General features: G+C 42.7%; 1 protein-coding gene and 2 pseudogenes across 7 annotated transcripts; 1 reads left to right on the top strand and 2 right to left on the bottom strand.

Annotated features, from left to right (window-relative positions):
- Positions 1 to 2570: 2570 nt before the first annotated feature.
- ABCC5 (ATP binding cassette subfamily C member 5) lies at positions 2571 to 91653 on the bottom strand. Of its 7 annotated transcripts, none has more exons than XM_088838653.1 (30): positions 89638 to 89930; positions 88204 to 88380; positions 69184 to 69341; positions 68243 to 68398; positions 67463 to 67610; positions 62455 to 62688; positions 62131 to 62304; positions 61206 to 61353; positions 58541 to 58689; positions 58032 to 58139; positions 53421 to 53777; positions 49182 to 49253; positions 46790 to 46914; positions 46599 to 46671; positions 44790 to 44993; positions 44031 to 44174; positions 43140 to 43242; positions 39648 to 39832; positions 39122 to 39268; positions 38721 to 38850; positions 30665 to 30818; positions 30445 to 30573; positions 28547 to 28733; positions 26530 to 26619; positions 24442 to 24631; positions 18937 to 19096; positions 8594 to 8672; positions 7443 to 7556; positions 5713 to 5877; positions 2571 to 4263 (listed from the first exon to the last, which is right to left on the bottom strand). In XM_088838653.1, exons 2-30 carry the CDS (start codon positions 88330 to 88332, stop codon positions 4162 to 4164), a joined length of 4314 nt encoding a protein of 1437 aa, XP_088694779.1. In that variant the 5' UTR covers positions 88333 to 88380; positions 89638 to 89930; the 3' UTR covers positions 2571 to 4161. The 7 variants fall into 7 exon arrangements, with proteins under 7 accessions (XP_088694779.1, XP_055265256.2, XP_055265264.2 ...); XM_055409281.2 differs by lacking the exon at positions 89638 to 89930 and adding an exon at positions 89180 to 89249; XM_055409273.2 differs by lacking the exon at positions 89638 to 89930 and adding an exon at positions 91529 to 91653 and having other exon boundaries at positions 2572 to 4263.
- Positions 91654 to 102287: 10634 nt separating this feature from the next.
- Positions 102288 to 104034, bottom strand: LOC129545276 (adenylosuccinate synthetase isozyme 2 pseudogene; annotated as a pseudogene).
- Positions 104035 to 109718: 5684 nt separating this feature from the next.
- LOC129550910 (5-hydroxytryptamine receptor 3C-like) lies at positions 109719 to 114982 on the top strand (annotated as a pseudogene).
- Positions 114983 to 121896: the final 6914 nt, after the last annotated feature.

Raw genomic sequence — 121896 nt, 5'->3', positions numbered from 1 at the left:
ACTTTTGGAAGGTAAAGTATTTGATCAACTTGCATTTTGGTTTGTATTTTGGAAGTGGTATATACAGTGATTTGGAGAGGACAGCTGAGGCAGGGAGACTAGCAATGAGACTGTAACTACAAAATTAAAAAAAGAAAGGGAGGTGAGTCTAAATTATGGCAAAAGGAGAGAGAAGGGGGTGGGGATGGTGACACATAGGACCTGGAAGTGACTGAGTTTATTGGGAAGGGGCAGGAGAACTGATATAACTAAAGACTTCTAGCCTGAAAGACTTAAGGAAGCTAGAGGAGCCACTAATTAAGACAAGGAACACTGATTTTCAAAAGGCTGTTTGAGGGGCTTGGGAGATGCTCAGTGGAGGCGCTCAGCAGGCAGCAGAGATTGGTCCTAAAGACAGGCCAAGCCCATAATTGAAGGTCTGTCACTGTGCTGCTGGGAGTGAAAGAATCCAGGCAAGAACAAAGGGAGAGGGCAGAAGGCAGGGCAATGCCTCCTCCTAAAGGGAAAGAGCAGGTTACAGAGGTGGGCGGAGACCCAAGAGAGAATAGAACTGAAGGAGGGGAAGTCAGCGTCACACGCAGCAGCGAGCTTTGCTAGGATGACCATGCCGGGTTCCTTCTGCCACCCTTGTTACCCTTCTTGGAGGGCAATTCCAGTGCATCCAAAAAAGTGGTTGCTTACCTCGGTGCCATCCAAGAGAACTTTCCACAACGCTGAGAACGTTCTATTGAATATGTTTGTGTAGCCACAGGCCGCACGTGTGACAAAGCACTTGAAATGTGACAATTGAGGAACATTTTTAACTTAAGAGCTGAGTCCCTTAATTTTTAAGACACTGGTTTATAAAAAGGGCTGGGTTTAAGATACGATTTCTGATGACTCAGCAGTTCAGTTCAGTCGCTCAGTCATGTCTGACTCTTTGCAATACGGAGTTCGTGATATCATGGAGGACGTGTCTCTATGGTGTGGACACAAGCACAGAAATAGCTAAAGAATATGGTATGCTTACAAGCCATTTTTCAATAGTTTTCTCCTCTAAGATAAGATAGACATTATGCTCCCAATTTTTCTGAGGAAGAAGCTGAGATTCAGGCAGGAAAAGCAGCAGGTCCAAGTTCCTATGGTCATCCATGGGAGGTGATGGATGGTCCTCCCAGTGCCTATGGCCAGGTTATTCCTGTCACACCAGATGAGAGGAAGTCAGCAGACAAAAGCGATGGGAAAAGGACATGCAGAAGGTGACTTACATGTAGTCAGTTGGACAGATGGAGACCCCAATAATGCCCATAGAGTGGCTGTAAAGACCCTGAAAGACCCAAATTGAACACAGATGAAGGAATTCGTCTGTTTGAAACAGGGGAGCTGTGTGAAATTAGACTGAAAAGGTGAGCATGTGATTAACATCAATGACAGATTGAGTCAGAGTACACGTCAGGATGGATCAGGAAAATCCTGCAAGTAGTTAGATATTTGGGAGGTTCTGCCAATGTAACCCCATCTTGAGGAGCTGAGGACCTGGGTTAGGGGTTCTTCAGTTCAGTTGCTCAATTGTGTCCAACTCTTTGTGACCCCATGGACTGCAGCACACCAGGCTTCCCTGTCCATCACCAATTCCCAGAGCTTGCTTAAACTCATGTCTATCAAATCAGTGATGCCATCCAAACATCTCATCCTCTGTTGTCCCCTTCTCTTCCTGCCTTTAATCTTTCCCAGCATCAGGGTCTTTTCCAATGAGTCAGCTCTTCGCATCAGGTGGCCAAAGTATTGGAGCTTCAGCTTCAGCATCACTCCTTCCAATGAATATTCAGGACTGATTTCCTTTAGGACTGACTGGTTTGATCTCTTTGTAGTCCAAAGAACTCTCTCAAGAGTCATCCCCAACACCACAGTTCAAAAGCCTCAATTCTTCAGTGTTCAGCTTTTTTGTGGTCTAACTCTTACATCCATACATGACTACCGGAAAAACCATAGCTTTGATAAGATGGACCTTTGTTGGCAAAGTAATGTCTCTGCTTTTTAATATGCTGTCTAGGTTGGTCATAGATTTTCTTGTAAGGAGCAAGCATCTCTTAATTTCCTGGCTGCAGTCACCATCTGCAGCGATTTTGCAGCCCAAGAAAACAAAGTCTGTCATTGTTTCCATCATTTCCCCATCTATTTGCCATGAAGTGATGGGACCGGATGCTGTGATCTTCATTTTTTTTAATGTTGAGTTTTAAGCCAGCTTTTTCACGCTCCTCTTTCACTTTCAAGAGGCTCTTTAATTCCTCTTTGCTTTTTGCCATAAGAGGTGGTATTATCTGTATATCTGAGGTTATTGATGACTCAGCAGAACTGATACCAAATAGTTTAAAAGCTTTCTGCACACAAAATGACATATTGAGAAATATTAAAATGAGTACCCTTTTGAATGGGCACTTAATTCTCAGTAAGTTAACCTGAATGAATTGGCTGAAAGAGCAATTACATTGTTTGGATTGCTGAGAACCCTCAACAAACTGTTCATTTAAAACATATTTCTCCACAACCACCAATCTAACTACAACCCTTCCCACTTCCGACTCTTATTAGCAGCACAGGAGCTTGATTTGGTGACCATGCCCAGGACACAGGCTGCAGGGACTTCGGCCCACTGTAGTGATTCAAGGTAAGGTGTACTCCATATCCCCTGCGACCAACCAGCTCCACTACTGGTCCCTCCCCTCTGTCACTTCACTGCTGGATATTCAGATCCAAGGTTCCGGGACTCCAAAGCCACTCAAAGACAGCTTCTTCCCCTCCCAGAGAATTATTTTCCACACCAAGAGTTTTAGAAAATCCAAAATAATTTTATTCACTTTTTCAGATTTTTGCTTCCACAAGGTGTTCAGCAAACATGCTAAGGCGACAGAATGTCTAGTTGGTCACGACATGCAATGCTGACCATTCAACAGATGACAGCAGTGACCACGCCCACCTGAGCTACTGGCCCCACGGCACAATCGGGGTTGGCGGAAACACACCGACCACACGGCAATCAGCAACCTGAGGTAGGTCTCTTTACAGTACAAAAACTTCTACACCAGTGTGAGACACTGATATTAGCAAGAGCTGCTTAAAGTTGCAGACTTTGGAGAGAGGAAGAGACTCTGCGGCAACCGCAGGAAGAAAGGAAAACAGACCCACAAAATCCTGAACCCTGTCACTGAACTGTGGGGGTGTGAGGCCAGGCAAATGAAGGACCATCGGGCCAAGCAGCAGTGGGCTCCAGCGCTCGGAACCGACAGTTTCAAGGAGCCAGAGAGCTCCGTGCATTGGCCAGCATTGGGAACCTGAGGCAGTGGGACACTCGGAGCAGACTCAATGCTTGCTGAGAAGCAACAGCAGAAAAGAGGAAGGCAGGAGGGATGCTCCCCCTTCGCCGAGGAAGGTTCTGTGATTCTCAGTCCCGGTGGAAGGAGAGGAGAAGGGTCTGGGACTTTGACCCACGCCCGACAGAAACAGTGAGGTGACAATAGGACAGAAAGCAGGAGCCCTGAGAATTCACGGTGCTCTGTGCAGCCTCCGGTGGCCCCCGCTCTGCCCCACCCCGGGGTGGCTGCTGGGAAGGCAGCAGGGGGGCCACTGGAGGGCCGGCTACTGCTACACTCCTTCCTTTCGGACACCCAGAAATCCTGGCACCGTGAAACAGCCAGCTGGGGAAGAACACACGCTACCCTTCCTATAGTCTAATAGCAAAACCAGATCTCTAGTGCAGCAGACTGTACAAAAATGATAGAAAGGAATCTGCACTGTTCTTAGCACAGTGCTTATTTTAATATAAAATAAACAGCTTACATTTTCACTGGAAATATAGGCTATGTACAGAATTATATATAGATATAGCTACACGTATAAAGCTTCATTATAGGCCTCTGATACATATATAATAACGGTTCCCTGAACCTTTTAGAGTGCAATTAAGAACAAAAACTAAATTTTGTTTACATGAATATGGAATAAATACAATAATCAAAATAGGACTCTCCCTAAAAGTGAAACACACAAGCCAATCCTGAACTGCTGTGCGAAAGATAAAATCGGGAAAGGCAAGGTTTCGGCAGGAGGACGCGGTGAGGGGCCCGCCCCAGGCAGGGAATGGCAATGCTCCAAAGAAAAGAGATGTGGGTGGCGCTGGGGGAGTTAGCCCTTGACGGCGATCTTGTTCTCTGTAGCAGCAAACATGGCATAGAACCGGGAGCTGTCGTTGGAAAGAAGGACCGATGGGGTGTCGAACTCCACCACCTGTAGAGGAAGGAGACAGCATTGGAAGGTGACTCAGGGACACTCGGGTGTCTTACAGGATCCACAGCTCAGGAAGGGGGGCAAAGCACCAAACCCCCGAGGATGGAATCAAGGTGGCAATTCAGCTAGCTCTGCTATGCCCACCTGGGTTCTCTCTTTTTTTAAACTAACCAGAATTTAGTTAAGAGAAAATTTAGAGACACCTCCAAAGTGCCTTCACATTAAGTCTCAATTCCTTCAGCCTTGTATAAGAAGGAGTCAATCAAAAGGTCCTATATGCTGCAGAGGGAAGAAACTGCAGCTCAAGCCAAAGGCATACCAAGTAAATGGCATCTTGTTGTGCAAGCTGATCCAAACCTATGGATGGAAAAGAGGCCTAGTTGGCAGAAAAACAAAAGGGAAGTGGGTATAAGGAATCAACTCAGTCAATTATCCATTCCCATGATGGACTACTAGGCAGTCACCGGAAATCACACTGCAGTAGAAAACAGAACAGTGTGCTGGCAGAACCTGCCTCCCAGACAGAGGCCACATACTCACTTCCCCAGCCTCCCTTGCAGGGCAAAGGTGTGTGATACGACTCTGGCCAAGGAGAGATAACAGGACATCTCCTGGGATGCTCTTCGGAAAGGCTATCCTGTCCAACAGCGACAGGCATAAGGACAAGTGTCTTCCTTATGACACTTGTATGAGGTTGGGTGCCAGAGCAGACACCCTGTACAGTAGGGGGGAGGCAGACACTGGCTCTCTTATGGGATAGACAGGGTATACGCAGGTCCACATGGGAGAGTGAGCAGAGGAAAGGGCATTTTAGGTAGATGGAACTGTGTAAGTAAACACAGAGGTGGAAACGCTTAGGGGATCCAAGATGGTTTATAGCCAACAGCACTGCAAGGAAATAGCAGGAAATGAAAAAGCCTGGGGGCCAGTACATGGGAAAGCTGGGAACAGCAAGAAATTTGGCACCACTGCTGCTGCTGCTGCTGCTAAGTCGCTTCAGTCATGTCTGACTCTGTGCGACCCCATAGATGGCAGCCCACTAGGCTCACCCATCCATGGGATTCTCCAGGCAAGAACACTGGAGTGGGTTGCCATTTCCTTCTCCTACATGACTGCAAAAAGCAGACGTGTGGTGGCTGGTCTCAACAGCTTTGGAAAACCCCTGTGAGTGAACTACAAAGTACACATGCTCTCCGACCTAAGTCAAAGTGTTACTGTTCACAAGCAACAAAAGAATGGGTAGCAAAGCATAATGAGAACCCAATAGGTATGCTCCAGACTCCATCTCCTGATTGGGAGGGCTGCATCCCATGCAAAAGGAACCAGGCTGGAGTCACTATGGCTGCTTATCTGAATGCTACGAGGGCCATCAGCCCAATCCTGCCAGGGGCCAGTTTTCCTCCCAGACAAGGCCACGTGCCAAACCAAGGTCCCTTGGGGGCTCAGTACCTGCCCCTGGGCCAGCACCATAATCCTATCAGAGCCTAGGACTGTGTGTAGGCGATGGGCAATCGTCAGCATGGTGCAGTCAGCGAATGCTTCTCGGATGGTCTCTTGGATCAGTAAGTCTGTCTCGGTGTCCATGGCAGCTGTGGCTTCATCTAGAATCAGAATCTGCCGGGGAAGAGAGGAGAAAGAGGGATCCAACCAATTCCTTAAGCATTCTAGTTAATCTAGGTTTCACCAAAATGTGTTTTAGGATTTGAATTTTATATATTGTTTTTTTTCTAAATAGGTACACAGAAATGTAAAAATAGTTTTGTTTAGAATTGATATAACTTCAAATTCATATGTTTGCCTTGATTTCCACAAATATGTGAAATACTGATCTAACAAACTACTCACCTCACTTGCTTTGTGACTCTGAACAGTGACTTTTCTGAACTTCCCTTTTCTAGTTTTAACATGAGTGGACTGTATTTGATGATCTGGACATGTCTTACAGTTTTAAAATCTTTTAAGTCTATGGCTTCCAATACTACAACTACTCACAGGACAGAAACAAGTTGCCCTTGGAAACTGAAGGCTCGAGAACATCAAAAATAAAAACAAAAAAGCAAACAAAATATCCATATACCCAAATCGTGTAAACATCTCTGGGTATTCTCTTAAAAAAATGCCACTGAGTGACGTCCCTGGTGGCTCAGTTGTAAAGAATCTACCTGCCAACACAGGAGACATGGGTTCAATCCCTGGCCCAGGAAGACGCCACACAGCAACTAAGCTCAAGTGCCACAACTACTCAGCCTGTGCTCTAGCGCCCAGGAGCTGCAACTACTGAAGCCTGTGAGTCCTGGAATCCAAGCTCAACAGGGCTGTTGTTCAATCGCTCCTTCTCTCTGCAACTCCATGGACTATAGCACGCCAGGCTTCCCTGTCCTTCACCATCTCCTGCAGCTTGCTCAAACTCATGTCCATTGAGTTGGTGATGCCATCCAACCATCTCATCCTCTGTTGTCCCCTTCTCCTCCTGCCTTCAATCTTTCCCAGCATCAGGGTCTTTTTCAATGAGTCAGTTCTTCACATCAGGTGGTCAAAGTATTGGAGTTTCAGCTTCAGCATCAATCCTTCCAATGAATATTCAGGACTGATTTCCTTTAGGATGGACTGGTTGGATCTCCTTGAAGTCCAAGGGACTCTCAAGAGTCTTCTCCAACACCACAGTTCAAAACCATCAATTCTTCAGCACTCAGCCTTCTTTATGGTCCAACTCTCACACCCATACATGACTACTGTGAAAACTATGGCTTTGACTAGATGGACCTTTGTCGGCAAAGTAATGTCTCTACTTTTTAATATGCTGTCTAGGTTGCTCATAGCTTTTCTTCCAAGGAGCAAGTGTCTTTTAATTTCATGGCTGCAGTCACCACCTGCAGTGATTTTGGAGCCCAAGAAAATAAAGTCTTTCACTGTTTCCATTGTTTCCCCATCTATTTGCCATGAAGTGATGGGGCCAGATGCCATGATCTTAGTTCTCTGAATGTTGAGTTTTAAGCCACCACAATGAGAAGCCCACACCCAAGCCTAGCAACAAAGATTCAGTGCAACCAAAAAAAAAAAGTGCCCCTGGGCTTGGAGCCAAGAATGCCTTTGGACCTCATGCCACAGGCAATGGCTATCCTTCCATCTTCCTGTGCTTCTGCTGACCCCGTCCTCTGCAACCCACCAGACCACCGTACCTTACAGTGACGGAGTAAGGCTCTAGCTATGCACAAGAGCTGCCGTTCCCCCACTGAGAAGTTATCCCCGTTCTCCATCACTTCAGATTCAAGTTTCAGAGGTAGCTGAGCAATCTAGGGAGAAAGGAAATAGAGACTAGAAGGGTTAAAGAAAAAAAAACAAACCTAAATTTTGAAAAAAAGAAAACAAAGAGAAATTTTGTCAAAAACCCAGTGGCAAAAATAAATTATTCTTAAACAGATGAAAGAATTATGAGCCAAGAATCTGGCTCACCTAGAAAGAACATACAGGTGTGATGATCACATAGCAGGACCACATTTTCTAGGCCATTCCATATTTCAACTAAACTATCTATTAGTTTCATGTCATCAAAATGTCCCAGAAATTCCAATATTTTTTATGTCCTGAAACCCTGTCATTTTTGGTCCTGAAAATATGGTCGTGCAATGAGAGATGGGGTAAACAAAACTACTCTCTTTCTGAAGACCAAAGCTGTAGACCCATGGCTGTCAAACTTTTCTTCCTATAAACCATAGAACCTGTTCTTCAAATGAAATTGTTTGAAGAAGCCCAATAGAAAGGTCATGAAGGCAGAGCTGCTCTAGCTGAATTTGGGCAGGAGATCCTGGGCTAGTGTGTAGGAACACAAGAGACCCCACTCCAGGCCAGGGGTAATCTTAATTCGTGGCCCTTGGAGGGTGCCTGCTAAGTTACTCTGAGAGGTTCATACACACATTGCATGCTTTCTGTGGACTCAAGAAGTGATAAATCTTTTGCACATATATACATGCTTCAAAAGGATGTTGTACTGTTATGATTAATAAAATAGAACTTGATTTAAAAGCATTACTGAACTCTGAATGGTTGTCATTAATATCTTCTCAATCAATGGATGGTACAATAAAAAGGGAAATATGACCATGGGAGGGAATAAGAGTGGAGAGGTGAGGATAGGGTAATACCGTCTTTATACCCATTGTGAAATGCCTGGGAAGCCCTGCTCTGAAGTGCTCCTCCACAGATATCCTGGAGGTGGCGGGAAAGGCCGGGCTGGACAGAGGCAGCCAAAGCTGGCTGGGGAATAACCATGGCATCACCAAGTTTCCACCCTTGAAATTCTAGCAAAGTTCTCCCTCAGTTCTTTACTTACACATTCTTTCATGTGTGTCCTTTCTAGGGCATCCCAGATCTGGTCTTCAGTGTACTGGTTGAAGGGATCCAAATTTGATCTAATGAGAAACATAATAGGAATTTCTCAGGGATCCAACACAAAAGCAACCACCCTGCACAGGCTGACTGTGGTAAAGGGTTAAACAGCGGGGCTCAGACTGCAACAGCCACAGGTGGAGGCCGAGACGGGAGTGCTGCTGCCTGCCTGTCATAGGAATGAGCCTCCCTTTCTTCTTTACAAAACTGTACTATTTATATTATGTAAATGATACAAGTTGCTGCTGCTGCTGCTAAGTCACTTCAGTCATGTCCGACTCTGTGTGACCCCATAGATGGAAGCCCACCAGGCTCCCCCATCCCTGGGATTCTCCAGGCAAGAACACTGGAGTGGGTTGCCATTTCCTTCTCCAATGTGTGAAAGTGAAAAGTGAAAGTGAAGTCGCTCAGTCGTGTCCGACCCTTAGCGACCCCAAGGACAGCAGCCTACCAGGCTCCTCCATCTGTGGGATTTTCTAGGCAATAGTACTGGAGTGGCTTGCCGTTGCCTTCTCTGAAATGATACAAGTTAGTTACAGAAAAATTAGGAACTATAGACATAAAAAGTAAACAACCCCCATATATATAGATATAGATATTGGAGAAGGAATATATATATATATATAGGATCTTAGCATGTGGGATCTTAGTCCTCCAACCAGGGATCATGTCCCCTGCACCGAAAGTGCAGAGTATTAACCACTGGACCACTGGAGAATTCCCTAAAACCAATATATGTTTAATCACTTATCAGACCCTTTGAAACAAACACTGTTAGCATTTTGGCATATATCTTTCTAGATTTCTTTCTATGCATATGCATACTAAAATACATCTCTTATATGTATAAACTCAGAGGAACTCCCTCTCTCTTCTTGCTGCACCAGGGTGATAGCCCTGTCACTGGGCAGGGGTCTCAAGAGCTAGCTGACCAGAAAGGGGTTCAAGAGGAAGGATTTCACTGGCACCAAAAATCAGCTTGGGAACTGTTCTTGCTCACTGTACCAACAGTATCCACCTTAAGGACATTAAGATTGACACCAAAACAACAGGACTAGATAGCTCTTAAAGTGTTAAAGATAGAAGAAGCTCTTTGTCGTGGAGGATGAGGGGAACAGGTGGTGATGAAACAGATACTGGGTGGAAGGTGGGCTGTAGAATTAATTCTGGGTCTCTTGTCTCGATCTAAACATCACATTTACCAGTACTCTTGCCTGGAAAATCCCATGGACGGAGAAGCCTGGTGGGCTGCCGTTTATGGGGTCGCACAGAGTCGGACACAACTGAAGTGACTTAGCAGCAATCTTAAAGATATTAAGTATAATTTGCTTTGCTCATAAATTACACTTGAGGTGCGGGAAATAGAAAAATCTTTGGGAGAACCCTAGCTCTGATCCACATTCGTCTCCATGTCTGGGGTGACTAATCCCGGGCATGCAAACACAAGCAGGTCATCACCGAAGAATTCTACCCTAGAGGAGAGAGCAGGTTGGTACATGCCATCTCTGGACTCCTGGGGACTCACTAAATAGTCCCACTCTCTTGTGTCCCTTCACACATGTGCTTCCCACCACTTAGAACACGATATCACTCCCCACCTTTTGACGTGAGAGGCATTGGTAAAAAGCAAGGGCTCTGGAGTCAGACTGCTTGATTCCTTCACAGCTTCTATCAATGACAACTGTGTGACCCTGGCCAAGTTAGCCTAACTTCTCTATACCTCAGTTCCCTTAAGTGTAAGACAGGGATAAAAGAGCAGCTCTTTGGACTTCCCCGGTGGTGCAGTGGATAAGAATTTGTCTGCCAATACAAGGGAAATGGGTTCGATCCCTGGTCTGGGAAGATTCCACATGCCTCAGAGCAACTAAGCCTATACACCACAATCACCAAGTCCAAGTGCTGCAACTTCTGTAACCCGTGCACCTACAGCCTGCGCTGTGCAACAAGAGAAGCTGCCGCAATGAGAAGCCTGCACACCCAAACCAAGACTAGCGCCCACTCCCTGCAACGAGAGAAAGCCCACGTGCAGCAACGAAGACCTAGTGCAACCAAGAAAAGAAAGAGCAGCTCCTCAAAAGGCAGCTGTGGGAACTACAATTCATGTATGTAAAGCACTTACAGGAGCACCTGCACAGGCTTGGCGGTGTGTGTGTGAGAGCTACTATTCAGTTCAGTTCAGTTCAGTCACTCAGTCGTGTCCGACTCTCTGCGACCCCATGAATCACAGCACGTCAGGCCTCCCTGTCCATCACCAACTCCCGGAGCTCACTCAAACTCATGTCCACAGAGTCGGTGATGCCATCAAGCCATCTCATTCTCGGTCGTCCCCTTCTTCTCCCGCCCCCAACCTTTCCCAGCATCAGAGTCTTTTCCAGTGAGTCAACCCTTTGCATGAGGTGGCCAAAGTATTGCAGTTTCAGCTTCAGCATCAGTCCCTCCAATGAACACCCAGGATCAATTTCCCTTAGAATGGACTGGTTGGATCTCCTTGCGGTACAAGGGACTCTCAAGAGTCTTCTCCAACACCACAGTTCAAATATTACTACATTGTTCCTGTTCCTTGGCTATGATTCCTTCTCATCCTTCAGCTCTCAACTTAGCTGGTGCCTGAAGGAAGTGCCTTCTGGCCCTTCAGGCCTGGATTGGGGGTTCCCCCTGCTCACCCTTATGATGGCACTTGTCACTGTTTCATTTGTCTCGCTCCTCCATTGGATTAGAATCCCTGTCTGGATCTTTTTCACTGTTGTAGCCCAGGTATACTATCTAATATTTTTTGAAGAGTAAGAGTCAACTGGGCTTGATCCCTACTCTGCCTCTTACCATCTGCATGACCTTGTACAAGTCACTCCTCAGTCTCCTCACCTATAAAATGGGGAGACACTGATGTGACACAACCTGGTAGGTTGCTGTGAACATGAGAGATGTATAGATACAGCGCCTGGAACGCGGTAGACATTTGATAGCTGGTAGCTGTTAAACTGACCAGATATGTGGTCACTTTAAATGCCTGGTTATACTGTTTGGTGGTTTTGATTCTTGTATTCGGCATATTTTCCAAGTGGACACAATAATCCCATGATCCTGAACACCAGGATCCTACCCATGGAAAGTCTAGATGAGGAAGGCTGATCTCTGCAGGCCTGTCATCCAGAAGAGCCCTCTCAGTTAAACAAGGTGGTTCGATTTGTTGATAACCTAAAACTGAAATGGCAGACCACAGGCTAAGTCAAAGGAGAATCTCACCCGTTTCTAATTAAAAAGACAAAACTGAAAGACGCTGAAAGCACCTGATCGTCCCTTTCCCTCTAACACTCTGGAGTCTGTCTGCACATGCATCACAGCTGATGAAATCTCTGACTATGGCTCTCCTCTCCAGCCACCTTTTTAGGGGAACTTTGTACTGATATACCACAGATCAGGGACAGACTCAAACACATGTTCTCCATCCCAAGTCTGGGGGGATAAAAGGTTAATCATTTTCCCCTGATTCAAAACAAACCAGTGGGAATTCCCATGGGGCAAGATTAGCAAGATAATCCTCTGAGAGACATTTATCCAGATACCAAGGCAAGTTTTCATAATAAAGTATTCTCTTTCTTATTTGTGTGGTCTAATACAGACTTCCTCATACTTTTATAGCAGAATTCTTGACCTTGGGGGTCATAATAGGGTTCTTTGTTTTGAACCAAAATGCTCAGAGCTCTTTTTTAAAACAAGAGACTTCCCTGGTGGTCCAGTGGTTAAGATTTCACCTTCCAATGCAGGGGGCATAGATCCCGCATGCCTCACAGCCAAAAAAACAAAACATAAAACAGAAGCAATACGGTAGCAAATTCAACAAAGACTTAAAAAAAAAAAAGTTCCAGGACTTTTGTGGTGGTCAAGAATTCCTCATCATCCTAGAAGAAGGGGTACCTACTCCCATGGGAAATCATGACTGGCTTTAAACAGGGGTTATATTTAAAGCACCTGATCAAAGACCATGCTTTGCCTGGTCTCACCCTGCACTGTGTTCTCTATATAGCCACCCCACAGGACTGCACGCTGAAGAGTGGCCTCTGCCCATTACGGAGAATCAACTCTTCCTCAGGCAATAGGATCTGCGGTTAGGCATCTGGCTGCTCTGATCTGACTGCTGCTCTGACTGTAGTTCCCATTTAGAGCCAGCAGAACCTCTTCTTGAGTTAAAATCTACCTGTTAGCCAGCTCTGCTAGGTCAATTCCTATTGTGTCTCCATGTATCCAGGTCTAGCCTGATAGCCTGCTTAGGCTCCTAAGGTTTGGGGCCCCACCTTACTCTGGTTCTATCTCCAAGCTCCCTGGTTATGAATATCTACCTTTTGGTCTTGGAACACCGCCCAGTCTCTACTACTGTGATCTGTTTGCCTGTAGAAAATTTGTATTTACCTAAGGCTGGAATTCCCAGCACCAATAACTTGATAAACTGCTACCTATAGTTTGATACCTCACTTGGATTTCTGGTTTAGCCTGTCACCTACTGCTCAAATCTTCCCTTTCTCTGTGTCTTCCTGGAAGGACTGCATAATTTTAGGCTTTAGATTTTACCACTTGTTCAGATTCTTCCCAATTCTGCGAAGTCAAGTCCTTTGCACAGAGTTAAGACTTCAATAAATATATCTTCAAGATTGAAGGATCCATAACACTGGTTTTCAGGAAAGGAATGTGCAGATAGTTTCTCTAGAGTTAGTCTAAGAAGTATTCTCTCTCTCTTTTGGCTGTGAGGCTTGTGGGATTTTAGTTTCCCAACCAGGGATTGAAGTGGGGCCCTTGGCAATGAGAGTGAGGAGTCCTAACCACAGGACTGCCAGGGAAGTCCCAAGGAAATGTTAATACTGTACATTGATGCCTAGCATCATGGGTTGAAGAGTATCCCCCCAAAAGATATGCTGAAATTTAATCCTCGGTACCTAAGAATGTGACTTTATCTGGAAATAAATCAGTGTAGATGGTATTAGGTGAGATGACGTCAGCCTAGAGTAGTAAAGCAGCGTAGACTCTCAATCTAGGACTGGTGTCCTTAGAAGAGAGAGGGCCACGTGAAGACAGAGACAGGGAGAGAACCCATGTGACAATGGAGGCAGAGACTGGAAAGATGCATCTACAAGCCAAGCACGCCAGAGACTGTCGGCAAACCACTAAAACGTAGCGGAGGCAAGGAAGGACCCTACAGGCTTCAGAGCACGGCCCTGCTGACACTTGATGCCATCCTTCTAGCCTCCAGAACCGTAAGAGAGTCAAGTTGTGTGGTTTTAAACTACCCAGTTTGTGGTACACTGCTGCAGCATCCTTAGCACACAAACGCATCCAGTAAATTCATCAGATACGTCTACTAGACAAGCAGGGAGCACACCAGAGTGCAGACCCTGCTCCCTGAGCAGCTGCCCCATCAGACTCGGCAGACCTGTGGATGGGCCTGACCTTCTACCTCGCCCAGGCCCATCACACCAGCTGAAGGAGCCCCCAAGACTAAGCCACGGGTTCCAGATATATAGGGAATATTTATGTACACTAGCAGATGTTGTTGTTTAGTCTCTCAGTCATGTCTGACTCTTTGCCACTCCATGGACTTTGGCCCTCCAGGCTCCTCTGTCCATGGCATTCTCCAGGTAAGAATACTGGAATGGGTTGCCATTTCCTTCTCCAGGGGATCTTTCCTACCCAGGGATTGAACCTTTGTCTCCTGCATTGCAGGCGGATTCTTTACTGCTTGAGCCATTGGGGAAACCCCAGCAGGTGGTATACCTCCACATTAAGGCAGACCAGACTGATCTCAACAGGGAACTCAATCAAGAATGAAAAAAATAAAAACACATCCTCATTACAGTGGCCAGATGGTCCTGGTCTGATGCACAAAAATGAAAGCAAGCAAAGTTATGTATCCACTGCATCAAGCACTCAGCTGGGTAGATGGACAGAAAGAAAATCTGAGAATGAAGGTTACCTTTAACAGTCAGAAGTCCTCGAGTCCTATGTTGCCCAAAGTGTATTTTCATCTTTGGTTTTTTATATTTTATTTTTAGCAATATTCTAAGCTCACCTATTGACAACTACCGAATAAGGTCAAGAGTATCTCCTGAGGGGAATGAGGATACAGCAATCCCTTTCAGGCACACAGAAGACTCCACGCTGAACCACACTGTCCTCTGTCCATGTGGGCATCTCCCTGCAGCCTTGGGATTTCAGGGTGGGAGACTATGGGACCCTCAGACCTTCTGAAAGGAAGCTAAAGGGAAGCTCAAAATAGTCATTCAGAAATATGGACTGATTTTGGCTTTTAGTTAAGAGTAGAGCATATAAAAAAGACTAAAGAGAAGAGCAGAGTTTGTGTGACAATTTTTCTCAAGAAAGGGGACAGAGACCTGCTGCAAATCTGAAAGCAGATAAGGAAAATTTAAAGATACTGGAAAAAGAACGGCAACTAACAGTCAAGATGCCTGAGGAAGCAGGCCCAACCTTGTTGCTTGGAGAGACAGGGTTACCTCTCAAGGCTATGACTGAGGAGGGTGTGGTGGGAACTTCAGGAGACAACACAGCAAGTATGGTGAAGAAGAGCCCAGGCTCTAAGCCAAATAGCCCAGATTCAAATTCTTATCTTTGGGCAAGTTATTTAACCACTTTGGGCTTTAGCTTTTGTACCTATAAATAGGCACAATAATAGTACCTACCCTCATCAAATTTTGAGTACTTTTACTTTGATAAATTAATACAATTTAAATGCTCAGGACAGTAGGCCACGTAAATCCTCAATAAGCTTAGCTAGTACTATTGTTGTTGTTGTTCTTTAGAGTAGCAGTGTCTGGCACAGCGTGACTTTTTTTTTTGGCCATGCCACAGCTCGCAGAATCTCAGTTCCCCGACCAGGGACTGAACCTGTGCCCCAGGGGTGAAAGCCTAGAATCCTAACCACTAGGCCACCAGGGAACTCCCCAGAATGACCTTTTCCTTTTTTTAAAGATAATTTTAAAAGATCAGTTTCAAGTTCACAGCAAAATTGAGACGAAGATAGAGATTTCACACATACTTCCAGCCAGAAAGACTTCAACAAAACTTAGATAACATCTAGTGTTCTTCATAGTTATCCTAGATTTACCATTACTTGCTGATGTTGAGACTAGAAGCTTTTGGGGATTCCTTGATTCCATAGAGACTTAGATATCAAAAAAAGTAAAAGGGGGCCTCTTAAACAACAGAATAATTCAAAGACAAATGAAAAAACCTTGAGATTCTAAGAACTGCTTCAAATTCGGAACAATTTCCATTTCATCTAGAGCACTAAGTGCTTCTGCCTGAAGGTGTTTTGGCCCGGAATGAACCAAAGCAGAGGTGGATCAGTTGTGGGCTCAGGTGTCTTTGCTGTGATTTTGAGTTGAGAGCTTGAGATATTCCTCAAAAGTAGAAAAAAATAAAATAAACTGGGCAAGTAGAAAAGGAAAGAAAGCATCTGATCAGGAAGTGAGAAGACTGCTTCCTGATAATGGATGGACGCTAGGTAGAGATGTTCCCGGTGATGAGATGTACTCATCCCCGGTGAGGAGACTGAGATGCAGAGACACACCAGAGTGTGTCCTCAGAGACAGGTGAGGGGCAGACTAACCACCAGCCAAGCCAGACTGCAGACAGTCCACAAGGATGGAAAGCGAGGCTGGAGGCAAAGAGATAGGCTTCCCAAGACCAGGAAGCATAGGTCCTCTGGGAAAAGAAAAGTATTGCTGGGACTATGAAAGAGGGAAGGTCAGCCAAAGTGTTTAGGTCTGGATGAAAACAGACCTCTCTTCTTGGAGATAATCATCAGAGCAAAAGGCAGAGGAAAGTACTGGCTGGCCACAGACACACAGGAGCCCTATAGCTTAAACCCAGACAGCTGGATAATGCGGGCCTGGATGAGCTATTGGAATAGACTGGATTAGGACGAGTTATTGAAACAGGCTAATCCAGGGAGGTGTGTGCCCCTAAATGATCTGGTCTATGATTTATCTGCATTTATACACAGAACAATTCAGACATTTTTATCTTTTGAGATTCTGAGTTTTGTTTGTTCGATTTTGGTTTCACCTTGAATTCCCTTCTGATACACTTTTAACTGCAAGTTGGAATCTCCAGGAGATGTACCCACCCCCAATGCTGGTTAATGGTGGTGGAGATACAGTTCCAAAATTTGGAGTCTCTAGGAGGTAGCTGAGGGAGCAGATGATCTAGCCTGCCCTTGCCTTGGGAAACTCATTACAGGTCTTCTAATTTTCTAAGAACAGCAAAAGAATACCAAACACTGGATATTCTTTGGGACCTATGAAAAACTTGAGAGGATAAAGGAAAGGTAGAAGATCTGGGATTGAATTTGTCCTCATGTCTACTGCTGACTTAAAAAGTCAAAATTCCAGCGAGCAGAAAATGAAACTTATATGATTTCCTAGGTTTGCACAGCTGACTGACTAAACAGTGCTCCAAGCTCAATGGCTAAAAACACGGGCAGCAGCACACCAGCCACTGAGCCTACCCATCAGGTGGCAACACGTCTCTGGAGCTGATAACAAACAGCTCCGACTCCCAAAAAGGCTGTGCTTCCACGATGTTCCACAAACAGCAGCCAGCAGGTCAGTTCTTAACCGTTAACTTCAGAAGCCGAGTCACAGACTTAAATAAAGTGCTGTAAAAATGTGAAATGAATGCTGATACTTCTTGGTAGCAGCATATTCATGGGAAGTCTATAACATGTCTTACTTTCTAGTTCTCTTCTAAATGGTGATTTTAAAAAAATAAGAAAAATATGTTTTTTTTTTTTGTCCTGAGCCAAAAAATCATTAGGTCAATTTTATTCTCAAAGGCATTCCCATGGCACCTAAAAACAGAGAGATTTACAGGAAGGAAGAGCAGATTTGGTAATATCTCTCAATTTCTTAACTTTAGACTTGAGTCTTCAATAAATTCTAATTCTCTTTGATGTTGCTTGTTTGACCTTGTTATTTATTTATCCAAAGGGAATGACTAATCATCATCGAAACTGCCTGCAATCTGGGAGACCAGGGTTCAATCCCTGCGTGGGAAAGATCTCCTGGAGAAGGGAATGGCAACACAATTCAGTATCCTTGCCTGAAGAATTCCATGGAGAGAGAAGCCTGGTGGGCTACAGTCCATGGGGTTGCAAAGAGTCAGACAGGATTGAATAACTAACACCTTCACTTATCATCATCAACAGAGCCAGTCTGTGCTACAAATTCACTAGTGTTTTAGAGAAATGCCAAAATAAACACACCCAAGAGTACTGACCCCACATAAACGTAGGTAAGAATTCAGTTTATCTACTGAACCTCCTCAAATCAGTGAGTTCAAGTGCCATTTCTAAAGGTGGAGGAGGGTGGGGAGGACGAGTCTGTTTTAAAGACAATTCTGAACACTGTGGTTATTTGAAATTAAATTGGTACCTTTTCTTGGAAACTGCTAAGAAGTAAAGAGGAAATGGCAATATCACTTTTAGAGTGATTTTAAAAAAGAAGTGCTATCTAGGTGTACTATATGGTTGAAGCTATTTTTATTTAGAGAGTCGACTTAAATAGAAATGGACACAAAGTATGGAAACCCATTGTTTTTAGGAGGCAAAAGCTTAAGGCTAGCCTGATAAAGCACAGGAAAAGACAATGGGGTTAAGCCTATTTCCTTATTAGTTACTGCTATAACAGGTCAAGAAAAGAAACGTTTTCTTTGGCAATCTGGCAGATTTCAGAGAGGGGCATCATTCCAGAGTAAGAACCAAAAGTTTACAGAAGATACTAGAAAATGAGAAACCATGAGTAGTAATAATGCCTGAAAACTATCAAGAGAACTGCAACTCTTGAGTGTCCCTAGGAGAGAGGACAGTGAGGGATGATGGTGGCTGCTTCCAAGCACAGAATGCTTACCCTCTGCCAGCCTCCACACTTCTATAAAATTTGTACAAATTCATTCAATCATCACAACAACAGATCTGAGTAACATCCCCATTTCATGGAGGAGGAAACAAGCTTAGGAGTGGCTAAGTAACTTGTCTGAAGACAGAGAGTCCAGATCTCTCTGTCTTACCATCTCTCTTCTTACCATCCCGCTGCAGGGCCCCCGGGTCCTGCTTAACTAATGAGGTGACTAGTACTGTGGAGCTGCTCTTCCTGCAACAGGGAGTGCATGGTGTTGGGAAAGTGCCGCACCAGAGGCCACTAGATCTCAGTCCCCGGTGGGGCTCTATCCCGCTCACCTGGCCTGCAACACGGCACGAAGCGCATGGTGCTGAGGTCTCACCTGACAGTACCGCTGAACAGCACCGGCTCCTGGGGAATGATGGAGAGCTTGCTCCGGAGGTCAGCAAGGCCAATGTCACTGATTCTCACTCCATCAATCTTGATGCAGCCTCCACACAACTCCACCAGGCGGAAGAGGGCCATGCCCAGAGAGGACTTCCCTGATGAGTCAGAAGACAGGCAAGAGTCATTCGATTGGCAAATTCTGGGAAGACAAAACTGGCTTCTTCTCAGGGCAACATCACCATTTTTCTATTTCTGTTCAATCATTATTTCGATGGATACCGTATATAACTCAGATAATTTAGAAAGTGATAGCCACAAAAACAAAAACAAAAAACAAGGAACTCTCTGGAGCTATCAAGCATATACACTTATACAACATACTGCAGCCTGAGGAGGAATGGGAGGGACCGTTACAATCTCCTGAGAGTAAAATGGAAAAACGTCTCCTTTTCACCTTAGGTACAGGTACACAGGGTTTAACACTTCTCAAGCAAGAACCAAGAGCTAGGAGCTTGAGGCAAGTTAGAGAACAAGCTGTTGTCTCTCTTCTGTCCCCTTATTTCAGCAGAGAAAAACAGGACAAGGCCTCTCACTGCCACGAAGCTAGGGAAGGGAGAAGCTCTAAGCTAAACACACAAGGAAAGGAGTTTTGGATTTGAGAAAATGAATAACTGCAGATTCTCTACCATGATAGGAAAATGTAGAAAAGCAGGTTTGGGGGATAAAATAGCAAGTTCAGGATCACAGTGATAGGCAGAATCCGTTCCGTTCCATTCAGTCGCTCAGTCGTTTCCGACTCTTTGCGACCCCGTGGACTGTAGCCTACCAGGCTTCTCCGTCCATGGGATTCTCCAGGCAAGAATACTGGAGTGGGTTACCATTTCCTTCTCCAGGGGATCTTCCCGACCCAGGGATCGAACCCGGGTCTCCCGCATTGGAGGCAGACGCTTTAACCTCTGAGCCACCAGGGAAGCCCGATAGGCAGAATAGCCTTTCATAATTGACTCTTCATTTAAAAAATGAAGAGCAGTAACATCAATTTCCCATAATCTAACTACTGCTTTTTTAAAAAAAATTATGCATGTACGTATCTATTTATTTATTTGGCTACAGTGGGTCTTAGCTGTGGGATCTGTGAAGCTGCTGCATGTGGAGTCTAGTTCCTCGACCAAGGATTGGACCCAGGACCCCTGCACTAGGAGCACAGAGTACCAGCCTCTGCACCACCAGGAAAGTCTTGCTCTTTTTTTTTTTTTTTTTGATACATTTCCTTTTAGTTTGTTTCCTTAAGAGTTGAGATGATACCAGAGAAATATTGTAACTATCTTCTCCACTTAACATTACATAGTAAGCACTCAATTATATTACCTTTTTGAGATAAAGTTTTAGTGGCTACAATAATTTCCACTGTGTGGCTGTACTCTTATTTAAACAGTCCTCTAATGTTGCACATGTAGTTTAATTAAAACTTACTAGAATAATGCTATAGGGCTTCCTAGGTGGCTCAGTGGTAAAGAATCTGCCTGCCAAGTTTGATCCCTGGGTTGGGAATATCCCCTGGAGAAGGAAATGGCAACCCACTCCAGTATTCTTGCTGGGAAAATCCTATGGACAGAGGAACCTGGCAGGCTACAGCCCACGGGGTTGCAAAGTGTCGGACATGACTTAGTGACCAAACAGCAGCAGCAGAATAATGCTATGGTAACCTTGTCATCACTCAAACTGCTTCTACCTCAGAAAATTTCCTTGAAACAGATTCTGAGAACTGAAACGACTTTTAAATATTTACATATATATTCAAAAAGATCAGTGCTCTTCCCCCATCAAAAAAAAAAAAAATAAGTTCGACATAGTCCTGTCTATCTTTCTGCAAGTCAGACCCACAATTTAGATGCAGAACTATGGGTTTTTAGCTGTTTGAGCAGTTTTCCTGGTTGTCTTTTAAAAAAACCTTTTTTTAACTAGTTTGATTTACCTATTTATTTATTTAAAAAATTTTTTTGGCTACACCCTGAGGCATACAGGATCTTAGCTCCCCAATCAGGGATCGAACCCATACCCCCTGCATTGGAAGCCAGAGTCTTAACCACTGGACTGCCAGTGAAGTCCCAGTTGTCTGGTTCTTTATTCTCCTTCCCTGCTCTGCCTCCATGTTCTTAAAGACTTCTCATGGCAGCCTCCTGACTGTCTTCTCAGAGGTCAGTGAGGATACAAATATCTGCCTTGCCCCAGTGTCTGTAGCCACAGACCTGCTGTCTAGATCTGACTCCTGTCAAATAACCTCTGGGAACCCTGACTGTCCATCTCCCTATGGCAGGGGTCTTCATGTCCATCTGCGAGTTGGGAAACCCGAATCTATGTAGCAGAACAGTTCTCAAGGAGCCTTTCCTCCTGGGAGTGGCTTTTTCAGGAGTGGGCTAGTGGTCCCTCACCCAGGTAGAAGGGAGGAGGTGGAGGGCCCCCTTCAGTGCCAAGGCAGTGGTTCAAGATTTAAGGTGCTCAAATAAATGGTGCTCAAAAGAAGGAATGGTGCTCAAATAAATGATAAGCACCATTGATCTGAGCACTGTAAATCCTGAAGGAATGGCGGAAGGAATAGTGCTTAAATAAATAGGCTAAGTTGTTCTGTTTTAACAAAAGATCTGAGTCTAGACTACCTTTGCACAGATGGAATGTGATGGTAAAATAAAGCCATGATATCCTTAGGTGGTTATAACCACGGCAGAGAGCCAGGACCTATGTCACAGTCTCGAAAGAACCTTATTAGGATTATAGTTTAGACTTTGTAAGTCAGGCTATTTAGAATTATTTTATTTTTGTTTATTTCTCATCTGCTTATACTTTAATAAAGTCTTGGTGAAAATTTTGATCTGTCTTACTGTGTTAAAAGGACATCACAGGAAGAGAGGGCAGAGGTTTCAGGTGAGCAGTGCACCCCTAGGGGGCCAATGCAGCAGAGGGAATTTATGGGAGAGAGCAAAGCAAGAGCCATGGGTACAGTCACCCTCATGGCTGGGCATTCTCTCTCCAGTGTAAAAACTTAGAGGCCGTATCTTGTTTTGATGTGAAATAATGCCTTCAAAGAGGGAGCAGGAAATAGCTTTTTCTTTTCTGCTTACCACATTCTTTAAAGTAAATTGACTAGAAAAGACTTTTTTTAATGGCAAGAAAAAAAAAAAGCTAAAGGAGTTGTGATGCCAAGGGAACACAGAGCCTAGAAAGCTCAAGGGAAGTGACTCAGAGAGAACTCTTACACAAGGGTGAACAGGTTAGTGAAAGAAGACAAGACCCAATCTTGAAATGATATTCAGTAAAGAAAGAGGGAAAGAAACACACTTCTAAGAATAGTAGGGAACTAAAATGCCTAAAATGATGGCCTTTTCTCTATTTATTTACAACTGATGTCAGATCAAGAAAATAATTTCTGTCTTCGAAGGAACACAGATTCCTTATTTAGAGCTATGTTGCCTTCTAATAAATATGAGACTATTCTTGTAACACATCACAAAGACCTTAAGCTTTTTGTATATTTTGACTTCACAGAAATAAGGATGTTACTGTGGCGCTATTCATAAAAGTGAAAAATTGACAACAACTCACTGCCCTTCAACTGGATCTGGGTTAATATAAATTATGGTACATCCATAAAACAGAATTTTATGTCATACTGCATAGAAATCATGTCACAGAATATTGACATGAAAAATACGTGGTAATTTTATAAATAGGCCATGAAACAGTGTGTGTAAAAGTACCTCATTTTTGTAAAATACATTTGTTGACAGCCTAATAAGATATCCACCAATATACTAGCAGTTAATTATCTCTGGGTAGTGGCGTTATGGGTACCTTTCACCTTTTGTACTTTACTATATGTTTCCAGAAATATATCTACTTCTGCTTTATTGACTACACCAAAGCCTTTAACTGTGTGGATCACAACAAACTGTGGAAAATTCTTCAAGAGATGGAAATACCAGACCATCTTACCTGCCTCCTGAGAAATCTGTATGCAGGTCAAGAAGCAACAGTTAGAACCGGACATGGAACAACCGACTGGTTCCAAATTAGGAAAAAGTACATCAAGGCTGTATACTGTCACTCTGCTTATTTAACTTATATGCAGAGTACATAATGCAAAATGCCAGGCTGGATGAAGTACAAGTTAGAATCAAGATTGCCACGAGAAATATCAATAACCTCAGATATGCAGATAACACCACCCTTATGGCAGAAAGCGAAGAGGAACTGAAGAGCCTCTTGATAAAAGTGAAAGAGGAGAGTGAAAAAGCTGGTTTAAAACTCAACATTCAAAAAATAATGATCATGGCATCTGGGCCCATCACTTCATGGCATAGATGTCACTTCACTGAAGGGGAAAGAATGGAAACAGTAACAGACTTTATCTTCCTGGGCTCCAAAATCACTGCAGATGGTGACTGCAGCCATGAAATTGCTCCTTGGAAGAAAAGTTATGACCAACCTAGATAGCATATTGAAAAGCAGAGACATTACTTTGCCAACAAAGATCTGTCTTGTCAAACTATGGTTTTTCTAGTAGTCATGTATGGATGTGAGAGTTGGACCATAAGAAAGCTGCTGCTGCTGCTGAGTCACTTCAGTCGTGTCCGACTCTGTGCAACCCCATAGACGGAAGCCAACCAGGCTCCCCTGTCCCTGGGATTCTCCAGGCAAGAACACTGGAGTGGGTTGCCATTTCCTTCTCCAATGCATGGAAGTGAAAAGTGAAAGTGAAGCCGCTCAGTCATGTCTGACCCTTAGCGACCCCACGGACTGCAGCCTACCAGGCTCCTCCATCCATGGGATTTTCCAGGCAAGAGTACTGGAGTGGCTTGCCATTGCCTTCTCCGTAAGAAAGCTGAGCACCAAAGAACTGATGCTTTTGAACTGTGGTGTTAGAGAAGACTCTTGAGAGTCCCTTTGCAAAGAGATCAAACAGTCAATCCTAAAGGGAATCAGTCCTGAATATTCATTGGAAGGATTAATGCTGAAGCTGAAGCTCCAATACTTTGGCCACCTGAGGTGAAGAATTGACCCATTGGAAAAGACCCTGATGCTAGGAAAGATTGAAGGCAGGAGGAGAAGGGGATGACAGAGGATGAGATGGTTGGATGGCATCACTGATTCGATGGACATGAGTTTGAACAAACCCTGGGACCTGGTGATGGACAAGGAGGCCTGGCATGATGTAGTCCGTGGGGTCGCAAAGAGTTGAACATGACTGAGCAACTGAACTGAACTGTTTCAAGTGCTCTGCATTGAGAATGTATACTTTGATGATTAGAAAAAGTATTAAATGTTTTGAAGCAGTGTTGAAAATAAACCTTAAAAAGTGGTTTCAGAGACCTGAGACACTTATAACTCACCTAACAGGAATCTGGTTTGAAGACATGAGAGTGATATTCAATAAACAGCAAATCATGGGCCTTAAACTTGACTCTGATTGATTTAAATGTTTCTTCAGAGAGGTGATCCTTACCTGATCCTGTTCGACCCACAATGCCAATCTTCTCCTTGGGTTTGATGGTGAAGGACACTTTCTTCAGGACCAGAGGGAGATTTTCTTGGTACCTCATCTCTGCATTCTCAAAGGTGATCTCTCCTTCCTGGGGCCAGTCAGGGGAGGGAGCCTTGTTCTTAATTCTGGCAGGTGCTTCCAAAGATAGAGTCTGGGGAGACAGAAAAGGCTGGTTCAGACTGACCACAGATTCTAGGGTAGCTGCAAGGTTTTGTCACAGAAGTAAGACCAGGATACCCATAGCAACCACAGAGACAGCTGCTGCCCTGCTCCCTTGCTGTGAAAGAGTCCCTGGCAGTAAACACTCATCACCAATTAACTAGACAGAGAGAGTTACTACCCCTGGCAGTTTACGATGGCCTTCTATCTCTCTTCAGCCACAGCAGATTTTAGTGGAATTCTTTGAAAACATTCCCCTTGAAACAGGGTTCCATCATTTGAAAACCAATGACCTAAACTCAAAGGAGCAAAACTAGCATTCATGGAACGTTTAATGAAAGCTTAGCAACCTGAGCCATCTCAGTCAATCCAGGAGACTCAGACACTAATCCCAACTCTACCACTAACAGCTGCGTGAACTGGATATACCAGTTCTTCAATCTCTGTCTGAGTTTCTCATCTGTAAACTCTAGGGACTGGATTAGATGATTTTAGAAATCCATTCCAGCTTAAAATTGCTGTGTTTAATAATAATTATTGGGTAATTTTGGTCATCTATAGTCACACCTCCCCATGTTTTTAAAACTCTCTGGCGATTAGTCATGGAGCCTACAGCCTCACAGGGAAGTAAAGGTCAAAGACTGTAGTGCTCTGGTGGGTAGGGGTAGGGACTCAAGTCTAAAACTCAGTGTTGGGACAGGCTTCCAGGTTGTGGACGGGCAGCAGGGAACCAGTTCTCAGGAATGTGACTGATTTGTGTAAAGTACACTCTGTACCATGGCTGACCATCACCCTGACCTTTCCAGCAAGAGACCCACACCAATAGTGATACTAAATCAAACACAACATGTACAGTCACAAATTGCCCACGGACCAGAGCAACCAGCCAAGAGGCTCATGTATAAACATAAACGGCTATTAGCAGATTTATCAGATAGCTATCTGCCATTCTTTCTGATAACAATCATTTATAAGTTTAAGAAATATCCTACGACTGATCAGGTTCATTGCCAAAACAAACCAGTGGGATATGTCTCTGCTAGAAAAAGCAGTTACGTAACATACTAGTTCTCAGTGAAAGGGCAGTTCTTCAAAACAGTGTTTGTAAGTCAATATTCTAGTTGGAAGTTGAAATGTATTCTGCCCATGTAAATAATGATATAAATGAAAATAAAGACTCTGGGCAGTTTGCAAAATAGGTAACTCCTGAGAAATGAGTTCAACGTGAGAATGTTAACTACTCAAGACTCTGCTTCTCTCTACAGAAAATTGCTTTCAGACTTTGAACTAGGAGGAAGACACTGCCCCACTGCAGGACTGTAGCGGTTCCTGGGGGAAGGTGGGAAGAGCTGGATCATCTCAGTACCAATGCAGTTAACTGGTTTCTGAACTGTGAACACAGTATAGAATTAGGCATGGAGCCTTTGAAACTCCAGAAGTCTGGGTCCTATCTCAAACCTATTGCATCAGAATCTTTAGAGATGAGGCCCATGTTAGTCTTTGCCTCAACCTCTGTACGGGATTCTGATGGCCATCCCTGGTTAAGAACCAAATGAACTAGACTAAGACTTGAAATAACACCTGGTTTTAAATAGTATAAGGAAAATATTACATTAGCCTGCTTAACTGAATTAATGAGGTTAGGAACACTTTGGAAATTAGCTGATGAATGTAAGTTCTCAATCAGACCACAATTCACAAATATACTTAGAAAATCTTATGATATTCTCTTTTGCATTCTATGCATACTGGAGAGATGCTGCCTCTCCTGTGGGACAAGATGAGGCAGAGAAAACAAGCTTCTTCCTGGGACATTTATTCCAGGCGGTAAAAGGGTAAAACTGCTGCCCGAAAAGTCAGATTGCAGCAGAAGGCCTGCAGGAGCCTGACCTTGATGTAGTGGTTGATCCTCTCCACTGAGGTGAAGCGAGCTTCTGTCTCTGATGCCAGTCTGACAGTAAACTGGAACAGCCCCGTCAACTGATCATGGAAAACAACAATCCAAGAGAGAATTTATTATTAATATACACCAAGGGAATGCCAGCAAACCTCTTTCACCTAAGGGATCACAACTCAATTGTGAGAACTAACTGTGGATAGACAGTAGCTGGCTTTAGGGACCAAATCATTCTTTAAATGTTTAAGACAATGCCTCATAGCTCCCAGTCAACTGCAACTCTCAGTGAATCCAGGTGGCACTGCAGTACTGGCATTAACTTCTCTATACCTAAAGGCTTTCTGTCTGTTTTTACATTTCCAGAAATTCAGCTGTAGCTGCATAACTTTTGGGCTTCGTAATTGTACCTATACCTGGGTATAGCAGCCATAATAAATGGTGACTGTGTCAACCTGTGAGCAGCAGTGAGAATGCTTCCAGGAAGGTCAACAGAAACGAGGCTGGGCCAAAACTGAATGCAGAGCCCCGGTCTGTGTACCCCAGACTGAGTACTCTGAAACAGAGTATATATAACACAAATTTCTCCCACCCCCCACCCCCAGCCCTCCAAGAATCAAGTTAAGTCTGCAAGACATGGACAAATACCTTTGAGTATCTGTAAAGATATAGATCTCTTCTTAGGTTTCCTCTGACCACTTATTTTTATCTTTCCAATATAGAAAAATGTCAAACATATACAAGAATAGAGAGGACAGTATAATGGGCTCCCATGTATCAAACATTCATCTTAAAAAATTATCAACTTACAACCAGCATTGTTTCACCTGTACCACCCCATTCTTCCATATATCTGGAATCAAATCTCATATAGCCTAAGTTTTATCCTTAAATACTTCCACTTCTATCTCTCTAAAATATAAAATCTCCTTGAAAACCATTACCACATCTTTAAAAAGTTAGTAACAATTCTTTATCATCTTTAACTATCTAGTCAGTGCTGTTTCCCACTGTTCTCTGAGCTATTTGAAGACCTTCAAACATCCCTAAGAACCAAAAAGGTTTATGTATGTAACAGTACTGGGAAAATTTGGGGCCTGAAAATAAAACACACAGAAGTAGTATATTGAGGATATCTATTTCTTAGAAGACTAGGAAGAGGCCAGAGAAGAAAGGTTAATGAAGACATAAATCTACAATTAAGAAACAATTTTCAAAATCTGTTTATTTAAGAAAAAACAGCACCTACTTCATAAACACATGCAACAGAGTAAATCCCTTTATTCCCATAAAGTCAACCTTTAGCATTCATGGGGAATTGGTTCCAGGATTCCATCAAAAATCCAAGGATGCTCAAGTCCCTTATATAAAATGGCCTAGTAATTGCCTACAACTTACAGACATTCTCCTGTAACCTTTAAGTCATCTCTGCTGCTGCTGCTGCTAAGTCACTTCAGTCGTGTCCGACTCTGTGTGACCCCATAGACGGAAGCCCACCAGGCTCCCCTGTCCCTGGGATTCTCCAGGCAAGAACACTGGAGTGGGTTGCCATCTCCTTCTCCAATGTGTGAAAGTGGAAAGTGAAAAGTGAAAGTGAAGCGCATCCGACCCTTAGCGACCCCATGGACTGCAGCCTACCAGGCTCCTCCATCCATGGGATTTTCTAGGCAAGAGTACTTACTTATAATACCTATATAATGTAAAGACTTGGTAAATAGTTATAAATACAATGTGCTACATAAATAGTTGTACATCTATAGTAAATTCAGTTTTCAGAACTATCTGGAATTTCCCTTCCCAAATATCTTTGATCTGCAGTTGGTTGACTCTATGGAGGCAGAACTCGGGGATGTGGAGGGCTGACTGTGTTCCAGTCCACAGTGCTACTGCCAAAGCAGATGGGGAGAAGCTCTAGGAGCCAGAGGTAAAACAACAGCTTAGGGCAGAGTCTCCTACCAGGCCTCTCCCATGCCAAAGTATGAGAAAGACAATGCCCTCATCCCAAAGACTAACCTGCACAGCATAGGAGATGGCAAGCCCTGCGTAGGCCGGGGGAATCTGCCCATGCATGAGAACAATCATCAGCCCAGTGGTGGTGATCAGGGCAATGCTGATTAGGTCCAGCCGCACCGCCAGCCACCGCATGGCACAAGTGAACAGGAAGAAAGGACTCTGGTTGTTATCCAGTAGCTCCTGGTACCTGTGAGGAAGATAGAACACCTCATAAAGTAAAGTACCACACAACCCCAGTCATGGAGGATGCCAACGCTTGGTGAGTTCTGGGTGGAGGGCTAATACTAAAGTATAACACTACTGCTTGTAACCAGGAGAGTGATATGGAAACTTAAGGAGTGCAGAGTATTCCAGGCTCCACACACAGGAAGACACGGGGGATTTCCAGTTTTACCCTTTGAAAGAAACATATTCAAGATACTAGGAAAAATATATTTACTTCAACAGCACAGGGAAAGCAGGAGGGAAGAAGACCAAATAAAGAGGCTGTTTAAGCTTTAGAGAATTGCTTTAGGTCAGTGGTCATTTTCTTGAGGAAAGAGAGGTTACAAATGCAAACTGCAGAAATGGCACAAGAGCAGGAAAAAGACTCTTGGACTGAATACGAGAAAATGGAAATAGTCTGCTGACATATTTGTTTCCCAAGGCTATGGAGCAAAGAACCAGAAGCAGTGAGTGAGTTAAACCAGAACAGAAAGACCGAGACAACCTTTATCACTGCAGGAAGGAGACCCTCTGTCATCAGGGGTCCTAGAGAGCAGCTCTCACCCCACCTGAGGGTCTGGGGTCACACACAACTAGAACTTCAGAGTGGGAGGCCTGGGTAGGCAAAGATACTTTGCCTTAAAGAAAATCCCTTTCCTCCTTATAAGAAGATATGTGCACTTTAGAGGAAATTTAGGAAACACAATAAAAAAGAGGGAAATGTAAAATTCCAGCACTCTCACCACTCAGCTAAAACCAGAATCCATATTCTGCTGCATTTCTTCCCAGTATTTTTTCCAATGCCCTCATGTTTATGTGGGTACATACCTACACATGTACACGTCAACATATTTTAATTTTGCTTAAAGTTAGGATACATTTTTCAGAATTATTTAACCAAAACTTTCTATCCTAGAGTTACTCTTTAATGTTAATTACTTAATTTTTGGAATGAACTAGATACTCTATAAGACAGAATATTCACAAGGTGCCAAAGGTTTTACCATGAAAAGTCAGTCTTTCTCCTGCCCTCCTCCAGCTACTCACTTCCACTGTCCAGTGGCAGCTGTTAGTTTCCTGTGTGTTCTTTCAGATATTCTAAATGTTACAGACACATATTTAAAGGGAGCAAACTATATATGCACTCTATATCTTGCTCTCTCATCTAATATAACTTGGAGATCATTCCACATCAGTACCTAGGAAGCAGTCTCATTCTTTTTAGGAGCCACATAATATTCCATTATACGGGAACACCACAGCCTATTCAACCAGTCCTCTACTGAAGGACATTTAGTCTAATTCAACATCTAGTTAACATAAATCTCCACAATGACTATATAAGTACAGAAATTTCTCACACAAACAATGTTAACAGCTAAATAAAATGTCAATCTATTGACTATGAATATCTTACTTTTCCAAGAAAAAAAAAAGGAGCAAAACTCTGTCAAATATAGCCATTCAGTACCGAAAGCTAATAAAGACTCCAAATCTGTTTTTGTCTTCCCATTTGCTCAGAAGGGAGTTCTACCAAGCAAGTGAATCTTAATCAGCAGAGATCATTAAATCACTAATACCCTTACTAATGAGTTTTATAAACCCCAATTTTTACTTTGAAAGGCTTCTTATACTCTCATTAAATGCCGAGATGCTGGCTCCCTGATGAGCCCTCTGGCCCCCATGGAACTAACCTGTGCAGAAATTCCTGCCCTTTGTTGTAGGCGTGGATGGTGGCAAGGCCCTGTATGCTGGATGTGATGTGGGAGAGGAAAGGTGACTGCGTGATATTATCCAGACGCTTCAGCTCTCGGATCAGGACCCTGGAGAGAGAACGAGCTCTGTGTCAGAGGGTTGGATTGGCAACTCTGGCTTCACCCTTTGCACTGAAAGACACAAAGACTTCCTGTTTACCTGGAGACAATGTGCAGAACTGAAAAGAGGATGACAAGGGGCCCCACTGCCACGAGGAACCACGGGAAAACTCCCGCGATCATTCCAACACAGAAGAACACCAAGATGACATTCTGAATGAACATCTCGGCCTGGAACGGCAGACGCACGTCAACTGGGGAAACGGTAAAGGAACATGTGTCAGATGCTGGGATCCACAAACAGCCAGAATTTTTTTTTTTAATTTTCAAAAATTTTTATTAGAAAACTGAAATTTACAATATGTTTATATCACTCACTGAGTACATGGCATTTAAAAACAACATCGTTACAGAAAGATAACAAAAATACAAAGTCTTAAAACCTACGGGATATGGAAAACATTATCCACTGAGGCCTTAAATGTAGTGGACTTTACATAAAAAGGAAAAGCAATGAGTCTACAAGTATACAGCCAGTTTAAGAAGTTAGCAAGATAAACAGAATAATCATAAAGAAAAAAAAGCAACTAATACATACCAGGTATTAATGTAATAATAAAGATAAAATTGAGAGGCTCAATAGAGTCAAAGCTGCCTTAAAAAGCTTCTCTAAAAAGGGAAACATCAGGTAACAATAATCAACAAGAAAAATCTTGCAAACAAACAATACTCAAAATGGGAATTACTCATAGAAGCATTAAGAATATAAATAATAGAAACAACTTTATGCCTATACATTCGAAGATTAGTCGTCTCGTATACAGAGTTATTGTTACCATCTTTCTAAATTCCATATATATGCATTAGTATACTGTATTGGTATTTTTCTTTCTGGCTTATTTCACTCTGCAGTTTCATCCACCTCATTAGAACTGATTCAAATGTATTCTTTTTAATTGCTGAGTAATACTCCATTATGTATATGTACCACAGATTTCTTATCCATTTGTCTGCAGATGGACATCTAGGTTGCTTCCTTGTCCTGGCTATTATAAACAGTGCTGCCATGAACACTGGAGTACATGTGTCTCTTTCAATTCTGGTTTCCTCGCTGTGTATGTCCAGCAGTGGGATTGCTGGGTCATATGGCAGTTCTATTTCCAGTTTTTTAAGGCATCTCCACAATGTTCTCCCTAGTGGCTGTACTAGTTTGCATCCCCACCAACAGTGTAAGAGGGTTCCCTTTTCTCCACACCCTCTCCAGCATTTATTGCTTGTAGACTTTTGGATAGCAGCCATTCTAGCTGGCGTGAAATGGTGCCTCGTTGTGGTTTTGATTTGCATTTCTCTGATTATGAGTGATGTTGAGCATCTTTTCATGTGTTTGTTAGCCATCTGTATGTCTTCTTTGGAGAAATGTCTGTTTAGTTCTTTGGCCCATTTTTTTGATTGGGTCGTTTATTTTTCTGGAATTGAGCTGCAGGAGTTGCTTGTATATTTTGGAGATTAATTCTTTGTCAGTTGCTTCATTTGCTATTATTTTCTCCCATTCTGAAGGCTGTCTCTTCACCTTGCTTATAGTTTCCTTTGCTGTGTAGAAGCTTTTAATTTTAATTAGGTCCCATTTGTTTATTTTTGCTTTTATTTCCAATATTCTGGGAGGTGGGTCTTGGAGGATCCTGCTGTGATTTATGTCAGAGAGGGTTTTGCCTATGTTCTCCTCTAGGAGTTTTATAGTTTCTGGTCTTACATTTAGATCTTTAATCCATTTTGAGTTTATTTTTGTATATGGTGTTAAGGAGTGTTCTAGTTTCATTCTTTTACAAGTGGTTGACCAATTTTCCCAGCACCACTTGTTAAAGAGACTGTCTTTTCTCCATTGAATATTCTTGCCTCCTTTGTCAAAGATAAGGTGTCCATAGGTGTGTGGATTTATCTCTGGGCTTTCTATTTTGTTCCATTGATCTATATTTCCGTCTTTATGCCAGTACCATACTGTCTTGATGACTGTGGCTTTGTAGTAGAGCCTGAAGTCCGGCAGGTTCATTCCCCCAGTTCCATTCTTCTTTCTCAAGATTGCTTTGGCTATTCAAAGTTTTTTGTATTTCCATACAAATTGTGAAACTATTTGTTCTAGCTCTGTGAAAAATACCATTGGTAGGTTGATAGGGATTGCACTGAATCTATAAATTATTTTGGGTAGTATACTCATTTTCACAATATTTATTCTTCCAATCCGTGAACACGGTATATTTCGTCCATCTATTAGTGTTCTCTCTGATTTCTTTCACCAGTGTTTTATAGTTTTCTATATATAGGTCTTTTGTTCCTTTAGGTAGTTATATTCCTAAGTATTTAATTCTTTTCATTGCAATGGTGAATGGAATTGTTTCCTTAATTTCTCTATTTTTTCATTATTAGTGTATAGGAATGCAAGGGATTTCTGTGTGTTGATTTTATATCCTGCAACTTTACTATATTCATTGATTAGCTCTAGTAATTTTCTGGTAGAGTCTTTGGGGTTTTCTGTATAGAGGATCATGTCATCTGCAAACAGTGAGAGTTTTACCTCTTCTTTTCCAATCTGGATTCCTTTTATGTCTTTTTCTGCTCTGATTGCTGTGGTCAAACTTCCAAAACTATGTTGAATAGTAGTAGTGAGAGTGGGTACCCTTGTCTTGTTCCTGACTTTAGGGGAAATGCTTTCAATTTTTCACCATTGAGGATAATGTTTGATGTGGGTTTGTCACAGATAGGTTTTATTATGTTGAGGTATTTCCTTCCATTCCCGCCTTCTGGAGGGTTTTTTTTTTTTTTTTATCATAAATGGGTGTTGAATTTTGTCAAAGGCTTTCTCTGCATCTATTGAGATAATCATATGGTTTTTATTTTTCATTTTGTTAATGTGGTGTATTACATTGATTGATTTGTGGTTATTGAAGAATCCTTGCATTCCTGGGATAAAGCCCACTTGGTCATGATGTATGATCTTTTTAATGTGTTCTTGGATTCTGACTGCTAGAATTTTGTTAAGGATTTTTGCATCTATGTTCATCAGTGACATTGGCCTGTAGTTTTCTTTTTTTGTGGCATCTTTGTCAGGTTTAGGGATTAGGGTGATGGTGGCCTCATAGAATGGGTTTGGACGTTTACCTTCCTCTGAAATTTTCTGGAAGAGTTTGAATAGGATAGGTGTTAGCTCTTCTCTAAATTTTTGGTAGAATTCAGCTGTGAAGCCATCTGGACCTGGGCTTTTGTTTGCTGGAAGATTGCTGATTACAGTTTCAACTTCTGTGCTTGTGATGGGTCTGTTAAGATTTTCTATTTCTTCCTGGTTCAGTTTTGGAAAATTGTTCTTTTCTGAAAATTTGTCCATTTCTTCCAAATTGTCCATTTTATTGGCATATAATTGCTGATAGTAGTCTCTTATGATCCTTTGTATTTCTGTGTTGTCTGTTGTGATCTCTCCATTTTCATTTCTAATTTTATTGATCTGGTTTTCCTCCCTTTGTTTCTTGATGAGTCTGGCTAGTGGTTTGTCAATTTTATTTACCTTCTCAAAGAACCAGCTTTTGGCTTTGTTGATTTTTGCTACAGTCTCTTTTGTTCCTTGTGCATTTATTTCTGCCCTAATTTTTAAGATTTCTTTCCTTCTACTAACCCTGGGGTTCTTCATTTCTTCCTTTTCTAGTTGCTTTAGGTGTAGAGTTAGGTTATTTAGTTGATTTTTTTTCTTGTTTCTTGAGGTATTCCTGTATTGCTATGAACCTTCCCCTTAGCACTGCTTTTACAGTGTCCCACAGGTTTTGGGTTGTTGTGTTTTCATTTTCATTTATTTCTATGCATATTTTGATTTTTTTTATTTCTTCTATGATTTATTGGTTATTCAGCAGCGTGTTGTTCAGCCTCCATGTTGGAATTTTTAATAGCTTTTCTCCTGTAATTGAGATCTAATCTTACTTCATTGTGGTCAGAAAAGACGCTTGGAATGATTTCAATTTTTCTGAATTTACCAAGGCTAGATTGATGGCCCAGGATATGATCTATCCTGGAGAAGGTTCCATGTGTGCTTGAGAAGAAGGTGAAATTCATTGTTTTGGGGTGAAATGTCTTATAGATATCTATTAGGTCTAACTGGTCTATTGTATCATTTAACGTTTATGTTTCCTTGTTAATTTTCTGTTTAGTTGATCTATCCATAGGTGTGAGTGGGGTATTAAAGTCTCCCACTGTTATTGTGTTATTGTTAATTTCCCCTTTCCCACTTGTTAGCATTTGTCTTGCATATTGCAGTGCTCCTATGTTGGGTGCATATATATTTATAATTGTTATATCTTCTTCTTGGATTGATCCTTTGATCATTATGTAGTTTCCTTCTTTGTCTCTTTTCACAGCCTTTGCTTTAAAGTCTATTTTATCTGATATGAGTATTGCTACTCCTGCTTTCTTTTGGTCTCTGTTTGCATGGAATATCTTTTTCCAGCCCTTCACTTTCAGTCTGTATGCGTCCCTTGTTCGAGGTGGGTCTCCTGTAGACAACATATATGGGGGTCTTGGTTTTGTATCCATTCAGCCAGTCTTTGTCTTTTGGTTGGGGCATTCAACCCATTTACATTTAAGGTAATTAAGCAGCATGATCCCGTTGCCATTTACTTTATTGTTTTGGGTTCGAGTCTGTACACCCTTTCTGTGTTTCCTGTCTAGAGAAAGTCCTTTAGCATTTGTTGGAGAGCTGGTTTGGTGATGCTGAATTCTTTCAGCTTTTGCTTGTCTGTGAAGCTTTTGATTTCTCCTTCATATTTGAATGAGATCCTTGCTGGGTACAGTAATGTGGGCTGTGGGTTATTTTCTTTCATCACTTTAAGTATGTCCTGCCAATCCCTTCTGGCCTGAAGAGTTTCTGTTGAAAGATCAGCTGCTATCTTTATGGGGATCCCCTTGTGTGTTATTTGTTGTTTTTCCCTTGCTGCTTTTAATATTTGTTCTTTGTGTTTGATCTTTGTTAATTTGATTAATATATGTCTTGGGGTATTTCACCTTGGGTTTATCCTGTTTGGGACTCTCTGGGTTTCTTGGACTTGGGTGATTATTTCCTTCCCCATTTTAGGGAAATTTTCAACTATTATCTCCTCAAGTATTTTCTCATGGTCTTTCTTTTTGTCTTCTTCTTCTGGGACTCCTATGATTCGAATGTTGGGTGTTTAACATTGACCCAGAGGTCTCTGAGATTGTCCTCAATTCTTTTAATTCGTTTTTCTTTTTTCCTCCCTGTTTCGTTTATTTCTACCATTTTGTCTTCTAACTCACTTATCCTATTTTTGCCTCCATTATTCTACTGTTGGTTCCCTCCAGAGTGTTTCTGATCTTATCTATTGCATTATTCATTGTATATTGACTCTTTTTTATTTCTTCTAGATCCTTGTTAAACCTTTCTTGCATCTTCTCAATCCTTGTCTCCAGGTTATTTATCTGTAACTCCGATTTGTTTTCAAGATTTTGTATCATTTTCACTATCATTATTTGGAATTCTTTATCAGGCAGGTTCCCTATCTCTTCCTCGTTTGTTTGGATTGGTGGGCATTTATCCTGTTCCTTTACTTGCTGGGTATTTCTCTGCCTCTTCATCTTGCTTATATTGCTGTGTTTGGAGTGGCCTTTCCGTTTTCTGGCAGTTTGTGGAGTTCTCTTTATTGTGAAGTTTCCTCACTGTAGGTGAGGTTGGACAGGTGACTTGTCAAGGTTCCCTGGTTAGGGAAGCTTGTGTCGGTGTTCTGGTGGGTGGTGCTGGATTTATTCTCTCTGGAGTGCAATGAAGTGTCCAGTAATGAGTTATGAGATGCCAATGGGTTTGGAGTGACTTTTGGTAGCCTTTATATTGAAGCTCAGGGCTATTTTCCTGTGTTGCTAGAGAATTTGTGTGGTATGTCTTGTTCTAGAACTTGGTGACCCTTGGGTGGTGCTTGGTTTCAGTGTAGATATGGAGGCTTTTGATGATCTCCTATCAATTAATGTTCCCTGGAGTCAGGAGTTCTCTGGTGTTCTCAGGATTTGGACTTAAGCCTCTGCCTCTGGTTTTCTGTCTTATTCTTACAGTAGCCTCAAGACTTCTCCAACTGTCACTTCCAAGGTGATTCCCTCTGTTTTAGCTTCTTCTGTTTGCTGGTCTCTTCAGTGTCTAATTTCTGCCCTGACACAAGGGGGCGGTGGTGGACACTTTTTTAGGCTCCTTTGTTCAGTTGTGCTGCGGGGAGGGAGGAACGCTGCAAACAAATATCACTGGCATCCGTGGGGAGTGCTCGCAGTGTCTCGGCCACACTGGGTTTGCCCCCACTCATGGGCTCACGGCATGTATGGTTACCCTGTCTATACTGCTTAGGCTCTAGGTTGCTCTGCTGGGAGCTGTCTGAGGCGGGTCCTGGGTTGCATGCACTTCCCAGGTCAAAGTCACTCAAGTTCTGATACTTGGGTACTCCACAAAGGTGCAGACTCGGTTGGGCCTGCATTCTGTGCCCTTCCCTGGTCCAAGCAGCTCAGGTGACCAGGTGTTTGGTGAGCGCAGTTGCTGTGACTTATCACTCCCCATCCCTGTCACTCAGTTTTCTGGGTGTACAACCAGCACACCTTCTCAGGCGGATGTCAACCGGCCAGAATCCCAAGAAATCTTGGTTAGCAACGAAGCCTGCTTGCAGTTTGGTATCGGATGCCTCTTTGGGGCGCGATTGCCCCGTTCCCAACAGCCAAAATTTTTTAAAAAACAAAAAGAGGCTCCCAAAAAGCCACATCTGAACTTTGTGATTTTTTTTGTCTTTTAAACAGTCTGATCAAAGAAAAACCTGGTAATGTAGTTGCTCTAATTTTTCTTGTCCCAAGAGCATTTAAGTGATCTTTCTCACCTGTGCCCTCATTTTGGATCACCGTGCTGCCCAACCCCCTTAAACATTTCTTCCACTTTGCAAAGTAATACATGTTTGCTATAAAATATTTGGAAAATAAATATGCAAAAAATTAAATAAACATAGTCTTATTCTTACCAATATGAATGAACTGCTGCTAACATTTAAGAAACTTTTCATGGAAAATTTTAAACATTCACAAAAACTGGAAGAGTATAGAACCTCCAAGAGTTAACATTTTCTTTGCCCATTTGAACATCTCCTCCCCCCACCTATTTTCATACAAATCTGAGACATGTTGATACCACTGATTTTCTTCAGTCTCTTTTCTATTCATCTGTACGTATGTGAGTTTAATACAAACGTGATCATGTCACACACATGTGTATCACTGTTTTGTGTTATCAGTGATGGTTTTGATCTCTTGTTACCACTGGCCATAGCTATACATTGGCCTATCAACAACTGAAACAAACTCCTTCTATGGAGGCAGCACAGTAAGTAGTTAAAAACATTAGTTTTGGGGTCAAAAAGATCTGAGCTCAATTCTCAGCTTGCTATTTAATAGTTGTGCAATCCTGAGCAAGTCAATCTTTCTAGGTATCAGCTTTCCCATGCATTCAGAGGGTGAAATGATACCCACACCTCACAGGGCTGCTATGATGGCTAGGACAATGCGTGTAAAACTGCTTGTAACACAGTAAGCCCTTAAAAAATGTCAGGTAGCATCACTATTATTATGGGCTATGGGAGTACATAGCCTTTGAATAACACGGGAGTTAGAGACACAGACCCTCCATGCAGTCAAAAATCTGCATGTAATCTACAGTCAACCCTCCATAGATGTGGTTCCTCATCCACAGTTTCATATCCGCAGACTCAACCAACCTGTTGTTCAAGGGTCAAATGTATTTAAGTTCTGGTGCTGGCACAGTCCATGAAGCATTCAGCATAAAGTAAACCTGTCAAGAGATTATAGGTGTCCAGGAACCTACGCACCACCCACAAGTAAATATGTCTTTTGGACTCTCAGATACCCTGTCCAAAGCCTTTGTGCTCAGCCCTCTGAACTGGTTTTCAGGTTAAATAAAATCAAATAAGAGCTCACACGAAAGATGAAAAATCAGACAGGTCCTTAGCCTAAAGAGAAATTGCAATGTGGAGAAAATGCCCAAGCTAACATGTTCCTGATGCAAATATTGCAGCCACTGTGCTGGGTGGTTTGTTCTCTGGAGCACAACAGAGAGAAGCAGTGAGAAATACCTTCATCCATGTCTTTGGAAAACCTGTTGAGAATTCTTCCCGTGGGGGTAGTGTCAAAAAACTTCATAGGGCTTCGAAGGATTCTTCGGAAAAGCTCATCATGGAGCCGGGAGGAGGCTCGCAATGTGCCCTGAGGAGCAGAGTACAGAGCAGTCAGAGACCCAGGACTCAGCAGGCTCAGTACCCACTCCACGGGTTCAAAGCCAGAGAAGGGCAAGTGGCTGTGGAGGAAGGAGGTGACTAACTGGAAAGGGCTGAGGCTGACGGGATACAGGTCACTTCGGCAAGAAGCATCCTGCTTTAGAAGAGCTCCCCAACTCAGAATAAACCCAAGAGGTGCCAGGCAGAAGCCTGACCACACAGCCACCAGTGAGAAGAGGAGCAGAGGCCCCAGTGCATACCTTGACAAAGACCACTCCGCGAATGGCTTTCAGGATCAGCATGACTGCCATGGAGAGGGCATAGATGCTGGCATAGTAGTGCATGAGAGGATTGTCCTTCATGCTGTTGCTCACAGACGTCCTGTTTTCTTGAGTCACCGTGGTGTTCTGTTTGGAAACAAGGTTCTGTGAGGCAAGACCCTTAGGGACATCCAAGAAGCCCTTGTCAGGGCCACTCTTGGCTCAAGGCAGGGTACAGGAAACAAACTCTGGGAGCTGGTGGAGACAAACACAAGGCAGGCTTTGCCTGTTCCCCCGCTTCTCTAATGACAACAGACAGCCTATGGATGTGCTCCTGGTAAGTGCTACTGCTCTGTGAGTTGGTCAGGGAGCAACTACCTGGTGGGGTTACATTAGGGACTCCTCTCTTTAATCCTGGGTAATCTTTGTTAATTACCTCTTTTAACAGAAAACTAGAGCACTTTCCCATATGAAGAGATGGCCACATTATTAGACGTACAATTTTCCCATCAATGAGGAATCTTACCCCACTTCCTTGCTTGATCCAGTAACTCAGCCACCAGTTGCTGAAAGCGGTGCTGCCCACATTCAGCATGAAAAGGGACAGAATGACCAGGAACGCCAAAGGGCCCCCAGCAGCCTGGATGTAGACACCGTACACTGACCAGGGCACAGAACCCTGCCCCTTCTCTTCCACTTGCACGAGCTGCCCTAGGTGAGGAAAAGAGAAATGCAAATTCAGAAAGGAAAAGCTGCTTTTCTAAAACAAAGTCACCTGTAGAAGAGTAGAACCAAAGAGAGCCTACAGTTTCACAGAGTTCTAGGTTGGAATTATTTCCCCCTTTCCAAGAGCATTCATTTATCCATTTAATATCTATCTACTAGGTACCTACTATGAACCAGGTCCAGGAATAAGCCCTGGAGGGGCAAAGAGGATTAAGACCACGTCCCTGGCTCAGATCATCCACATACAGATAAATAAGTACAAAAGTATATTAAAATGTGCTAATCCCAATGCTGGAACTACTTGCAGGGCAGCATGGGAACATTCAGGAAGTGAACCTAACCTACCTGGGGGAGCTGTGAGGGGCTTAGCAGGGAGGTTCCAGGTGAGACTTTCTATGTAGTCCATATTGTGTCTTTTTTTTCCAGCTGCACAGCATGACTCGGATTTTAGTTCCCTGATCAGGGCTGAACCTACACCCTCCACAATGAAAGCGTGGAGTCCTACCCACTGGACTGCCAGGGAAAATCCCCATATTGAAAGGTAAGCCAGAGTCAGCCCGGTGGGGAAATGATGGGCGTAGGTGTGAGGGAACAGGAAATCAGTATACACAGATATCCAATTCAGCATGGCTAGAACATTCTGTGTGCCTAAGGAGTGGCAGGAGATAAGGCTGACTAAGCAGGCTGTGGTCAGAGGATAAAGGCGTTTGAACATTATCCTTCACACAAGAACTTCTCAAGAGAATGGGCTATAGGGGTGTAGAGATTTGACTTCCAGCCACCTCAGGCAGCCTCTTCCATGTATCCCAGCATCTCAGACAAAGAATGGATTTTCTATGTGTGCCACATCAGGAAAAAGATTGCTTTGAAACTGGGAAGCCACTGAAAGGCCTCAGGCCCCAGGCAGTTGGCTGGTCTCCTGCTTTTAACTAGATCTCCTAGTTGTTCATGTGGAGGACAGATTTAAAAGGAGGCAACTCTAACAGTCTCGGTAGGAGATGATAAAGGCCAGAACCAGGGTTATTTTCTTGGGCTCTAAAATCACTGCAGATGGTGACTGCAGCCATGAAATTAAGATGCTTGCTCCTTGAAAGCAAAGCTATGACCAACCTAGACAGCATATTAAAAAGCAGAGACATTACTCTGCTGACAAAGGTCTGTCTAGTCAAAGCTACAGTTTTTCTAGTAGTCATGTATGAACGTGACAGTTGGACCATAAAGAAAGCTGAGCACCAAAGAACTGATGCTTTTGAACTGTGGTGTTAGAGAGGACTCTTGAGAGTCCACTGGACAGTAAGGAGATCAAACCACTCAATCCTAAAGGAAATCACTCCTGAATACTCATTGGAAGGACTGATGCTGAAGCTGAAGCTCCAATACTTTGGCCACCTGAGATGAAGAACGGACTCATTGGAAAAGACCCTGATGCTGGGAAAGACTGAAAGCAGGAGGAGGAGGAGATGATAGAGGATGAGATGGTTGGGTGGCATCACTGACTCGATGGACATGAGTTTAAGCAAGATCCAGGAGTTGGTGATGGACAGGGAAGCCTAGCGTGCTGCAGTCCATGGAATCACAAAGAGTCGGACATGACTGAGCGACTGAACTGATGGACTGAAAACCAGGGCTGTAGCCATGGGGATGGAGTATTCAGGAAGTAAATTCAATAGGATGGGGTGATTGGCTGTGGGAGGAGAAAAAACATTTAAGGATATTTCCTAGGGGCTCCCTGGACTGGTCAGGAGATTGATGTTGACAAGAGAATACAGAGAAAGCCCCACGGGAAGCCTCTGCCTCTTTATCACACATGCTGTGTAATTATCTTGGAACAAGTCATACAGGCCTCAGCACTTTACCTAGAGAGTCTCTAGGTCACATGTCCCCTAAAGACATTCTGTTTTTTCCTACTGCCTGTGGCAGGAATTGACAGATGTCTCAGCCTTCTGTGCTGTGTTTGCTTTGTGAGAGTAAGGTCTCTCCAATCACACCTGAATTCAAGAGCTCATACAGGGCTTATTAAAAGAAAGAAAAGGATCAGTATGGTCAACTCCTAATACCCAATGTCTGCTGCACTTTTAAGACCAAGGAAATGAAAACAACACGGCAAACCAGAAAAAAAGTCCTGAATTCAAAGTGTCAGGTGAGAAGGTAACACAAAAGAAATAACTTTATAACAGGAATGCATTTCTACTTATTATTTACAAAAGTGAAAATGCCTAAGGTATTGCAAAAAGCTTCTCTAACTCTCAAGATTTGTTTTGGTTGATAAGATGAAGAGTTTAAAAAAAAAACAGGACCAAGGAGTCTGGATAGGAAAATCAAGTAGGAAAAATCCTGGCTGTAACTCTTCACCACAGCCCTGCTGCTGCCTGCTTGGGACAAACCAAGGAGTGATCATTGAACCAGGGGAGGAGGCAGAGGGGGGTTAACTGAGGATGTGGGCATTCTTAGAGCTGGCTTGCCTCTGCTTTGGTTGGCATGACTTATAAAGAGCAGAGATGAATCACAGGAAAGAAAGGTATACCTCTACCCGTGATTCAATTTTCCCTTAGTCAAGATGACTCAGCTATGACTACCTACACCTCACTTCACCCTGAATAGCAAATAAAGGCATAGAAGGAAAGGTCATTTGTATTGTCTTGGTCTGTTTGAGCAAACAGAAGTTGCCTCATGGTCTCCCAATAATCATATAAGAATCTTGTTGTTCTAGAAATATAAGGCCAGGTGTTCCACAATAGGCAATGATATCAGGCAGCATGAATTGCTACATGGCATAATTCCTGATAAACTTTAATGACATATTTTACATCATCGTTCTGCACTGCCATACTGGCGCTCATGAACACCCTGGCTGGCTGATGACCTCAAGAGCATCATCAATGCCAAAAAGAGAGGCAAGCACCAGGTACTTACTAATCCATGTGCCACAGTCATCATCAGGGTTTTGACTTGATGGTGAAGTGTGGTTATAATGGCAAATTTAACTGATGATCACAGGGCTGGGAAAATTGCTTTGAACCTCATGAGCAGGTTAAACAAGTGAGGAGGGATCAGCCCAGATATGATGGGCAACTCAAATACGTGGACACACGGGAGCTCCCATCCCATCATTTTCATTGTACTGACAATCTCATCTGGCATCACGGACTGTGAGAAAGCAAGTGTGTGAAAACACACTAGAGGGAAAACCATGGGATCCTTTTTCTAGGGATGTAATACATACATGCAAATAAAATGCCAAAACAAAACAAAAGCAAAAACTTTAATGACAAGTCTCAAAAATATTCATTACCTTCCTCTGGCTTCACTGCTTTCTCTTTCTTTACTGATCCTGTTTTAGGACCCTTCTCTTGTGTTTTCTTCTGTGAACCACTGGTTTCCTTTTTTGAATTAATCTAATAATAAAAAAAAAAATGTGTCTCCAGTTATCATGATATGGCCATTCAGATAAATGTCCAAAGGACACGTTATCAAATCATCCATGGAGTTGCTGCTATTATTGAAAAGAGACACATCCAACTTCTTAAAAGTTAACTTATGTACTTCCCCAAGTCCTTATATCTTTGAGGTCTGGGTTCCAACCATTCCACAGACCCTGCTCTCCCCAAAGTCACTAATGACCTAAATTCCAAACACAGTAGACTTTATGCTATTCTTATCCACTCTAACTTGTGCAAAGTATCAGCTGGATGACATCTATAAAGTGCCTAAACCAGTAACTTACAGTCGGTGCTAGTTAATGAGGGCCAAGTTGGCAGCCAAGACCCCATGGATAATTTTCAAATGTATGCATGATTTAATGTCTCTTCCCTGCCACATTATTCACTTGATTATTAAGAAAGGAGCTTTCATAATACTCCGGTTAGGATTTAATAGAGTTTAAGAAATTAAGTTATGACTGAGCAACAGCACACACTGAGCCCACATCCTTCTCCTTGTCATTGCCTTACTGATGAATTCTCAGTGACAGGAGACCTTGGTTCTCTAGTCCCACAGTCCTGCCCTCCTAGAACAGAACCAGTGTGTGGACCAAAGCATAGTAGTCTGGTCATTGGAAAAACAGGGCAGGGCCCCTGCCAGCCAAGACACAGACAATGAGTTCAGCAGAGATTTCTCCATCATTCACTATGGTAACATCTGTCTCTCACTAGAAAGACACACACACACACCACGCGAATCTTACCTCAACTGGGGGTGTCTCTCCCAGCAACAGGTTATTAAAAATAGTAGCATAATCACCATTTAGATTCATCAATTCCTCATGAGTGCCTCTTTCTGTAATGCAGCCCTCTTTCATGAAGATCACTTCATCACAGTCAGCCAGGTACTGGACACAAAGACAGGAACAGTGTAGTGTGACTGATTATTTGTGCAAATACATCCAAACGCCTACACCTTACTTCAGTGGGTCTCACTTGGAGGTGACCAAGCCCCCCCAGAGTATATTAAACTTTACATCCCTTTACTACACGCAGAAGTACACATAATTAGACTTTCTGTGGCAGAATGGGGGATTAGCCCCCTAAACTTGATAAAATATGCAAAGCAGATGGCAACCTCCTTGAGCTGCTCTCTGAAGTGGCTGCTTGTTATGGAATGACAGAGGGAGAAGAGCTTGTTTTTCCTAAACAGTACCCACTCACATATAGATATTAACATAATGCTTTCCAAACTATCTCTTACCCAGACTCCATTTTCAGCCTAGTTCTCTTAGCCCTTTTTCTTACTGATTTATATGCAGAAGCTGACATGCTCCAAGGATCTCTGATTCAGATGGCCATCTGGTACAAGCTTTATTAGTACAATGAGCCAGGAGGCTATTTGCTGAGGAAGGGAACACCATGATTCCAGAGACTTCAAGGAGCCCCATGAAGGTACCTGGACCAAGCCCGCCTCCCTGTTTCTGACTGCCCAAGTCCTTCCTGGGGAAGGAAGCACATACCTGTAACTGGTGGGTAATGAACAGAACCGTCTTGGACTTGAGATGCTTCTGGATAGCACTGTTGAAGATGTGGTTGCCCACGTGGGCGTCTAAGGCACTGAGGGGGTCGTCCAGGATGTAGATATCTCGGTCACTATACAAGGCCCGGGCAAGGCTGATCCTCTGGCGTTGCCCACCACTCAGGTTGGCTCCTCGCTCACCAATCTACAGGAGCCCAGAAAGCACAAGGAAGTCTCCAGTTCAAGTCCAGAACGACACTCAGTGGTTGCCTCAGTCACCTCTCCTCTCTTCCACCCAAACCAGCTCCTTCTCTTCATTTCCCCACCTGGATGGAATGCCACTGTATCCTCTAGGGCCCACACCAGAACCGGGGGTATCAGCCCAAATGCCTCCTCCTCTCCCACAACCATCTGGTTACTAACCAACCCTGTGTTTGAGCCTTACCACATCCTTTGGATCCCCCATTACAATCCATTCTCCATGGGCAGAATGACTTTTTCAAAACACAAAGCTGACCATCTTGCTTAGTCCTAAAGGACAGAATCTAAGCCCCCAGATAAGGCAGACAAAGCAGGCCCTTCACCAACTGGCTTTCCAGCAACTCTTGGCCTCCACTGTCAATGCCCCTTCTATACCCTGGGATCTGAGCAGGTGTGTCTGTTCAGGGAAATGGTGTGTCCATTAAGAACACGCATGCCTACTGTCATGCCTTCTCCTGTACTTGTCTGCTCAGTTCTGGCATCTTCTCCTCTGTGAAGCCTACCCTCCCCTTCTCCACTAACACCCCAAAGAAAGGGGACTCTTTCATCACCTTATTTTGTGCCTATTTGTCAGTATGTCTTTCCCAATTGTAAGCCTGTTGAGGATACAGATTACTGTCCTTTTCTTTAATATTCCCAGTGCCCCCAGAAGCTTCTGCACAGGCAGCTGGCATACAACAAGCACTTAATAAATGTTACTAAGTGAAAAAAAAATCGATTGTCAAACAGTAACTGGCTCTGTATTTTTTTTTTTTAAATCTTGTCCTTAAAAAAAAATTCAATTAATTCAGAGGTTTTCAAAGAAGAGCATGTATAAGAATTACCTGCAGGGCTTATTAAAATGGACTGAGGGGCCCCACCTCTCGAGTCATGATTCAGTAGGTCTCTGGTGGGGCTGAGATTCTGCAGTGATGTTGCTGACGTGCTGCTAATCAGGGGACCGGAATCTGAGAACTAGTAAATCGATCAAACCACTCCAATCTGGTTTGAGGGCTTAAACGGAAGTCAACTGAATAAAAGTCAGCCTCAGAGACCTCAAAGGCAGGTCATGGAAGATGAGCATGAACACTGAGGGCCAGTTCCAAAGACAAGCCTCGGGGAACTACTCAAGGGCAGAGAAGCAATGAAAGGCAGCTTTATGTTAAGGCCTCTTTCTTTCTAGAAGGAGTTGGCTCTCTAGAGACTTACATGAGTAAAAAAGAGGTTGGAAGAACAAAGTTCAAGGAATCTCAACAGGCATATGATTGAATAATGGCTTTAAATATGAATAGTACAGAAAATATGAACTGTGAACCAACAATGGGATTTTGTTTAAAATCCACAACACATGAAATTTATGTGCTTAAAATAGGCAATGTTGCTATCCCTGCCCTTAGGAACAAATGTGTCCCTAACATAAAGTCCCAATGAAAGCAAAACTCCCGTGAAAGTTCTTCTCCCACAGTTTAAGGTGCATGCCTAAGAGGCAGTTCTGGTACAGCTCTGTCTCCCAACTACCAGAATCCTTTCTGCTAAACACCCTGGCCCACCAGGGGCAGAAGGCCTGTACCTCTGTCAGGTCACTGTGGGGAAGGATGGCCAGGTCAGGCCTCAGGCAGCAGCAGTTCAGCACAGAGTTGTATCTGAGGGACACAAAAAGACCCAGTCAGGGGCATGGTTGGGGTAGAGCCTGCTGACTTGAGCTGCCTTGCGTCTCACACAGCCAAGAGGAAAGCGTGACAGAAACCAAACATTCCTTGCCTTTCTTCATCAAATTCCTTCCCAAAGAGGATGTTGTCTCTCAGAGTGGCATTGAGGATCCAGGCCTGCTGGGCCACATAAGCGAAGGTTCCATTGACTGCAATGCTGCCCTCTAGAAGTGTCATCTAGGGAAACAGACACCATCCAATAGCATCACAATGCAAAGCCATCACCCTGAGTCAACAGAACCCCCCATGTTCCACAAGGGAGTTGAAAGTCTAGTCGGTTTCCTTGGATGCTTTTGGAACCCAAATCTAGCTCTCACCTTTGTTCCACAGCAGTCAAGAAAATCAAAGTTCTCCTTGCTTATGTGTGATGGAAGCCCAGCATAACCCATGACTGGAATGAATGAATATTTCATTCAGCAACTTATAAGCTACTTTATCATCCTTTCTTCCTAACTGCAAACTTCTAATTAAAGGAACCCAAGCAGAAGGCCCTTGCAGAATTCCCCTGGGGAGGATGCTGCAAGGATTTAGAGCTAGTCCCTGCCTCAAGATGTGGGCAGGCCAACTCATCTACAGAATTAATCCAGGCTTTTGGCTAGGTTAACTGCTTTTGTAAAATGAGGACCAGAGTGGGAAAAAAATTCCAGTTAGACATCAACTAGCATTTTTCACTTTCATGCACTGGAGAAGGAAATGGTAACTCATTCCAGTATTCTTGCCTAGAGAATCCCAGGGACAGGAGCCTGGTGGGCTGCCATCTATAGGGTCACACAGAGTTGGACACGACTGATGTGACTTAGCAGCAGCAGCAGCGTTATAGAGTATTTATATAACGGTGACAGACCCTCCATTCCAATGTGAAGAGATTACATGAATAACTGTGTGCTTTGAATTATGTTTTCAGTTGCAGGGATTGACATGAATCAATTTATTCATTTTACTCTCTTTCAGGGTTCCTTTCGAAGGGACTAACAGTAGATGCTTATCTTGGGTTATGAATGCCATAGCTTGAAATGGTTTCATTAACCAATCTGCACATACAAGCTTGTCCTCTCAAACACAGTAACATACAGCGGAAACACACACAAGACTGTTACATACTGCCATCTGCCCACAAACAGGTAAGCACTCTCACAGATAATGCATTCAGAGTGTTCAGAAATCTGGAGGGTCTACTGTGGAGATCCAGCTCTTCCAGCTGCTACAGTACAAACACCCCACACTGCAGACCACCAATAAGGAGTTAAACTCTAAAGAAGCAGGGCTGACAAGTAGCCCCTGACTCTCTGTCAGGATTTGATCCAGAAGCAAACACCCATTCAGTTTTAAATTTAACTGCTGGCCACCAACCCTCCCTTTCAGTCCACCTGTGTCTCTCATCACTGGCCCTGAAATCTGGCTGGTGATCAGAAGTGACGTAGGAGGTTTTTGGCTCTTAGCAAACGCCAGGGGCTGAGCCCAACCACTGCACAGTCTCACAAGCCAGAAGGGGTAGGGGTGGGGAGCTGTCCCTCCCGACGGTTTGGATGCAGTTTTCCTCAGACCACCCTGAACACCCTTGCTCCACCAACTGTGACAATGATGCCGGACAAGACAGAGTAACCCATAGACTAGATGCTACATGAAAATCTTCCCCAATCCCTTCTCCTATTTGTTTAATTTCCTCACCATGGATAAATGACTCAGAGGACCTTATCCATCAGCAGGAATAATCTTACATTTATCCTCATCTCAATCATCTAAGCCAAGCTCGTTTAATCCAAGTTTAGAAGCACATGGGGTTTTGCTTTATTCTCTTGATTATTTGGTTCTAAAACACAGAAGAAGATAATCTGTCTTAATTGGATGATCCCCACTTGAAATGCTGACTTCTGGGCCCTCTGAGCACTATTCACTCACTGCCTTGGGCTGTGTTAGTGTGTCTAGAAGGCCTAGCACCCCAACCAAACCATGAACTCCTTGAGGGCATAATTCTTTCAATGGTTAGCTTGAAAATGGAGTAGGTCCTTGTTTCTAGATCAAATCCTGAAGGCCCTCTCTCTGACAGGGAGGTTGGTGAGGCTGGTCCATTTGTTGACAATCTGCAGTTTGTCAAGTCTCTGACCCCTGACATTCCCCAACACACTGTCTGGCACCCCCGTGGCACTCAATAAATACGTGCTGAATAAAAGAAGGCATGAGGAACAATACTCTAGCTGGGTATCAATGGGTCATTCACCAGGCGCCCACTGAATCCCATCCCAGATACAATGCTATTGTTAAGGGGCAGGAGTGGGCAGGGGGTGGGGGCAGGGAGTGGCAGGAGTACGATACAGACCAAGGGTCCTTTTGTTTCCACCTTTCCTGACTCTCTTCAGGAAATAAGCTTATTTTTCCTGAGACTCTTGTTAAGCAGAATCCAGAGAAAGCAGCAGAAAATGCCTCGGACAATAACAAAATCTTACCTGGCCTAAAATGGATGAAATGAGAGAAGTTTTTCCACTTCCCACACTGCCACAGATTCCAACCAGTTTGCCCTGGACAAAGCACACGAGAGAGGAAGGTCATTAAAGGATACTGACCATTCATGTCAAGGACTTTGGATTTCTCTGAGGAGAAAAACATTAATGACAGTCCATCACTATGGGAACTGTCATCCTGAGGACCCAGAAAGTCACTTACTTCTTTTCTCCCTCATCAGCTACCCACGTCATAGGGTTTCCGTGGGGATGCACTGAAGTAATAGATGTGTAAGCCTTTTAGACAATTTAAATATGCCACAGGCATTAAGGAGTCCCACATCACTTTCAGAAAGGCCCAAACCTTTCCCTACTTTGTTGGCAACCCAAGCTTTTTGATAACTTGTTTGTTTTTATTGGTAGTTTTGAAAGAGAGGACCGGACTCTTGAAAATCATTTTATTTTCATTTTATTTTATAAGATTTTTTCCCTCAGGGTCTATAAATCATTTTCAATAAAAACTATGCGCAACGTGCACTGTTGTTCCCATTTTTCTACAAAACATTTCCAAGAATCTGAGGGCATATTTTTACCATCAATCCCACATGAAAGTAGAAAACCAAGCCTGTGATTAACTGAATATCCCCAGGCAAAATGATGAGTTCTCCATGGGCAGTATTAACAGTTTTCAAGAACAGTCAGATGATTTTAACAGGGCCACTTGTTCAGCAACACTCTATCGCCTCAAGCCTGGCATGGAGGAAGGGGATGGAGAGTGGTAATGCGGAAAGAACATGGATTCTGGAGGCAGAGGTATTCTTGACACAGTTTTTGACATGGTCCAAGGGGCTGAGAGACTACAAACCAGTGGTTATAAAGAGACCAAGTCACAGGCTTAGACTCTGCTCTGGTCAGTCAGGTTAACACAAAGAAAGCTCTGTTCTGACGACTAAACGGTGGCTAAAGAAGATGTCAACGGTGAAGCAAGTGCTTGGGACACAGAAGACATCAGGCAAATGTTAACCTCCCTCCTCTTCCCTAAAGAGAGGGGCTGGGGGGACTAACAGCTAAAGGTCTGTCACGTAAACACGGACTGTAACGGGCAGAAGGAGGGTCAACAGATAGAAAGGAAAAGAGTAAACTTCATCTAATTACAAGAAATAATCCTCTAATAGAGCTGATTAGCAATGGAATAGAGTTGCCTCAAGATAACCGTTATTAAATAAGTAGCTTGCTTTTAAAAGGTAACTGAAGTCAAAAAACTGACTTGCACGCCCTCCAATGATGAGCCATGCTTGTTGTTTCACATGGTCTCATCCGTCTCCCTCTTGTCTGTAACTTCCAACAGCTAGGGGCTTTTGGTTTCCCTTCAGTGCAGCTCTGGATCTGTGTAACATGCCTCTCTCTACAGTCCAGCTCTCACAACCGTATGTGACCACGGGGATGACTATAGCCTTGACTATGCCTTTATCGACAGAGTGATGTCTCAGCTTTTCAACACACTGTCTAGGTTTGTCATTGCTTTCCTGCCCAGAAGCAAGTGTCCTCTGATTTGATGGCAGTCACCTTCCACAATGATTTTGGAGCCCAACAAGAGGAAATTGGTCACTACTTCCACCTTTTCCACTTCTATTTGCCATGAGGCAATGAGGGTGAATGCCATGATTTTAGTTTTTTTAATATTTAGTCTTAAGCAGGCTCTTTCACTCACTCCTTCACCCTTATCAAGAAGTTCTTCAGTTCCTCTTCACTTTCTGCCATTAGAGTGGTATTATCTGCATATCTGAGGTTGTTGATGTTTCTCCCACCTGTTTTGATTCCAGCTTGTAACTGTAAAGAAGGCAGAATGCCAAAGAACTAATGCCTTCGAACTGTGGTGCTGTCAAAGACTCCTGAAAGTCCTTTGGATAGCAAGGAGATCAAACCAGATCAATCCTAAGGGAGATCAACCCTGAATATTCACTGGAAGGACTGAAGCTGAAACTCCAGTATTTTGGTGATCTGATGCAAACAGATGACTCACTGGAAAAGTCCCTGATGCTGGGAAAGATTTCGGACAGAAGAAGAGGGTGTCAGAGAATGAGATGGCTGGATGGCATCACCAATGCAATGAACATGAACTTGGGCAAACTCCGGGAGATGATGAGGGACAGGAAGGCCTGGCCTGCTGCAATCCATGGGGTCGCAAGACTCAGACACAACTGGGCGAGTGAACAACATGCCTCTCACCACATTTAGAACCCCTGAAGACCACTTCCAATGAGGCAGATGAACATGCCTTACCACCTCTGTCACCACCACCTTGGTCCAGAAAACTCTAATTGCTTTTCCTTGGTTCTCTTGGCTTCACTCCTTGTTTTCCTACACTGTTCTGAATCCAGAAGCTAGAATGATTCTCTGCATCTGTAAGTCAGATCACATCACTCTTCTCCTCCAATCCCTCCAGTGGCTTTTCTATCCATTCAGAGTAAAACAGAAGTCATTACAAAGGCTCTGGCACTCCAATCCTCTCTGCTTTCAGCACCTCCCCTCTCTCCCACGCTCACCCTGCTCCTGTGAAAAGCACAATTAACACACTCAGGGCTTTCGTGCTTCTGTTCCCTCTGCCTAAATGCTCTTCTTCCCCCATGTGTTCTCATGGCTCATTCCTTTTTTTTGCTCAAATACAGGCATACCTTGCACATACTGCAGGTCTGGTTCCAGACTACTGCAGTAAAGCAAATATCACAATAAAGTGATTCACACAAACGTTCTGGTTTCCCAGTGTTTGCATCAGTTATGTTTACTTTATACTTCAGCCTAGATAGTGTGCAATTACATTATGTCTAAGAAAAACACTGTATCTATTTTACTGTAAAAACACTTTATTGCTAAAAAATGCTAACCATCATCTGAGTCTTCAGTGAGTCGTAATCTTCTCTGATGCAGGGTCTGAACTATTTCTAGAATGACCAAAACATAACAGAAATATGCAGTAAGCAAATGCCGTAGGAGAAAAACGTCTACAGGCTTACTTGATGCAGGGTTGCCAGAAGCCTTCAATTTGTTAAAAAAAAAAAAAAGCATCATGCCTGTTTACTTTTTTTTTTTTTTTTGGCTGTGCCCTGAGGCATGCAGAATCTTAGTTTGAGGCCTTCCCTCATGTAGTCTATTTAAACTGCAGTGACACCTGCTCTGTCCATCAAGCCCTTCATCCCCTTTCCTCTTTAGCCCCTTTACCTATTTACCACCTGCCTTTGCTCAGAAGAAGGCAAAATCCAGGAGGGCAAGGATTTTGGTTTCTGCTGCTCTATAACACTGCCTGACAGACAGATGGCACTCAAAATGGCTGTGGAGACTTAGAGAACGAATTTGTGATCACCACGGGGGAAGGGTGGGAGGAAAGGATAGTTAGGGAGTTTGGGATAGACATGTACACACTGCTGTACTTAAAATGGATAACCAACAAGGACCTACTATCTAGCACAAGGAACTCTGCTCAGTGTTATGTGGCAGCCTGGACAGAAGGGGAGTTTGGGGAGAATGGATACGCGTGTATATGTATGGCTGAGTCCCTTTGATGTTCACCTGAAACTATTACAAAATTGTTAATTGGCTGTACCCCAATACAAAATAAAAAGTCTAAAGACAAATGGCTGTGGAATGAGCAGATATATATACCCCTGGGATTTTCTGGATGCTGCAGTCCTCAACATACTGCTGGCCCCCAGTCATATTCTGTAGGTTAAGCCTTGAAGCTGGAGTGTCTGGTAGTCATTCCTTATAGGGAGACTTCTGAGAGGCTCTAGTCCTGGGCTGTAACATCATACACCATAATGGTCTTTACTTTCATTAAAAAATAAAGTTACAATAGAATTGATGATGACAGCATCCCTGGGAGTACCTATTATATGCCAGGTTCTGTGCTATGCATAGCCCAGCACTAATGAGCAGCTCACACAGAGTTATGATAAGAAATCATTATTATAGCTCACATATAACAATCAAATCTACTCAGGGCAAGATTGTGGAAAACCCGCTTGAATGCTTCATTTCCTTGTTTACAAAATGAGTATCTCATGAGAGAATTTCTATTATTTATTTCTATTGTTATTCATTTCTATTGTTAAATTCCTAAGAATCCCTTCTAGAGTGGACCTGGCCAGGTTGGCTCTTTAGTGTAAAATCACTCCCAGCCATGTAGCACTTTGCTGAAATGACCCGTGGCAGCCCCCTCTCCCCAGAGGACACCCAGGAGACAGTTACCTCTTCGATCTCTAAGTCGATGTTGTAGAGCGTCCTCTGCAGGCGGAGGCTCCCCAGGTGGATGTGCTTGCCCTCTTCCTCCTCAGGGCTGGGGCGCTCGTCACTGTCCAGGAGGAGATGACCCTTCTGCTCTGCCAGCACCGCCTGATGCTCAGTGCGCTGCAGCTGCCTCACCTTCTCTTTCTTGCCCCTGGCAGCCCTCTTGTCTTTTTTCGTTTTGGGGGTCAGCTTGGGTGAGTTCTGGATACTGGAGTGGGAGGAGTCCCATGCCAAGGTGGCATTTTTCATCTCTATCGTGAGGTGAGGGCTGGCTGGTTTTTTCTTTATCATGTGAACCTCCTCCATTAGAAACAAACTCTGATAGGAGTTGTGAGAGAGGTGCAAAGATGAGACACTGGATCAAGACCAGGGAGACAAGCCTAGGGCGCACACTCACGTAGCAAAACACATCAGGCTATACAGTGGAAGGAAGCTGAAGGGCAAAAGGTAGCTCATTAGTGTAGCCCAGCCTCGGCCCATGGAGAGGTCACGGGAATGTGGGGACACCTCAGGAGGGACAGGGGCCTCCTCAATCGGCCCACACTCTATGCTACCAGTTACATGCTAAACTCCTCTTTCCTTTTCCACCACTCTCAAGAGGACCAGGGGACATTTAACTGACTGGTCTGCAGCCCTCTGTTCTCATTCAGGAGCTGCTGAGTGATAGGTAGTAAAATGGAACAAGAAAACCAAAGGGCACACTGCTCTCCTGCCCTGATCCTCGTCACTCTGCCATCCAGACCACTCCTGCAGGGCCCCCAAGCCTGGGCACTTTCCTCACGTACCACATGGGACATGGCACAGGGATAGGCTGAACTGAGCTGATGACCAGGCCTAGCTCTCTCCAGTTAGAAAGGAATATCTAAGGTTTGATCGACAGCAGAGTACATCTTCTCACCAACAAGTTCTCATGTCTTCCAAGTCCTACCTTGGAACTTGTGAGAATTCAAACAAAGGGCTTGCATGAGAGGGAAGGGTATCTCCCTCAGACACCCCGTTGAGAAGAAAGCAAGACTTTTCCCTCCCACCCATTCCCCAACCCCACTGAGGCATGTCAGGGGAAGAAAAGAGGAATGCCTGAAAAGCTAAACGTCTTGGAAATTACATTGGAAACACTGACCATAATAAACCTCTGCCCAGAACCAACATGTGCCCCTGACTCTGAACACTTCTGACACCTCCCTTAACTAAGTGATCTTCTCTACGGGATGTTATACCAGTTGGATTCCCAATATGATTAAACAAATTTTTTTTAACATTAGAAAGTCTTTAGAAAAAAGATAACTTTTAGTGGCAGGACTCTTAGTCACTTCGTTACCAAGAACCCCTAACTATTTTAAAAGCCCTTTCAAGTTTGCAGGTGTTATTAAGTGTACCACATAATCCCATTGCCTGAGAGCAAGGCCCTTCTAAATCCTAAACTCCTAAACTTGGTCTTTTCACTCCTAAACTGCCACATCTCCTACCCACTCCTAATCCTCCATCTTCCCAGAAGTGTCATGTTTCTAAATCTGGATAACCTTTGCTCTTGGTCAACCTTTAAAAAAAGGAGTAGTTTAAAGTTTAGCTTTCTGAAAAGAGCCACTGGTTTCATTTGTTCAGAGCCTTCCTGAGAAGACTGGGCTGAGAATAACATGCCAAATATTCTGCCCACCTTCACAGACTAAACCACATGCTGACAGAATTCCCATCATTTTTCTCACCTAAAGAGTTACTAAAAGGATCTCTTGGGGCTCGTGTACTATAAAAACTATGCTAGTGCCTCTGACTTGCACAGCTTGTCCACATTTTCCCTTCCCACCGGCTCCCCACAGCCCCGTACTCCTCCCAGGAGGATTTCAGCATCAGTCACTCTGCCCGGACACACAGGCACACAAGGGCCCCACGCACCTGAATTCATATCTACATGGATTTGCACCTGCCAGGCAAGAATCTTAGAGGTACATAAACCACACACCGTAGCTTTACCAGAAGATGATGACCATCCAAACACTACTCTCAGTCACTGAAACAAATTGGAATGTATCTGCTGAGCACAAGAGGGGACCACTCACAGAGTTGCCAGATAAAATACAGGGCACCTAGCTAAATTCTGATTCAGGATAAACAATGACTAATCTTTTAGTCTAAGCACATCTCACGCAGTTATTAACTGGGTGTCTTGTATTTTTATTGGCTAAACCTGGCAACACTATAGTGGTGACTATCTTATCAGAAAAGTTATATAAGGTGGCTTCTCACTGCCTTTCTACAAGTTATCATCCTCCTAGAAGTAGAGGCGGGGGAGGAGGAGAAGACTGACAAAAGGAACTAGCCAGAATGCGACTCATTCTCATGGGGTATATAGCAGAGCTGTGGGTGGTTTTGCTTCTATTATTAACTCAGAAACTTCCTGGGTAGAGGAAGGATCTATAGTGTGAAAAGCCATCTGCTAATATAAGTTCTCACTAGTAAGTGAAAAGAGAGCTCTCGAGAAACAATAGGAGTGAACAAATCTACACTGTAAATTCCTATCCCTTCACCCAAAACGTCACCAAAGCCATTCACTAAAGAAGACTGAGAAACAAATAGGGGACTAATTAATGGTCAAAACATCTGCCTTAGAGGTGAACATTCTGATCTTATTACAGATCATTTCAACTGATCTATATTTAAGTTAAGGCCATTCAATATATTTTCAAATCTTGATTAACATATTTTCTTAGTGTAAAAATTTTTATTTGGTTAGTTTCTAGCTCTTCTATTTCTCTGGTGAGACTATCTTTTCATTTCTAAGGTCTTTTTCTGATAATTCCAACATTTGGGCCATCTCAGTGTTTTCGACTTTCTTGGTTCGTTGTATGTAGAGAAATTTTGGATTGTATCCTGGGTATTTGGAATATTACACTATGAGACTCTGGGTCCTGGTTTTGAATCCTATCAAAAATGTTGTGTTTTTGTTTTAGGAGGAATTCTGGTCTGCTTCCTATGGGCTGTTAAAAACAACAGGCCTCAAATAGAGTCACTGATGTTAAGCCCCAAACTAGGACTTAACTATAGTTTCAGCTCTCCCAGGAATGGAATATTAAACCAATCAGGAATCACCTGACCAGCACTAGCTGGGAAACCTGCCTGAGAGACCCCTGCTGCTGCTGCTGCTGCTAAGTTGCTTCAGTCGTGTCCGACTCTGTGCGACCCCATAGACGGCAGCCCACCAGGCTCCTCCGTCCTTGGGATTCTCCAGGGAAGAATGCTGGAATGGGTTGCCATTTCCTTCTCCAATGCATGAAAGTGAAAAGTGAAAGTGAAGTCGCTCAGTCGTGTCTGACTCTTCGTGACCCCATGGACTGCAGCCTACCAGGCTCCTCCATCCATGGGATTTTCCAGGCAAGAGTACTGGAGTGGGGTGCCACTGCCTTCTCTGGAGAGACCCCTATTATCCCCTAAAGGAAATTAACCTCACAATAACCAATGCAGTTTTCTGCCTAGGATAACATCCTTGTTCCCAGTCCCTTCTGCCTATAAATCCTTTCATTCTGTATAGCTCCTCAGAGCTCTTTCTCTTTACTAGATTGTATGCTGCCCAATTCATGAATCACCTGAATAAATCTAATTAAGATTTTTTTCAAAAAAAAAAAAAATCTACCTTCATCAAAGCTAGACATTGTGGGTTCTGCAAAATAAACCATTTCTTTTCACGTGGCTCTGGAATTCGGCCTTCTAGCAACCAGGTTGGGGTGATGGAGGGTTGCACCTGGGTGGCACATTCTTGAGGACTACCTTTCTTAACCAACAAGGCTGAGAACCTTACTTTTGTATTGCTCTCAGCAGCCAAGAAGGATTAGCAGGAGCTACTCTCAGCAGTGGCTTTGTCAACAGCCACTTTGCCAACAGCTGGGAGTCCAGCCACACACGTGCTGTTTCTTTTTGTTTTCGTTGTTTTAAGTATTAACCACTTCCAAATATCTACCTCCCTCTACCCTCCCAAATATACCTACTTCTTGTATCATATATTTGTGCTATTCTGAAAGCACAAAGAATACAGTCAAGGCACGATCAACTAATCCCTTGCAAGGAAAAAAAAAAATCCTTACTTCACTTCTCAGTATGGTCTAGCTTTATACTATTCCCATGTCACTGCATTTCCTGTACCATGAATGAACAACATAAGGACAGAAAAAAGAATCAAAAAGAGTTTATGACCAGCAGCATTTTGGTAAAGGTCGATGCAGATCAAGGTGAGAAAAAGCTGACAGTCTCATCATTCCAATTGCCTCGGTTTGAATCACTTAAAGACCCAGTAAATTATAACAAATATTCATGTTAAGTCCAGGCAAAAGAGACTAGCTCTGAAGGAGAACACTGAAATTTTGGGAGCCGAGAACTACATAGGCTGTCTATAAAAGGTAAAAAGTCGTATTTCTATGGAATGGCCCTCTGAGTCTTTCACTGACTTCTTTCTTACCAGTTTGCAAAAGGCTGAAGGTGAAAAACGTCAAGTGTAGCCAGCCCATGTGGCCCACTGGAATAAACGCAGCAGTTAGTTTAGCCATGGACTGCTCCTGACATGGAGGGGCGAAGGGAGCCACTTACCTTAAACCTGTCAACAGCCACAGATGCTTCTGAGAGGGACTTTACTGAAAACGGTGTAACTTTCAAAGCAAAAGTCATGGAATTGAAGACAGTTACCACTGTGAAAGCCTGAAAATAGGAAAAGAGGAGAAATTGAGCCTGATAAAGCTCTGCGACTAAAGGAATACAGCATCATCAATTTCCTCTCAGATTTAAGGAGGGCTACAGCTTGACTGTCAAATGTTGGTATGAGTCAGATATATTTCCAATATATTTTTTTAAAGATAGAATTTTTATGAGACCTCCAATTAAAATTCTCAGTGAATCTACATCAACTGATGATCTGTATTTCAGAATTAAACCCAAAGCTGAGTTGACTAAAAACAAGCCATACATTATCTGTGCACTCAGGCTAAATCTCCATTCTTCCACTTGGATTAACTGCATGAGTGAAAAATCCAAATCTAGAAATAAGAGGACCACAGCATCTCTACATGTGGTGTTTCTAAAATGTCTCCAAGCTCACTGACCTGTGCTGCTGTTAGATCAAAGCCAAGGGTCATGTGAACAGAGAAGGTCACCACGCTGGCGATCACCATCACAATAGGAGCCACGCCGACAGTGATGCTCTGAAAGTACCCAGCTTTTTCCAACATCCGACGTTCATCCTCTCGGATTTCTAAGGAAAAAAAGCAAGCCAGTTTCTAAAAAGCAAGTCAAAAAAAACTATGGGATACTGCTTATCTGTCACCAAACACGACTTGGTAGGTCTTTGGCCACCATGGGTTTTAAAATGACCCTGTAACATCTATGATGCAAAAACTAGTTCAATATGACCATCAATTATAACTTGATCATGAAAGCTGGTATGCAAGCCTGAGGTTTGAAATGGATCAAGTCATAGGAATGAATCTAACAGAAAAGTCATTATTTCTCAGTACAATAATCACCTTCTGCCTTAGTCTGATTCTTTTTGCAAATTTCTTATGTTCAGAAGGAATGAACACATTAATCATGTCTGCTATTGGCAGATTTGTTTGCTTATTGGTTGTTGTTCATTTCTAGCTTAAGTACTTATAGGAAAGACTATACAACAATAATGGAGAATTAAAAAGGAACTAAGATTTACTAGGGTGCCTACTGTATATTGGGGCAAGGAAAGAGGCTTTCACACAAAAAAGCAGTAAGGATGACTGAAAGAAGATGAATGAGATAAAACACAATTTTTGTAAGCAGAATGACTTTTCTTAAATATCTACAAAACTAACAACCTTATTAACAGAGTAACAGTTGGACTGTGAAGAAAGCTGATCACCAAAGAAATGATGCTTTTGAACTGTGGTGTTGGAGAAGACTCTTGAGAGTCCCTTGGACTGCAAGGAGATCCAACCTAAAGGAGATTCTAAAGGAAATCAGTTCATTCTAAAGGAGATCAGTCCTGGGTGTTCATTGGAAGAACTGATGCTAAAGCTGAAACTCCAATACTTTGGCCACCTCATGTGAAGAGTTGACTCACTGGAAAAGACTCTGATGCTGGGAGGGATTGCGGGCAGGAGGAGAAGGGGATGACAGAGAATGAGATGGCTGGATGGCATCACTGACTCAATGAACATGAGTTTGAGTGAACTCTGGGAGTTGGTGATGGACAAGGAGGCCTGGCGTGCTGTGATTCATGGGGTCGCAAAGAATCGGACACGACTGAGCGACTGAACTGAACTGAACTGAACCGTGGAGTACAAAAGACCACAGAGTAGGAAGTATGACAATAAAGCAGTGAAGTATTTGCAAAACATTTTCAAACACAAAAGCAATTCTTTTGAGAGTCTACATGCTGACCTTAAAGGTATTACCACTGTCCCAAACACTGAGAAATATATTTAAGAGCCAGCTCTCAAGCCATACTTTCAAAAATTTCATTTCATGGCTTTAACATTTATCACATAACTTACCCAAGTCTGTAATGAGCAAGAATGCTCTTTTCAAGCTAATACATACAGGTAAAGATACCAAAGACAGGAGCTAAAGGATGAGTGGAATCTCAGAAAGAAGATTAGAAAACTGAGAAAATCAGAATTTGAGAGCCAGAAGGGACCATCAGTGGTGACCTTGCCAACAACAGGCTTGGCAGACATCTTGGTAGCATCCAATTGTTACATTCTATTGGCAACGAACTCACTAGTTAAAGAAGGGGCCCGATCCATTGCTGGAACTTCTGAGTGGTCACTTCCTGCTGATGACCACTCATAATTAAAGTTTATGGAGTGTCCCTGAAGGTTTACTCAACAAATCAAGCAGTCAAAATAAAACAGCTTCTTTAATCTGAATACTGTATTTCTTCTGTTCAACCCAAAATTACACCAACTTTTTAATTGGAACATATTCAGGCTAGCTCACTATGAGATTATGGTTGATGAACAGGCATTTCTATTATATTTAAATGAAGTTTAACTGTAACTATGTCTTCTCATTTGAACTCTAAAGTGCCTTTAAATATATTTTTTCTTAAATTTCACTTTTTAGGGCCCAAGATTTCAACTTTTGTTAAGATCTTTAGGAATGCCCAGCTAAGGTGTTAATTATTTCTCCAAACTTTGTGGCATTTACACACAACATGCTTACGTCTGCACTGAATTTACGGATCAGAGTAGGGCCAGGCACTGAAAACCTTGTGACTCAACACAAATCAATTATTTGAAAAGAAACCAAACTTAAAAACTACTGAGTGAGCGGAAAAGTGAGGCCCAGAGTCTAGCTGTCCTGAACCCTGGCCCAGCTCCTCTCCCAGCACCACCCCCAGGTTCTTACACCTGCCTGCTCGTATTGCACACATTACCCACAGAGTGGGGGGCAGGGGGTAGAAGTGCAGCTCTCAGCAGCCACTTGCTAATGTTTTCTGTGATGGCCGCACGTCCAGACGAGAAAATCACAGGCAGGATGACAGTATAGATAGGGGGCTTTGAAACTGAATCAGTTACTCATAACCAGCTGAGTTATCTTGGGAAAAGTCAGGTCTCAGTTTCCTCATTTATGAGGCGAGGTCATGAGTGCCAGTCTCTAAGATCCCTATCAACATAAGGCTTATAGGATATTATAAGAACATATGATATTCTGATCCTATGACATTAGGATTCCCAGTAGCTAATGTGCTCAGAAAGCAAAGAAGCCAATATACATATACCAAGTCTTTAAACTCACTTTGTACACTCTGAGAGAATGCTTTGACCCAGGCATACATTTTAATAAATTTAATGTAGGTGAGGACTTCATTCATCTTCTGGACACGGTCATCTGTGATGGTCACACATTTTCTCCTGAAATATGCAGTGATCCGCGATACAAACATCTGAAAGGAAAAGCAATGTCATGCCAAATCAGACCTTATTCAGAATTAAGAACTGTCTACTCTTTCTGGGAAGTAAATCCACTTAAGATTATTATAAAAGTGAGCATCGTGTAGTTGTATTGCCTTTTTTAAAAAATTTAATATTTTTACTATTTATTTACTCATTTGGCTGTACTGAGTCTTATTTGTGGCATGTGGAATCCTTAGTTGTGGCATGTGGGATCAAGTTCCCTAACCAGGAATCGAACCTGGGCCCCCTGCACTGGGAGCACAGAGTCTTAGCCACTGGATCACCAGGGGAGTCCCTGTACTGCGTTTTAATAAAAGTGGTCTCTTAAATGATAATAGTACTTGACTCATCCCTTTGGAAGAAAGTTAAGGCAAGTATTTGCCCTCAGAGCAATCACGGATTTCGAGGCTACCAAAGGGAAGCAGGAGAGCTATATCAGTTAGCATCTGCTTGAAATGGAGTGACTCAACGTTCCTGTATTACCTGGGGGCAGAGTTCACCTGCTGACCTTCTCCTGACTCACACTCTCTTTTTAAATCTCAAGTAGGAGCTACTGCCTTTATTCTAATGACATCTGACTTCCTCTGAAGTCAACATTCTGCCTGTGTCAACATTCTGCTCTTTCCAGACATTTCCAAACCAGGTACCTGCTTAAAGGAGTTTCCATTCAAAGATGTGATACCTCAGTGGTGTCAACTATATAAAGCCCAACAGAAGTAATTCATCTGCGGAGAAGCTGCCAAAATACAGTAAAAAGGCTTACTCACCATTGCAGGATAAAAGAGGATAAAAACGGCTGATCCCAGGAAGCCTGTTGGTCCCAGAATAATTACATTATAAACCATGCCCAAGATGGCAATAACAGGTCCTCCAGCCAGCAAGCTGCCAACAGCAGCTGCCTCAAACATCCTCTGCCCGTCGTTTGAGCACAGGTTGATGAGCTACGAGATACAAACAGCGGTGAGTGGACACTGCAAAGACACAGACGCTGGCTCAGCAGAAAGGTAAAGGACAGAGCAGGGACTCAAGGGAAGGAAAAAGCCCAGTTTGGGGGCTCTCTCTCTGCCCTGAAGCCACCACCCCTCACTCACCTCACCCACAGACTTCTCCTTAATGTTCTTCAGCTTAAGGATCTTCTTGAATGCCATGGTTAGGATGGCTCCCCGCAAGCGTACCCCAGTTCGGTAATTCAACGCCCATGTCAGTGCGAGTGACCAAGAACGCACGATTTCTGTCAGGAGGAGGCCCAGGACTAGCAGCAAGCTGTACTGGAGGTTAGACTCTGTGTCCTGGGTGTACTCCAGGAGGTGCTTCACCACGAAGGCCTACAGGGAGAAACACACACTGCTGTCAGCATCTCCACCGCACCCACACACCACACCACAGTTTTATGTTAAGTTAGAAAGAGAAGGCATCTCCACTGTACAGTGACAAGTGCCTAAGCAAAGAAAGACCTTCTTGGAGGACCAATTACTGCTGATGGCCCACCCTCGGCAATTTATGCAGGGCATTTTGCAGGAGGCAGGTCTAATTTGAAACTTTTCTTTCTTTGGATACCAACAAAACTTATACTCTTTCTAATGTAACATAAACCTGTCCATGAGCTGAAATTCATTCTCAACACACTGATCATTAAAAAGTATATATTTGACCTTATTCCAGTATCTCCACACAGTGATACATTTCTTTACATGAAATTAAGACCTTTCTTTTTTTTGGATCGTTTCAAACGTGCTTATTTGATAAAAAGGAACAGTGTACCTACAGTTGGACTGGGGAAGAGTGAGAAGTGCATTTGCAAAACATTCCTGAAAATAAACATCAGCAGTTTAATAGTACAGAAGAGAGCAAACAAAGCAGACTATCCACAATCCAGAGCCCCTCCCACGGGCCCTCCCCCATGCCCCACTCCCTCCCAAAAACAAAAACATGTTACCTCAGGTAGCACATGTCTAACACCACCTGCAGGGAGGGAAGGCAGCAGCCCCCAGAACCACCGAGTGCCACCTCCAGCTCTGAGGTCCTGCAACGCCGGAGCACACACTCACACAAGGCACATTCAGCAACAGGATTAAATACCAGGAAGTGGGAGGTCATGTACTTTTATTGAAAATGAAAAAAAAAAGTACCATCTTCAAAGAGCATCTCACAGACACTGTACAACAGGAGGAGCATTGCGGTAACATACATGGGAACATACAGAGTTGAGTTATACAGGGCTAGCCAGCCAACAGGTCGTCTGGCTGCGACTGCTGTTTTTTAACTACACACAGTGGAAATACAGCATTGAACCGAGATCTGTTTCCAAAGTCCGGAGGAGTGCATCAAGCTGACAGCATTTAATCGGTTAGGGCTCCTGAAGTTGCAGTGAGTCTGCAATAGAGGAGATTCTCCAGGAATAAAGACCTCGCTGCTAAGGAAAGAGAGTTAAAAAACAAAACAAAACTGAAAACTCCCCAAAGGGGTGATTCTTGCTTAAAACACCGGCGCTATTGGGTCACTAGGCCATGAGGAGTGACCTCTGCTCAGGACGGAATACAAAAATCTAGGCCTCAAGGAAAAATGAGTGGCATCCTTCAGTCTTTTTGAGTCCTTACAGCTAAAGTCGATCTTGCCAAAAATGAAACAAAACAAACCACAGCAAAAAGAAAGCCAAACCAATCCCCCTCCCTAAAGGGAGAAAACAAAATCAAGGAGAAACCCATCCACCATCTACCCCAATCTTTATAGCAAAGGTACTGAAGCTGGAAACCAGCGCTTGACTGACAGACCAAAATGGAGGCCAGATGCAATCGTCCTGAAGCAGCTAATGCTGAATTCCAGACTCTCTCTGGGTGAATCGGTATTTCTTGTTTCTTTTCTAAGAGGAAATTAATACCAGATGTTGACTAGATCCTAAGAGATCCCCACCAATCAGACTTCCGTCAAGTCTCAGTAAACAACCTGATCAAGTAAATAGGAGATTTCAGATGCCAAGAACTGTGTATCCCATCTCTCCCCTCCCTTGGATTTTTAGGTTTTATATCCACTGCTTGGGTCACCACTGCACACAGCTGGGTTGCTGGTTTACTAGCAAGAAGGTTGGCTTCTTTTCCAGTATGCAATCCGAAATGTGGCACTGAGTCACTGAGTGGCAGGGTCAGAACCCCATTTTCCTCCCGTGAAGCAACTCAGTAAGATGGCGGTGCGGTAAAGCATTTTCTCACACACCTCGGCACTGACGGAGCCGTCTCCAAAGGAAGGCGCGAAAGGACAGCAGGTTGTAGTTTGGGGTTCCTTCCTTCCCATACCTTTATTGTGCCACTTTTCAGCACCAGGCAATAGCATTAAGACCTCCCAGAAGGGAGGAGAAGGGGAAGGTAAAAGACAAAATGAATGCTTACACTATATAAAACTTTCAAAGGGGAGGGAAAAGAGGAAACAGCAGATTAAAGAATTTTCAACACACACAGCGTTTTTAAAAAACAATTACATTTCAAACCATTTTGTATGGAACAAAGGAAATAAAAAGGTTCTCATGAAAAAACCAACCAAAATTTCATCTTAAAAGGTTACAAATTTATCATTTAAATTTAAACAAACTGGGAGAAAACTCAAGGTTGTCAGAATAGCTGTCTGGCTGTCCATTCCCAGTGAATAAACATTACCTTACCTGAACTCTTGGCGAGAGATTCTGCCCAGCTTGACTCTCTCATTCTGACCGCAGAATACAGCCATCCTGAAAATTCTAAAGAACAGCTTCTGTCACTGGTTCCACTACAGAGACACTCCCCCCAAATCCAGATCCTGACAGCACCAAGCAAGCTGCAGCTGGAGAGAGGTTGGAAGGGCGGGAAACTTACCTCTCTAGAGGCTTTTCACTGTCCTTTCCCGCAAAGGCCCATGAGCAGAGTTAGCATTCACCAAGAGATTGCACTGCAGGAGGAAGCCGTCTCTTGCAGATCTACAGGGCGGATGCTAATTCTTTACACACAAATCATAAGTCAGGCCTGGTCTTTTAAAACTATTTTAATCCAAGAAGGCCACAAATCATCTCTGCAAGTTTAGCAATTTGGCCACTCATCGAAGGTCAGGATCATACCCTTATAGATTTTGGTTCTCCATTAACACTATGATGACCCTTAGACGCCATGTGCAGAGTGCTGGTCCACTGACTGGTGTGACTGAAACCCATCTTGATCATTAATGGCCAGCCCTGGCCAGCCAGCAGTTAAAAAAATGAAACAACACACATTCACTTGATTGTGTTTCATTAGCTCTGCATATGGCTACCAAGGTTCAGTGAGGCCGGAGGGGAGATTAAAAAAAAAAAGAATATATATATATATATGGTATCTGGGGACTCAGTTCTTACGTAGATTTCTGTAAGAACAGATGAAGACAGTTTGAAAGCCCTGCCATATTAGAAAATGTGCAAAAATCTAAAATGGATATTCTTCCAGAGGATTTAAATCCACAGATGGAAGGTATGCTCACTGCTAGTAGTAATCTTAAACTCAATTCTTCAATTTCCAATTAAAAAGAAATTTGTTAGAACTGAAGCTCTGAAAAACAGAAATTTCCACTGCTTACAATCTGAAATCTTTTTTGTCAGTGGGAGACTGTGGATGGAACCACTGCTTTCTTGATCGTTCCAGGGAAAAAGTCTCCTGAAATAACACAGGCCTTAAGGTGCTCTTCTTAAAGAGAGTGAAGAAAAGGAAAAGCGTGCTGCTGTTTTCCTATTAAAGGAAGGCTCTCAGATTTCCCTGGCATTAGTCCAGTGCACGGTGCCTTAAAAGAGAGGTGAAAGAATATGAAGGTGCTCAAGGGAGTGACTGTAAGGCCCCAAGCTGAACAAGCGTAAGTAACTTTTCTTCCCAAGTGAAAAATTAAAACCCCAACAATATGGAATTTTAGCGGGGAGGTGGGAGAGCCAATGAAATTCTAGCATTGACCAAACAGAATCAAGGAAGCCTGTATACCGTGCTACCCAGCTGAAAGAATTCTTCGAAAGATCAGAGCAGCCACCAGCCCTGTAGTGAAACAATGACAGAAGCTCTTCTTGGGGGAAGCTGGTCCTATGAAAACGCTTGCCATTTTGGTCAGTGACATGATATTCAGGTACATGGTCCCTCTTACTTAAAAACGTATACCAAAGTGTGTTAGTTGGTCAATTAATAAGAAACCCAATACCAGAAAAGGAGTGTTCTCTGCTTCAGAAAAGAGATCAAAACTTTTTAAAGGCATCAAACATTAAAAACAAAAAACAAATGAACAAACAACAACAACAAAAGAACATAACAGAAAAACTGCAAATTAGTTTTACCTAATTACCATGCATCTTAGGCCCATACTTACCAAAACCATGAACCTCCAGCTTACCCACACACGGAAAAGGCACAGAATAAGGAGTACTACTGCTCCGATGCCTCAAGGCAAATATGTAGAAAATAGATTTAATCAAAGTCTCAAGGGCAGCATAGTGGGTGTAAGAAACAGGTGTCCAGAAAACAGTGTGATGGTCACTCTTCTCCCCTACTCTGCTTCAGCAACACTAGGAAAACCAGGGCTGCCACCCTGACACCTGCCACACAGTTTACACTATAAACCAAAACTGAAAATGGACTTCAGGTTAGACTCTAAAAATCTCAACAGTCCTCCAGCTTCTTGAGGGCTCCTTTGCCACAGAACCGGCAAACATGTGACAACTCTGCCTCCAGACCTTCGCTGTGTCACCAGCACCAACTCAACAGCCTATGCCACACAACGCCATTCACAGCACAGCAAGACACACTGCCCGAACCAGGACTGTTGTTTCATGTCAATATGCAGCACAGCGGCATGGTCCTGTGCAGAAACGGAATCACTCAGCTTCACCCCCACCCTAGGAAAGCAAGCCAGGTCCGCTTCTTCTCTGGTAACACGGCCTTTCATTCTTCCAGTTTTCACAAAACACTATTCACCCAATATCAGCTGTTCCCTGGCAACAGACCTGGAGGCATCTCTAAGGTTGCTAACTAGCCCAAAGGTGAGCACAACCCCTGAAACAAATAAGAATGTTAGAGCTGGCCATGGCTGGGCCCCTGGAGACTGTCAGAAAGGATGGTTAGGACTTACTGGTCCACTGAAGCCCGCCAGCTGCGTGATCATCAGGCACACGATGGAGAGGATGAGCCTGGTGCGGCAGAAGGTCCACACAACCCTCCGGAGGGAAGCAGCGTTGGGCCCAACTTCATTCAGCTCTTCTTGCCACAGTCTCTCTAGTCTTAACAAGGGCACATATCCTCCGTTACACATCTTTCCAGGGAATATGCACACCCCAGCCTCCCTGCTGCCACCACTTACACCAGTCTCTCCTTTAAAGTTATGTACAGAGTCTTCACCTTCTGGGGGAAAAAGACCCTTCCTGGTAACCACATATTTACCCTGTATAGGCAGCCTCTCAGGATTCAGAAAATGATGAGAACCAAAGTCTTTCCTTCCACCCACAAAAATTATCCCTGAATAGAATCTGTCTTTCTCAAGGGTCCCCAACCCTTGTTGAAGGATCCTCTGGTAAAGTGTAAAGTCGTAAACTAGATTTTAATCATGACAATCAGCTACCACAAAAATGTACTCTGTCACAAGGCAGCAACATAATCACCCTGCAGACTCAGGAAGAGAAGCGGGGCTGAGAGAGAGAGAGAAAGCCCGTAGTTAAAACAGGATTCAAGGTAAAATAGGAGATTAAGCAGAAGAGCAAAGAGAAAGTCACCCCCAGGCTACCCTCCCTCTATAGCACGGCTCAAATCCTAAAAGGACTCAGAGTTCTGAATGTGGCACTGCCAGACCCACACTCCTAGCTCAGGCCCTACATATCCAGTCTGTGGGAGACGAGGGTGGACCAGAGACGCCTACCTTCTGCAGTTCACCTCGGAAGACTCATACTGGGACAAAGACCACACATCCTCCATTAAGAGCTCCCCCTTCTTGTGGGCTTTGCGCGCCAGAGGAGAAAGCCAAGAAAAAGTCATACAGGAGAAGAGCCCAGCATTGTCCACGGGGTGCTTGTGTCTGAGGAGAGAAAACCCAAAGCACAAAACTGTCAACACACATGGAGAGGCTAGCCAACACTTAAAATATGCTGTTTAGTTAGCATACAGCACTCTTGACAATGGAAACAGTGAGAGACTTTATATTTTGGGCTCCAAAATCACTGCGGTTGGTGACTGCAGTCATGAAATTAAAAGACGCCTGCTCCTTGGAAGAAAAGCTATGACCAACCTAGACAGCATATTTAAAAGCAGAGACATTACTTTGCCAACAAAGGTCCGTCTAGTCAAGGCTATGGTTTTTCCAGTGGTCATGTATGGATTTGAGAGTTGGACTGTGAAGAAAGCTGAGCACTGAAGAACTGATGCTGTGGTGCTAGAGAAGACTCTTGAGAGTCCCGTGGACTGCAAGGAGATCAAACCACTCAATCCTAAAGGAAATCAATCCTCACTATTCATTAGAAGGACTGATGCTGAAGCTCCAATACTTTGGCCACCTGATGCGAAGAACTGACTCACTGGAAAAAATCCTGATGCTGGGAAAGACTGAAGGCAGGAGAAGGGGCAACAGATGATGAGATGGTTAGATGTCATCACTGACTCAATGGATATGAATTTGAGTAAGCTCTGGGAGTTGGTGATGGACAGGGAAGCCTGGCATGCTGCAGTCCATGGGGTTGCAAAGGGTCGGACATGACTGAGCGACTGAACTGATACTGATGACTAACCTCAAGTTTCCCCAAATAATCTTAGCCCAAATTTTTCTGGTGATTCACAGACAAGCCATTAACTAGCAGAACCTCTTACTTGGAAGTGGTCCGAATGGGCTTCAGAACACTTAAGCTATGATGGTACTTTCCCTTGGGATGCTCCTCATCCAGGATTCTGAGCTGAGAATGCATGGAGGGGTCCAGGGAAAGGCCTTCTGCTCGGGCTGCTGTTTCCAGGGCATCCTGGCAATCCAACTGTTTCAACAAGAGAGGGAGAAAAGGCAAAGCACAGTTAATGAACATGAGAGAATCAGAGAGGACCAAATCTACTGACGCAACAGCTCAAACTGCAAACCTGATTCATTCCACCCAGGAAATCCCAAGGGTCAGGAGGTTAAACACTCACTTGTGTGATACAAACTCACTAAGGAACATTCAATCGGATACTTAAAACTTCTACACTAATAGACTTCATTTATTATTTTTTTTTAGCACTTTCAGAAAAACTGAGCAGAAAGTACAGAGTTCCCATAGACCTCCTCACCTACCCTCTTCTCCTCCATAATTAACATCTTGCATGAGTGCACTACATTTGTCACAAGTGATGGCCCAACACTGATATGTTATCACTAACTGAAATCCACAGTTTATATTAGGATTCACTCATTGTGTTGTATGTTTCAAAATTTATATTTTTATCACCAAAATGTTTTATCTTCCATTTCCCAATACAGACTGAGAGTCAATTACTTCACTATTAACTGCAAATTCTATTGCCTATTTTCTATGACAAAAAGTTAACAATCAACACCCCTCCCCATTAAACAGCTCTGTCAGGCAGAAAAAGCCAGAATGCACACATGCTTCCCCCCTCTCTCTTGTTAGCAACAAGGAGTGCAGAACTGGTGCTCTCACCCTGGCTGCCCAGCTAAAGAGCTCCTATCCAGACTTCCACAAGCAGAGGGTCTCATGGGTAGAAATACAAAGTTATACATATTTACTACAAAGTTTATAAATACCAATTAATCATATTAATAAAAATGCATGTAATTCAAACTCTGACTATGGCAGAAGAGGGTGGGCCAAAAATCTGGACACATCTATGTCCATTTATTCTAAAAGTAACCCCAAATTACTTTTTTAAAAATTTTATTTTATTGAAGTGTAGTTGATTCATAGTAGTACATTAATTTTTACAGTAGAGCAAAATAATTCAGTTATGCATACACATTCTTTTTAAAAAACTTTTGTATTGGGGTATATAGCTGATTAACAAACAATGTTGTGATATTCTCAGGTGAGTAGCGAAGGGATTCAGCCTTACATATACATTCTCCATTCTCCCCCAAAAGCCCCTCCCATCGAGGCTGCCACATTAAACACTGAGCAGAGTTCCATGTGCTATACAGTAGGTCCCTGTTCATTATTCATCTTAGCAGTGTGTACATGTCTATCTCAAACTCCCTAACTACCTCTTCCCCCGCCAGCAACCATAAGCTCTGTTGAGCAACCAGAGCTCTGTGAGTCTGTTTCTGTTTCGTAAGTTCATTTGTATCATTTCTTTTTAGATTCCACATATAAGGGATGTCATATAATACTTCTCCTTCTCAGTCTGAACTTAATTCACTCAGTATGATAATCTCTAGGTCCATCCATGTTGCTGCAAATGGCACTATTTCATTCTTTTCAATGGCTGAATAATATTTTATTGTATATATGTACCATATTTTCTTTATTCATTCCTCTGTCAATGGACATTTAGGTTGCTTTCATATCTTACCTTTTGTAAACAGTACTACAATGAACACTGGGGTGCATGTATCTTTTTGGGATCATATTGTTACGCAGATATATGCCACGGATCATAGTCACACAGATCCCCCCACAGAGTGGGATCACAGGGTCACACACGCATATTCTTCCTCATATTCTTTTCCATTATGGTTTATCACAGGATATTGAATATAGTTCCCTGTCCTATACCATAGGACCCTGTTGTTTATTAACCCAAAGTGACTTCCACAGTTACTGTTACAGAAGCAGAACCATTCTTTTCCTCATGAAAGGATTATAAGAACCTTATCCTTTTCTGACATTCTAACAAATATTTCTAGCAATTACTGTGAACTAGCAAGAAAGAACAGACTCCCAGATCAAGAAACAGTTAAGTGGTGTAGCACCAACACACTGGGCCTTACACAAAGTGGAGTCTCTATTTTCACACACTACCTCTTTTACACACAGAACAGAAGCAACTCAAATATTAAAAGGCAGCTATTTAGTAAGTCTTACAATAGCACTGTGTGCTATCTCCAACCTTATTATTCTTCCTTTGCAAAACTGGTTTAGTTGTTCTAGATCTTTTGTCTTTCCAGGAGAACCAAGTTCAAGAGTTAGGAGAGTTTTATAAACATCTTTGGGCAGTACAGCATCAGAAAAGGAAAACTTGGGGGGAATTTCCTGGCTGTCCAGTGGTTAGGTCTCTGAGCTTCCACTGCAGGGGGCACAGGTTTGATCCCTGGTGGGGGAACTAAGATCCCGCATGCCACATGGCATGACCAATAAATAAATAAAGAAGTATCAAAGCTTATATTTTTTTAAAAAAGGAAGACTTGGTATGCCATCCATTAGCATTCTTATATAAGAATGGCATAGTAGCATTAAGAGAAAACTAAAATCTTCACATCTTATTTAATTCATTCTTTCAACAAATAACTTACAGAGCACCTATATGCAAAACTGTCCCAGATACTGGGAACAAAATTATTCCAATTTCTATCTTTAGAGGACACTGATTTCATTTTATTCATCTCTAAAATGCTTAGTTTCATCAAAACCTATGAATAGAAAAGTGAATGGACTTAATGACAACAACAAACAAAATCAATCTTAATGCATGAGTTTTGTTCCTTTGACTATACGCATGATGTCATGTTCTACCACCTTCTTCCGGGTAGTTACTTCCCATAGTGGAGAATGCAAAATTCAAAGGTTCTCTAAAAACACTCAGATGAGAGCAGGCAGGCAAGGTTTCACTCCCCCAGGCATATCATGAGTACTACACCAGCATGAGAAAATGCCTGTGACATATCAGAGACTGAGGCCTCTTGTATTGTTTTTGATTTTCATACAAGGCATTCAGTATAATTTTATCCTGACAAAGATAAACCCCCATAAAAGTAGTTGAAAAGTGGCTGAATTAATTCTCATATTTTCATAAAATAAACATGTGGAATAGGAATGACCACTGTAAGGATATGGAAAAGTCTATATTGTTGATCTAAGACAATTAAAAGTTACCATTCTAAGCAACCCACTTAATAAGTCACATCATATTTTTGCTATTCTTTCCTAAACTGCTTCTCAAACTGTCAATCTTATTGCCATATCCTACTCACTGCCTAGAGGACAACAGTGAAATATTTGCTGGAGATAATAGGATCCATGCAGAATCCTGTTTTAAGTCCTACTCCATACTTGCCCCCAGCTCCTTCAAAGACAGGACTCTCAAAACAGTAAGCAGCAGGTATTTAGCTCCTGGCAAGAATTCTCAAATGATAAAATAACACTATCAAGAAAATCAAGACAAAATCCCCTTACTCCAATAAAACTATACCCTCTATGATCTAAAACTATTTATACTCCTTAGGTCACTGTGGAATTTTCCCATAGTTGGAGGCCTCTGTAAAGTATAATGGTTTTGCATGCAGATTTTATTTTCTTATTTTTATAATTTAGTTTATATATTTACTTTTGGCTATGCTGGGTCTTCATTGCTGCATGTGGGCTTTCTATAGTTGCTGTAAGCGAGGGCTACTCTTCATTGCGGTAGGAGGGCTTCTCAATGCAGTGGCTTCTCCAGTTGTGGAGTACAGGCTCTAGGGCATGCAAGCTTCAGTAACTGCAGCACACAGGCTCAGGAATTGTGGCCTGAGGGTCCTAGAGCGAATGGGCTTAGTTGCTCCGTGGCATGGGAATCTTCTTGAACCAGGGACTGAAACCATGTCCCCTGCATTGGCAGGTGGATTCTTATCCATTGTGCCACATGGATTTTAGAAGATAGATATGGGCTCACAGGCTGATTCTGCACCAACTTTCTTCATATTACCAAGTCACTTTGAACTTCAACTTACTCATTTTTACAATGGTACATGCACCTACCACAAAGTGTTGAGAAGAATAAATTAAAGTGAAAGTCACTTAGTTATGTCTGATTCTTTGCAAGCCCATGAACTATACAGTCCATGGAATTCTCCAGGCCAGAATACTGGAGTGGGTAGCCTTTCCCTTCTCCAGGGGATCTTCCCAACCCAGTGACGGAAGCCAGGTCTCCCGCGTTGCAGGCGGATTCTTTAACAGCTGAGGCACCAGGGAAGACCACAAAGTGTTGAGAAGAATGAATGGGATAATGGAAAGTGTTTATCAAAATATTGGGTATAAGTATTAAACAAACATTTAATACATCTTAATTACACACCAACTGATCCACCTGATAAATCTTATGGACTATCTCAACCATTCCTCTTTCCTTTAGCTTTCCCTAATTGTTTCAAGATTAGGGAATTCATTTCCTCATTCCTATGTCTTCCCTGTACTACACCACAGGAGTGGTATGCTTCTGACAAGAGAAGCGCTCTGGAGGGCAGACTGACTAAGTCTTGTTTGTATCCCTGGCCCCTGGCTCAGTACAGGGCCTGGCACCTATTCTTCAAATGTCAACTAGAATATCTCAATACTGCTCCACAGTCTGCATTATCATCATTTAAAGCTACACGATATACCACTAAGAAATCTTCTTAACCAATCCACTTCTGTTTAGTTTCTCTCATGTTTTGCATATTATTAATAGTGTAATAAACACTAGTTTATTATAGTTTATTTTTCTCTTTCTGGATTATTTAGGATAAATTCCACCAGTGGGATTACAGGATTAAAAAGTATAGCTCCCAGCAACTAGACATATATCCGGTTTGCTTAATTATTCATTATAAAATGTGTATTCCAGTGTTATTACAAAAGAGAACTTCTACTAGCTTTAGTACTTTCAGTTCTATTTTGTCGACCCAAGGCTGCCTTTGTCCCACCTACTCTGGGACATTAGCAAGAAATAGAGGAAGTTGGGACAATCTTCTTTGTCTGCAGCCAGATTTCATGACTAGCATATATCGGTAAAGGCAAACTGTTTACTTGAAGGTGATGGGAAAATGTGGACAAACGAACTTATAACAAACCAATAAAGCATTTACTGTGTGCCAGGCCTTGTTTTTAATGTTTTATAGATACTAACTTCTTATTCCCCTGTCTTACAGCTGAGGAAACTGTGAAGTAACAACAGAGACTTGAAGAGATCTTTAAAGAGCAGAGATTGAATCCAGGCTCCAGAGTTAAGGCTCTTAATCACTAAGCTATGTGTCTTTCAAAGAAAAAACAAGCAAATAAATCATTACTGTACAAGACGACCTCGGATGTGTCTTTATAGACAGCCAGCTCTCCTCTCTTCCTTAGGGTAACAGATTAAAATAAACTCGGACTCTCCAAACTAACCTCATTATAAGCAAATGATAGTTTCCAAAGTCAAAATCACAGATACACGATTAGAACACTAGACTACAGACAGATGAGTTTACTTAATTGCAAAAGTGCACTTCCAGGTGGTTTTTCAACCAAAGATGAGTAGATGCTAACAGATGAATACATTACAGACTGATATTTTAAAATAAAGTAAAAGCATATTTATATTACCCTGATAGTAACTGCAAAGACGTCACAAATGTCTAATTGTGTCTGGTTGGATGCCTAACTTCTCTTTCTTTTGGGGCTGCCCAAAAAAGGTTTACCTGGCCAAACAAGTCGAGGGGAAAAATAATGTCTATTTAAAGTAAAAACAAATATATTCTACTTTATTAACATTCTGTAAAGCAAGTTATCAACATTCTAAGACTGACTGGATTAAAAATGGAAATGAACCAAGAAAACTGACTTGATATATTCAAGTTATATATGCTTGCTATATGAACACATAAATAATATAACAGGGTCCAACCCACTCCAGTGTTCTTGCCTGGAGAATCTCAGGAACGGGGGAGCCTGGTGGGCTGCCGTCTATGGGGTCACACAGAGTCGGACACGACTTAAGTGACTTAGCAGCAGCAGGGAAATATGATTTAGTGGATATCTTTGAGACAAATAAAAAACAGACTGGAGATGAACTGAGATTCATGTTTCATATCATACATTAATCCATCGGGGATTAACCCTCAAAGTTACATTAAAATAGTGAGATAAACAGAAGAGAATTAAATAGCATTTTAGCACAATGATGGAAGGAAAATAGTCTTCATCTTCCCTCAAAGTCAGAAACTTACTGAAGGCAAAATGGATGGCTTGAATATAAAAAGGAAAACTTTCTGTGTAATGAAATTAGCATCAAGAAAAAGGAGAATACAGCTAAAAAAGTGACCAGGTAACTAACATAATATTTTGAACAGTTAGCTTTTATTGAAAAACATATGTTTTATCCATTCATTCAGTATTTATTGAGGGACCTACAACACGCCAGGCACAGCTCTGGGTGCTGGGGAAACAGGAGTGAAAAAAGAGACTCACCCTTCAAAATCACTGCTTTCATGCAGGTTATAGTCTAGTATTTATAAAAGTTCAAAATCCAGAATAATCTACTAAATTGATTCAAAAGTGTCCATCTCTCAGCCTTTAAATTCAATGTCACCAAGCAAGAAATTAAAATTAAATTTTTAAGATACAATTATACATACCTTAATATCAGTAGAAATAGAGATAAAATCCAAGTGAACAAAGAGGGAAACAAAAGAAAAACACACATCTGAACCTTGACTGGAGTTTTAGTGTGTTGCTGGCAGGTAGTCAGGGAAACAAACTGGTCACATGTAACACTTTATACGTGCTTTGTCTCCATAATATTACTGTAGAAAGAAAATTCTCCCCAAGAAAAGACATAATTTAAACCCAGTGGTATACAGGGAACTAGATGCTTAATAGAAAATTAATGGTTAAACTGCAGTAGATTGACAATCCAGTGCAATGTTGTCCAACAGAAAAAAATATGAGACACAAATGTAATTTAAATGTTTTTAGTAGCCACACTAAAAAGGGAAGAGAAACAGGTGAAATTAACCATAAGAATATACTTTAACCCAATATATACAAAATATTATCTTTTAAACATGTAATCAATAAAAAATTCTGAGACATTTTACATTCTTTTTTGGTTCTAAGTCTTTGACACCTAGTGCGTGTGTTCTATATGGCAGATCTCAATTTGGACTTTCCACATTTCCAAGGCCCAACAGCTACCTCTGACTGGTAGCTACAGTGTTGGATAGCGTAGCCTGCTGCTGCTGCTGCTAAGTCGCTTCAGTCGTGTCCGACTCTGTGCGACCCCACAGATGGCAGCCCACCAGGCTCCACCATAGTAGTCTTCAACTGAGGATGATTTTGGCTTGCCCAGGAGATATCTGGTAATGTTTGCATACATTTTGGTCACAACTGTGCATTCAGTGGGTCGAGGCCAGGGATACTGCAGAACAGCCAACCATGCACAGGACAGGCCCCCCACAACAAAGTTTAGCCCCCAAAATGTCAGTAGTGCTAAGGTAGTCCAAGAGAGCTAAACTTAGCTCACATGCTAGTATTTAGTGTATGCTGACCTAGGGAATGGCAAGCCACTCCAGTACTCTTGCCTAGAAAATCCCATTGATGGAGGAGCCTGGTAGGCTGCAGTCCGTGGGATCGCTAAGGGTCGGACACGACTGAGTGACTTTACTTTCACTTTTCACTTTCACACACTGGAGAAGGAAATGGCAACCCACTCCAGTGTTCTTGCCTGGAGAATCCCAGGGACGGGGGAGCCTGGTGGGCTTCTGTCTAAGGGGTCACACAGAGTTGAACACGACTGAAGTGACTCAGCAGCAGCAGCAGCAGACCTAGGGAAATGTGTTTTATGGCCTATTTGTTTTTTATATTACAATGCCTTAAGTCAATTTTAGAAGTAACTTCTTAAGGCTTCTCCTGAGATGCACTAATTTTTCTATATTTCTCCTAAGGAGCTTTGCAAACTGAAGGGCTCTCCGTGGACAGAGGATGCAGCCACAGAAGGTGTCCACAGCAGCTGATTCATTCCAAAGGGAAAAATACTGCTTGATCCAGGAGTTGAGAAAACATTCAACAAAGAAATTACTGCTGCTGTTTGTATCTTCCTGAGGACTCTGGCTAGGAGACTCTGAGGTGGAGCAGGGTGAGGACACTGGGGAACCGAAAGGGGACAGTGAAATTTAGATTCAGCCACTGTTCAAATAAAGGTCAGGGAAACACAGAGCCATTTATATGCCCATCCAGTGAAGTAAGCAAGGAACTTGCAATCAATAAGCAGAGATACTTGCACAGGGGCCCTCCCTCCTCTGTGCTCCAAGACCATCCCCAGGGCTGTGATAACAGGCTCACTGTCACACCACAGGGCTTCTGCTTATCTAGTTTGTCCATCTCATCTTAATAAGCTGCCAGAGTGGAATGGCTGCTGACAGGGCAACCTCGGGCTTCCCCCTGCCTGGAGGCCCCTGGAACAAGAACCTTGGGTCAATGATCATTCCTCAGACTGAACAATCCCTTCCTGACAGCAGACATCAGCAGGGTAGCCTTCTTAACGAAGCCCGGGGGCTGAGGAACCAACCAGGTGCACCTCTCAGCTTCCAAGGGGATTAAAGGTTACAATACACAATACTCCTGTTGGACCTGCCCCACAAAGAAAGCCACCCTCGGGGCACAATCAGAATGGACCTAACTCAAGAGCCTAGAGCATATTCTTCTTCTCCTCAATTCACAAGATACTAACAAAAATACAGAATGGATAGCCTCTTCTTACAAACTCTTCTGGCACAAGTGAAAGCTTTTCTGTAGTCGTCCCACTCCTGCAGCTGCCTTTACCATAAACATTTAGAAAGACAAACTTTTAAGGGAAGCTGTTACAAAGATACAGTTTTCAAAGAAACTCAAAATGTTAAAAATTAAAGAGAAAGTTACATTTTATTTTAAATTTAAAAAGAAATGAAAAAAGCTGATGACTTTCCAAGAACATCTGACTTCAGGCTTCCCCATCCTCCCTCTCCTCAATAAGTTAACACTGCAAAGGACAATTCCCCCAATTCTCAGCAGTTTCTTATTCCAATGCGTTATTAACAAGATCCTGATCATCTCAAGCATTTCCCTTAAGAAATTCCAGAGACAGCAAAAGAGACACAGATGTATAGAACAGTCTTTGGGACTCTATGGGAGAGGGTGAGGGTGGGATGATTTGGGAGAATGGCATTGAAACACGTATGTTGTCATATGTGAAACGAATCACTAGTTCAGGGTCAATGCATGTTATACGATGCTTGGGGCTGGCATGCGGGGATGACCCAGAGGGAGGATAAAGGGAGGAGGGAGGTGGGAGGGCGGTTCAGGAGGGGGAACTTATGTAAACCCAGGGCGAATTCATGTCAATGTATGGCAAAACCAACCAATATAATATTGTAAAATAATTTGCCTCCAATAAAAAATAAATTAATTACCAAAAAAAAAAATAATAAGCCCAAAAAAAAAAAAAAGAAATTCCAGAGAGTGGCCACTTCAGTCTAGAAGGACAGCAACATTTCAGAATGTAACCTTCACAGGAAGGAAGCAAAATACAGTAGAAATGGCTCACTAGTCAGAGTTGGGGAACCTGCTAACCTCAGTCTTATTGCTCAGTTCAGTTCAGTTCAGTTCAGTTGCTCAGTCGTGTCCGACTCTCTGCGACCCCATGAATCACAGCACGCCAGGCCTCCCTGTCCATTACCAACTCCCGGAGTTCACTCAAACTCATGTCCACAGAGTCGGTGATGCCATCCAGCCATCTCATTCTCGGTCGTCCTCTTCTCCTCCCGCCCCCAACCTTTCCCAGCATGAGTCTTTTCCAGTGAGTCAATTCGTCGCATGAGGTGGCCAAAGTATTGCAGTTTCAGCTTCAGCATCAGTCCTTCCAATGAACACCCAGGATTGATCTCCTTTAGAATGGACTGGTTGGATCTCCTTGCAGTCCAAGGGACTCTCAAGATTCTTCTCCAACACCACAGTTCAAAAGCATCAATTCTTCGGCGATCAGCTTTCTTCACAGTCCAACTCTCACATCCATACATGACCACGGGAAAAACCATAGCCTTGACTAGACGGACCTTTGTTGGCAAAGTAATGTCTCTGCTTTTTAATATACTATCAAGGTTGGTCATAACTTTCCTTCCAAGGAGTAAGCGTCTTTTAATTTCATGGCTGTAATCAGCATCCACAGTGATTTTGGAGCCCACAAAAATAAAGTCTGACACTGTTTCCACTGTTTCCCCATCTATTTCCCATGAAGTGATGGGACCAGATGCCATGATCTTTGTTTCTGAATGTTGAGCTTCAAGCCAACCTTTTCACTCTCCTCTTTCACTTTCATCAAGAGGCTTTTGAGTTCCTCTTCACTTTCTGCCATAAGGGTGGTGTCATCTGCATATCTGAGGTTATTGATATTTCTCCCGGCAATCTTGATTCCAGCTCAGTAGCTCTAGATTAATTTGTACCCCAGCTCACTCATTTGTAACTAGGCTGCATTACCCTAATGTCCAGGATCTATTATTAATACAAACCACAAGTGTAAATACATAAAACCAGTGGATATACCTTATTACCATCACAGTAAAACAGGTATTTTTCCGCACCTCATAATCGAGCATTACCCCAGAATCAGGAGAAAAATTGGAGGGCTTTCAATTGTTTTATAAGCTAAATTCCAAGAAACTTTTCCCAAGTTCCTATTACATTGGGGGATGAGATTAACTTTGTTATTACGATGATAAGGTTTCAAAGGATAAACTGAAAATAAATCTCAGAAGAAGAAAAGGGAAACACTTGGAGCCCCACTGGTTGAGGGGATAGAAGAGACGATCCCGTGAGATCTAGGGAAGAGGTTCTCAGCACTGGTGACACATTAGGATCACCAGGGCAGCTTTAAAAAGCACTGATTGCTGAGAGTGACCCCAGAGACTGGTTTAATTTGTCTGGAGTGTTAGTATCTTTTTTTAACATTCTTCAAGTGATTTTAATATGCAGCCTAAACTGAGAACCGCCAATGTAGATAACAAAATGTTGGTATTTTACATTTGACGAAATCCCTTGAAGACTTTCAGGCTTTAGCTTAAAAAAATAAAAAGCCAAAATATAATTTGTAAATGAAACTCCCTTCAGTGCCCAGTACTGTGTGTGCCTGTATTAAATGTCTAAAATAAGACATTAGTGGGTCCATTATGTGACCTGTACTGCAGAGCAGGCTGGAAGTTCTGACAATGGTGAGATGCAAAGTAAAGATGAATATTTGGGCAGTTTGCCTATTTTTCCACTGTAAGAATACATTTAAGGAAACTAAGTAACTGCTTAACATCATACCTGCTTTAGTCAACAGAAACTGTCATTTGATATCTAATAAGAGTTGATTCTTTGAACAGCTAATTCAGAAAATAATCTTAAATAATTTTTAAAAATATGGCATCTAATTATTTAAATAGGTTAACTCACAAAAAGGGGGGTGAGGAGGGAAGGGATAGACTTAATAAGATTAATTCTACTAATTAGTGGACTTCTGTGCACCAAATTAACTTCACATTAGTCTGTAACTTTGATACTGAGAGGTTCAACTATTGTAAAGACTTACAGAGGCCCTGTTCCCTGTTCCTGGCATTGGCCTTTTTTATTTTTGACTAACAGAAAGTGAGGGACAGAATAATGAGACATTTTAGAAAGCATTAGCACAAGACTGCGTATGCATGCTCAGTCGCGTTTGACTCTCTGTGACCCCATGGACTGTAGCCTGCTAGGCTCTTCTGTCCATGGAATTTTCCAGGCAATAACATTGGAGCAGGTTGCCATTTCTTTCTCCAGGGGATCTTCCCAAACCAGGGATCAAACCCATGTCTCCTGCATCTCCTGCACTGGCAGGCGAGTTTCTTTACCAACACATCACCTGGGAAGCCCCAGTACAAGGCTGCTGCTGCTAAGTCACTTCAGTTGTGTCCGACTCTGTGTGACCCCATAGACGGAAGCCCACCAGGCTCCCCCGTCCGTGGGATTCTCCAGGCAAGAACACTGGAGTGGGTTGCCATTTCCTTCTCCAATGTGTGAAAGTGAAAAGTGAAAGTAAAGTCGCTCAGTCGTGTCCGACCCTTAGCGACCTCACGGACTGTAGCCTACCAGGCTCCTCCATCCATGGGATTTTCTAGGCAAGAGTACTGGAGTGGCTTGCCATTGCCTTCTCCGAGTACAAGGCTACCTCAAAGCAAAACCCAAGTTTCATTGAAAAATTTTTCATTAACCATTTGTCACTTCCAAGTTATAGATTTTAACAAAATAAAGGCTTGAGTATTTAAAATTGCTTAAAAAATACGTTGCTAGTTCTAATACTTTTCTTCCCTTTTGACAGAAATCTCCTTTAACTCGTGCCAACAAGCTATATTTATTTCCCTTAAGCAGCATTTCCTAGCTAAGAAGCAGCAGCCGTGCTGCAGATGGCGTAAAACAGCTCATGATCGAGGCAGCAGGCCAACCTCAGGAGACCTGCCGGCTCTAGACTCAGTCACCATGCAGGAAAGCCACCTGGGCTCTGCACCAATGGCAGCGCTGTTGTCATCTCCACCAGAGAGCTCCAGGCTGCTATTGGAGACCATCATCTGGCACCAGGCCAGAGACCGTATCATACCGTACTAAGCTCTATAAAGCTTTATAGATGCCTTCAGGGAAAAGGGGGCAGGGAGGCAGGTGTTCTTACTCATCCTATTACTGACTGTCCAGAAAATATGCTGAGTCACTGAGTACCAATCAAGAGAAAAATAATGCAGAGACTGCAAATACTAATCTCCTTCACCCCGCTCTCCTTCCTAACAGCAAGGAGACTCACAGGTAATATTTTTGACACTGAAAACACAAGGGCATAGAAAAATTCACATACCCTTCATCCATAAAGAAGAGCTTTCAGAGTCAAATTTTGTTAAAGTACTAAACAAAACTATTTTATGACAACAACAGTTGTCCCTAGGTAGAGGTGTTAAGGATGATTTTGTTTTTTCCTGTAATCTTTCATAATTTGCACATTTTCTGTAAGAGACCATAATTCTTTCATAATAACATATCCTAGAATCCTATTTCTTGGTATGAGATTACTATTCACATCCTTGTCTCTAACATATAACTTGAGCTCACCCAAATAGTTCTTCCACTTACTAATCACAAATACTCCAACCAAGGCTGAAGTGTCAGCCGGACACAGAACTAAAGGAGACACTTGGTGAAGGTCACTGGACTCTGTGAATACTTGCTTTGTTACTTTGCCTAGAGGCAGAATATTCTAACATGGGTAGAAAGCGAATTCCATCAGCGGTACACTTGAGAGAAGGGACAAAAAGAGTACAGTAGTAAAGGCACAAGAACTTTAGTTGACTACTCCTTATTTTGCATGTTTCCTCCTTTCTTAGTTAGATTAGACACGCTAGGGAAAAAACAGTCACCCTTGGATCTAGCCTGAGCACAGTGAGAAAACAACCACCACAATAAAAAAAAAAAAAAAAGGCTTAGAAAAGCATCACAGAGCTTTGTCTTATCTTTGCTTCAATTTTAATTTAAAGCAACTAAAATACCAACCCCTTGGCCTGTTATTCAACAACACACATCATCTCCTTGCTGTCCATCTGAAACTATCATAACATTATTCATCAGCTATGCTCCAATATAAAATTAAAAGTTTGAAAAACAAACAAACAAAAAACCCCACTGGCCTTTTTGAAAATGAGAAAAAAAAAAACCTACCAAAATAAACTGCAGATTTAGCAAAAAAAAAAAAAACCAACGACACATCATCTGAAACTCATGATCTAGCCTTCTCCATCTATGACTTCACACTTGATGCTGAAAGCCAACAGTTCTTTGGTTGGCCTATCCACAGCTTGTTGGTCCTACCCACAGCTCTTTCTTCCACCAGGCATGTTCTTCATTTCTCCAAATTCTACCTATTCTTCAAGTCTCCAACCAAATTCTGCCTCCTCCTGAAGTCTTCCCTGATCTCAGAGACTAAAGAATTCTTTTCTTCTTGTTAATTTCCACAGCATCTAAATTTTAGTAACCTACATACATGACAATGAGTTGAAGCTTCTAGGGAGGGCAGGCAGGGCCAGCCTCAATTTATCATCATGTGCACCAGAACACTTCATTCATGGCTGTGTGTACATCTTGGAGAGTGCTCAAATGTTTGCTGAATTAAAAAAAAAAAAAAAAAAGAATATATATCACATCTTAAACCAACCAGAGTTGGTAGAGTTATGTGATCAACATGTACATATCTGAATGCAATTATAAGAAAAGGAGCTATGCTCAGAAAGTCACGCCTCAGACACAGGAACAGTGTTAAGGAGTGGTCTGGACTAAATCTTCATGTTAGTTGAAATAATGCCAGCCTAAAGGAGATCGGTCCTGGGTATTCATTGGAAAGACTGACGCTAAGGCTAAAACTCCAATACTTTGGCCACCTCATGCGATGAGTTGACTCACTGGAAAAGACTCTGATGCTGGGAAGGTTTGGGGGCGGGAGGAGAAGGGGACAACAGAGAATTAGATGGCTGGATGGCATCACCGACTCGATGGACATAAGTTTGAGTGAACTCCGGGAGTTGGTGATGGACAGGGAGGCCTGGCGTGCTGTGATTCATGGGGTTGCAGAGAGTTGGACACGACTGAGTGACTGAACTGAACCAGCCAAGATTAGCACTTAGGCTCAAAGAACTAACAGCACCAGAAGGCACCCCTATTAGCACTTGAGGATTAAAGGATGTCTGCAAATCATCAAGTTGTGTGTGGCCATAAGCTTTACCTCAATAGTCTTGAACAAAAGGAAGGTGTGAAAATGCATTATTTTAACTAGTTCTAAGCAGATGTGATACAAATATCTGAAGGTGTGAATGATTAGAGCAATTTTCCCAGAGTATTCCAAAAGATTTGGTCACCAATTTAGAAAAGGAGCAACCTATATACTCTGCAACTTTGCTGACAGCAAAAAAAAAAAAAAATCACCAACTTGTTTAAAATGAATTTAATACTTGGTGCTTTAATTCTGACTTCTGCTTGACAGTTTCACGTGTCCATGTTAAACTGAACCTATCAAAGGCTAATGGTGTTGGAAAAACCCTTGTTTTCCAATTAAGAGCCACAAATGTATCCTTATCTTTTGTTACTTTGGGAGGTACTGTTTTTCATTTCTGATGGATAATAGGCAGAGCTGGCATCTGGGAGGTCTTGTCCCAGATTTCATCTCTACCAACTAATACAGAAACAATGGCTATGATCACAAGACACGAAACTGTAATCTCTACCCAATTATCTACTTACATTCTTAAAAAAGGTAAATGGTATGCTTTTACAGCCATTCCACTTCCCAGATACTTAAACTGTCCATTTTTATACCATCACTCATCCAGAAATTTGTCATTTTGCTTTTTTCCTATTAGCAAACTGCTAACATATGAGACAAGTTGAAGATGTATTTGAATCTATGAAATCTGGAGTTTTGATAGATAATATGCAAGAACATTCTAGGTGATATGTGAATTTTTAAAAACACTTGATCATTATATATGCCTTTTAACATGTGTAAAAAATACATTATATAAACCTATATTTCTATTCCTTAGGTCAAGGCTGAGCAAAAAGAAAAAAGTTGATTAAAAGAAATAGTTTAAATTAAAAACAAAAAATGTTCAGAGGCTACAGGATATGGTAAAAAAAAACAGGAAAACAGTACTCATATTTAAAAGTTTAGGAAGCATCAAAGGATAATGAAAATTAAATTCATGCGGACTCCTGAGATCTCACAAAAGTGGCTGGTATCAGCCTCCTGTTTCTTCAAGATGAGGCTCAGTCACGTGAAGGAAACTTTCTGTCTGGTGCCTGACTTAATAATTTAGAGGACAAAAGGCACAACAGTGACTCTACCTCCAACTCTTCTCTACCTACAGAGGAAAAGTTTGCTGCTGCCACTGCACACCCTAATGTCAGTTCTGCTCTAACCAACTGGACAGGGCCTCTGTCCTCAGAAATTTCACAGGACCACGCTCTATCTTTCCAGGTTCCATCTCTTCCTGTTTTACAAGCTAGGCATGGGCAAGCTTGCTCACTAAGGCTTCATCTACATGGATGCACTAATGACTCCAAAACTTGTCCCAGCTCCATTCCTTATCTGTACTCTATCTACTGATCACCTCATCTGGATGCACCTCAAATTCCACATGTTCAAAAGTAAACTCATGCTTACCTCTTTCTTCTTTCTCTCCCCATATGCCCATCAATAGTTTTAAATCCTTACCACAGGCACCCCAATGTCTCCCTACCTCCTTCCAGAAATACCCCTAAGTCTCTCCCCTCTCCTCCATCTTCACTATTTTTTAGACTTGGATCCAGGCCCCTGGCCTCTTTCACCTGGGCTGGCACAGGAGCCTCCAGACTGCTCCCTGTATTTTGTCTCTCTCTCTCTCTCATACACATTTTTCATATACTGCCTCAAAATTAATCTTCCTAAGATGAATGACGGAGAAGGCAATGGCACCCCACTCCAGTACTCTTGCCTGGAAAATCCCATGGATGGAGGAGCCTGGTAGGCTGCAGTCCATGGGGTCGCTAAGAGTCGGACACTACTGAGCGACTTTCACTTTTCGCTTTCATGCATTGGAGAAGGAAATGGCAACGCACTCCAGTGTTCTTGCCTGGAGAATCCCAGGGACGGTGGAGCCTGGTGGCTGCCATCTATGGGGTCGCACAGAGTCGGACACGACTGAAGCGAGTCAGCAGCAGCAGCAAGATAAATGAAGTCTTAAAAATCTCAGCGCAACTGCATTAGCTATTAGGTCATGCAAAGTAAAATTACAATGAGATATCAGACATACCTATCAGAATGGCTAAAATTAAATTAATAACATCAAATACTGGCAAGAATGCAGAGAAACTGGATGACTCACACATTGCTGGTGGGAATGTAAAATTAAACAGTCACTCTGGAAAAAGAGTATGGAAGTTTCTGATAAAACTAAACACGCACTTACCATATGACCCAGCAATTACATTCCTGGAATTTACCCAGAGAAATGGAAGGTTTATTCACAAAAAAATTCTATACACAAATGTTCAGAGCAGCTTTGTTTATAATAGCTACAAACTAGAAATAACCCACATTTCCTTCAACAGATGAATGGTTAAACAAACTGTAGTCTATCTATAACATGGAAAATACAACTGATACACAACACATTAGATGGCTCTCAAGGGAATAATGCTGAGTGAGAAAATTCAATGTCAAAAGGTTACATACTATATAATCCCATTGATACGGCTTTCTTAAAATGACAAAATTACAGAGATGGAAAACAGATGAGTGGTTGCCAAAGACCGGGGGAGAGGGCAAGTGAGGAGGTTGCGGCTCTAAAAGTGGAGCACAAGACATCCTTTGGGTGAAGCTGATCTGTATCTTGCCTGTGATGGTGGTCATATGAATCTACTCATGAAAAAACTGCATAGAACACACACAAATAAGTGCACATGAAACTGGGAAAGTCTTAATAAAGTGGTTGCATGTTATCCATGCCAATCAACATCCTGTCGTGATTTCATACTATAGGATGCACAAAGTTACCACTGGGAGAGCCAGATAAAGTATGCATGGGATCTCTCTGTATTATTTTACAACTGCATGTGGATCTACAGTCATCTCCAAATAAAAAATTAAGAGGAAAAAACCCTTTCAATAATTTCCAGTAGTTCCCCTACGCCCATAGTGAAAGATTCCTTAGCATGGCATGTAGAACTTTCTCATACACCTCTTATGCCCTAGACTACTAGCTCTAAGAGCTAACATTCTCTGAACACAGGCTACGTGGCAGGCACCATTCTAAGCATTTTATATGTATTAGCTCATTTAATACTCAAGGCATCTCATGAGTCAGGTTCTACCATTGATACTATTTTAATTTCTAAGCCACTAAGGCACAGATGACTTAACAGCTTGACGGCATCCCCACTTCATCATCCTTCAAAGCCCTGCTCCAATGGACCTTTGTGACTTTTTTGAGTATAAGTGCTATACTAAATGTCAAGCATTCAAAAGATATTCAATAAGTGTTTTAACATAAAGTCTGGACAAAAGGACACAGAAACGGTACAGAACTGGGACCTTAAGGATTCGACACTGATTACAGTGAATCTATGTTTCTCCAAAATTAAGCTTGAATAGGAAAGCATTGTACCATAGACAGTTGAAACAGAAAATACCCATCAGTGAGAAAATGTTGATTAATTAGGCAACAGCTTTCACGTAGCAAAGAGGAACAAGTAAGGTCATGCTAATGAAACTCCAGTGTCAACTGTAGAACCATATCTTGCTCCAATTTTCACAGAACAGATGCATGAACACAAACCTCAACTTCCTACCCAGCAACCCCCATTCTTTCTTATTACTTCTGCATTTCAAGAATTTTTCCCCAAACAAAGATGTTTCCTCCGGATTAAAATGCATATTCATTATTTCCCTTGGAGGAAATTATTCACTAAAGACTCCTTTACACTCATAGGTTTTCTTGAAAATTTCAACTGATTATCCTCCATCAGTCTAGAATTGTTCCAAGTACACTCTGAAATCTGAATGAGAATCTCCAGTCACCTTTTAAAAGCAGATAACAGAGCAGAGGGAGGAAACAATTATAAGTACAAGAATAAAGTATAATGGTTCCTATTCCCACTGCTCCCTGCCCAGCCCTTCCCCTCCCCAACTCTGCATAAACTGTCTTCTCTCAAGCAACACCTTTTCAGAGGAGAACTCAAAGGGGAAAAACAGATGACAGGTTGAGAATCAACCTCTTCTCTTTCACAAATAACCATAAATTCTTAACAGTGACCTGAAGTCAGTAAAGAAAAAGAAACCTCTTTCAGTTACGCATTTTGCGAAGAAAGAAGGTCTAGCACAGCAAGGAGATAAGGAGAGGGGCTCGGGCTGGGCGGCACTGACCGGCTGAGTTCTCCTGTGCCTGGAGTCCTCCCGGTCTCGGTGCTGCCCTGAATTGCTGGTTCTCTCCCGCACATTTCGATAACCAGGGCTGGGGATGATGTATTCTTTTCCTATATCAATGTCCTTCATCTTCTCTGAGTGGAGAGCTCACAGACTCTTGGTTCCACTTGAGAATTCCTAGAATTAAAAATGCATCAAGGACAGGTTATGTCCTAAATTGTGCTTAATAAATAAAAGAACTTTAAAATAGAGAGAAAGAGACAAAAGCATTAAAGTTTTCTGTCATTATATCTATAAAAATAAATTCTCAAACATCTTTCAAGTACCCTTTTATTTTTCTCAACTAAGTTCAATTGCAACGCACAGAGCATTTAGACAAGTCTTTAAAAAAAGGCTTTCCAGAAACAATTTAACTTTGTTCCAAAAAAATTTTACACCTGAATTTTAAAAACAAATTCCCCGTGGATTATGGACAGTGTCCTAAAATTAGCTAGTGGTGATGATTGCACAATTCTGTTAATATACTAACCAAACACCAAGCTCTACACTCAGGTGAATTTCGTAGTATACAAATATCTCAACAAAGCTGTTATTAAAAAAAAAAAGCAAAAACAAATTCCCCACCCTGTTCTACTAAGTCCTATCTAGTATCTAACTGAAACTATTTTTCTAAACCCCAGTTAGTCTGATTAATCAATACCCGGTATCAATTCTGGTTACTTTAGAAAAAGTAAAACACATACATAACCTCTCTAAAACATTTCCTCCACCCTAAGATGGTCAAAGCTTCCCAGATACAAGCTGGGAAAACACTTTTTATAACAGCCTCACTAGAAATTAAAGAATTGTAGCTGTGTTGCCTTTTGAATCCCATAAATTTCTATCAATCACTGAGAATGAAAAGTACGACATTGCAGACACTAATTCTGACAGCTACAATTCATTTTTTAAGGTATCAGAAAACAAGAACACTTACAAATTCTCTAAATAAAAAGAACTAAATCTCCACCATAGAGACTTGTTTCCAGCACAAAAGAAAGCTTGACTTCTTACCTTTCAGAGGTCTGGGTCCAGTAACCTGAGTTGATATTGCTCAACTACTTATCTTTCAAAGAAAAAAGTCACCTTGCCCAATGACAAACTGCACCATAAAGAACACCGGCTTATAATCAAGAGCACAGCAATCACGTCACTGAGACCTCATTAAGCCTAAACTATAAACAGACCTGGCATTTGCCAGTGTCCCCAGTGTCAGGATACAGCTGCAGATCAGAATAATCCTGCTTGTTACAGGGATCACTGAAGTCCAACCTTCCCCACCAAAGGTTCCTCAACCTAGCCAACTATCTGGAAAGCAGAAAAGATCAGTCCTGCTTTGAAAAAAGGCAAGAGCAGGGGAGCAAGTTTGAAAGGAAGGAGACCATAGAAACTCACTCAGAATGCCAAATGCCATCAGGAAGACCACAAGGATCACCTCAATTGCCTAAGAATTCATGTAACCTCAGCTTCTTTCGATCACTTTGTTCCAGGTTATTCTAAGTTGGAAGGGTGTGGAGAGCAATTTTCCATTCCCTCTAACACTCCTGCTTCTTTAATTTCCTGGGCCAAGAGGTAGAGCAATGAAAGTAGGCAGGCCTCGTGCGGGGACAAAGCTACTATCTCCTGGCATTGAACATAAGGAGGATTCCCTCTTCTGTGTATCAGGAAGGCCAGTCAAGAGCTAGGAAGTCCAATAGATCTGGGAAACAAACAAGGGCCAAATCTGAAGAAAACAATTAAGGAAAGATCACTAGGCCAGAGTTTGGGGGTGGAGGGGAGGACACTATTTGTATTTCCCTCTTTTCTTCTTTCTGTTCTCCCTTAAAGTTGTTTAAAAGTCTTTTTTAAGAGAGAAGAAAGGGAAGGGATTTTCATTTATTTCTGACTCAGAGCTGTTCAATGACAGCAGAATAATCAAAGTGAGAGAACCCATAGAGTTGCTCGGCACAGAGGTCTCCTGGTCAGCGACTTTTTTTAACCAAGACTCAATGGCAAGCCACTCCAGTACTCTTGCCTAGAAAATCCCATGGATGGAGGTGCCTGGTAAGCTGCAATCCGTGGGGTCGCTAAGGGTTGGACACAACTGAGCGACTTCACTTTCACTTTTCGCTTTCACACATTGGAGAACCCACTCCAGTGTTCTTGCCTGGAGAATCCCAGGGACAGGGGAGCCTGGTGGGCTTCTGTCTATGGGGTCACACAGAGTCGGACACAACTGAAGTGACTTAGCAGCAGCAGCAGCTCCTTCAGCACTAAGTGTAGACCTTCTCCTGCACAATGATGCAGTCAAAACTGCCTGAGGGGAGGAGTTTGCACAGGATTACAAGGACTGGAAGCAGCCAGACTGGTGTTCCCAAATTGCCTTCATTGCAATATTCCTTAGGTTTCCAGCACCTCAGGAATGTGGTTCCAGGCCCTGCAGTCACACAAAAAGACCTGAAGCTACAAGGTTATGTACTTACCACCTCCCTGAAATCTACTTGTCTCCAGCCTACCGCACCTTTCACTGACTCACCCTGGAGACCACAGAATGACCTATCCATTTTCTCCTTCAAAACCTTCTGAAACTTTGCCAGTCCTTTCTATGTCCATCTGCCTCCTGCCTCCCCCATGTCTGTGCAGAAACCGAATGACCCCTATGTGATAAATACAAAGCCCCATGCAGCTCTGTGCGGTGGGAAGGGAAAGGGCACTAATGACTGTCAAGAGATCTGGATTCCATTCCGGACTCTGCCAAGGGTTTCCCGTGCGTGCTTCTGTCACGAACCTCCCATCTACCCAGTAGCCAAAACGAGACGATGACTTCTGAGGTCGCCGGCTGCTCAGTCCCCTCTGTGCTGCTTAAGCGGGGGTGCCCCAAACCGCCTCTCTACAACCTTGAAGAGCGGGGCTTCTCTCAGGCCAGCATCCCCCAGGATGCCCTGGCTTTAGGGCGTTCCCATGGCCAATTCTGGCCTGGAAAGGCGATAGCGACCCACACACACGGGCCGCGGGCGTAGCACCACCTGGTGGCGTTAGCCGGGAATGTAGCCGGCACCCCGATCACTCATCCCACCCTACCTGGCTTCCGTGGACCTCACCTCCAACCCTCCCGGTGGCGTCCCGAAATTGAGGCGGCGGGAGACTAGAGGAAGGACAGGCCGCTTTTCTCAGTTCTCCGGCTTCCCGCGGACTGCTCGCATCCTCGATCGCAGTCCCTCACCCTGGACCGAAACACACTGGGTGGGGATGGCCCCCGCGACAGCCCGAGGGAGAAGAAAGAGGTGCGGTAGTCACCGAAACCTACCTGTGCCCCAGCTCCTGGACGGCCGCGCCGGCCACTCGACCACGCTCCGGAGCATTAGCCCCCGGAGCAAAACAAGCCTTTATAGCGGCATTGGCCGCCAGACTGCGCAGGCGTGCTGCACAAAGAATTTCCAAGACTGAAGGGAATTGTAGTCCCGCCTCCTGGAGCCCCAGGCTCCTTTCGCGGCTAAGAACTATATTTCCCAGAAGCACTGTAGACGCCCTGGAGGAGGTGCAGGCCGCTCCTCCCTTCCACTGCGCTCCAGGCTCTGCACCATCCTCCCCAGAGTTTCTGCGATCCTGTCTGGAATCTTCTCCAAGGCCGTGTGTTCCAGTGAGTGGTCGGGAGGGTTGACAGTAGCCCTCTGTGGGCTGGCTGCCCAGTGTTTGTAGGCAGGGCGGTCACGGCGATGCTTGGCCGTTTATGCACCAGAAAACACTGTGAAGGTCATCGTAGCCTATAGGAGACCAGCCGGCCCCTCATCTTATCTGTGTGACCCTTAACGTTTTACCACTGCGTGCTCACGACTCTGCGCTATCACCTTTCTCACTTTAATCCCACTGTCCATCACATGTTGTGCTGCCCACGTTCTAGAAAATAAACGCCAGGATGACAGTTTTTAGAGTCGCAAGAGCCTTAGAAACGACATGCCAATTCATCCCTTTCTTTTTATAAATGAAACTGAGGTTTCCAAATATATTGATCATTTCTCTTTGTGTTTCATTTGTACCTTCAAGATGATCATAACATAAATAACTACTGTGTTTAGTGCCTACCTATCCTGTATCTTGTGCTTTGCATACTTGTTTCTTAAATCTCCATGTCAACACAATGTATAGGTATTATGATTATACATTTCAAAGATTTTTTTTTTTTTTTAATGAAAGGTAAAATGACTCCTCTACCTTTATACCTTTAGCTAGTATGAAACACCAGTGTAGGGAATTCCCCGGCTGTCCAGCTGTTAGGATGCCCCACTTTCACTGGCAAGGTCACATGCAGCTTCAATCCGTGGTGGGGAAACTAAGAACTGAGATCCCAAGTGACTGGAACCACAGCAAAAAACAAACAAACAAAATGCACACCAATGTACAATAAAGCTGAAGTAATTAATACAGTGTTTTGCCCAAGAATGGATTAATAAACAAATGCAATAAAGAGCCTAGAAACAGACTCATGTATACATGTAAACCTGATCTGTAACAAAGAAAACATTACAAATCAGTAGAGAAAGAAAGAAAAGACTGGATAATGCTGGAACAATTGGTTATCCATATTTCTTAAAACTCAGGGGTTATAGCTTCATACCACTTAGATGAAAGGCCCAACTGAAAGGGAAAACCTTCAAACATTTAGAAGAAAATGTGAAATATCTTTGTGAACTTCTTAAATAAGATACAAAAACAATAAAGTTTGATTAATTTTATCATATTAAAATTTCAGCTTCTATATAAGATGCCATAGAGCAAAAAGATAAACTGCAAATTATAACTGACAAAGTTTTTAATACAAATAATTCCTACAACTCAATAAGAAATTCTAAGTACTAGAAAAATTGGCAAATGATGTGAATAGACAGTTCACGGAAAAGGAAACTCAGGCAGCCACTCAAATATGAAAAGAGACCCAGGGAGATAAGCTTAAGATGGTAGAGCAGAAGGACTTGAGCTCACCTGTTTTACGTAAACACCAAAATCACAAACAACTGCTGAACAACCATCAACAAAAAGTCACTGGAACCTACCAGAAAAGATACCCTACATCCAAAGGCAAAGAAGAAACCACAAGGATATGGTAGGAGGGGCAAAATCACAAAAAAGTAAAATCCCATACCTGCTGGGTGGGCAACCCACAAACTGGAAAACAATTATAGCACAGAAGTTTTGCCACAGGAGTGAAGTTCTGAGCCCAACCTTAGTCTTCCCAGCCAGAGGGTCTGAGAACAAGAGGAGGAGCCCGCAGAGAATCTGGCTTTGAAGAACATCAGGGTTTGATTGCAGGAATTCCACAGGGCTGGGGAATACAGAAACTTCACCCTTGGAGGGCACATACAAGGTCTCGAGCACACCAGGGCCCAGGGGAAAAGACACCCAATCTTACTAATAATCAGGGAAATGGAAATTAAATTAGCAACAAGTTACCATTTTATGCCCACCTGATAGGGAAACATAAAAATCTGACAATATTGTGTTTTCAGGATTTAGAGAGACAGGATGCTTCACACATTGTGGTAGAGTATCGACTGATAGAACCACATTACAGTTGGCCAAATTAATAGGTTGGAAATGAACTGTACTGTTAGACCCCAAGTTCAGTTCAGTTCAGTTGCTCAGTTGTGTCTGACTCTTTGCGACCCCAGGACTGCAGCACACCAGGTTTCCCTGTGCATTACCAACTCTCAGAACTTGCTCTAACCCATGTCCATCGAGTCGGTGATGCCATCCAACCATCTCATCCTCTGTCGTCCCCTTCTCCACATGCCTTCAATCTTTCCCAGCATCAGGGGCTTTTCCAATGAGTCGGTTCTTCACCTCAGGTGGCCAGAGTATTGGAGCTTCAGTTTAAGCATCAGTCCTTCCAATGAATATTCAGGACTGAATTCCTTTAGGACTGACTGGTTTGATCTTTTTGCAGTTCAAGGGACTCTCAAGAGTCTTCTCCAACACCACAGTTCAAAAGCATCAGTTCTTCGGTGCTCAGCTTTCTTGTGGTCCAACTCTCACATCCATACATGACTACTAAAAAAACCATAGCTTTGACTAGACGGGCCTTTATGTAATGGTAAAGTAATGTCTGCTTTTTAATATGCTGCCTAGACTGGTCATAGCTTTTCTTCCAAGGAGCAAGCATCTTTTCATTTCATGGCTGCAGGCACCATCTGCAGTGATTTTGGAGACCCCCAAAATAAAGTCTCTCACTGTTTCCATTGTTTCCCGATGGGACCAGATGCCGTGATCTTATTTTTTCAAATACTAAGTTTTAAGTCAGCTTTTTCACTCTCCTCTTTCACTTTCATCAAAAGGCTCTTTAGTTCTTCTTCACTTTCTGCCATAAGTGTGGTGTCATCTGCATATCTGATGTTATTGATATTTCTCCCGGCAATCTCTATTCCAGCTTGTGCTTCTTCCAGCCTGGCATTTTGGGTGATGTACTCTGCATATAAGTTAAATAAGCAGGGTGACAATGTACAGCCTTTAGGTACTCTTTCTCCAATTTGGAACCAGTCTGTTGTTCCATGTCTGGTTCTAGTTATTGCTTCTTGACCTGCATACAGATTTCTCAGGAGGGAGGTAAGGTGGTCTGGTATTCCCATCTCTTTAAGAATTTTCCACAATTTGTTGTGATCCACTCAGTCAAAGGCTTTGGCATAGTCAATAAAGCAGAAGTAGCTGTTTGTTTGTTTGTTTAACTCTCTTGCTTTTTCTATGATCCAACCAATGTTGGGAATTCGATCTCTGGTTCCTCTGCCTTTTCTAAATCCAGCTTGAACATCTGGAAGTTCACAGTTCATGTACTGCTGAAGCCTGGCTTGGAGAATTTTGAGCATTACTTTGCTAGCGTCTGAAATGAGAAGGGAACGGCAAACCACTTCAGTACTGTTGTCTTGAGAACCCCATGAAAAGTATGAAAAAGATCCCAAGTAAACCTACAATTCAGTATCTTATAGTCAAGAAGTTTATTTTGCTCCTGCATGAAAGTCCCACGTGAGTGAGTATACCAGATCAGCAGTGTAGTTGTGGTCTTGGCACTCAGCTGGAGACCCAGGGCAAACTCTGTCAAGTTCAACATTTGGCTTCCAAAGTTGCTCTACTAATTGCCACCACCAGTCACCCAAGTGGAGGGAAGGAAACATGGAGTGTGGAGGAGGTGTGACTTGGCCTTAAGGCATCAGCCAAGAAGCAACATCTCTCATTTCCACTCACATTCTATTGGTAACAATTTAGTCAAATGGTTGCATCTAACTGAGAAGGAAGCAAGAAAATGTAGTTCTCAATGAGGCAGCTAGGAGCCATCTACAATTCTGTCACAATGGAAGAAGGAAAGAACAGATTTTGGTGAAAGCTAATGTTCTGTCACATATGCCTATCCTGAACCTAGCTATTCTACTTCTACATATACGCTCTACAGTAGCCATTCTCAATTAGAGCTTCTGCAAATGAATCAAACCCTACACAAAATTATTTGAGTGACTATTTTCTCAATTCTCCCAAGGATAGCACATAGCTAAACTCATTCTGGGCTTCCCTGGTGGCTCAGTTGGTAAAGAATCTGCCTGCAATTCAGGAGACCTGGGTTCGACCCCGGAGGAGGGCATGGTAACCCACTCCAGTATTTTTGCCTGGAGAATCTCCATGGATGGAGGAACCTAGTGGGCTACAGTCCGTGGGGTCGCAAAGAGTCGGACACAACTGAGCAACTACACACAGAAGAGCACACTCATTCTAGATGGCCTAGAAGTTAATTCCTTATACACAGTGAATACCTTAGGGTGTTATGGCTTAATACTATCATCTAAGAAAAGCTGCCCTAAAGGGTCTCTCACACATGCACAAGGAGGTATGTTCCTTGTGTATTTTCTATAATCGAGAAAAGAATCTAAATTTCATTAACAAGAGAACAAGATTATGATATTTGTATAATAGGGTATTATACAACAGTTGAAGAACAGGAGTTAAAATATTATCAATATGTATAGACCTCAAAAACAATGTTAAACAAAAATAAGTTACAAAAGGTTTCCCCGATGGCTTAGTGGTAAACAATCTGCCTGCCAATGCACAAGACATGGGTTCAATTACTGGTCTGGGAGGATCACACATGCAGTGGAGCAACTAAGCCTGTGTACCACAACCACTGAGCCTGTGCTCTAGAACTCGGGAGCAACAAGTACTGAGCCCACCTGCCACGACTACTGAGGTTCTCACACTCCAGAGCCCACGCTCCACAACAGGAGAAGTTACAGCAACAAGAAGCCCATGCACAACAGCTGGAGAGTAGCCCTTGCTCGCAGCAACTAGAGAAAAGCCCGAGCAGCAACAAAGACCCAGCACAGCCAAAACTAAATAAACAAAAGTAAGTTACAAAAAGACTCAAATTGTATGACCTCATGTGTATTCATCGCTGTTGTGTTGTTCAGTTGCTAAGTTGTGTCCAACTCTTTTGACTGTATGGGCTGCAGCACACCAGGCTCCTCTGTCCATTATCTCCTGGAGTTTTCTCGAAATCATGTCCATTGAGTCAGTGATGCTATCTAACCATCCCATCCTTAATTAATTTAATTAATTTCTATTAATTTTATAAACATGTAAAACTATATGTTGTTTATAGATGAAGATGCGTATTTAAAAATGTAAAGCCAGGCTTCAGCAGGAAAAACAACAGATTCGAGGTACAATTACTTCTGGTGTTGCTGGGGGGCGGGGATGAGAACAGAGAGGGATATACAAGGGGCTTCATCTGTCCTGTAATATTTTATTTCTTCAAGAAATGACTTGGATGAACCTAGAGACTACCATACTAAGTGAAGTAAGTAAGAGAAAGACCAATACCATACGATATCACTGATGTGTGGAATCTTAAAAAATGATACAAATGAACTTATTTACAAAACAGAATCAGCCTCACAGACATAGAAAACAAATTTATGATTGCCCAAGGGGAAAGGTTGGGGGAGGGATTAACTCCTAAACAATACAGGAGTTTGAGATTAACAGATACATATTAATATATATAAAACAGGTAAGCAACAAGGGCCTATTGTATAGCACAGGCAACTATGAGTGCTGCTTGCTCAGTCGCTTCAGTAGTGTCTGACTCTTTGTGACTCTATGGACTGCAGCCCGCCAGGTTCCTCAGTCCATGGACTCTCCAGACAAGAATACTAGAGTGGGTAGCCATTCCCTTCTCCAAGGGATCCTCCCAATGCAGGGATCGAACCCAGGTCTCCTGAATTGCAGGCAGATTCTTTACCAACTGAGCCACCAGGGAAGCCCAGGCAATTATATTCAATATTTTATAACAACCTACAATAGAAAGGAATCTGAAAAAAAACACATATATATTTATATATATGTATTTTATATATATATATATATAATATGGTTGACTCACTTTGCTGTACACCAGAAACTAACACAACATTGTAAATCAAGTATACATCAATTAAAAAAATTATTTATAAATGTTAAAATTTAACAAAAGCTTCACAGTGGGTACACAGGTGCTTCTAAAATAATTTCCTGTATTTTTTGGTAACCTGTAAGTATGCCATAATAAAAAAGTTTTAGTATAATAGGAATAAATCATTTCTCCTCTCAATAAGAATACATGCAGTTTATCAGAAAAATATTGAGGGTTTGTATACATAAAGATATATAAATTAGATAAAGTTATAGATATATAAACATATATCTATTGAGAATTCTTTAAGCACTTCTGGCCATCCAGTGGAAGAAAACTTTTTTCTCAACACACCTCAAGCCACCTCTTGAAGGCATACTAGTACTTCTGACCCTGCTTAAAACACTATAGTACCCAAAAGATGCACATATGATATCTTCATATAAAAAAAAAGCTTCAAAAAATCTCCCTGAAATACTTTAAATATGTTGATTTGTTTACGTAGGTTTGAAAAAACAATAGATGAACACTACACAACCCTGGATCAAAACTTCAGTACACTAAGGTACCAAATACCTAGGCTTGTCCAAGGATAGCCTGGGCCAAAGACTTAACTTATTTACATGATATTAATTGCAAAGCATCCCCTTCTCAAAGTGTATTTGTGTTTTGAAGTGTTTCAGGGGATGATACTCTCTCCAACCTTCAAGCAAGGGGCTAGAGAATCTATGTTGCAATGCAGAATTGTATACATCTTTAAATATATTTACATTAAGTAATGTACCTAGTCTACTCATTTATTCAATATTTGATGGAGATACAATGGAAGCAAAATAGACAAGCTTCCTGACCTCATTGGTTTAGAGTCCGGGATAAATATCAATCCAAATTTAAACTGTAACTGTGCTGTGAACTGGAAAAGAAAGGTTCATGTTACATCTGAAGAATAGTAGGAGCTATTAGTGAGGCAACGGGAGCTAGTAGTGAAGACGGTGGAAGGGGGCAGAGAAGAGAGCACTCCAAGCAGAGGGAACTTTAACAAAGGCCAGGTGGTGGGAGAAGGAAGGGAAGGTCTCCAGAGGTAGACCATGCTAAAGGTCTTTAGAGTAACAGCAGAAGCCAACCATTGCAAGGTTTTAAAAAGTGAATAGGTTAAGGGCTGAGAAATCAAATTTACATTTTGAAAATGTCTCTGAGGCCAGCAGACTGGAGGAAGAATTAGATAGCTTAGAATGGAAGATAAGTTTCTAACTAGGAGTGACTGCTGTCATCCAGGATAGTGGTTTGGACTAGAATTGTGGTGGAAAAGCTGGAGAGAAGTGGACAAACTCAAAAGAAAAATTTAAGAGGTAAAACTGACAAACCTTGTTGATGAATTAGATACAGTAGGATGAGAAAGAGAGGTGTCGTGGGTAACACCTGGGTTTCTGGTTGCAGAACTTAATGGATGGTAGTGCCATTCAGTGACATAAGAAATGCTCTGCTGCAGCAATCCCCCAACAACCTCCCCTAGCTAGCTTGTCAGGAGCTAATGTGAAGAGTGATCACCCCACATCTGCTGTGGCACTCATGTTGAATTCTTCTGCCAATTATAAAACAAAATTTCTCATTTGCAGATCAATTTTGCAATTTTCATAGAGTAAGATTTTTTTTAAAAAATTAGGACTTCCCTGGTGGTCCAGTGGCTAAGACTCTGAACTCCCAATACAAGGAGCCCAGGTTCAATCCTTGGTCAGGGAACTAGATCCTACATGTCACAACTAAAGATCCCACATGCCACAACAAAGATCAAGGATGCTGCATGCTGCAACTAACATAAGACCTGGTGCAGCCAAATATAAACACATTTAAAGATCTTCACGACCAAGATAATCACGATGGTGTGATCACTCACCTAGAGCCAGATATCTTGGAATGTGAAGTCAAGTGGGCCTTAGAAAGCATCAATACGAACAAAGCTAGTGGAGCTGATGGAATTCCAGTTGAGCTATTTCAATTACTGAAAGATGATGCTGTGAAAGTGCTGCACTCAATATGCCAGCAAATTTAGAAAACTCAGCAGTGGCCACAGGACTGGAAAAGGTCAGTTTTCATTCCAATCCCAAAGAAAGGCAATGCCAAAGAATGCTCAAACTACTTCACAATTGCACTCATCTCACACGCCAGTGAAGTAATGCTCAAAATTCTCCAAGCCAGCCTTCAGTAATATGTGAACCATGAACTTCCAGATGTTCAAGCTGGTTTTAGAAAAGGCAGAGGAACCAGAGATCAAATTGCCAACATCCGCTGGATCATGGAAAAAGCAAGAGAGTTCCAGAAAAACATCTATTTCTGCTTTATTGACTATGCCAAAGCCTTTGACTGTGTGGATCACAATAAACTGTGGAACATTCTGAAAGAGATGGGAATACCAGACCACCTGACCTGCCTCTTGAGAAACCTGTATGCAGGTCAGGAAGCAACAGTTAGAACCGGACACGAAACAACAAACTGGTTCCAAATAGGAAAAGGAGTACGTCAAGGCTGTATATTGTCACCCTGCTTATTTAACTTATATGCAGAGTACATCATGAGGAACACTGGGCTGGAAGAAGCACAAGCTGGAATCGAGATTGCTGGGAGAAATATCAATAACCTCAGATATGCAGATGACACCACCCTTATGGTAGAAAGTGAACAGGAACTCAAAGGCCTCTTGATGAAAGTGAAAGAGGAGAGTGAAAAGGTTGGCTTGAAACTCAACATTCAGAAAACAAAGATCATGGCATCTGGTCCCATCACTTCATGGGAAATAGATGGGGAAACAGTGGAAACAGTGTCAGGCTTTATTTTTGGGGGCTCCAAAATCACTGCGGATGCTGATTACAGCCATGAAATTAAAAGACGTTTACTCCTTGGAAGGAAAGTTATGACCAACCTAGATAGCATATTAAAAAGCAGAGACATTACTTTGCCAACAAAGGTCCGTCTAGTCAAGGCTATGGTTTTTCCCGTGGTCATGTATGGATGTGAGAGTTGGACTGTGAAGAAAGCTGATCGCCGAAGAATTGATGCTTTTGAACTGTGGTGTTGGAGAAGACTCTTGAGAGTCCCTTGTACTGCAAGGAGATCCAACCAGTCCATTCTAAAGGAGATCAGTCCTGGGTGTTCACTGGAAGGACTGATGCTAAGGCTGAAACTGCAATACTTTGGCCACCTCATGCGACGAGTTGACTCACTGGAAAAGACTCTGATGCTGGGAGGGATTGGGGGCAGGAGGAGAAGGGGACAACAGAGAATGAGATGGCTGGATGGCATCACTGACTTGATGGACATGAGTTTGAGTAAACTCCGGGAGTTGGTGATGGACAGGGAGGCCTGGCATGCTGTGATTCATGGGGTCGCAAAGAATCGGATACAACTGAGCGACTGAACGGAACTGAAAGATTAGTTAATAAACAGAATATTTTATTTAACATCATGATCATGGAAACAATACAGTACAACAGAATAATGTGCCTTTAATGGTCTCAGGCAAATTAGGAAAGAAGAGAAGAGGATTTAAAATGTAAACAATACTGAATGAAAGCCAAATGACATCATAACATGTTTTACAGACAAAGGTTTCACAGAATTTTAAATAGAGAACTGCGTGGGAGAAGCTGAGTGTTCACACAATATACAGCAGTATAGGCATGTTATGATAAATCATATCACATATTCACTTTATGTAGGAAAGAATTACACACTCCCCACCTTTGCAGTAATAACTTCCCAACTAGGGGGAGTAGTTAGAATGAAATGAATGATTACTTTTTTTTTTTACTAGAAATAGTTGGTTCTTTTTAATCAGCTATTGATGATATAATAAAATAAATTTAAGTGGCACCTAATTTAAACATTTAAAATAGTTCATTGAAGGATAATCTACAACGCAGTATGTTAAGCCAAACAGTCAAAATAACACCTTTTTTTTTTCCAAGAAAGAAGAAATAAAGGCATGATCAAAATTATGACCAACAAGTTGGTTTCATTTGGACACTTACAGATGACTCTGTAGGCAAATTTGGCAGGCACAATGTTCAAATATCAATCCATTTGACTTTAGAAATAATGGTAAGAAAGCTATACATTTCAGAATTAATGTCTGAAATTAAAGAAAAATATCCACCAAATATCACAACTGATCTTTTAATGACTAAGTTTTTTAACATTACAATTGTTATTTTAGGGAACACTTTTTTTTCTTTGAACATTTAACTAAATGTTCAATATGTTAAATAATTTACACAAGAGAAATAAGTTTTGTGTTCTGTACAAATTAGAGGACTCATGAATATAATCCCCTCCCACCACCAAAGCTCAAATTTGCAATGGTTTCAGCAGAAAATAAACAGTTCACAATTTAAACAGAATTTATAGCATTACAAAAATTTACAGGACTCCTCTCTTATCATTTTCTTTCAAACAACAAAGGTTACAGTGACAGAAATGAATGATCAGAATGTAAAAATATTTGTGCAAAACTGCATTAATTATTCTTACCATTCAATAAGAGGTAAAACCTATGAACACACAATAACAATAATGAAGAAAAACTACACTGAAAGTAATTCTATTTTAGATTTCAAACATTGATTATATTATTACTAAACATTAAAAGAAAACATGGCACCATGAGCAGCAGGAGCAACAAATGATTCGGCAATTATGCCAGCTAAGGAAGCTGACACTGGAAAATGCCAAAGTGTATCTCCACACCAGCCATCCATCTCAAAAGACTAGAAACAACTGTAGGGCTTAAAACTCACTTCAATGTCTTTATTCTTGGAATTTGTAGATCATAAACGCAATATTTAAGAAAGTCCTTTCCCCGCCTCTCCAGGAGTGTTTCTTGCATCACTGAAATCCTTAAAAGAGCTGAATCATAGACTCTCTGGATTTACCTACACCAATCCATTTAACTGGAATTTGAAGTTCATCTTCAATAAATCGAACATAGTTTTGTGCATTAATAGGTAGCTCCTTAAAAGTCCTTGCATTTGATATGTCTGTGTTCCATCCTGGGAGAGTCTTATACTGAACTTCAACTTTATTTAAGACTTCTTGGTTTGCTGGAAAATGAGGTATAATTTCACCATCTAACTTGTATGCAACTCCAACTTTGATTTCTGTAAACATGTCCAAAATATCCAATTTGGTAAGTGCCAACGCAGTAAATCCATTAATCATATGAGCATATTTGAGCAAAACAAGGTCCAACCAGCCACATCTTCTTTTCCTTCCTGTTGTTACACCAAACTCTCTACCCCTTGTTTGTAATAATTCTCCAATTTCATTGTCTTGTTCTGTAGGAAAGGCACCAATACCAACTCTAGTTGTATAAGCTTTCACAACTCCATACACTTCTCCAACGTTTTGAGGGGGCATACCCAAGCCAGTACACACACCTCCAACTGTACAGTTCGAAGAGGTCACAAAAGGATAAGTTCCAAAATCAATATCTAGCAGTGCTGCATTTGCACCTTCTACCAAGATTTTCTTTGGTGGTCCATGGAGAGCTTCATACAGGAAATAAACTCCATCTTTCACCATTGGTTTGATCCTTTCCATATAACCCTTGAGTTTTTGTAATTCACCTTCAATGTCTATTTCCAAAGTAGGATATATAGATTTGTACTGGTTAGCCAGAACTTTGAACCTCTCAGAGAAGCCATCAAAGTCAGAAACAAGATCACACATCCTGAGTCCACTCCGAGCAGCTTTGGAAGAATAAACTGGGCCAATGCCCTTTTTTGTGGTACCCAAATTTTTTCCTGCTTGTTCTTGTCTCTGTTGTTCCTGGATACCATCAGCTGCTTGATGAACGTCAAATACAATATGAGCTCTGTCAGATATGATAAGCCTTTTCTCCCAGCCTTCCAGACCTTTTCCTTTTTGAACATTTTTTTCTGCTTCCTCAAACAATCCAGATAGATGAATCACCACACCATTTCCAATGAATGCAGTAACATTCGGGTTAATTATTCCACTGGGTAAAAGGTGAAAATCATACTCCACAGAATCTACAACAACTGTATGGCCAGCATTATTTCCTCCCTGGCAGCGGCACACGATGTCGGCGTCCTGCGCCAGCAGATCCACCACCTTCCCCTTGCCTTCGTCGCCCCACTGCGCGCCGAGCACCACCGTCACCCGGTTCCCTCCAGGCCGCGCCCTGGGGCGGCCGCAGTCGCCGTTGGGCAAGGAGGATGCCGCCGGGCTGGTCTCGGCAAACGCCATGGCTCCGGAGACACGAGGTGAGCCCGAAGGGGACGCGGGTAGCTTGGAGTGCGCGAACTGAACTGCCCTGCGGCCGCCAGCCACATGCGGAGGAAGAAGGAGCCAGAGCCAGCCCGCCCCCGCCCCGCCTGCCGGGTCGCCACCCTCCCGCCAGGCCCGAATGATTACTTTTTAAAAAAAGGTTTAAGAACTACTATACTGAGATGAATTATCAAATTGACTCAACAAAATAACAGAGAGGTATTCTAAATAGTAGCTCTTTATTACTAAGAGGGAAAAAATGACAGTAATTATCTAATATTAATAAAACAATACTATCTACCTCATTAAACAAGTGTTGTATTGATTCTGTAGTCCTGTATGTAGTAATTTATAAATTTAATTTTATAGTGGTATAAGAACTATGAGCATAAGGACATTATACATGGTTTTATGAATATACATATTAAGTAATATTATAAATAATTGAAGTGAATATCAGGGGTTTAGGAGAATTATTTCCCTTGAAAGAGATCTAAACCTTTTCAAGTTTGGGAAATCTTGGGCTATGGAATTAAACCAAACTTTAGTTTGGTATGCAAGAACTTCTCTGGTCTGGCCCCACATAGTACCACAGCTTCATTTCCTGTCCCTCTTCTACTCAAATCTGAGGTCCTGTCAACACTATAGCTTCCATGTTTCTACTCTAGCTGCTGCCACCACCCAGAACACCCACATAAATCTACTCAGTTAAAATAACCAACATCACAGTTTAGGATTTTACAGGCCTTAGAATTTTACTCCTCCCAGAATGACAAGTAAGGACTACTTGCTGCTGCTGCTGCTAAGTCACTTCAGTCGTGTCCGACTCTGTGTGACCCCATAGACGGAGGCCCACCAGGCTCCCCTGTCCCTGGGATTCTCCAGGCAAGAACACTGGAGTGGGCTGCCATTTCCTTCTCCAATATGTGAAAGTGAAAAGTGAAAGTGAAGTCGCTCAGTCGTGTCCTACCCTTAGCGACCCCATGGGCTGCAGCCTACCAGGCTCCTCCATCCATGGGATTTTCTAGGCAATAGTACTGGAGTGGCTTGCCATTGCCTTGCTATTACTTATTATCCAAGAAATAAATTTTCCAAAAAGAATTTTGAATGTACTAGAGAGAGGAAAGATTTGAGGAATGAAAAACAAATTAACTATATTTTAACAGCCCAGGAGAACAGTAAAAGCCAGACTAGCAAAATGAAAATGGACAGGAAGAAAAAAAAAAAAATCACAAAGCATGGCAGTTCAGTTCAGTTGCGTCCGACTCTTTGCGACCCCATGAATCGCAGCACACCAGGCCTCCCTGTCCATCACCAACTCCCAGAGTTCACCCAAACTCACGTGTATCGAGTCAGTGATGCCATCCAGCCATCTCATTCTCTGTCGTCCCCTTCTCCTCCCGCCCCCAACCCTTCCCAGCATCAGAGTCTTTTCCAGTGAGTCAACTTGTCGCATGAGGTGGCCAAAGTATTGCAGTTTCAGCTTTAGCATCAGTCCTTCCAATGAACACCCAGGACTGATCTCCTTTAGAATGGACTGGTTGGATCTCCTTGCAGTACAAGGGACTCTCAAGAGTCTTCTCCAACACCACAGTTCAAAAGCATCAATTCTTCGGCGATCAGCTTTCTTCACAGTCCAACTCTCACATCCATACATGACCACAGGTAAAACCATAGCCTTGACTAGACGGACCTTGGTTGGCAAAGTAATATCTTTGCTTTTTAATATGCTATCTAGGTTGGTCATAACTTTCCGTCCAAAGAGTAAGCGTCTTTTCATTTCATGGCTGTAATCACCATCTGCAGTGATTTTGGAGCCCAGAAAAATAAAGTTTGACACAGTTTCCACTCTTTCCCCAATTATTTCCCATGAAGTGATGGGACCGGATGCCATGATCTTAGTTTTCTGAATGTTGAGCTTCAAGCCAACCTTTTCACTCTCCTCTTTCACTTGCATCAAGAGGCTCTTTAGTTCTTCTTCACTTTCTGCCATAAGAGTGGTGTCATCTGCATATCTGAGGTTATTGATATTTCTCCCAGCAATCTTGATTCCAGCTTGTGCTTCCTCCAGCCCAGCGTTTCTCATGATGTACTCTGCATAGAAGTTAAATAAGCAGGGTGACAATATACAGCCTTGACGTACTCCTTTTCCTATTTGGAACCAGTCTGTTGTTCCATGTCCAGTTCTAACTGTTGCTTCCTGACCTGCATATAGGTTTCTCAAGAGACAGGTCAGGTGGTCTGGTATTCCCATCTCTTTCAGAATTTTCCACAGTCAAAGGCTTTGGCATAGTCAATAAAGCAGAAATAGATGTTTTTCTGGAATTCTCTTGCTTTTTCGATGATACTCAAGCCAATAAAAGGATTCAGTATATCTAACATCTCTAACAGTAATATATGCATGCGGGATTCTCCCACATCATGAAGTATTGGACTGGAAACCAGTTAGGTCACAAATGAGAGGCAACAGGGTCCCACTAAGCCAGAGAAGCCAGAACCAACAGTCCAGCTACGATGGAGCCTTCTTACTAGGACAGGCCTAAACAGACTGGAAGAATGGTCACTCCCAGTCATTCCAAAAAGCTTCTCAGGTGTGATGTTTTATAAATATGGGCTTTTGATCAGATGAAGTGATAAACAACTTTGGTCTACCTTGGTAATAACCTTTCTGGCATGAATGTCAGGAAAATTTTAAACTGATGCAGGCTGTGTTTATTTTTCATTCAAAATAATTCACTTATTGAATTCCACAAGGGAAAATATGTACTCTTAAAGCATAAATTGTACACATTACTGATTGCAAGACAACTAATGAGAAAAACCGACACGCCCTTCAGCTCCCAAAATGTTCTTTTCTGAGTATGTTTGAGAGGCAGCAATACCAAAGCATGTTTTTAAATTCTCATCCTAAAATTAGATCTAGGTGGATGACACATGGCTTCCAGCTGGTAGGTCACTGATCTCAAGAAAAAGAAAGAAAAGAAAATTCCTCCTTGAGGCAGTCTAAGTTTATATTGCTCAGGGATTCAGAAACAGCTTGAAATTGATACTTCTTTTATCTTCTATTTGTTTGTGGGTTCTCATGTTTCTAATCAAACTTCAGGTTTAAAATGCTTATTTAAAAAAAAACACTTCTTTTTTTTATGGAATTCTATGTAACAGGAAAATTACAAGATATCTTACTTATTATCCATGTAAATCATTAAATTCCAGAATCATTTAATCATTTTCTCCAAGACAGGGCCTTCTTTATTACTTAAGGGCCTTTCCCATCTCCAGGGATCTTCCCAACCCAAGTCTCCCACATTGTAGGTGGATTCTTTACCAGCTAAGCCACAGGGAAGCCCATCATATACCATTGGTGAATGTAAATGTGAACTAAGGAGTGCTGTGTGCTTTGTCGCTCAGTCGTGTTTGACTCTTTGTGACCTCATGGACTATAGCCCGCCAGGCTCCTCTGTCCATGTGATTCCCCAAGCAAGAATCCTTGGGTGGGTTGCCATGCCCTCCTCCAGGGGATCCACCCACCCCAGGGATCAAACCCAGGTCTTCCGCACTGCAGGCAGATTTTTACCTATGTTGCAGCATTCTACATTCTATCTGCAGGAAGTCTAAGACAAATTTTTTTCAAGTTTTCTTTCTTCTAGATTTACTCTATTTACTCTATTTACCTAAAGCAGTGTTTCCCAAAAATATTCATGGAGTACTAGTTCTGAAGATAGTCTGAGAAAAAGAAATTTCCAAAAGTTAACTACATGTGGGAAATCATATACATGATATTTTCAAGTCACATTAACATTTTAGTTAATTACTCTGAGAAATCCTACAGTAATAATACCTGATTCTCCTTGTTTAATTCATCATTTCTCAGAGTTATTTGAACTTGAACAATGAAAAATAATTTTTCAGAAAAGCATTGAACATCCCATAGAACTAGAGTTCTGCAGAAAATGCTTTGAGAAATGATGGTCCAAAGTCACCTTTTTAAAAAAGAAAAAATAAGTAAATAAACTTCCTAAAGGGGAAAGAAGTCTCAAAAGATGAAGGGTGATGCTGAGAAGAATGGAGAGATTGTCCTTGTCAGCATTCAGCTGAGTGAAGCTGAGAGGAAACACTCTTCTGCTCGTGGGAACTGGGGTTGATTCAGTCAACTCAGACATTTTAAGTCCAGAAGATTCCATGCAGGCTGAAGCAACCTGAATAATCTTAAGACACAAGGATAACAATAACAACTACTCTTACTGCCACTTTCACTGTTTATTGCTGCTGCTGCTACTGCTAAGGCACTTCAGTCGTGTCCGACTCTGTGTGACCCCATAGATGGAAGCCCACCAGGCTCCCCCGTCCCTGGGATTCTCCAGGTAAGAACACTGGAGTGGGTTGCCATTTCCTTCTCCAATTCATTAGCTGGTTAGGATGGGACAGGCAGTATATACATATTCTTCAGCCACATAAAACTCCTGCATGACAGTTTTTATCCTTTCAACCTTAGAGAGGAGGCAGAGAGAGGGTGACATGATTCTAATAGGATTTGGTCTTAGACCTTTCTTACTATCTCATACTAACTAGCCTGAAAAGTTTCTTTCCTGAAGCAACGTCTCCCTTGGTTCTCCTAGCCACTGAAGACACTTCCTAGAGCCTTCCCTAACAGAAATCGCTCTAGAATAACAGGTGAAACCACTGATGACTTTGGTCCACGTACCCATATGTCTGGCTTCTACCAGGAACCAAATATTTGCACATTCTTAATCTGACAATACCGTGATCACCTAGGCATGGCTGGTATTTTGAAATTACTTCCTAAGGCTCTTTAAGAATCAAACAAGAAAATTAATCTTAACACTCAAAGGCAAACTTGAACACCTACTGAGGCCAAGTTGGTAACATAAGTGAGGTGAGCTGGTCAGGAATAAGACAATAGCTGGTGACAGACACTGTGATGATCTAGAGAGAATATTCTTCATCCAAAGAGTTAACCACTTCACAGCTCTGGCAGAAAGCATTGTGTATAGTAAAAATGTGAGCCCGGTATTGCTTGGTCTTATTTTTCAAATGAAACCAGAAACACAGTTTTTATATGAAATCTCCAAATTTTTAAAATGTTGACAATTTTTTGTCAATTTTTAAAATGTTGACAACTAACAAATTTCCTAAAAACACCAGCGGGTCCAAAAGCAACATGAATTTGCAGGCAGATTGGTCATGACCTTACAAATCAACTTCTGCTGAAAACCCTGCCATCTCCCCTCCACCCACTCCTCCTCCATTCCTCCAGTCCAAACTGCTTTTGACACACTCAAAAAGTCAAAAGTTAAGACTTGCCAGTACAGAAGTCATATATAAAACCTCTGAGTCTGAAGTTGATTATATAAAAGAAGATGCACCCCGCCATTTTTTTGGAAAGATGACAGCAGGGTTAAAACAAGTGTGTGTGCTACTTGAAGGAAACAGCAGGCATTCTGTACCTTTCCTATGGTGCCCTATATGCCAGAGTGATCCTAACATATGAGGTGGCCATTAGCACTGCTCCACTGACCAAATATTTTTTCTTCCTCCTCTCCAAACTGGTTTGTCAGATGACTTTTGGAGACCAGGTTCAGGTCAAGTTAGGGCACCGGGTAGGGTAGTCCTCTATGAGAGTGTATTGTCACTGGGGGATGTTTGTTAGAGAGATGGCTATTGACACCTGACACCTGAATTATTCAAAGCTAGGGCGTGAGGTGTGGCCTTTGGTCTTTTAAGATCAACATCATCACTAAGGCCCCAGAGACGAGCCAAGGAGAGGAAGATGGAACGAGGTTGGCTCCGTGGGGAAGGATTCCTCCTCTGCCTCATCCTCTACCTGCTGCTTCAAGGTAAGATGGGACGAGAACAAGAGCACAGCATCCATACAAAGTCTGGGGAACAGAGAAACCAGGCTAATTCTTTTTATTTCTAGATAACAAATGGGTGTTCACTTTGTAAACAGTGGAGATTCATGACACTGACAGTTTGGTATAGCACTTTCTAGGGTCCTAACAGTCATCTGGCTCTTCCCTTAAGCTAGTTCTCCACTGCCCTCCTTCCTTTCTCTATGTCATTCTCTTTCCAGGCACATAATCTGCCCCACGGTTTCTGGGTATCAACTGTTGTTGAGAGAAGAAAATTCTTCCTTATTTCTCTTTTTGTTGTTGTTGTTTAGTCCCTCAGTTGTGTCCAACATTTTTGTGACCCCACGGACTGTAGCCCCCCAAGCTTCTCCATCTGTGGGATTCTCTAGGCAAGAATACTGGAGTGGGTTGCCATTCCCTTCTCCAGGGGATTTTCCCGACCCAGGGATCGGGCCTGAGTGCCCAGATCTCCTGCATTGGCAGGTAGATTCTTTACTGCTGAGCCACTGGGGAAGCCTTATTTCTCTTAAGGAAATGAAAAGGAAAGATGCCAAGGGAATTGAGGTAAATGAAAAGTTCTGTTGTGACTTTTCAGTACAACTTTTCAGTATAATTTCCCAGTCTAGAGTAATTTCTTGTTCATTATTGTGATTAAGCAATGAGGTATAGCACAAAATCAGAGACAGACAAAAACAGACTCCACCAGGAGATGCTACCACATACATTCTCTGTTTCTGCCCCACAAAGTATGATTAGAAAAGGGTTGGGTATAAGAGGTGTATCAAGGAACTGTTTATAAGATAGTCTCAGTGGTGATGAGTCCTGAGTTTTAGAAGAGAACAATCATGGCACAACGCAAAGACATATAACCATTAAACTGAAAACTGAGTTCCTTCCTTAAGGTCCCACAGATGGATTTCTCACTACCCACCAGATTATTTCTCTCATTATTAATTCATGACCATCTATGCCCTTTTCATATAGTGAGGAGGAGAACTGTGATTGCAAAATCTGTCAGTGACATTCACCCAAATGGCTTAAGGACAGAGGTTTGTGGTGAGATTGTTAAGAACATAGCCGGACACTAAAAAGTGGTGTTCAGGGCTGAGTTTGCATACACATGTAGACAGGTTTTGCATGGAGAGAGAGAGAGAATGGAATTGAGAATGGGGCTCTGACTCAGCTCACCTTATCAACTTCCACCATTTGCCTACCAGTCCAGCCCAGCCCACACTGCCTGGGCCAAGCAGTAGGAGTCTACCTGCTTCTTCCATAACCCCTGTTGTCTCTCTCTGCAGAAACATTCCCCGAACCCCAGCCCTGGCACTCTTCTCACAGTCTCTGCTCTCTACAGGGAGAGGAGATACATTCACCATCAATTGCTCAGGCTTTGACCAGCAAGGGGTGGATCCTGCCGCCTTCTAAGCAGCGTTTGCCAGAAAGGCCTTCTGTCCAGCCACCAATGTCAGCATCCCCATTCATGTTAACATCTCCTTCATTCTGTCTGCCATCCTGGAAGTGGTTAAGTCCTGACCCAACTCTGTAATGGTCTAGTGATGAGCAGTGGGTGTACTTACTGGATTTTGTAAGTTAAGAGCTCAGTCTATGGTATAAGGAGGCATGACAGGGAATGCTGCAATGATATAATGCAGATAACAGCTCTCCCTTTGGGGGGATACACCACAAGAAACATAATCCCAGTGGACTACTCTCATACTGGTGTTTTCACTTGCATTTCTCATGTACCCTGGATTATATGACCTACATTTTTTAGTGGTTTATGATTAAAAATCATAATTGCCACACAGAACAGCCTTGGAAATGATTAATAGGTGGGTGGTGGCATTGGATTTCACTTCATGAAGTTAATGATCTCGGATGAAAACTGTTTTTCCAGGATGCACAGCTTCAATTGACAACGTCATTCCTGTGGCTAAATACGGTATGATAGACTGTTTCCCCTTTGCTATGGTACCCCCCTTTTTCTACTGCGAGGTCCAACTTTGAGGATTAAAATGGATAAAGCTGAGAATATCCACAAATTAAACAAGTTCAAACAGAGCCAGACCAATAATGAAAATATAAAACTTTCTGATTTATTCTGCCAGTTTAAGGAGGGCAGAGACAAGGCTCAGGAAGCAAGAGGCATAAACCAACATCACAGAAGCCAATACTTTAGTGGCTCCATCCCAGGGAATCCAAAGCCAAGCTCAAGGTCTCCCAGGAGAGCACTAAGGGAGAAGTGAAAACAGTACAAATTTGTTAGTGACAGTGTGACAGTTGTCACCAGAGGTGGGGTGGGAGAACAAAGAAATGAGTAAAGAAAGGAATGTAAAGTGCAAAAGACAGAGGAAAACTAAAACCAGTTCCCACCCCCTGTTTATCCCATACCATGGTGTTCTCTAGATCTGGTACAATCCATTCATCACCTGGAACCCAGAGGAATCTGGGGGCATCAGGAAGCTGGGCATAGCAACTGAGAACCTGTGGCTTCCAGATATCTTCATTGAGGAGCTGTGAGTGTCAGGGCTGAAAAAAGCAAGAAGGAGACCATATTTCCAGGGAAGAGCATGATGTAACCAAAGGGGGCCAAGCACAGACTCAACAGAAAGGAGCAGCATCTGAAACCCCCGGAACACGGAGATCGGTAGAAGGGGGAGGTCAGATGAGTGGGGCTGGAGCACAGAAATGGACAACCTGGGAGAGGATGAGGACCAGGTCTGATGGGGAGCCCACAGCTTTTACCTCTCTGTCCTTTTCACACTCAGCATGGATACAGATCAGACCCCGCCAGGTCTCATGTCTTATGTCAACAGTAATGGTCACATCAAATACAGTAAGCCAATGCGGGTAACCAGCATCTGCAGCCTGGACATCTTCTATTTTCCATTTGATGAACAGAACTGCACCCTCACCTTCAGCTCTTTCGTCCACACAGGTGAGTGAGAATCACATGCTGAAAGAGAAAGAAAGGGTTTGAGAAGAAGAGGACAGAAAGCGTGGAACAGTGAGTGAATCTCACTGAAAGGGGTGTGGAAGCTAAGTGGTAAGGAATCCAACAGTCTGGGCAAAGGGGTTAGGAGGCTGAGGGGAGGCTGAATTGCCTGGGTCTCCTTTGCAGTGGAAAAGATGGTCCTGGGCATGGAGCAGGATGTGTGGGAGATTTTGGAAACATCACAGAACATCGTTTGGAACAAGGGGGAGTGGGTACTTCAGGGTATCCATCAAATGACGAAGATGACTGTGGGCACCAACGACTATGACCAAATCGTCTTCTATGTGAGTTCCGGGGCCCTGGGTGGGATCTTCTTCTAGATTCATAGCTCATGTCCTCCACCAAAATGTAAGCTCTCCCACAAGAAAACATGCTCCATGGAGGCAGAGGTTGCTATCACTCTTTTCACGAAAAATCTTCCGTACCTAAAACAGTACCTGCTGCTGCTAAGTCACTTCAGTCGTGTCCGACTCTGTGTGACCCCATAGATGGAAGCCCACCAGGCTCCCCCGTCCCTGGGATTCTCCAGGCAAGAACATTGGAGTGGGTTGCCACCTCCTTCTCCAAAACAGTACCTGGCACTCAAGAAATGTTGATTGAATGGATCCTCCCCGAGGAAGAAACAAAGGTCCCACAGCAGTGATTTACAGTGAGCATGAACCTCCACTCCACCTCCCCCACTCCCTCACCAGCTGCCAGGGCTATCAGAACTTTTGGGAGGACAGGAATTTTTATATTTATTTTTAAAAAGAGGTGGTAGAAGAGTTATGAGACACTGTCTTAGGGATATGATGATTCCAAATCCTGGTGATCCCAAAATGTCTGCTCTGTCTTGCTTTCTCTCCCACTGGTTTTAAACGTCCACCAGCAAAGGCACTAGAGATTATGCCTTGATGAGGAAAGCAAGCAGGAATACAATGCACACAATACCTCAGAATTTGGTCCCTCAATTCTGCTGAGAGCACATTGGTAGGAATTAAAAAATTAGGTGGAGAAAATTGACACATGGGCCAAGAAGGAATGAAATGTGTTTCAATGGTAAGCAGCATGGTAGAATTAAACTATGGAAAGACACTGTGGTGATTAAGATGACTTTGCTAGAGAGGGAGGACAGAGAAAGGGACTTGAGGTAACGTTTCCTTACTAGAAAGTTTGATATGGGACAAATCTAAATTCTTGCTCTTATCTGGATTGGCAGCCTCTCAGCCTTCTTCTCAATTGCCTCCCTCTCCCCTCCCCACCAGGTGGCCATCAGGCGCAGGCCCACCCTCTATGTCATAAACCTCCTGGTGCCCAGCAGCTTTCTGGTCACCATCGACGCCCTCAGCTTCTACCTGCCGGCAGAAAGTGAGAATCATGCCTCATTCAAGATGAAACTCTTGCTGGGCTACAACGTCTTCCTGCTCATGATGAATGACTTACTCCCCTCCAGTAGCACCTCCCTCATCAGTATGGCCCCTCCCACCTTTAGGAGAAGAAAAGTAGGGTGGGGCATGGCATGGGGGAACGGACCAATGAAACAGGTCAGAGTGAAAAAGGATCCTGGAAAAGGGCCTCTTTTCTGGGGAAAGAGAAAACAAGAAGAGTCCTGGCTGGTGCCTCTGGCCCTCAGGCAGGTCCAGCTTCCCTCCCGGTGTCTACTTTGCCCTGTGTCTGTCCCTGATGGTGCTCAGCCTGCTGGAGACCATCTTCATCTCCTACCTGCTGCACCTGGCCCCCACCCAGCCCCCACCCATGCCTCGCTGGCTCCACTCCCTGCTTCTACACTGTACCAGCCCGAGGACATGCTGCCCTGCCGTGCCCTGGAAGGGAAACATGGACCTTGCCCACCTGCCTGGTGAGGGGAGTCAGCACTGCCCAGGCTTTTTCTTCCATCACCTCCGCTTCCCTGTTCCCATCTCCTTCCCTCCCCACATAACTCCCCAGCTGACCTTGGTGGCCCACAGCTGACTCTGTCTCTCCATAGGTATGAAGGAGCCCATGGAGTTGGTGGGGAAGTTGCCAGGTCCCAGAGAGACAGAGCTAAACGGGTGCCCTGGTTCAGTGAAGAACCAGCAGGAAGACAGGGCTCAGAAGCAGCACCTGGTCCACCTGTGGGTGCGGTTAAGCCACATGATGGACACCCTGCTCTACCTGCTCTTCATGGCAATCTCCATTGTCACCGTCATTATCCTCTGGAACACCTAGGCAGATACCTACCTGTGAGTTCTGGGCCAGAGCTTCTCTTGCCCCCTGAAACCAGCCAGGCTCTCATCCCTGCCCAAATCCCACCTTACAGCTCTGGCAACCACCTTGTTTTCATCCCAGTTCCTCTGCAGTTTCAGACCAGATCTGGATGGTTTCCTAAGCTCTCCCAAGTCAAGTCCTTGCTCTGGCATGCCATCAGCTACCCTCAGCCCTCTGGTGAGTCCTGCCTTTCTGGCTCCTTAGGATTCAGGTTCTTAGAATACTTCCTTAATTGAATTTCCTCCAATAAACCCCATTTGCAGAAAGTGTTGGCTCTTCTCTGTATTATATTATAGTTTGAAAACCTTGAGGTTGAGAGACTTCTTGTAGAAACTTCTCACTGCTAAAGTCAGAAGGATTTTCTTGGTTGTTTTTTTTTTTTTCCAACTCTATTAGATAACATGTGAAAGCAGGGAAACAGTAGAGAAGGGGCCAAAATCTATTACAAGGAATTAAAATATGGACTAACCTTCTAAATCCAGTTATCCTGGGTTTAAGCTTCTGTAATTAATAATGTGCCAGAACCAGGCAGCCCTTGTTTAAAGAGTGAAGCCTTTTGTCACATCCTGACATATGACTCATTCATCATTAAGCACTAAGTGTTAACATAATCCCAAATTCTGCTAACTGCCGGTGTTGCAATTAGAGTTGATCTGTCCTTAATCATGCTAAGAAAAGAAAACTGGGCCAAGGAGAGCACATTTGAAAATGGCATCTGCTTTACTTGGGAGTAACACAAATGATCCCAAATGAGCTGGAAAATTTCCCTTCCAAGCACTTGCCTTATCATTTTGAGTCTTTGTGTCTTGGCCCATTATTTCCAATAGCCTTTTTTTTTTTGGAAATATTATTATTTGCCTGTGGCAGGTCTTTTAGTTACAGCATGCAAACTCTTAGTTGTGGTATGTGGCATCTAGTTCCCTGACCAGGGATTGCAGAGTCTCAGCCACTGGATCAGCTGGGAAGTACCCTCTAATAGCTTCTTAGGGGAAGTGGAGACCCCACTGTATCGATGTATACCAGAGCTGTTGTTTGATTTGCTGGACAGGTTCAGAAAAGCACAGATTTGGGAGCAACTTACCTACAGCTTGAACACAATCTTTTATTTTTAGCAAGTATTTCTTTTCTTTTCTTTAGTTAATTCTACTACTTTCTATCTGAACCCTAAATTTCCCAGGTCATAGGCTAGGAGTAAAACGAGAGTCTAAACTATATTTCCCTGATTCTTCCTCTCCACTGCACTTCCTCAAACAGGAAGCCTCTTGTGGCTTTCTTTGGTCACTGTAGATGCCCAAAGGGTGGGAAAAGCTGCCAGTGTCCACCAGAAATACTGCTGGTGGTTTGGGCCTGAGGTCCTACCCCAGTGTAAGCCGCAGGAGCTTCTGCCCCCTTGGAGCCTAGGCCACTGGAAGGCTGAATCCACAGGTCAGATGTTCCCAGCAGGATACCGAGTCACCAGGAGCAGCTATAGAATGCTCTTTCCCTGCACTCCCCTTCTGCTTGGACTCAGGTTGAAATTCATGGGAATCAGGGCGTATGAAGGCAGAAACACCCTGCTATACTCTGAATGGCTCCTTTCATTCGGACTCCTGGTCTTTCAATTAAATTTGTGCCTCTTAACTCTGCTTTTAATTTTTCTGCCTTTTTTGTTTGTTTGTTTCTTTGTTTAATTTCAGGAAGGTCTTTGACTCTTCAGTTTCTAGAACCTTGTCAAACACTCCCTTCACCATTACCAGCCCTCCAGGCATGTGGAAGATCTAGCTAAGTTTAAATTAGGAGCCCTGACATTCATCTAAATTAGCTTGTCTGTTATTATTTTGGCAGTTTCTCAACTCACAGCTTTCATCAAAGTGGGCCTTTAGAAAGTACACAGTATAGTAATAATAACAGCCAATAGTTACTGAGTTTAATATGTGACAGGCACTTTTTCTAGGTACTTTATATGAAGAAGCACATTTAATCCTTACAGTAAACCTGTGAAGTAGGAACTATAGATCCACAAATATCTTGGAGCCAAATGTGAAATTTTTCAGACTTTTAAAAGATAACAATTACGCATGTACTGTATAAATTACTAACACGCCAAGTCAGGTATGGAGTAGCTCCAGTCAAACACAATATTTCTGCAGCGAAATCTATGAATATTCACACTTGGTAGCAAAAATGAAATTAAGGACAGCCCCACATCAGTTCAGGTCAGCTTTTGCCACCAAATGATTTATAAAAAATAATTAAGTTTTCAAAACTCTAGGTTTTAAAACTAAAACCTAATTTTGTATTACTAACCCCATTTTATATATTCAAATGAGATAAGATAAATGAGAAGATGAAGTACAGAGGAGTGCAGTAATGGCCACTATCTCCCAAGTTCCCATGGCTAGGCAAGTGACAGAGCTGCAGTGTGCACAGAGGCAGCTAGCTAGAGACCCGGGACTGAGCCTCTGCCACGCAGCCCTCCAGACTGATGAAACTAGACAGGTTCTCTAAGAGTCTTGTGTTGAGACTTCAACCCACTGAAAGTCTTCATCAGCTAACACTAAAGGAGAATTAAAACAGGAAAAGCGGGGCTTCCCAGTGGTCCGGTGACTAAGAACTCGTATGATGAAACTGAAAGATCCCACGTGCCTCAATGAAGACCTGGTGCAGCCAAATAATGAATAAAATAAATATTTTTTAAAACCAGGAAGAGGAAGTCCCTGATAAGGGTCCTTAAGACAAACTTGCTTTTCAATTTCCTTTTACTCCCTCCCTCAGTCTTTTCGACTCCTCACCCCTCCCTCCCCAACCCGCATAACACCCAAGTTCGCTATCTGTACTTCCTCCACTGCTTTCTGGAGCACATATTTCCCCAAATCTGATCTGGGCAATCCCTGTTCCCTTTGTATTCTCTACAGATTTAGCTTTTTGCTGCTGATGTCTATTACCAGATACTTTGAGATGTTCCACTCTTGTGCCCTATCCCGAGACAGGAACCTCACCTGGAGATGCATACTAGACTCTGTAGAGTAGCCCACTTACCCAGATTTCAAGAGATTCAGAAATTACGTCAGATCCACTTGTATCATTTTGTTTTTTCCACCTATCTTCATGGTACATATTTCTCTACTTATATTCTCCACATTTTTTTCCTTACATAACTTTATGTTTCATTTGAATAGAAAATATGTACTTTATCTTTTTTGACATATGGATTAAGATGTTATATCTCCTTTCAGTAAGAGAAGGTATGATGTAATTATAATGATTTTATTTCTTTCAAAATCAAAATCTGAACACATGATCTTAATACACAATGGATAATCAGACAGAACTTTTGAGATCACAGAGCTCCCAGAACATTAACAAACGTGGTAGCTGTTTCTCTGTACCATCAGTAACAGAATGGTATGATAAGCACACTTTGGGATAATGACTTTCCTCTTGTTATGGGCAACTCTGAAAGGCTTTGAAAGATAGTTTATGACCTCTATAGGAAAATCTGCTGACAGGCAACTGGTCCTGCCTGGGCCCTTGCATTTGAAGGCCTATTTCTGCCAACAACTTCTCACCTGTCCACTCATCTGCTACCTTATAGATCTTGCACATATTTTTTTTCACTTTCTTTTTCTCTAAACCATTATAAGCAGTATTTCACCATGTTTTCCACATTTTTTTGGTTCCATATTAACCCAACATTCAAGTGTATTATCTCATTACTGTCTTTGCCTCTCTCTCTTCTTCCTAAAGACCCATTCTAGGATATGAAGTCACAGATTTCATTTCAAGCCTATCCTTTCCTTCCTCTCCAATTTGTGATTCTCCCTTTGATAAACTCTCTTATTTGATCATTCATTGGCACTGGCTCTTCTATATAGTAGGGAAAAAGATAATATAGCATAGAGACTTTGGAATCCAGCAGCCCAGGGTTCTAATCTGATTTCATTACATGCACAAGTGGCTTAGTCTTCCAAGTTTAAATGTCTTCATTTGTGAAACAGAGCCAAAAACAGATTAAATTATTTTTAAAATATGGATTAACAAAAAGCATTTATAGGCTTATAGAAGCTAGAAAGTCTAATGTGATACTAGAGAGCATCCTTTCATCATGCAGACTGACACCTAGAGTGCAAAATCAACTTCGAGGTAGGAGACATTAGACAAAAAGAATTATAGACTTTCAAGCACAACTGCCTCATTTTTCAGACGAGAAAAATGAAGCGGAGAAACATGAAGTGATGGATATGGGTTATCCCATTTCAAGAGAGTTCAGGCCTGTAAAGTGGCAGCCACAGGTGGGTAGTCATCCTGGGCTCTTTTCCAAGTTGCCTCTGAGGAGTCCCAGAACCCTCCCTTTTTCTGTTCCAGGCATCATAGCCAACCTGATTTCAGCTAGTGACTCACCCTGCAGTTTGGATGTTTTGGCTGCCTCCATACTCCTGGATCCTTAGCCCTGGCCAATGGCCTCTGTATGTGATTACCATCCATCAGGGTTGCAAAACTATGGCCCTCACTCCCCCTCCTATCAGCTAATCCTGCTCTTGCCAGGTTATAGTTATAATCCCAAATCTGGTCTCTCACGGTCCCAGATGAATGGGGCCATCAGAGGGTCATGCAGCATGATCCCCTTAGAATATGCTAAGGTTAAAGCTGCTGGTAGGGCTTCCCTGGTGGCACAGACAGTAAAGAATCTGCCTGTAATGTTGGAGACCCAGGTTCAATCCCTGGGTTAGGAAGATACCCTGGAGAAGGAAATGACTAGTCACTCCAGTATTCTTGCCTGGAGAATTCCATGGACAGAGGGCCTGGCAAGCTATAGTCCATGGTGTCACAAAGAGTTGGACATGACTGAATGACTAACAAAGGTGTTGGTATATGACTTGCAAAACAACAGCTCCTGTCCCTACTGTTTGCCTTTGGAGCCAAACATTGTCTAGGTCAAGTGATTTCATATGTGAAAACCTAGGGCCCTAATGTCTCTGCTTTTTAATATACTATCTAGGTTGATCATAACTTTCCTTCCAAGGAGTAAGCATCTTTTAATTTCATGGCTGCAATCAGAATCCGCAGTGATTTTGGAGCCCAAAAAATAAAGTCTGACACTGTTTCCACTGTTTCCCCATCTATTTCCCATGAAGTGATGGGACCAGATGCCATGATCTTTGTTTTCTGAATGTTGAGCTTCAAGCCAACCTTTTCACTCTCCTCTTTCAGTTGCATCAAGAGGCTTTTGAGTTCCTCTTCACTTTCTGCCATAAGGGTGGTGTCATCTGCATATCTGAGGTTATTGATATTTCTCCCGGCAATCTTGATTCCAGCTTGTGCTTCTTCCAGCCCAGCGTTCCTCATGATGTACTCTGCATACCAACAAAGGTCTGTTTAGTGAAGGTTATGGTTTTTCCAGTGGTCATGTATGGATGTGAGAGTTGGACTGTGAAGAAAGCTGATGGCCGAAGAATTGATGCTTTTGAACTGTGGTGTTGGAGAAGACTCTTGAGAGTCCCTTGGACTGCAAAGAGATCCAACCAGTCCATTCTAAAGGAGATCAGTCCTGGGTGTTCATTGGAAGGACTGATGCTAAAGCTGAAACTGCAATACTTTGGCCACCTCATGTGACGAGTTGACTCACTGGAAAAGACTCTGATGCTGGGAGGGATTGGGGACAGGAGGAGAAGGGGACGACAGAGAATGAGATGGCTGGATGGCATCACCGACTCGATGGACATGAGTTTGAGTGAACTCTGGGAGTTGGTGATGGACAGGGAGGCCTGGCATGCTGTGATTCATGGGGTTGCAAAGAGTCGGACACATCTGAGTGACTGAAATGAACTGAACTGAACTGAGGGCCCTAATAATCCAGTCCACGAGACTTCCCAGCTATGGAGTCATGAAAAGAATAAGGAAAGAATAATGGAACAAGACTGATCTGGGTTTGAATCTGGATTCCACTGATTTCACTTAGATGCACACTGAGTTTCAGTTTTTTAATCTGTAAAATTGGGAACAATAGTGCTAAACTCTCAAAGCAGTTGTAAGGATATGAACACATAGCACATTATAGAGCACATAGCACAAACTCAATAAATGGTAGCTCCAGCTAGACCACTCTGATGTGGCTTTCATTAGAAACTTAGAGGGGGCAGTCAGAAATAAAAGGCCAGGCCCTGGCTCCAGCCCTTTGGAGCCTACCTGCTGCAGACGGCTGCTATTCCCTTCTCCAGGGTGTTCTGCCAACCCCCAGCTGCACCAAACTGCACCCAAGGTGGAGGCCCCCTCCTTAGCCACATCATGGGAATTGTAGGCAACTTCTCTGATATGTCCTCAGGACTCCCATGAGGATCCCAAACACCTTTCTTACATCTTCCACAGGTGCCTGTGTCTCTGTCCTCATTCATGGGGCACTGACAGACCAGATAGTTAACTCACATTTATTGAATATCTTTTCATGCCTGTTAGCCATCTGTATATCTTCTTTGGAAAAATGTCTATTCAGGTCTTCTGTCCATTTTTAAATCAGGTTGTTTGGTTTTTTTGATATTGAGTTGTATGAGTTGATATACCCATTTGAATGTTGAGTTTCAAAGAAAAGCAAGGAAAGATAAGAAAGCCTTCCTCAGTGATCAGTGCAAAGAAATAGAGGAAAACAATAGAATGGGAAAGACTAGAGACCTCTTCAAGAAAATTAGAGATACCAAGGGAACATTTCATGCAAAGATGGGCACAAATAAAGGACAGAAATGGCATGGACCTAAAAGAAGCAAAAGATATTAAGAAAAGGTGGTAAGAATACACAGAAGAACTATACAAAAAAGATACAGAAAATCATGATGGTGTGATCATTCACCTAGAGCCAGACATCCTGGAATGTGAAGTCAAGTGGCTCTTAGGAAGCATCACTA

This window comes from Moschus berezovskii, chromosome 1 (assembly GCF_049115385.1).
Source record: "Moschus berezovskii isolate FMDL1 chromosome 1, NW_MosBer_1.0, whole genome shotgun sequence".
In the NCBI taxonomy this organism is placed as follows: domain Eukaryota; kingdom Metazoa; phylum Chordata; class Mammalia; order Artiodactyla; family Moschidae; genus Moschus; species Moschus berezovskii.
The sequence above is the reverse complement of the archived record's forward strand: the minus strand, read 5'-3'. Positions and strand labels throughout refer to the sequence as shown.

Bases quoted from the DNA above. Each gene is read 5' to 3' on its own strand.
- ABCC5 (XM_055409273.2), bottom strand. From the start codon at position 88,332: ATGAAGGACATTGATATAGGAAAAGAATACATCATCCCCAGCCCTGGT. The intron at 58,140-58,540 runs GTCAGTGAGCTT...TCCTATTTTCAG, and splicing joins TTGATCTAACAGCAGCACAG to GCTTTCACAGTGGTAACTGT. The intron at 49,254-53,420 runs GTAACTGTCTCC...TGCTTTGTCCAG, and splicing joins TCGACTTAGAGATCGAAGAG to GGCAAACTGGTTGGAATCTG.